Source organism: Balaenoptera ricei, chromosome 9, assembly GCF_028023285.1.
Source record: "Balaenoptera ricei isolate mBalRic1 chromosome 9, mBalRic1.hap2, whole genome shotgun sequence".
NCBI classification, from domain to species: Eukaryota; Metazoa; Chordata; class Mammalia; order Artiodactyla; family Balaenopteridae; genus Balaenoptera; species Balaenoptera ricei.
Window position 1 is genome coordinate 45,968,610 of NC_082647.1, and position 144,179 is coordinate 46,112,788.

Genomic DNA, 144,179 nt, shown 5'->3' on the forward strand with positions numbered 1-144,179 from the left:
GGCAGGTGGGCAAGGATACCACCTGGAAGGCATCCAACGAAGGGACCTTCTAAGAAGTGCCTAACATGTGAGGTGCTTCTCCTTTGGACTAGAAGAAAAGTCAAATTCAGCATACATGTTATAATTATTTTCCTACAAATGTAATTCTCTATAGATTACTTATACTAGTAGTTCTCAACCCTGTGTACCTATTAAAATTACTTGAAGCACTTTTGTAAAATGCCAGTGCCCAGGCCCCATCCTATACCAATTATATAAAAATTTTTGTGGGGACTTCCCTGGCAGTCCAGTGGTTAAGCCTCTGCACTTCCACTGTAGGGGATGCGTGTTCGATCCCTGGTCGGGGAACTAAGATCCCACATGCTGATTGGTGCGGCCAAAAAAAAAAAAAATTCTGTGTTTTTTCCTAGGCAATGGCAACTTTTTGAAAATTCTTAGGTTATTTTAATAGGCCTCCAGATTTGAGAATCACTGACCTAGATGAGTTACTATAATCTGAAAATCTCATATAGGCATGGGATTCAAAAGTAAAGGAAACCTGTCCATATGAAATCCTGATTTAAAAGAGGCCCTTGGGAGGAAGTATCTTTACAATAAGGTAATGAATTCCATGTGCTGGTGAAGCAAGCAGGGGCCTAGGGTGGAGGAGAAATCTTTGAGGTGGATTATATAATTTGGATCCAGGTTTGTGATTCTCCAACCAAGAGGCAACTCCTCTAATTTAAAAGGAGATGTAACCCTGAAGTAAGAGGAAGAACACTGTTACTTGGGTTGCATTATCCTCATTAAAGACTTGCCCTGTTGTCATAATATTTTTTTCTCAATTTCCCCGCTGTCTGGTACAAATGATGATCCCAGGCCCAGAAACCCTGCTCTTAATAGGGAATTTTTGAAAAGTATAAAAAAATAACATAGACAGGTTGTTAGCTATATGTTTTTTCCTCCCCAAACCAAAAATTCCTTGATGGATTAGACTGTGTCTCATCTTTGTTTATCCAATGTTTATTAGTGTTGATATATTGATTAGTTAATTAGCTAATTAATTTTCTTGTCTAGTCACTCATCAACTTCTTTTATGAACTGATATCATGCCAGGCAGTGTTTTAGGCCTGGAGATAAGATATGGAAAGGTGACAGACAAGTCTTTTCCTTATGAAGCTTACATTCTAATAAGGGAGATAGCCACTAAACAAATAAAGTAATAAAAATCCAGGTAATAAATGCCATGAAGAAAACAAAGAGGATAAGTGGATAGAGAATATACAGAGATGTGTGTAGGAAGAAGCTCTATTTTGGGTAGGGTTGTCATGGGAAAACTTTCTGTAGAGTTTGCATTTGAGCAGAGATTTAAATGAGAAGGTACCAGCCATATGAATATCTGGGGAAAGTGGACTAGCAAATGCAAAGAGGGAACAGCAAGGGAAATGCCCTTGAAGTGAGAATGACCTTAATGTGTTCAGGAATTAGCAAAAAGATCCATGAAGTTGGATCATAGTGAGAGAGGCAGAGAGTGGTATGAAATGAGGTCATAAAGGTATGCAGGGCTGGGTCATGTAGAGCTTTGTAGATATTGGTAAGGAGTTAGGGATTTAATTATAAATATACTGAAAGCCACTGGAGATTGTTATGCAGAGAAGCAATCCATCTGATTTATGTTTTTAAAAGACGACTCTGGTTATTGGGTAGTAAGTGGATAACTTCAAGAAGGAATTAGATATTATTATGATGTTCCATTATGAGAACAAATGTCTTGGTTAGGTGAGGTAAATTGAGTGTTCTAAGACCCAGAATGGAAAAATATTCCATTCAACTACGTCTCTTGGATACCATCATGATCTAAAAGGACTCAATTATTCTCTTTGAAAGGAAAAGTTCCTTTGAGAGACAATTCCTGTTGGATGATGTCCCATGTTATTGGCAAGAGTTTATAAAACATCTTTCCTTCAAACCATCTCAGACATGGTAATCCAGGAGGATTCAGGTACTGCATCTTAATTGATGTCATCATAAACAGTTGCATCTGGTTGCTGCAGAGCCAGACACATGAGTCTTTATTCCATACCTATGGTAACTGGAACATCATTTTCTATTATGTTCTATTTTGTTCTGACAGACAAATGATTAATTAGCACAATCAGCATCTCTCCTTGAAAAGGGCCATGGATCAGCATGTTCCCCTCCATCATGTCATTGAATCAGGGCCCACACACCTGTTTCCACTTCCTTTAAACAAACACCTGTCCAATAACCAACACAAAGCAATATTAAATCTCAACCTGCCTTGTGCATAAGTACATCTTTCAACTTGACCTAATCAATGCTGAAAGCTAGGAAAACATGGGTCTCAGAGAAGACTGCTGCCTGATCCTCACATGTAATCAGAGTGTCTGCAGCTCTGGCCCCACTCATGACTACTTTGCGGAGTGATTCTGAAATCAGACCAGCCTAGGATCATACCTGGTTTTCCAGTTGTGTGACACTGAGCGATTCAGTTAACCCCTGTTAAGTCTCTATTTCCTCATCTTTAAAATGGGGTTAATGACGTTTATCACAAATGTCTGTCGTTTTTCTATATGTAAGTCATGCAAGTAAAAGGCTTAGCACAGTATTTAGCACATAGTAAGCAAGTGTTAGCATTTTTTACTATAATAAGATAATATTAAAAACAACTAGGTTGAAAAATTTCAGTTCTGGTTAAGATAGGGTAAATGCATGCCACCTTCTCTTTTCCACTGATTACAACTAAAAGTCCTGGACAGAATATATGAAGCAACTATCTGAGGACTCTGAAAAGTATACAACAGCAAGTTAACTGGGGAGGAGAAAAAAGCCACAAAGAGCAACACCTATGAAGATGAGTTCCTGCTTCTTCTTTCCTCCCATACTTCCAGGCATAGATTCTAGGACTGCTTGAATCTTGAGACTGTACAACAGGTGCTAACAGAAAAAGTTGCATGAAAAGTCCTCTCTCTTGGGCCAGAGGGCTGGGAATGGGGCCCCTGGGAAAGAAAGATTTTTTTACCCCTCTAAGCCCTACTTCAGTAATGAGGTCGCATTCCCATGGCAGTGGGAATTGCAGCAGCAGTGGAGGTGCCATCATGGGTAGCAGCTACAGCAGCAGGATTTCTGCAGGCTCCTTTCTCTTGCTACTTTGCCCTGAGGTAGATCCAGTTTCAGGAAGTTCATTATAGTACATGGATGATAAAACCATGGTTTTCTAGGCAGAGCCATGAAAAGGAGTCCATAGGAGTCAGAGAATGTGGGGGGGATTCATAAGGAGGAGGTAGCAGGAGAAAGGGACCCTTTAAATCTGCGTGTAACGTATTGGGCTCATCATGAGTTGTGCATGTATAGAACTTGATCATAAGCAACATAGCAAAGCCTTTGAGAACTAAACTACAGTGTAGACCACCACCCTGGTCTCAGACTGAACCTGGATGGTACATGCACAAGTAGGCTGGATAGTACAGAAAGGCTATGAAAACTGAATTGACAATAGAGCTACAGCCTGCAGGTGGGTCAGGACTGTGGTCTGAACCTAACTAGGTTAACTGCCTACTAAAGAAAACAAACAAAAAATAACACGCCTCAGAAATTTTTTAACAGATCCTGTATTCTCATAGCATAATATTAAAATGTCCAGGATACAATCCAAAATTATTTGACATACAAAGCACCAGGAAAATGTTAACAATCTTCAAGGGAAAAAGTAATCAACAAATGCAAACTCCAAAATGACCCAGATGTAGGAATTATCAAATATTTAAAAACACCTTTTATAGTGAAGATTCATGCAGTAAGGGTGAACATTCTCAAAATGAACGAAAAGAAATAGAAGGTATGCCAAAGAACCAAGTGGAAACCTTTTTTAATTTTTTTTTTTTTTTTTTTTTTGTCTGTGTTGGGTCTTTGTTTCTGTGCAAGGGCTTTCTCTAGATGTGGAGAGCGGGGGCCACTCTTCATCGCGGTGCGCGGGCCTCTCACTATCGTGGCCTCTCTTGTTGCGGAGCACAGGCTCCAGACGCGCAGGCTCAGTAGTTGTGGCTCACGGGCCCAGTTGCTCCACGGCATGTGGGATCTTCCCAGACCAGGGCTCAAACCCGTGTCCCCTGCATTGGCAGGCAGATTCTCAACCACCGCACCACCAGGGAAGCCCCCAAGTGGAAACTTTTGAACTGATAGATACAATAACAGAACTAGAAAGTCCACTGGAGCACCTCAAAAGCAGAATAGAGATGAGAAAAAAAAGAACCAATGAGTTTGAAGGTCGATCAATAAAAATTATCCAATCGGGAAAACACAGAAGAAAAAAAAAATGTTTGGTAAAAAATGAATGGATCCTCAAATAACTGTGGTACAATATCATAAGTTCTTATATACTGTGATTACAGTCCAGGAAGGAGAGGAGAAATAAATTGGTGCAGAAACATATGTGAAGAAATAATGGCTAAAAAATTTCCAAATTTAGTAAAGGCCATATATTTGCAGATGCAAGTTCAGCAAACTTCAAATAGAATAAACTCAAAGAAAACCTGCTCTTACTCATCATAATCAAAGTGCAAAAAACCAAAACAAAGCAAGAAATCTTGAAAAGACCATAGAAAAACAATACATTAAAAAAGGATCAGTGACCCAAATGATGGCAGATTTCTCTTCAGAAACCATGGAGACAAAACAGAAAACAAAAACAATAACAAAACACCAGTGGAATAACATTTTTTAAGTGCTGAAAGAAAAATACTGTCAATGCAGATTTTCATGCCCAGTGCAAACAGCACTCAGTAATTTAGGTCTGAGATCAGGTCTGGTACTTAAAATAATTTTTTTTTCACCAAATGTTCCTACTATGTTCTAGGTATAGTTCTCAGTACAAGTGATTCCAGAAAGATCAATACTCAGCTATGCCATCAAGAAACTTACTCTGAAGTCCAAGATAAGGTGGAAATTGAGCAGTTCAGTGCCATGTAAACACTGGAGTTAAGGATGAAGTCCATATAAGGTACTCTGGTGACACAAAGGAGGAGGTAGTTGTTTCTATTCAGGTAAAAAGAAGGAACCAGGCATAGTTTCAAGAGGAGATTATGTTTGACTTGAATATTCAAAGGTATATCCCAATGGGTAGAGAAATTAGTGCAGTATAGTAGATATTCTATAACAGGGAGAAGCATGAATACAACCTGCAGTGGTTTGTTGGTATATTTGGGCAACTTTAAGTTTTTTAGTTATTATAGCACATATACCTCTGAACACTTATTTTTCACTTTCACCAAATTTCCAACTTCCAGTTCCTACAGCACATTGATTGAGGGCTGGATCCAATTCTTCTTGCACACAGAGCAATCTGATAATACTGGAGAATTAATGCTCCAGGAGCAGCTTTCAAACAATGACTGATGGGAGTTGATGAATAAATACCCCAGCTCCCATATCCCTTGGACAGGATAACTCTGAAGCACTGGGGTCTCAGATTTCCCCAGGGGAATTAAGTCCTGTTTGTCCACTCTTGTTAACTTGCTTGAAAATACATACATTATTGATTTTCATCCATTCCCTCTCCTACTTCCCCACTTGCCTTAGTAGTGTTTTTAGGGATAACTTCTCAAACAAACTATTTGAACTTGTATCCTTGTTTCAGGATCTAACTCTGAGATAACTCAAACTAAAAGAGTTTCACAGATTAGGTTTCCAAGGAAGCAGATTCTGAAATGGAGATTTAGAATTTATTAAGAGGTACTCTTGTAATTAACATCTGTGAGATAAGAAAGCAGGATTGGACAGAGGGAGGAGTTGGGCTGTAGTTACAACAGAAGTCTCAAGTAACCCCATGGAGAGCTCTGAAGCTGGAGTGACTCTTGAGAGTTGTCCCAAGTTGAGGTGAGGGGGCTTGGCTTACATTCCTTCATATCAACCAGTCATTAGATGCACGTTTAATCTTTATTACCTCCTGTAACATCCTATCTCCAAATACAGTCAAACTGGGGGTTAGGGCTTCAAGATATGAATTTTGGGGGATACAATTCATCTTATAATGTGTGTCTCTATGAAGAGAGTGTTATATGATGTAGTGCACTATGACTTTACATAGACATATGTATAAGTATGCCTCACCTTGAGCATAAGTGAAGAGAAATCCCTAAACCTTGTGTTATACAAAGCAAGGCAGTACTCCTTAATTTATTTCAATAAGCATTTATAGAGAACTGACTACGAGCAAGATACTGTTATCAGATGTGAAAGATACAAAAGTGAATAAGATTAAGTTAGAAGTTCTTACTGTAATTTTAAATGACTTGAATATTTTACAAAAGGACACGCAAAATATTCTTGCAAACTAAAGCTTTTCAGAATGCAGACCACTCAACCGGAAGAAAGGAAACCTATTACCTTTCTAAATTTCAAAGAGCATCCCTATTTAAATAAAGAGTTTTCAGGGGAAGCAAATGTATGATTCATTGCTCTACAGTTATTCAGATTAAATGAATAGTAGAGAGTTGTTTTCTGAAACAAAATACCAGAGCATACACATAAAGTGACCAAGTGCCAGACAAATATCCTACTCTACCACTTGTATACCCAGCTCTGAAGCCTCCACTGTGGACTGAAGAAGCAGCAGAGGGGTTGGTGGAGGTTGAGGCTGTAGAGAACAGATAAGTGGTAAGACTGGGCAGGAATGAGAGTTGAACAGGGCAGGGAACCTCCCCCTGTAACTCATCAATGTTATGCACTCATTAAAGCAATGGGAAGTTCGCAAGATTCAACAGTTTTCAACAGTTCAAGAAAACTGTGTCAGTGGATAATAAAAAATAAAAGTAAATTTTATTTTATTCATAGGAATTGCTAACAGAGCAATGCAGTTGACAAATGCCTACCCATTTCCATAGAAGAATACAGATGGTCCAATGTAGAAACATGTAACTTTTTTTGAATGGGTAAATACTTGGCTTTTGGGAAAGAAAGTGCTGGACACCTATTATATTACTTAAGTCCTAGAAATTATATACTTATAAAATATCCCAAAATATTTATTTTAAAAAAGAAAAATACAGATGTTCTATGACTCTGGCACACTGTCATTAGCAAATAAGCAATTACTGAATGATAATGGGAATGAAGAAAATGTAGGTGCATTTGGGAAGTAGGTGCATTTCTTTTACTTCCATTTTCCTGGTGAATGAATTCAGAGAAGGACTGGCTCTGGCTGTTAGAGTGGATTGCCAACATTGGATAGCACTGAACTCTTGAAGTACCCAAATGGGAAAAGTCTTCAATTTGATTCTAATGATTAGAAATCATTCGTGACATGGAAGTCTCTTTCTTTACATAATTGGGTTGACTCAGAGAGGGAGCATCTCATACTAAACTTCTGGTCTACTAATGTTTGAAAATTAGACTATTAGAACCTGAGTCTTGGGTTAGAGAAAGGTGCTACCAATATTTTGGCTTCTGTTCACATTCTCTCATTTTCAAGAAAGACAATTTGACATCATTTCAAATAATCTACAGTCCCTACAAATTATGGCTGTTCTTTGTTGTTCAAATTAAAATTTGAAATTAGATATGCAACCCACCATCTCACAATAAAACATTTTGAAACTTTTCTTCTCAAAAAAACTTTTATCCTTTAATCTCTGCACAAATGTCCTATTTTATGACCTCTGTTATACCACAGAAATTATTTCTCAACAAGAAGAAACAGTTATATTAGACCAGATTTTCAAGTCATTAGGACATATTCTGATTTTATTTCTTCTACTTTAGCAAAATTATTTTCTTTTGAAGGAAAGATGATTCTGGACCTGCAGACAAAAATGCATATATAAGGGAATATCTGTTAAACAAAATCTAATGGGATTTTGTGGAAATGTTTTCCTGTGGACTGAAAGATGGATATCCTTATATAAATCTACATAGCCTATGCATATGCTGTGGTTCAGAGCAACCTTCAAGGTTTTATCCTTTTGTCTCAATCGTGAAACCTGCGTCTTCACTCATGCATAACGAAACCAAGGAAAATATATAACCCGAGTTTCCAAGTATTGTTTCTCAACTCAATTTTCTCTATTCACACCTTTGGCTTTGAATATTGAAATGAAATCTGGATGGGATAAAATTAGTACAGGAAGGGACCCCTGTCCTTTGATGTAAAAGAGGTTAAATTGTTCCCTTGTCAACTTCTAAATTTGAAAATGATCAGGTGGTGTGATTTTTATTTTTTTTCTTCTTTTTCATTGAAATGGAATGACTCTAACCCCGAGCTGGGTTTCACAATTAAAAGGTTTTCTATGTTATTAACTTTGTACAAATATTTATTGCAATGATCTCTGATTTCAGACATGTGGTCTGGATTTTCCTGAATAAAGTCAACTTGGATAGGTTAACTTTGAAAAAAAGAGAATGCAGGATCTTGGAACTTGAAGACAGAACAATGAGATTCCCCAGAAAATCATTCAGGGACTGCAAAGGAACTCTTGCCATTATTCTTGGGCAATGGGACAAGCAGTAGTAAGCTAAGAGTTGCTAGGATGGTAGGTTCCTGAGGAGTCTTTGCGGAAGAAGTCATCTCTTTACATGAAAGCAGCTCAGAACCTGCCTTTGACTGCAAGAGTCATTTGTCATTAACATAGTACAGTGCTTTTCAAACTTTTATATAGAATGAGATTTTTTTTAAAGGAAAATCTCTGCTAAAGCTAAATAGATAATGCAGACAAAAGCAGGGTTACTTTGGTTGATTTGGACCTATCAGTGGGCTCCACATAAGCCCCAAGGCTTGGCAGAGCCATAATGGTGAACCACTGGCAAAACATGGAATCAGAGAGTCAACTCAATCCCTTACTAGTTGTTGGAACTTAGACAATTTATAGTCTTTTTGAGCATGTGTGTGCACATGCATGCGTGCATGTGTGTGTATTAATTTTTGCCTCTCAGGATTGTTGTGAAGATAAGTGATAATGCACAGAAAGTGCTTAGCCCAGTACCTTGCATGTAAGTAGATATTCAAAAATGGCCACTACTCTTATTATCATCATCATCATCATCATCATTATAATGAGCCATACTCTGTATGGAATCATACGGAACCATGTTCCAGGCTTGCTCTAAAGGGCTATATATGCATTAAGCCTTGTAATGTACAGGTGATGACACTGAGGCTTAGAAAGGTTAAGTAGTTTATCCAACACAGATAGTGGAGTTGGATTTAAGCTTCTGGATTTAACTCTAGAGCTTGAGTCCTTAACCGCAGTGTACAGTTGCTTCTCATTAATAATACAGCACAGGACTCAGTGTGTACCTGTGGAGATCATTCTCTCCATCTTAGCTTTCTCCTTTTCAAATGGGGAATACTTCCCTTAGCACTGAGAGGCTCAAATGAGGGAAAGTCTGTCGTGTCACACGCAAAAGACTTCTATTTTTATATGGCAACTTATATGGTCAGTTCCTTTTATGCAGTTTGATTATATGAAATAACAACCATCAAATCTTCATTTGCATCTGTTTTGTGTGGAAGCAAGTCAGGTCTGAACTTTATCAAAACTCCAAACTCCAAGATGGCACTTATTTAGCTTTAAGCTAGGTTCTCAGAAAAAAAAAAAGTTTTCTATGTCTAAGGAACAGTTTTGCTGTGGGCTGCTTTTGAGAATAAGAGATTGTCATACAAGTACTTGGCATGGGGCATTGTGTATCACACAGAAATAAAAAGATAGATACTGAGTGAGATGTGAAACCAAGTCTTCCAGCTGAAACTATCTTGTGGAGAGTAGAAAATGCTGGACGGGAATTCTGGAGAGAGCTGGGAACTGGGCTTCTAGAGTGAGTGTGTATATTGAGAAAGATGGTGTGGAGAGAGAAAAAGAAGAGAATTGAGGACAGAAGAGGGATGTCCACACTCCAAGGAAGTATAGCCAACAGAGGAAACTGCAGGGTGGTCTGAAGGGTGGGAGGGCTCCCATGAAGCCAAAGGGTTTCCGAAGAGCAAGGAGGATGAAGAAGGGAAATAAGCTATGAGATGGGTTCTAGTAATGGGTAGTTTCAAAAGAAATAGCTTCTTAGTTTCCTTGCTGGAAAGTAACCACCACTGGCCCATCTTATATAAATTATGCACTTCCCTCAAGGAGTTACTTTTCCATGAAGTTTTTCTGACTGTTCCATTCTTCATGCATTCCCCCCTCCTGAGAAATCCTGTAGCACTTAGAGACCGCCCGTGCACTCAGCCCTGGTGTACACCACCCCGCATTTCACTGGCGAATGGGGGTGGAGGGCTCACAAGCCTACCCAGCTGGATGGAAGCAACTTGACAGCTTTGCTTCTCCCTTCAGGGATTACACCAACTGCCTTGTAACGGGAGCTCCTGCACAGCTGTAAGCCCCCAGTGGTACCTTCTCCACAAGGCAGTCAGCGTGATTTTTAAATGTAAAGCAGATCACAGGACAACCCTGCTTAAAACCTACAATGGCTTTCCATCACACTTGGGAAAAACTCAGGCTCTCGGACTCCAGCCTACAGTTATCCCAAAGCCCCACCTCTCAGACTTCCACTCCCCCATCACTCACCCACTCAGCAATGCTGGCTGTTTCTGTCTCAGAGCCTTTACACTTCCCATTCCTTCTGCTTTAAATGTTCTTTCCCCAGAATTTCACATGGCTTCCTCTTCCTCACCATTCGCGTCTCACCCAAATAGCTTCCCTTTCGCAAGGCCGACCACTCTGATGAATGTGGTAAGCTTTTCGCCCCACATCACTCTCTACAGTAGTATCACACGGTCTTCGCCATGGTGAGGAACTGACGTGATCTTATTTACTTGTTTGTTGGTGCAGTGGTTGTTTCTCACTCTTCATCCGATGCTTTGTGAGTAGGAGTTCTGTCTCGTTCACAGCTCTGTCTCCAGCACAAGAGGAGCTGCTGACACCTAGTGGGTGCTTCTTCAATAAGTCTGGCTTGACGACCAACTCAAGGCTTTTGGACAGTCTGCTACCTCTGAGGCCTGGATCTTCCTTCCTCCTTCAGGCCCTTCTGATACCCTGATCTAAATCAGACTCCCTGTTATTCTCTCTTTCATAAAACACTGTTATTTCCTTCAAAGCCCTTTTCACAGTTTTCAAATTCATACCTATTTATGTGTTTACATTCTGTCTCCCCCAACAGACTGTAAGTTTCAGCAGGGCAAAGACTGTACACCATATATACCTTGAGGGATATATATTATATACATCTTGGCCACTGCACCCTATGCCTGGCACACAGTAGGTGCTCACTTATTCTGTATCGAATGAGTATTAAAATATTCCTCCCAGGTTTAACCATAGAGTAGAATATTAAAAAAAATAGCTGAGGAAGGATTGATACATACTTCTCCTTAGGGAAAAATTAGATACTCTTGCTCTGGCTAGAATGTGCTTTTACATTTTGTAGAAAGGTCAACAAACCTGCCCTGACCTAGAGGAAGACATCTGTATCCTTTTCTCCAATAGGACAATTTGACAGAGAGGCTGGATCTGATTCTGCCCAGGCTGGAGGAGACATCCTGGTGCTACTCCCCAAGGTGGATGGAGGAAAGGCAGCCCCAGGGGCCATGGAGGGGTGGATCTTAGCACATGAAGTCTGGCCATTCTTTTCTTTGGTCCAGTTATACTGATGCAGATTTGTGTAGTGTTCAGGTGGTTCCCCTGTGAGAAGCTCAAGCTGCTAAAAGGAAAACAAGGACAAAAAGTGTGGACAAGTTCCCATATTTACACCAAGCAGCTAACTCAGACTTGTGGGAAAGGCACTGATGGGTGTGAGTTCTCTAGACTGGGCTCTGTGCGATGGCAACAGATGCTGGCAGTGACTTAGCCCATATTAGGTCAAAAGCTGTGTTTCTTGTTCTCATTCGGAAAATGGGCTACTAATACTTATCTCTTGTTTACAGGGCAGAGGAAAAGATGGGCACGAGGGTTAGGTGACCCAAGTTCTAGTCCTGAATCACCATCAGCTAGCTGTGTGGCCTTGAGCAAACCAATGTGCTTTTCTGGGCTTCAATTTCTTTATACCTAAAATGAACGTGTTGGCATCTAATCTTAGAATCTGGAATGACTGTACAATCAGGTTTCTCACTTAACGCACCCCTGCTACGATGGGCAGGATCTAGTGAAACCCCACACCCCATCGCCAGTACCAATAGCATTCCTTCTCGAATTTGCTGAGCCTGGTCTCCTAGTTGAAACTCTAGCTCCTCCAACTCCTGCTGCAGGGCTTCGCGTAAAGTTTGCAATTGTTCAGCCTCCTCCCTGCAGGTAAATAATAGAAAACCACCAAATTTCACAAGCACCTCCAGGTGCAATCTTCCATTGTCCCTCTCAAAATGTAGGTCACTCCTTTGACGGGTCTTAAAAGAGAAAGTCACCATCTTTATTTGTATCAGTTGCAGGCATAGGTTTATTACGAGGGCAGGTTTCCTTTTTTCTTTTTTTTTTAAACAACTCTGTTGCAGAATAATTTACATACCATAAAGTTTACCTATTCTAAGAGTACAATTCAATGATTGTTAGTAAATCTGCCAAGTGTGTAACTACCACCGCCATTCAATTTTGGAACACTTCCATCTCACCAGTAAGAAACCTTGTGCTCCTTTATAAATTAATCCCGATTCCTACTCCCAGCCCCAGGCAATGACTAATCCACTTTTGGGACAAATACTTTTAATCTATGTGAAAATAGTGCAGATTTCCAAAACTCTAACAACCCCCAATGTCCGCATTTGCGTGAGCCCCATTCACATTGATTAAAGATATCCTGCTGGCGAGACCCCTCTTCCCAGCAGCTGCCAATTTTCTGACCTCAAATAGCCCTGGCCTTGAAGAATAAGTGTTGCTATCCAGCAAATGGCTCTCACAGACTCCCACTGAGAAAGTAAGAACGGGAACAGGAAAGCAAAGGGAAAGTTGGCCAATTTCTCATTAGCCCTGCTCCCTGGTGCTCATCTGTCCTGCCCTGATGACCTTTTCTTGCTCCAGGTGTGTGGGCTGGTACTTGCTTGTATGGCTCCCTTAGATAATTATCTTTTCTCCTCTGACATGTCCCTGGAAAAGGGTGCCTGTTGTTCTCTAAGGTGCTGCTCAATTTCTTCTAAATGCTTCCGGAAACTCTGGCATACCGTCTTCATTGTTTCCATCTCATGGACTGTGCACTGAGAACAATTAGAAAGAGCTGAGAAGGAAGGTCTTTCTGAATCACTGCAAGAGTTCACCACAGTGGCACCTGCCTTCCCACCCGGGCTTCCCTGTTCGCAACGCAGCCCTGCGGCTAATGTGTCAGAAAGAGAATAGGGAAAGCCCAGCCTTTGGCTTCGTCAAGCAACTAGAGGCAGTATGTGGCTGGGACAGGAGGACAGCCATTGTTGGATGGCCCTTGGCGACATTATGTCCCAGAGACAAGAAAGGCGCTCTGGAAGACTAGGGGGAGGTAGGGTGCAAGGATGTAGACAGGAGAGGAGGAGGGAAGGGCTAGAATAGTGCGAGCCTGTGCTTAGAATTGTTGAGTTTTGTTTAATCTTGTTTAACTTTGGTGCTGAGTACTGCCTCACTCTGAATCTCAACACTGAACACGTTTGTTCGGATGGTATGTGTTTGATTAGAGAAAGGCTGCTTAGAATCATTTTTATTAGTCTTGGCTTTGCTTAACCGCAGTCTCTGGTGGTTGAAATCTGTAGGATCAGCCCCACCAGCGAACAAGCCCATTCAGAGTGAGGTAGGCATAGATTAGGCATCCCATCCTCCACGGACTGGAATCTCAAACTGAACTCTCTGTCCTCCCAATCCTGCTTCCCATTGTTCCTGATGTGAATCATTCTTTAAATCTTACTTTCTCTGTACGACAATGCTGTTGCCTTGGTTTCCTTATTTAAATATCTTCTTGCAGCCACCAAGCCTGGTCTATTTGTCAGGCACTCTGCTGGTTTGCTGAGTTCTTACCAGCTATCCTCTTTGTTTTCTAGCCCTGGTTGGATCATGCTTTGAATAGATCCATGATCCAGAACCCCAGAATCTCTACCCATCTGACTTTGAGTGATATTAATGCTAGCTGGACCCTAATGCTAGATCTACCGGGTCCTCCATTTTAAACCCCTCCCTGATGAGTGTGTAGTGTCTGGTCGTTGCCTACTCACTATCTCTCCCTCCTGTATTCATAATAACAGAATTCTAATATCTTAGGGGCACTGAGCATCTAACTAAAACCCTACATTTCCCAGTATCCCTTGCTGATAGGATGGCAATGAGATGGAAGTGGAGATGGTGGAGTGGGGCTTCTGGGAAACGCTTTAAAGGAAAAATTTCAATGGCAGGCCACTTTTAACCTTTTTTTCTTCTTCCTCATTCAGTGGAGACCAATCTTTCAGCTAAATTAATTCCTCCCACCCCTTTTTCTAGGAAGTCCCAGATTTCTTACCTTTCACCCCCAAACCACATGGCCATGCTCTTAGCAACCAGATGGCTATTTTTACTGGTATTGTCATAATGGAAATACTGTCCTAAGAGTGATATTTTGATATTGAAACTCTCCATCATTTTGCTTCGAGTGTTCGGTTTTGATGCTATCCTCATTTTTATACATGAACAACATTTTACAGAGCAAAACTCTCCAATTATTGTTGCTTCGGTGTAAGTGCATTTGAAACAGTTAGAATGTTGATGTCGGCAAGAGTGCTTGAAAGGTGACTACAGTTATGGTTCTTAAAACTAGGAAAGATCATACAGACCATGGAGGACTTCTTTTTATAGATAAGTGTTCTGACACAAATAGTTAACTAACTTGTCGGAGATCAAAACATGGTAGATTTCAAACCCAATTCTCCTGATTCATTTCTTTTCTTCTCAAGATCTAGCTGAGTCACAGCGGGGAATACAGTGTAGCTAGTCATACGGAGAAGTTATTTGTCCCTAAGGAATGAGCCGATTGGTCTTAGTAGATTCTTACAAGGTGACCAAGATCTAGGGACAGTGAGGGCAGGGCCATGGAAATATGGTGCTCAAGTAGGCTGAACGTTATAAACATTGAATTTTATGCTTCATCTAGATATTTTGGGGTAACCCTTTGTGATTGGAAGGCATGGGGGCTGGGATTTAGGAATAACTGATGGTGTATAGCTCCCTGTGAAGGGAGCGATGTGGAAGATTCTGATATGCTGCCATCTCCCGGTCATTTGGAAACACTGAAACTATCAATACATTTCTGCTTTAGAACAGATACAGAAGTTTCAGAAAAAAGGAAACCTTAGGCAAGCAAACAAAAAAAGAGACTGTTTTGAACTCTTTTTTATCCAATATAAGGGCTAGGTTATAAATCAAATACAATGCAAGGTTTACTCTACTGACCCAACCTGGGCCTTAAAACAAACTTTATCTTCAACAGTAAGAACAACAATATTGACCCTTCACTTTTGAATTGGCTCATATTACTTTTTAAAATTTGTATGATTTTCTTTTTCTTTGAATCTAAATCATAAACATTATAGATGGATCTTCTAATATCCAAAACTCTTATTTCATATACATCTCATTTTCTTTTCTGGAAAGATTTTATTTCGAATTAACAAATTATTGTGAAGAAATCACTTATTTATAAGAAATTAATCATATCAGCAAACCATTATCATAGATAACCCACGAGAGCACACCCTCTCTGTGACTTTCTTCTGAAGTTTTAAACATCATTTTGTTTTTTTATACTTTATTATTTTAAACAAAATATAAAACCAAATACGGTTTAATTTATATTTCCTTATAAAATTTATCTTAAAAATGTAAATTAGAAAAATAATATTTTTTTCAGGATATGTTAGATCTATAATCTGGTTTTCATCATGGAAATTGGAGTACCTAACTGTAGGATTTAATATTTTTCCCCTTATAGCCTCTTAAAATGTCACCTTCTCCAGCTGTCTTTCATCCCTAACATTTTCCTACATGAACTATATATATGGTCAAGTAAATGTTTATTCCCTTAGAGCTGAGTTTTTCAACTTTGACATTGTTGACATTTTAGGTCAGATAATCCTTTGTTGTGAGGGGATGTCCTATGTATTGTAGGATGTTTAGCACCATCCCTGACCTCCACCCACTAAATGCCAGTAGCACCTACCCCAGTTATGACAACCGAACATGTCTCCATACATTGCCAAATGTCGCCATGGGTGGGGTAAAATTATCCCCAATTGAAAACCACTGCATTTACAATCTCTCAACTAACATCAATGATGATGATGACTCCTACTATTCTCCAGGATTTGAATCCCGGTCTTTTTACTCCAAAGGACCCCAGCTATACATTAGCTTTTGTTCTTTTCTCCCACTGAAACTTAGCATAATATTATACCTAGAATTGATCTCAACACCTTCTTTTACTAAGTTCAACCCTTATTTTATCTTTCATATAATCGCTTTCTATATTTATATTACATTTGTATAGATTTCTATATCTTGAAGGACCATGTAGTAATTTGCCTTATCTTTCAAATAATCACTTTCTCATGTTACTATTACACTTACGTAGATTTAGATATTTTAAAGTTGGACACATCTTTGGAGTGGATTGTCCAAGAATTTGGTTTCGGCTAAGTTTGAATGTGACTCTGGACTTAGGAGTTGTGGGAAGTTGGAAAATTAAACTCTCTCAGTTCTTGCTTCCTCGTCTGTAAAAGAGGGAGGACTTGGCACATTTATGGCATGGATGAAAATGGGGGTTATTTGGCACAGCATAAATAAAGTGCTTGGTATAGCACTCAGTAAGTATTTGTGGAATTAACAGAATGGGAAGGTAACACAGAAGGCACCAAATAGGCACCCAGGAAATTATAGTTGCCCTTCATTCTCCTTTGAACAGCTATAGTCCTACGTTATATGTGCTACCTCGTTTTCCCACCCTGTCTATACATGTAGTTTCATGTTTAATACTCTTAATTTTTTAAATCAATGGCTAGCTTTGATAGCCTACATTATTTCTGACCTTGAGAATTGCTGAAGAGGGTTCATTGGAAGGACTCAGTAAATGCTTGTGTATTTACCAGGAGCTGAACAGGGTTGGGGGTCCTTCAGTCCTCAGTAACCTCAATGTTCACTTTTAAACAAGCTTAGCAAAGGAAGACCAACACTTCCTCTATTTGACATGAGAAGTCTTATATTTAAGACCTGAACAATAATAAAATAGTAACAAAAATTGTAACCACACAATTAGCATTTTCTAGGGCTTTCTATGTGCCGGGCACTGTGCTGAGCGTCTGAGTGTGTTGAGTGCCTTGCAAGTTTTCTCTCATTTAATCTGAAAACGATGCTGCATCGATGACATGAATAGTCTCCCTATTTTACAAAACAGGAACTAGGCTCAGAGAGATGAAATGGCTTGTGCAAGATTATACAGCTAAGTGAATATCAGACAGAATTTTCAGTTAGACTGAACTGAAGAGGAGGTACAGATGCATTGATGCTTAGAACCTTACATATGAACGTACTGTTCTATACCCCTCTGTAAAATGGGGGTGGATAATAAAATTTGCCTTCCTTCCTTCATAAGGTGATCAGAAGTATCAAATAAGAAGAAATTTGTGAGAATATATTGTAAATAATAAAGCAGTCTACAAATATTAGTCATGATTTGAAATGGAAAGGTATGTCCCAAGAGCTCACATTTGGAAGGGAAGGCTGAACTTTACCCCTGAGGTATTTATTGTTGCTGCCTCTGCTTCCCCATCTTTGCAGAGGTAAATACTGACAGAACACAGCTCCCTCACTGTGGAGTCCTGAAGGACTTTCAAAGTCTTCAGGAACTGGGCTTCCAGATGGTTATGTGAGCATGAGCAGTGCCTACAGGCTGAAGACACAGAGCTGGGCCTTTGCCTCGCCACGTGGCAGGGGAGATGGCGGTGACAGCAGCCACCACGGTGGGCAGGCACAGCTTGGCAGGTGCCCCCTGGGTAGAGACCAGGGAAACATGTGTCTGCAGAGGCAGATATGGTGAGGGGCTGGGCCTTGTTACTCGGAGCTGAACAGCAATGCCAGGGCCTAGGCTCACATGTGTTAAGTCTGAACAGAAACGTCATTGAACTGTCTTTTTTTTTTTTTTTTAATTTATTTATTTATTTATGGCTGTGTTGGGTCTTCGTTTCTGTGCGAGGGCTTTCTCTAGTTGCGGTGAGCGGGGGCCACTCTTCATCGCGGTGCGCGGGCCTCTCATTATCGTGGCCTCTCTTGTTGCGGAGCACAGGCTCCAGACGCGCAGGCTCAGTAGTTGTGGCTCATGGGCCCAGTTGCTCCGCGGCATGTGGGATCTTCCCAGACCAGGGCTCGAACCCGTGTCCCCTGCATTAGCAGACAGATTCTCAACCACTGCGCCACCAGGGAAGCCCTCATTGAACTGTCTTGCTTCTGTTCCCAGTCCTGGTTCTGCCGTGGTAACAGGGTCACACGTAGTGCATTCTAAAGTTGCTTCTCTAGAATCCGTTCCCAAGACCACAGCACTCTGAGCAGCTGTTGCCAGTTTGGAGAACATCTGGATTATCACGGACTTGGAGCTAACAGCGTTTACCTTAGCATCTGGAGGAAGGTTTCCCATCTCAGATTCTGCCCTAGGTGGTATTTGACCCAAAGCACTACACCTTGGCCTCACTTGGGGAGTATCGCCAGCCACTTAATCTAGATGGGGAATGGACTTCCCAGATATTTGGACAAGGTCGCCTGTGTAGGGCATGGCTTCACTGGGCTTGGGGACGTGCTGTGGGACACTTTTTTTGCATCAGTAAGGCGTTGTTAATATCAGGACAGAGTTTAACCGCCTTCTGTTCCTCTTGGGGCCTCCGAGTCAACATGAAAGGATTTGTCTTGAGCATGATCAATTCCAGGTGACCTCTGAGACTCACAGCGGTGGCTTTGCACATATACTGCCCCAGCTCGTTCAGGCCTCAGGAACCCATCCTTCACTTCTGTGATGTGCATCACCATAAGACCCAGAGGGCAATCATATTTGGAGGTAACCATGCCTACAATGGCCTCATTTTCAGTCTGGGGCACAGGCGGATGCTGCCACAGATGGCTGTTTTTCCTTGGGGGTTCTCCCCTAGGGGTGGTTTTATCAAGGGCCAGATCTTGGGTCAACAGCTCTGGGGGCCCGTCCATGGCCTCAGACTGAGACTCTTTCTCTACCACAGAGGTTGAGGCTTTTTCTTCCAAGACACTCCAGTCTTGACTTGAAAAGGATGTCCTCACTATGCTCTTGGAATCAGACTCCTGTGACTCTTGCTGACAGTCCTGGGATGACTGTAAGCTGTGGCTCTGATTCCTTGGCTTTCTATATCCATTCTCAGCAGGACTCTGGTAGCTTGACAAGCAGGGTATCTGTGGGAGAAATGGGAATAAAGGCAAATGGGTCAGAAAGGTGGGGGAGGTACTAGGTTTAAGAAATGCTGTGTCTTCCTTTTTTCTTATCATTATCATTGACTTAGGAATCAGGAGACAAGGGTTACAAACTCAGGTTTGTGTAAGTTTACTACTTTACCTGGGACCTTCTTTCTACGAGACTCAGTTTCCTTCCTTAGAAAAATCAAAAGAAAACAAAAAGGAAACGAACACTGAGCTTTCTGTACTTGTCCACTGTGACTCCATTGTCCCCCATCTCTTGGGTGCCTATGGCGTGTCTTCTAAGCATTGGTTGCACTTTCCAACTGTGGTGACGCACTTTCATCTTATCTTTCCTTCTGTTCCTATTCCGATCCTCAAGGGGCCCTTTACCTGCAGGGGTGGTGGTTCCTCCAGGAACCTGCTGCTGTCAGCCTGGCAGCTGTTTGCTCTGTCGCCATGGCACCTGCAGAAAGATAAAGAGGCCTGGGGTCAGTAAAGTGAAAACAGACCACCAGCAGGACTGGGGTCAAACACTCTCTGTGTCTGACACACTACAGATCCTCAGTAGATGTCCACTGTGTGGAAGTATAAGTGAATAAGGGAATTTCAAGGATTTTTTTCTCAGTTATCAGAGGGTCCATGTAAAACTGAGTCACTGGTTTCCTGTTACAAGGAGTAAAACATGAAACAAAGGAAGAGGAATTAACATCTCTTAAAACTAAGTAACAATCTGATTGTGAGATGCATCTTCACTAAGGGGAAGAAAATCCAGAAGGAAATGCATATGCCTTAAATGCCACACTGAAAAAACAATAAACACCACAATTTATGTATCTGTGTATAAGTATTGCAATGGACAGAATGTTATATTCCCCTTCCACCATGCTATGTAAACATTAGGAGACCCAAAGATTCAACAGAAGGGTTGAAACTTGCTGAAGATGGACGAAACAGACTTTGCAACCTCTCACTTTTTCTGTATTTGTTTTGGTGCAAGATTTGTGCCACAAGCTGTGAAGGACTCCCAGTACATCATTATTCTTTAAAATTTCCAGATAATGTCTAAGCAATTACTATTCTGGAATATAAGCTTCATATAAAACGGTTGCTCTTCCCTTTCTTATAACTCTGGAATGAAATTATACATTAGAGCACTAGAACAAAATTATAGGTTAAAGCCCATTCATTCGTATGCTGGTAGGTTCAAGTCAATCTGGTCCAAATGAAAATAAACAACCACAAACATAAAGGGTCCCTAAAAAGTAGAGAGAGTGATTTCCTCTAAAAGGGATATAGTTATTATAACTGTTACCTTTAGTTAACTGTACTTTGTAAAGCACAAAAAACCAAAAACAAACAAAAATAACCTCTGAAACTCATTTAAGTGAATTTGTGAAGAAACCAGATTGTGAAAACTTCTCTTTGATGGTGAGATCAAATGGTGGAATTGGGCATATTTCTCTCAGGAGTAGAGCCTTATTTATCCTGTGTTTTAGAAGCCAAATACATGTATCTGAATCATTTTGAGCAAGTCACCAAGAAAATGTGGTCCAATTTATAGATGGTTTCGTTTCTTCCGGAGGCTAAAAATCTTTCCTGCCTATAAACCACCTTTTTGACAACTCGATAATAAACTCTCAAAATTGGGTTTGCAAATTCTTTTTTTAAAAAAATTAATTAATTTTGGGCTGCGTTGGGTCTTCGTTGCTGTGCGCAGGCTTTCTCTAGTTGCGGTGAGCAGGGGCTACTTTTCTTTGCGGTGCGCAGACTTATTGTGGTGGCTTCTCTTGTTTCGGAGCACGGGCTCTAGAGTGCAGGCTCAGTAGTTGTGGCACATGGGCTTAGTTGCTCTGTGGTATGTGGGATCTTCCCAGACCAGGGCTCGAATCCGTGTCCCCTGCATTGGCAGGCGAATTCTTAATCACTGTGCCACCAGGGAAGTCCCGTGTTTGCAAATTCTGACCATTCTCTTAGGGTTGTAGGAATTACATGATACAAAGGATGAGAAATCGCCTAGTCCAGGATGGCTATGATAGATGATTAAGCAAATAGACAATTACAAATGTGCATCGTTTAGCACTCCCACACCCTCACACCTAATATGTAATATGAAGGTTGGCATGACTTAGGGGAAGATGATATGGCCTCTGGCAAGAGTAATGGACTTAGTACCTGCACCCCCAGGCCAACCCACCCCAGTTCCTGAAACTATCAAGGCCAAGACAGGTAGAACTTCAGAAGCCTCATCACCTCCAATAGGATTTTGTCTCTGCACTTAATATGCACAAGGAGCCATAACTCTTCCTTACTCCACTAGATTGGGGCCTTGACTTACCCCTACCAGTCCCTTTCCCCTAGCTAGATCTTATTATTCAAACCCTTGCCTACTGGGTGGATCCTGTACCAAACCACCACGAATCCCCTCGTGAGTTTGTCATGCCCCTTAGACTGCTGATTCCCCGGCTCTGCCACTCCCGTAGCTCAGGGGGTTAATCTCTCTATAATGTATGCTACTAAGATCCAGTTTGCTCCCATAGCTGAGTCATCTAGAGAATCTGGGGCCAAGTCTGCTGGGTTAAGATTCTGACTCTCCTACTTACTAGTTGTGTGGTCTTGGGCATGCCACTTCCACTCTCTGAGTCTGTTTCCTCATGGGGAAAAGAATAAATATGCTGATGATGTTGTTTGTGGGGTTGCGAAGAGGATAATATCCAATAATATATACGTGAAGAATTTATGTACATGGAAAAGATGATGTAATTATATATACATTTTTACTGCAGAACATCATCTTAATATTATCAGAATTCAATCATTACTAATGTTATTAAATATCATTAATGAGTGTCATTATTAATATTAATATTTATTAGAATTTACCTTTTCCAGCACAGGACTGTCCTCACAGAGTTAAGATTTTACCCTCCCAATTAGGTAGACCCTGCCCTGGGAAGGTTTGCTTCGCCATCTCACGGGTGTGAAACATTTCTGCCTGGGAGGAGAGCGATGCTGCAGGCACTTTGTCCAAATAGTCACCAGGTGGCAGCATTACACCAACCACAGCACAGAGGAGTCAGGGCCCTGACAAGAGTCTCTGGAATGGCTTAAAGCAGTAAGAGAAGTCAACCTGAAGGGTTGCTTTTCTGAGCTGAGTTAGTGGTAAAAGCTCTGACTCCTAAGTGGGAAATTTTTACTTAATGTAGTCTGAGTTCCTAGAGGCTCAGGAAAAAAAAAAAGCGTGTGGAATTGAAACATAAATGAGGGGAGGGAGAAAAAGAAAAGGAATCTTTAAGGGTGTGATGTATGCTGGAGTTGTGCAGAACAAAAGAAATGGTTCAACCTTAGGCTGTTTGGGGTTCCCATCTTCACTGAGCTATTCTACTCTACCTCTTTGCCAAGTTCTTCCCTCTTCCATCCTCCAATGGCAGAAAATTCTGTGACAGCTCCGTGGTGAAGTTACATCTCAGGGGCAAATTATCTTCGAATTGGACTGGACATTACAGATTATGCAAACTCGCATGCCTTTAGAAGCTGGGCAGGTCACATAGATATGTGAAGCAGCAAGGTTCAAGACAGTAGGGAGCCGTGTGAATAGTTTGGACTCCAGAGTGTGTGTTCCCCCCAAAGGCATTTAAAAAAATTCATTTGTAGAACACACAAAACCTCTCTATGGGCCAGTCAGTCCCCCATGTTGGAAGCCTGCATGGTGCATCCTACCATCCAGTGGAGTACCTTCCAGAACATTCCTTATAGATGGTCGTCTAGCTGGTGCTTGCCCACTTGTGGTGACAGAGACCTACTCTTGTGTACTCAGAGGGTATCATACCTTTTAGAAAATGCCCTTTTATATTGAGCCAAACCTACTTTAGCACTTTCCATCTGTTGCTCATAGCTCACTCCGTGGAGTAATACTGGACTTGTCTAACCCATTTTCCTCCGGACAGCTCTCTTGCACTCTCCAGGCCTTTTCTCACCTTAAATCTCCCCAGATCCCCTTAAATCAGCCCTCAGAGGGCAGCGTCTCCAGGCCATTTGTGTTTTGTATTTTGGAATAAGCACTTACTTAATAATGTTTGCTGTAAAACTGGGCTCCCAGAATTAGATTCCGTGATTGAGACATGGTCTTACCAGCATGGAGTGGAGCAGGGCGCCCTTTTTCCCTTCTTCTTGATATTTCTCTTCTGTACGCACAGCTTAAGGTTAGTCTAGTCAGAAGCTGTGTTTGCAGTGTTGGGTTGTACTGAGATCAGTCTCTATTTTGTATTCTCACAAAATTGACCTAGCTAGTTTGGGACCATGTTTTCATCCAGTCAAGGATGATTTTGACCTTCATTCTGAAAGCTATTTGTGTCATCTATGGCTTGGAAACACATTCTTGCTGTGGGCCAAGTCACAGTTAATATTCTGAAGAGAACAGGCCATGAGACAGAGCCGGGCAGGTTGCTCTACTGCAAACCCCCATTCTTCCACTTGACGCATGTTCACTGGCCCTGCAGGGCCCTGCACTGCTCCAGAAACTCCATGGACACAGCAACAAAAGTACCTGGCCTCACACAGCTTATATTTTATCTTGACTGAATTCTAGAACTCAAGAAAGGCTGACAATATTCGTGATTGTGGCAGGTACACCTGAAGAGATTTAATTTTTTCTTCTATGCCAGCAGGCTGGAAGCAGAGGAGCTTCTATCCCATAAAGATTTCTACATAAGGAGTTGATAACTTCCATTAGCACCCTGCTGACATTTTTGTTTCAATCTCTTTCTTACAACCTGGAAATCCTTACTTTTCCTTTTTCCTTTTTCCTCCTACTCCCCTCCCTCTCCCTCACCTCCTCCCTCTTCTTTTTGTTTTTTGTTTATTGCTCCAGGTTTAGCAATTTCTCCTTTGTTCTTTAGTCAGAATAATCTTCCTTCATCATTACAAAAAAAAATAGCTGCTTCTCTAAAATCAGCTTCTTTTTGGCTTAATACCATTAGTTATTTTTTAGCATTGGAGAAGTAATACATAGCAGTGAAAAAAATTTGGAAAGTGAAAAAACATAAAAAAGAAAATAAAAATTACATATAATCTAACCATACAGGAAAGTTACTATAATATATATCTACTTCAATCCAGTACATTTTCTTTGTGCACATGTATATGTATGTTTTATAAAATAATCATCCTAACATACACAGTATATATTCTGCTTCTTTTCACATAATATATTGTGAATTTTTCTCTATAAAAAATTCCTTGTAATTTGTGTGTGTGTTCATATGTGTGTATTTGTAAGCACATGAATTTCTTTTTCAGATTTTGGTATAATGATTGTGCCACTTGTATAAAAAAATAACTAGATAGGTTTCTCTTTTCTTTTTTTTCCTATGCTCTCAAGCAGTGTAGAAAGCTTAGGTAGTATCACGTCCTTAAACTTTTTAAAGTGCTCAGCCATAAAACCACTGATCATGGTGCATCTTAAAAGATGAAATTCTTTGACAACTTTTAATCCACAATAGTTATTGACATTTTGGACTCCTGTTTCTTGAATTAATGGAAATACTTTCTTTTTCTTACTTATTTTCTAATGTTGTCAGTCAAATAAATCATTTGTTTTCATTCTACAGTCTCTAAAAAGAGCAAAGACTAAGTTTCTGCCTCTTATCATAGCTTTGGCTTTATTTCATAAATTTTTGTATGTACTTTTTTTTTCTTGAATTCTACTCTATCTAATAATAATAATGTTGGAATTCCTGCTTTCTTTTTGTTTACTTTAGCACACTTTTTGGTATATTTTTGCCCATTCATTTTTAACTTTTCTATGATTCTTTATTTTAAATGTCGTTGAATTATTTTAATGACCTTTGAGTCTTTTCCTTTGTTAGATCCATTTATTATATCTATAACCATTTTCATAAAATATGAGCTTGGTCTTATTGTTCGTAATTTTATGTTATCTACTTTTATAATTGTGATTGATGTAGTAAGCATATGGCATACTTGATGCAAATCTTCTCTCTCTCTTTTTTTTAAAATAGGCATCACTAATAGTCCATGCTGGTCTTTTCTGCTGAGCTGAGATTCAGCCTCAGAATATTTATCAGTTCAACATTACTGAAGGCTAATACTAATCAATGAGAATTGGGACATAGTTATAATCTATCTGCTATTCTTGTTGTATTAATAAAGACCATAACTTCACATTTAAGCTGACCTGATTTCGAACTGCATCATAAATAGCTATCTCAGAGACTTAATCGAGGATTAAAGGAGATAATGTAAAACACTTAGCCTAGTGCCTGGCACTCAATATTTGTTAGTATCATTAATATGATTAATTTTCAATGATTATTCTTTTGCCAGGTGGACTATATTTTCTTAGGTTGCTTTTTTCCTCTGGTAATTCATAAGGCATACAGTGTGTTTTTAAATTTAATTAGTGGTAACTTAAAAAGTTCAAACATATTTCACACTGCGATTTTCAACATCAAGAATTATACATGTCTATTGACTGCCCAATTAATCAGTATTTGTTGATAATTTTATTTTCTTCTGCATTCAGCTTTCTTTGATATGATCTAGGATTTTAGATCTAGAATGTTGTTGTTAAATTATTTTTTTCATGTGCCTTCTTTTTAAGAATTTTCATGACATTTGGATTACGTCTGTATAATTTACACTTCCTTCTACTTTGCCTTGCTCATCCTCTTAAACAGGATTTCCTCATTCAGTAGGCTGGTGTACATCTTTGAGAAAGAAAATGTGGGTACTCTACTTCCTGAGAGTTTGCTTATCTGAAATGTTGCTTCACAATTATATGACAACTTAAAAAGGTATAAAATTCTTGAGTTGCAAAATATCTACTTTAAAATGAAACTGATGTGCTCTTATCCTCTGGTTTCTGCTGAGAGGTGAGTGTGAAAAACCTTCTCTATTGGTCTCATGGTCTGACCATATTTTAAAATATACATAATTCACATTGCTTCCTCTGGCATCTTTTCATATAATTTTTTTTTAGAAGCTGTCATGTAACACACTACCTAAACAATAGTTGAAAAGGACATTTTAGAGTAATCAGAGGGAGTGACTTATGTTTCTGTGCTCCCTCCTCCCCCCACAAGCTACGTTTCTACCCATAAGGAGTAGAGGCCAGTGCGCCTGGAGCTAAGTGGCATAAAGTAATCAGGGGATCCATCATGAAGAATCTTGGAATGAAACAAAGTAATTTCAATCAATTAAATTATTTCTGAAACAGAACATTTATATGAATCTATAAAGATTATATTGTTTCAATACACATATCTTCTTTGTGTACATAGATACTTATTTATTAGATATTCTTGAGAAAAAAAGAAGGGGTACAGAGCCAATTTTGAATTGTAAACCTGCATTCATCATTCGGGAAGAATGTAATGAAAAATTTTCATTTGGAACCAGTGCTTATCTCATATTTGAAAATAGGAGAATAGAAGTTTCTAGGACTAAATGAACAACGTCGCCATGACCATTTGAGACAATAGGTGGATTACAAATTTTGTGATACCAATTTCTTTGAAGTTTTAATTTCTGTACTGATTCAACTACCATAGTTTTGAAGACCACGGGTCCAAATGTTTTTTCTCTTGTGAAGCTGTCTGGGAGCAACATTATCCTTGCTTGACTTAACCAGCTGACGGGCAGCTGATTATGCCAACTGCTCAGACAGCAAGAGGCAACAGTCCGTTTACATGGTAGCCTACTTCATCAAAAGTAACAATTTAAGTATCCAAACTGGATCTATTTTTCTTACAATTATAAGTAAAAACTGTTTATTAAAAACACAATTCTTAAAAATGTAATAATCCAGGATGAAAAAGGAAAAAAAAGTTTGGAGACACCAAGCTGGAGAACTAAAATTTTCATCAAGAATCAGGCTTATGATTTTCATCTACCTACATTCTAGGGGACAGATGTAGGACTGGTGGCCGCATCGGGGGCAAAGGGGAAACTCTCAGGGAAGCCACTTGTGTGTTGGTTAGTCTCCATTTGCCCTTCCTTACTTTCACTGCCGCTACTCCAGTCAATTTTTGCCCTGTCTTTCCTCCAGGTTTTCACTTGTGTTCAGTCAATGGGAGGCACTGGTAGAGACTGAAGGGCAGGAGAAAGAACACTGAGTACTTACTTACCACCACTTCCTTCGGGGTACTATTTGAAAATAGCTGCACTCCCTTACGGTGAGATCTCCAGGTAGTGTTTTCCTTCTAAAGCTTCCACTTTTACCAGGCTCCAGTAACATGATTCTTTCCCACTGTTTTTTCAGACCTAGGAGTGGTAATGGCTTTCTGCTCTTCCTAGCCTAGCGGTGCTTCCTCATCTCTTATTGGTTCCTTGAATTCAGCCCATCTCAGTAAATAGTTCCTTTTCAAACCTCTCTTCAGTTAAACTTTTTTGAATGATACTGCTTTTCTGTCTGAGTGAAACATCCAGGACAATCAATCACCCAGAAAACTAAAAATGCTTTGCCATGGCTAATCTAGTATTCTCATAGCATTGTATCTTTTTATTGTATTTAAAATTTTTTTAAATATTTATTTATCTGGCCATGCTGTGTGTGCGATCTTATTTCCCTGATCAGGGATCAAACCTGGGCCCTCGGCAGTGAGAGCACAGAGCCCTAACCACTGGGCCGCCAGGGAATTCCCAGTAACTTTAAATTTTAATCCTAATTAATCTCCATTTTTTTTTTTTTTTTCAAAAAAAAGGAGGCTTGGGTTTTTAGGGACCTTAACCCACTGAAGCTTGTTGGAAAGATGGACACAGGATTGAGACCCTGCCCTCCATATCTGTCATATTTAATCCCTTTCACCTCTTTGCCTTGTTCATTTTGATTTTTCTCTAAAGAATGTCTTTCATGTCACTTTTTTTTTTTGCACTACCAGTGTTATTTTTTACTACTTCAAAATCATTTTAAATTCTGGTAAAAATTATTTTATATATTCTCATTCATTTACTTGACAACTATATTACTGATTGGCTACTCTGTGCCAGGCATTGGATGAATAATGGAGTCATTATTACAGACCTGATGCACAGTCCAGGCTTTGAGGAACTTGTCTAGTCGACAGGGCACAGATTATGGGTAAAATAGATGGTAAAGGAAAATGCTAAAAGTGCCTTTTAATTTAATTTGATAGCAATAAAAAATACCCCAGAAGATCTTTTTCAACATATGTTTTAGAAACACATAAGTTATAAGACATGCCTCCTAAGCAATGAAATAAAATAATTTTAAAGCTGATGACTAGCCACCGTCTAGAAAAAAGCTTGCTATATTTATTTATTCATTTCCAGAAATATTTATCTATTGAGTGCTTACTGTGAGTTAGGCAGTGTTCTAGATTCAGGGGATACAATGGTGAATAAGATTGTGTCTCTCCTTGGCAGAAGTTCAGTCAAATGTCCTGAGAATGAACTCTGAGGATGTTGGTAGCCCTTACAAAGAGTAAAATAGCCTTATAACAGAGTCTTTGTACACTTTAAAAACTAAGTCCTTTTATCTGGGGCTCCAGCAGCACTGGCTCCTCTTTAAAGCACGGTTTCACTGACATGTGTAAACTATTTGGATTCAAATGCTAAAAACTACTCAGAAGAGAAATCCTGAATACCTACTACAGGGGGAAAAATCAAGTGAAGATGTTGTATGCAGTTTTGTGATATTCATGATAGCAAAGGGAAGCATGATAACAAATGAGAAATATAATCACGGATCTATAAATAGTGAAACGCAAACACAAGTATATTAGAAAAACTTATTTCTACCTAGTAGCACCAGATAAGTGATGGCAATTGAAGTATGATTAATGGTAGTGCTCAGAACGAGGTTACACACCCAAACTTAAAGCATGATTGTGGTCACAAGGTGGCCTATTTCAAATTGACTTTTCAAAAGGAATTATATATCTGGCTTAATTTCAAACAAGCAATTTTAATATCTTTTGTCACACAAAGTATATTCCATTGCTTTATGTGATGTTATCATTCTTTTTTCTGGTCTTTGCTCTTACAAAAGGAAAACCAGAAGATGCACAGCAGTAACAGATTTTGAGGCTGAATTCTTTTTTTCTTAGAAGGATGTGTTTTTGCCAAGTTTGCAACCCACTTGAACTTCTGTTTGTTCTTTGATTTTAGAATAAACTTGGGTTCCTTTTAACATTGGGAAAATTACAGATTTTGCCATAGATAAAGAAGTCTAACAAAGTTCACTCAAGATTTTTATCATCACCAAGTATCTGTAGATAAAGAACCTTCTTAATACAATCATTGTAGCTGAATCTGAAATATAGTGTCTTAATTTAAGGTGAAACCATTTTATTTTCAATTAAGCATTCATAAAATAACTTTGTAAAGGAAATATTTTTTAAAAGACATTCTAAGAAAAGCTTACTCTAATTTTTAACTGTTTGAAGAAGAGCTTGCTTTATTTAAAAAACTACTAGATCATTTGTTTCCCCAACAAACATGAGTGTTTGCTCTGTGCTAGGCACTGAGGTAAATTCTGGGGATTGAAAAGAAATCAGACATTATTCATGCCATCAAAATGCTATTACCTGCTTAAATTTACCTTTACACATATCGTTTAAACAAAGAATAATTTGGGAACATGTTACACAGAGAACTGGTTAATCATAAAATAATCAGAATTGAAGATTCAGAACTGAGAGTCTTGGGTCTCGATTTGTCACTAATCATCACTGGCGTTGGAACAAGTCACTAACCTTGTGGGCCTTTCTTTCCTCATATGTAAAGTATGAGGGTTGGCCTAGAAATGGAGTCAGTAAGCCTTCCATTTTATAATGACAACAATTTGATTGCCTGAAATAACCATAACCTCATGCCCACCCCTAAATGTCTGAGCATGCATATTGGCTCAACATGGTCCACCAAAGCCTACCAAGACATGGAGAGGGTAACTTGCATGTATTTATAGACAAAGAAAAGGAGGGAAGACTAAATCTATTTTTAAAAATAAATAAATTATTATGGTTAATATATACATATTACAGGTAACATGGGCATATTTTAGAAATTATAAGAAGACGAAGGTGAACAGGGAGTCAGAGAGGAGAGCAGAGAGGATTTCCTCTCTCAGACATACTACAAGGTGGTGAGCAATCAGGTTTCACAGAGTGAATCCTGAAAGGCTTTGTGTTACCCACTCCCTCATGACACATGTGATAAAACAGTTTATCTGCTTTGGCTTCTAATGAAATGCAACCTGCACCAGCAAAACTCATTTTATAATAAAGTTACATCCCGATAGGTTATTTGCAGCACAGAATTTGGGCAGGGCATTCCAACTGGAGTCAGAGAAATCTGGGTTTCGTCCTGATGCCAACACTTGCCAGTTGGGTGAACTTGAGCAAGTTACTTAACTTTTATGAGTCTTGGTTTCCTCATTCACAAATTAGAAATAACTGTAGGTAAGTCTTTATACTCAACTATAATTATGGGGTACTATGTTGTAACCAAATTAAGGAAGGGAAGTTTCTGAAATCTGCCTTTGGCCTTTCTTGACTCCCTTTTACTTTCTTGGCTCAAAGCCTTTTCTAACATCATCTCTACCTTCTCCAAGGAAAAAGGAGGACCCCACTTAGAAGCATTTTGTCTTGGAATTAGGCTATGGATCAGCTAAGAAACAAATATTTGTGAAACTTGGGTACAGCGAGTTGGCAAGACCCAGGTGCCTCTAGCAGTGTTGTGTATCAGAAGCAAAGGACATGAGAGGGATCCCCCCAAAGAATAACATAAACTTGTCTTCCTTCCATTTCCCCATAAACGGCCCTATTATTTGTTATGGGATACTGGTCATACTGGGGAGAGGGGCAAATTGGGTGGTGATTGGAGAGATACACATAAAACAGAAAAGTTCTTACATTTGGGGAAATGGTTCCACCTTTGGTCTGGATACAGACTTCAGAGTCCTTGCTCCCATAACACTAATGGGTACCAAGAAGGCATATGAGTCCTAAGGGTCTGCGAGCCAGCTGGCTTCTGTCTTCTCCAGGATTCCTTAGGATCCCAGGGAGGCCACAACTACCAGGAACTGTCAGAAGAGCATGTACAATTTCTCTAACAACAGTAAATATGGTGCTTCTGAAATTATTTCCCCACCATTTCCCTTGCTACAAATAGAAAAGGAGCTTTATTTTCTTTCCCTACAGTGATTTTTGTTAGAAGTAAATTTAAGCACTTTTCTTCTGAAGTTAAATATTCTTTTCTGAAATTCAAATATTTTATCTTCGCTCTGTCAACCAAGTTTACTGAATTTATTTTAGGTCCCTAAAGTACTGTGGGAGCAGGAATAGGGCACAAACATAAACCAGAAAATTACAAGAGAATATGGTGATTTTTTTCCTTAGAAGATGGGACATTGAATTATTTGTAAGGTAAGGGACTTGTCTAAAGAGTGACTGTTAATGGAGACCAATCAGAATATGTTTCCTCTGAAATAAATTCGTCTAAACTCTTTTCTTTCCACTTACAGTGAAGTTTTCTTCACAAAAAGCAAGACGATTTTGATTTTATACTGATACACATTTTCTTTTAAGTAAACTGTTGGAGATATTTGGTTATATCTCAATGCCCCTCTTGTGTAACTTAGAAATGCTTAATATTGCATGGAGGTATGGTACCTTGGCACTCTGAAACTTAAGGCTAATTTTATTGCAGGTTATCAATGAAATACTTGCTATTGAGAAACTCCTTTATGTAAATCATCCTCTCTGCACAGGTCTATCACTTTTTAATTGTTGGTGTTGTCTCCATTCTAATTAGAGCAGTGCTTCAAATCTACTGAGGTTACAGGAGTAATAATAGGATTTTCCCTTCTCTAGGCTTTTCTTCCTGAAGGATGCCAAGTGCTTTAAAAATTGAATAAGTTGATAGACAAATTATACTGGGATGAGCACACCTACCAAGGATGTGCAGCCATCTCCAGGGTAGCTCCCTGTAGCTGTTTACTACCTCCCAGTGGTGCCTAGGAGCAGTTGATTAAAAAGGAAAGAAGAATGCCACTTGGAATATAAGCAACAGGGGGTTTGAGGAAGAGCAGATATAATTATCTAGATTGGAATGTGACCAGGACAACCACACCATATATGCAAACTACTAAGATTAAAATAATTCCTTTTATTGATGGAGTAATCAGATTTGGAAAGGCAAAAAGTAGGCAGGAGAGGTTTGGGAGTCTGACAGTTGTTTGAAAGACAAGCTAGTGTTTTTACGCTGCCAACATATGCATTTTAGAAACCTTTTTGGTCTTGTGTTTTTTGTCTTATTCACTTGTACTAATCCTCAGGCTGTTTCTTGCTTTGGGCACAGAGGAAATCAGAAAAAATCCATTGAAAACTACTCTCCCAGCTATCTAAGGAATCTACTGTGTGATTTAAGGCACTAGCTATTTTCAAAGCTGAAATAACAGATAGTGCCTGTGGAATCAGAGAAGATGAAAAATTGGACCTTTGTCAGTGTGTGGAAGGGGTGTGTTAAAAAGTGTATTACCTCCTTCTGTCCCTAGTCCCACTCCACACTCCCCTACTGTTTTTCCTGGGAACACTTCCTAATAAATCACTTTAACACGAACCTTTTACCAAGGGCTGTTTCTGGGGAACACAGTCTAAGATAAATGGTAGAGATGATTCATAAATGAACTCTAGAACATAATGTTAAAAAAATCTAATTATTGAAAGTCCAATATATGTAAATATTCATCACAGGCCCTGAAGGGCTAATCATAAATAGAATAAATGAAAAAGAAGTAAATTAACAATAATTTACATTAAAAAAACCAAGAAAGAGCCACAATTGAAAACCATGATCAATTCAAGGTAATGTTACTAAACTAATGTTTGTTGATAACAAACCATAATTCTTGAAAACTGTAAAAATTCCAAAAATTTACATGTTTGTATGTACAGTAGGCATCTTATAACGTTGTCAAAGCATTGTGTAGCGGCCTGGCCTCTTTATAGAAAACTGAATTAGAATTCTCAGTAAACTCTCATGTACCACTTGAATGAGCCCTTAATTAGTCACTTAGTATGTTACTAGTAATAGTCTGGATCATATTTGAAAATGAAAGTCTGTGTAATTACACATACTTCCCTTTTAAGAATCAATGAAAAGACTTCCATTTTTAAATCAGTTAATGTCTCATTTTTCTTAAGAGAGTACTAAGGACTATCTATTGATAATCACTTATCATGTCTTCATATCCTTGTCCATAGAAATGACAGAAGAGGATTTACAAATGACTTTCAAGATGAATCCACAGTAATAACTACAGTACTAATAGCCACTATTTATTGCTCACCACTACTGTTTGTGATGTTCTGTACACACTGTTTCTGATCCTTACAACTGCCAAGTTGGGTAGATTTCATCAAGCCCATCATAAAAAATGGGAACATTGGGGTTTGCGGGCCTCAAATAACTTACCATAGGTCACACAAACAATGTGACCTGACCTTATGTTCATGCTTTTTCCATTAAAGCACACATATCGAATCTTTGGTATTTCACCAGTCAGTCCTGTATCTATGTCCAAAGAAGAAAGGAGAAAATATTGGCATTTATTTTCTAAGGGCTAAATTCTGGATTATGGTAATTTCTATAGTTTTGCTAATCAATATATACTTTCCAGAAGCCACTCTTATGCTCCTTAAGGAAATTAATATAAAATTAAGCTGAACTAAGTAACATTCTCAAGCTTACAGCTTAGAGTTTAAAAAGAAATATCTGTTTAGTCTCTTGGCTGATGGTGATACAAAACATCAGCAGTGGACCTGAAGTGAGGTCCAGTGTTTATTCCTGCCATTCTACTTCAGGGAATAAGAAACAACATTCCAGGGTTCCTTGTGATTTGAAAGTATAAATGGAATTTCTGAGTCAGGAGTTTTCTCAGTGGTTGTTTCTGAAATAGCTTTCAAAAACAACGAGCAATGAATATTCTAAAATCAGATGACAAGGGTGTCCAATCCCTTCTCCTCAGAGAATCTTTCCTAACCATCTAATAAAATATAACTCCCTGTGCCAGGACATTCTATACTCCATTACTCCATTTTATTTTTTCATAACCTTTAAAAACATCTAAGATTACCTTATTAGTTAATTAATTAATTATATAAATGTATATTTATTGAACACCCATTATGTATCAGGATCTGGGTATGTCCTAAGGAACTGGGCATACAGTATTGTACAAAACAGAGAAAATAACTCTATTCATGAGATGTGTACACCTATTAATTGTATGTCATCTCTTCCTTTTGTGGAGACTTTGTTATTTATAGCTCTGGACACATAATAGGTACTCAATAAATATTTGTTAAATTACTAGAAAAAGTATAAATCTGCAAACTTGCAAGCAGTTATTTTTTAAAATAAGTTATTGAGCTAAAGTTGAGTCTCTCTTCCCTTCCATACCCTGCTCCCCATCAAAAACAAAGATAACTAGCCCTGGTCTTCTCTTATAAAGCATAATTTTATTGGAAATATTTATGAACTGACCTCTCCATCTCCCTTACTTTAGATGCTTAAGAAAATATTGGAGGTTATGCAGGTATTTTAAGCATTGGATGGTTTGGACTAAATAACAATCTGAAAGTCCATGGTACCTGGAGTCGAGGACACTGGATGGTATAACGAAGAGGTCTCTAAATTTTAATACAGATGACCTGAATCCAACTTCCAACCTTGGTGCATACTAATTGGTTGTTTTGTGGCAAGTCACTTAACTTCTCTGAGCCAAAGTTTAGCATCTGAAAAATGGGGATAAGCCTGACTGCTTAAGCTACTATACTGGTGACTGTAAGGAAAAAACTTATAAGCTAGAAAAATATGAAGCTCTTATTAATGGCAAGAATAACACAAATGTAACTTAATGTCATGAGAAGCCACCTCTCGAATTCAGGAAGGTTCAGAATGCTGTCGGGTATACAACATAAATATAAACATAACCACTGAATCTAGCTTTACACGGAAACAAAACAGACTGCTGATCATATGGGGATTTAAAAGAAGGATGGTCTTAACCAAGAATATCTTTCCTTCTGGTGTGTCTTACTACCTGATATTCTACTAGTAGAAATGTTTCAATCCATTGTTACTGAATAATAAAAAAAATGTAGACTCTGGACTAAAATGGTAGAATGAACACATAAAATCTTTTTCTTTGCAAATATCTTGCTAAAACTGTAGTAAAGAAATTTGTTCATATAGTAGCATCTTGGACATGGAATTGTTAAACCATCTTTGAGAAATGTACACCAGGACTTGTTCATTAGGTTGGCATCAGAGGGGCAGAAGGAAGTATAAAAGGGAGGGAAGTATGTGGATGTGTTCCTATCTATATTTTGATGATAACCATTGATGTGTGTGCATCTCTTAGCTGTATTATAGGAATATATTGTTAAGTAATTCAAGGGAAACATACCTCCTTGCTAATACTTTAATAGTTTAGATCGGATAATGAATCCTCTTAAAAAAAAAAAAAAGAAATTTGTTTTATTACAAAGACATAAAAGGAGAGAAGTACTTCTGGAATAATGGAAAAATAGCCTGCCAAACCCCATTTCTACATAAAAGCAACAAGAACACTGGCAAAAATTGTCAAAATTAACTTTTTCAGAACTCTAGAAATTAACTCAAGGCTTGCAACAACCTAAGGAGCATTTATTCAAGGGGAAAAAAAAAAAGCTGGATATAAATAAGAACAGTGAACTTCGTGGCATTTTAACTTACCCTAATCCCATCATCCTTTCCCCAGCTCTGCATTAGCCTTGAAAACCAGCAGCCTTGGAACAACAATAGCTGTGAAAATCAGAAGACTTAGCAGTGAGTGGTAGAAGCAGAAAAAGTGTGAACCTCCCAGAAAAGCCCATCCCTGGAGAACTGTCACTAGTTGACCTGGCTGGCAGCTCTCTGGCAAAACCCCATTCACTAAGCTTGTCTTTATTTGATCTGACTCACAGGTCCTTAAGTGAGGAAAGCCACATCTTCAGGGTATTTGTCAAAAACAACCAATGATGATTGTTTAACATTGCAGCTACCTGAGATGGCGATACCACTTGGGGCAAACATGAAGCTGACTAATACCCACAGAAGACTTTGAAAAGCTCCAATATATTCCTATGGATCTAGAAGGTTGTACACATGTGCAAGGTTGTGTGCATGACAGGAAAGATCTGAGGAGACCCCAATCTTTCACCTCTGGCTGACCTTGAGGCTCTGAACAAGGAGGAAGTGAAGACTAGGCTGAGTTGTATATAGTTGGAGCATTGAAGCTGTGCTCCAACGTATGCACCGAAACCATCAGCAGTGTGTGGGAGACTTATTTGTTCAAGGTACTTAAAAAAAAAATCTGCCCGATCATTAACTGACCACTAAGCTATCTGAGTAGAGACTTCAGTGACTGCACATGACAAAGAAGACAGACTTCACAGAATTAATCCAGGGAAGTCACTTTAAAACAAACCAACCAACCAGAAACAACAACAAACTATCATAACAATAAACCATAGGGAAACTCAATAAGATTAACAGTTAACTTCCCATCAGAGACCATGAAGACCAGAGGCTGTGGGATGACATTGTCAAAGCACTGAAAGAGAAAAGAATGCCAACCGAGAAATTCTATATTCAGCAAAACTGTCCTTCAAAAATAAAAGACAATTTAAGACATTCCCAGATAAACAAAATTGAGAGAATTTATCACTAGCAGACCTGCCCAATGATAAAAACTAATGGAAGTCCTTCAAGTTGAAGTGAAAAAACACCAGAGGGTTGGTGATGCTAAGATATCCTAAAGTGACAACTGTGCATCAGGCATTAAGCGCCGCCATCTTGTTGATTAGAAAGGCACACTAAGAGCAGAGTTTTGTTTTCTGATTATATATCTTTTTAATCTAATGAAATCACTGGAGGATGTTCTCTGAAAAAAAAAAGGGGTACCCAAGGAAATAAATGAGTTCTAGGAAAAGGATAATCCAACCCGAAAAGATGTAGGAAAAAGAAGGTGAAGGAAAATCCCTGAGGATGACAGCTTCATAGCAGGCTTAGAAATCATTCTATCCAGAGAAAAAAAAAAGGATGGAAATGACTATAAGAGTAGATGCCAAGAGTAAATTGAAATTATTAGATTTGTTAGTTTACCAGGAGTAAAAATTTATTTTATGAAAAAATATATTGAGAAGGTATTGGAAAGTGTAGGAAGAGCTGGTGATGTACATAAAAGTAAATAAAAAGAAAAAAATGCCTTGCCCAAAACATCTTGGTCCATTCTTCTATTCAATATCTCCATGTAAACTTTCAATTTCTCTGATAAAATCCCAGTTGATATATTATTTGATATTAATGTTTGAAAATAATAGTCTGATGGGCATAAAATTTTTTTATTCTTCTAAATTCAAAGCTTTTTATAATTATCAAGTCAGGTCAGCAGAAGTCCATACTACTGCACTACATTATCTTTGCAAAAATTTATTTAAGTGACGTTGATTTTATCTAAGCCTTTAGAGCCTGGCCATCATAAGTTTCTCCATCTCTCTCTCTCTCTAGCTCTCTCTTTCTCTCTCATATCATTGCTCTATGAAGACATTTAGATAGGGGCTTGATTTTGCCTTTTTATCAAAGGCAGGAATACAGCTCCTGAGAAATCTTTGTTGTCTCATTCATCCATTGAAGAAATACTTTCTGAGTTTCGAATAGGTGTCAGATCCCCCACTAGATTACCAAGGTATGCATGTCAGTGTCTTTGGACTGCTAGGAAATCACAATTTATTCACTTTATCGTTAACAAAGAGCAAATACTGGTTTTTGAAATAGTCATATTTTTCAGGAGGCAAGAATTTATACTAATAATATTACCTATTAATACAATAAGAACAATAATGATAGAAACAGAGCTTTGAATTTCCCTGTAGACTCTGCATATTTTTAAAAGAAAGTCATTTAATGAAAATAGAATATTTACAAGTTCATATCATGTTATATTTTATAAAATAAATTTTAAATCCTATTGGTTAGTGCATCAGACCATGACCAAGGTTAAACCTGTGCAACTGCCATGCAGGTGGGCAAATTGCACATGCTGAAGGAAATAGACCATGTCAGATATCATCCTTGAAGTCTGTGTGGGCACCAGAAGCAGACTACAGTTGGCAGCAGCAGAAACCAATCAAATTCTCAGCTGCTCTGGCTCTGAGCCACTCTCTAACCTCTCTTCCCAGGGAGAAGAACCAGCCTCACCTCTGGTTTCAACTTTCCCAGGGAAGACTAAGAGGGGAAAATGCCAACTCTCTTTCCAAAGTGAGGAGAACAGCCAGAATAAGATCAGATATGGAAGGAAAAGCCCTAATATTCAAAGCCTCTTCTAGTACCAGTTTCCTTTTCACTTGCTCAGACTTTTCTAGAGCCTTGTGCTTACCATACAGGATAATGTTTGCTACACAAGACAAGTACTGGGATATTTCTTCCAGCAGATTCCTGAAAAGAAGGTGGGAAGCTATGATTTTCCCCTTGCACTCCCCTAAGCCATCGATCTTCACATCAACTTCATACTACCTGGGACTTTTGGCAAAACACAAACTCCCTTATTAATGGCCTAGTTTCTTGATGCAATATTCACCTTGAATGGTTTTATACTAGCACTTGGCCAGTAATTAAAGGAACCTAGAAAGGAGTGGGGGAAAAGTGGTGGGGCTGAGCTGGGGCAAGAATAGGGGATAAATCATGTGATAAAAAACATCTGAAACACGTTCTCTTTACCTTCCCTTTCTTCCTCTTTGGTGGCTTCTATCAACCACCTTGGCCTCACCCTTCATTCCTTCCATAATCACCTCTCCAGGCTCAAAAAAGGGCCTGTGAGAGACTGATTTTCTAATCCTCTTCCAAAACAACCTGTTAGGCTAAAACAAAATAAAGGATTCCTGGTTTCATATCTGATACAAGCTATCCTCTGAACAAACCCTGAAACACATCTCTTGTTAAACAAAAAAATAATTTTTATAAGGGGCATAGAAGAGCATGCTCTTGTTTATTTTCATCTAGCATAGTTCTGTGGGGATTTATATAATGATAATAATAACTGTTATTATTATTAAGCCTGAATTTAAATAAACTGAACCCCTAGTTAAATCATAAACTTTGGTTTGCTCCCCCTTTTTTGGTGTGGTTCATTTCAACCATATTAATATACTTTGATTTTAATATTCCCTTAGAAGTACAACAGTGTTTTCTCTGTTGAATTATAAATCTAATTCTACCTACATTTTAATATTAGGGTGGTATCTTGACTATTCTAACATAACATTAAACTTTTTGTTAGGGAAATAGAGGAATGTTTTGGCAAGAATAAAAGTTTTTGGATCAGACAGATCTGTGAATCCTAGCTCAGTCACTCAATAGCTGGGTTACCTGGATCCAATTATTTATCCTCGCTTAGCCTCAGTTTCCTCTTCTGTAAAATGGGGGTAAAATCCACTAATTCCTGTGGTTGTTTTAAGGATGAGTTAAGAATGTAAGGTGCTGTGTGTGATGCCTGGCTTACAGAATACTCAGTACAGGTTTATCCCCATTCTTTAAGCCCATTTCCCGTGCTAAGAGCTCCACGGATGTGATGCCAACCCCTAATCAAGACATGGCTGCAAAGATGTACGCAAAGAATCCGTAAAAGAAATATCAATTTAGTTAGAGACATATGCTTTGCACCAGCTAATTATAATTCAAGGCAAACTGTGTTCAGGCCTATGGTAAAGGCATATCAAAATTTATGGGAACACTGAAGAAGGGGTACTCCAGGGAAGAGGGTTCTTGGAGGAGATGATAGAAGAGGCAATAGCTGAACTGAGACCTTGAGGATGGATGACTTTTGGCATGTAGAAAAAGATACTGGAAGTGGATTCCATGAAAAGGGAGCAAGGCAACTACAAAGATGTAAAAGTGGGAAGTGCTGAGGGATGCAGAGCAACCCAAATATGTGCAGTTTGGGCTGTGGGAAAGGAAGTGAGACTGTCAGGATGTACTGAGGCCAGAATGGGAAAGACCTTGAATTCAATCCTAAGGATATATCCAAGTATAGACAATTAGGAGAAATGAAATTTAAAAAACAATCATGAACGAACACTAGAGCATTCCTATGGAAGTAAAAGCTCCCAAACAAGTGTAGGGTTATAGCTATAGAACTTAGCATCAAGCAACTGCCCCTTTTATTCGATAGTGGATAATACCAGCCTTCATGCTATTGGAACATACTCAGTCAATTAAGAAAAGCACTGATTGCCGGCTGCAAAATATCCCCATGGTGCCAAAATGTCTGTGGAGTGGGTGGGGAGGGGGAGGGAAGGTGTGATAATTAAAAGAATTGTTACTTGCAATGTCACAGGAGCCAATGTGTTAACTCTGCCTGCTGGAAGCTAGACTGCTCCCAGCTGCCACGGGGAGGGAGGACGTGGCTTGATCCCTGGCACCACTCGTTGGGACAAGATGAATCACAAATGTGTTAATAGTGAGGTTCCATGGCATAATGTGCCAGATGGAGGTGGTTACATCTCTGATTGATTGCCTCCTGGCCAAGACAGGGGTTTTCCAGAAGGCGAACGTCTCCAAATTGGTGTTGGAGCTCTAGGGATCAGCAGGTCTTTATTTTGGTCAACATGGACCTGACATTCTTGACTTTATGAAGTGTGGCTTCCCCAAGACACAGGCAGCCAGAAACAGTACGTGGATGAGGAAAGATGTGATGAGGGTGTGATATATGGAGGAAAGTTTTGCGCTGGACTAAGCGTGGCTGTTAGTGAATCTGTGTATGCACTGGAAATAAGGGGCTGGAGTGGGGGTGAGGAGATGCACTAGACACCCTGCCCGTGAACGAATTCAGTAACTAGAGAGAGGAAAGGAAAGAAAAAGAAGAGGAAGAACAGGGAGGAAATGCTTCCCAGCCTCAGACACCAAATCCCCACAGCAGATGAAGCCGCATGCCAGGCTGAGGCCACCAGGCAGAACTACAGAGCAGAGTAATGCTGGGTGACCTTCCCGCCTGTTCCGTTCCTTTCCATTCACCCCAACTATAACCACCCAGCCCTTTGTTGTTGTTGATTTTTCTCCCCAATGCAAGCTTCCGACTATAAACAGCCAACTACAAGGGCAATAACTGTGGCATCCTACCGGGAGCTAACGCAGCCTCTCGTGCAGGCGCTGGGTCCTAATACAGGACAGTGAATAAAGCTTCATTACAGAACAATGGAGTTAGCTGCCAGAGCCTACAGATTTGAATAAACAACAAATAAGCAACATCTGCTCCAGCATATGTGTATGGTAAAAAAAAAAGTCACAAAATAAAAGAATTTGTAAATGCCAAAAGCAACACGAAACTGGCAGTGCTACTGTAGAGTGAATTTTTAATTGCACATGCAAAGAGGCAGGCTGTGGGTATTAGTCTCACATATGTCTTGTTGCTGCCAACCTGGGAGTATAGATGAATTTAATTAAATAAGGATTATCCCTTCTCCCCAGTACAATTACTTATTTATAACAATGATAAAATTGCCTAATAAAAATTGTAATATCTCAAAAACAAGCCTAGAAAACACCCTGCTTTCTGTGTAAGTCGTTCAGGGCTGTTTGAGTTTGAGTGTGTCTTTTAAAATTAAGTCTTTGCCTACTGCCAACGAAGAAAACAACAAACAGTAACCCTTATCATAAAGCCCACTGCAGTTAAACAGCCAAAGATGGTATTATGGAGAAATATAAAGAAGACACAGAGCAGCATGGGAATTGGCTTTCGTGGGGTGTGCAGAAAATTAAGCAATTGGACTCAAATTGAGGCCAGGCGACTGAGCCAAGGGACAGAGCCACTGAGACCTGTGCTCCACCAGTGTGTTGGTCCCAATCTGTCTTGTGAACAGGCAGTCTCAAGTGATCAGTTCCCTTCATTCTGGCTACCCTTTTCCCTGGGCACTAATTCCCCCAAAACAAATAACACTACCTAGGCCAAGCAAACAACCAAAGAGGTGGGCACTCCTGCCCCTCTTCTCATTGCCAATGGAGTCCATTTTTACCTTCAAGTTAGCAAATCACACCATCGGGGAGGTCAGTGGTAATAATCCAGGTATGAAGCCATAAACACCAAAGTAGATTCATGTGTAGGAGGTTATTATAGAAATCAGTATCTTCTGAGTCTCATGATCTAAGTTTGTTTTATATTTGAGCAATGTTGTTGTTTCAATAGACCTTCTGCACTAGGGTTTAAGGCAAGCGCGAAGAGCTCGTCACCACAGGGATTCTGTCAATGCCAATTTAGAAGGCAACAAGAAACAAAAGACAGTCAGGGGCTCTGAGATGTGTGGTCATGGGCAACCACACAATCTCTGTACATCAGTTGCCTCATCTGTGTAATGGGAATGCTAATGATAGAATCCACCTCCAAGGGAGGATTCAATGAATTAATAGATGGAAAGTGTCTGGAAGTGTGCCTGACACAGAGCACTCAGATATTGCCAAGAAGTTAAAATGATGCTTTATCAAGGCACTTGAATCTGTACTTGGCTCTTTCCGGGATGTTAGCAGCTTTCAATTCATCTTCTGCTTTTTCCTCTTGACACTTACCACAATTGTACATTAATAATTAATTAGTTTCTCCTGAATCTTGTATGCTCCAAGAGACTAGGCTCTGTTCGGCTTCCATCTGTAACCCCAGCACCTAGAACAGGTTCTTGTATGTATAAGTGCTCATTGAATATTTGTTGAATGAATTAATTCAGTATGGAAGGAGGACAAGATCCTGGCTTGAATTTTGGTCCTTCCCTTGGCCAGCTGTGTAAACTTAGTCAAGTTAATTTATTGATGTCTTATCTCTAAAGAGGAAAGAATAGTGTGATCATTACATTAAGTAATATAATTAAAACTGCTTGGGACACTACAAATCTGTGTATTGATGTAAATTGTTAATTAACAAGGAAATGCTCCTTCATAATAATTGTAATTGATTGGAGTATAAATTTCAGCAACAGATTTCACGTATATTCTGATAAACCAACTTTCTGAGAGACGTTGCTGAAATGTGTGTAAAAGTGAAGTAAATTGTCTACATTACTTAGTACTAAATGCAACATGAATAAAATGAAGGAGCAATTCACAGATTTGAAAGGTATGTACAAATTGGATAAATTCCTAATTTACAAATATTGAAATCTATGACAGTAAAACCATTAAAAAAAACTATGCACTACATTTTAAGCTAGTCATTATACTCTGCCCATAAGGCACTGTTGCAACATTAAATCACTACTGATGAATTAGAATTGGGAACTCTTTTGGCTAAGACAAGAGAAGCCCAGAAGGCGACATGACCAATGTGGGGAGGCAACATGTACGTATGGGATTCCCTGATGGGTCAGGCACTGTGCTAGGCTTACTGGGTGACTAGGACAAGATTCCTACCCCTAAAAGGAACACAGTTTGGCACAAGAGAGCCAGGTTACAGTTTTTCCAGTAAGTCCTGTGGAGGTGTCATTCACCAAGGGCAATAATAGCAAAAGGAAGCGGGTATAGGTAGAGAAAATAAAGGAGGAAGAATAGCAGGGACTACGGAATTTGTCTGCCTAACAAAGGAAATAGGCCATTTTTGGTGTTTTCTAAATTCGAATACCAGCCTCTTTGAAATAACAAAGAAAGAAGAAGAGAGAGGGAGAGGGAGAGGGAGAGAAAGAGAAGGGGAGGGGAGGGGAGGGAAGAGAAAGGAAGGGAAGGGAAAAATTGAGAGAGAATAAACGATTCTAGTTTAGTGGTAACTAAACTCTCTAGGAAGAAGACCAACCAGGAGATAGGATATAAAAGTTATCTCTTCAAAGTTCTCTAAGTCCCCAAATATATTCAAATTGTAAAAATTAACATTTAGGATTATCTTCATTGAATGATTATTCTGTGTAGACAAATTAGAAAATACAGATAAGCAAAAGGAGGAAAAACCAGATGTAATTCTATCCTCTGGAGATTGCCATTGTTAATACTGTGATCTCTCCCTCTTTCTCTCTCTTGATTGATCAAAGGATTGATTTTTGTTGTTGTTGTTGGAGTGCTAAGGGTTAGAAACTTGTTTCAAACATTTTCATTTGTATTGTATAAAATGTAAGAAGGGGAAAGACAAAATATTACCTGAAACTCATCACCATGAGATGGTCACCAAACTATTACCTGTAGTTTATCTCATATGTAATTTTTATGTGTATTATATAGATTAAATATGTAATTTTATATAAGCAAATTCAGATATTTTTCTGTAGGAACATGAGTTTTATTTTGACTTGTTTTTATCTCCTAACTCTAAGTCTTTAACCACTGTGGCGTAAAATACCAGTTGTGTTCTCATTAATCACTGCATGATATGCAGCATTATTTATTTAAACAATCTTTTATGTTGGATATCTAGGCTAGTACTGATTTTTTAAAAATTTAATTTCTTTGATTGTTTTTATTTTTATTTTTCACACCTCTTTTATAACTGTTTTAGGATAACTTTCTAGAGGGTGCGCACAGCTCAGAAGGTAAACCATTTGCAATATTTCTGATACATGTTGTTATATTGCCTTTGGAAAACAATGTGTATCCTTGACAACATTAGATTATATGATTTCTTAACCCTCCATCAATTTAGTAACTCATTTGTCTATTTTAGTGTAACTTAAATTTATATTTCTTAGATTACTACTGAGGTTGAAATTTGCTTCATTTACATTATTTTGTTGAGTAAAATTCCTACTGATGCCTTTGGTTTTTGTTAAATTTTCTCACATTGGGAAATATTTCAAACACTAGAGGGTACAGAAAAATAAAACAACAAATACCTATTCCTTGAAACCTTCCACCAGCTCTGTTAAAGCGCAACATTTAGCCATAGTTATTTCAGTTTTTTTTTTTTAAAGGAAACACCACAGATACAGTAGAAGCCCTCGGTTTATCTTGTCCTGATACCATTTCCTCAGTCCTTTCCTTCCTTCCCAGTTAACCAGGATCCTGAATTTGGTGTTTACATTTTTCCTTGCATATTTTTTTGCTTTTACTTTAATATGCATTAATACAGAGCAAATGTTGCTAATATTTGTGATATTTTCCCTAGTGGATAAATTAACTTGTTTATTATCACTGTTGTGTATTATTCTACTGTATGACTATATTATAATATCTTTAACGTTTCTGTTATTGATTTGATTGCCCTTAGGTTGTTTTAAGTCTTTCATTATTTCAGTGTTGCAAAAAAAATATTCTTATACCTCCATTCTTCTGCATATATGTGAGTATCTCTCTAGGGCATATACTAAAAATGGAATGGCCGAATCAAAGAGTCTGTGTATCTTAAACTTTACTAGATTTTGCTAAACTGCTTTGAAACTGCTTTACAAAATGGTTGTACCAATTTATAATCTCACCAGTAGTGTAAGAGTTCTCCCCTTTCTCTATAGGCTTACTGGCATTTGGTAGTATCAAAATATAAAAATTTTGCCAATATTTTGGGTTTAAAATAGTATCTTATTTAAATTTACCTCCTTCTGATTATAATGGGATGAAGCATTTTTTCTTCTTTATTGGCCAACTTTTCTGTGAATTGTATATTTATATGTTTTGTCCATTTTTGTTTAGTCATTTGCCTTTTTTCTATTTTCCTATCAGAATTTTTACTGAAGTTGTGTTGTACTTCTAGATTAATTGGTGAAAATTTAATTTTCAATAAATATACTGAGTCTTCATTTAGATATATTCTGAGGTACTTTTATAGGTTTATTGTTTTTGTTGAAATTCTGAAAGAAATCCTTTTTTTTTTTTTCTGTTAATGTCTTCGTTTGGTTATTGCTGATGCATGGAAATATACTGATTTTTGCATTTTGCTCTAGAATTCAACAAGCTTGCTAAACCTTATCATTCTACTAATATGTCTATCAATTCTCTTGAGATTTCTATGTAGACAGTCACCTTGCCTGCAAAGGTGAACAGTTTTTAAGTTTATACACTTCATACTTTCATGGTGTTGTCATTCTGCTTTGACTTTTAGTTCAATGTTGAATAAAAGCAATGTTAGCAGGTTTTGTTCCTGGCTAATGGAATTTCTTTAAGGTTTCTTTGCTAGGATTGATATTTGCTGTCAAGATTTGATAGATGCCCTTAGATTAAGAAACTTCCCTTCCATTGCAAAGAGTTTTTATTTCTTTGTTTTGATATTTAACCATTAATTACTTTTGCATTTTGTTATTTTCTTTTCTGCATATTTTGAGATTATTAAATGTTTTTTGAACTGTTACTGGATATGTTTTAAGTGATTTTACTGATGATGGTCCATCTTTAAATTTATGGGAAAACACTATTGCTCTTGTTAGATGTTTGATATGCAATAAATTTTATGTAGTTAAAAAATCATAATCCTCTCTTCTTTATGATGAAAATATACTTCCAGTTTGTCATTTACCTTTTTATTCTTTATGGTTGTTTTCACATGTAGGTTTTCAATTTTAGGTAGAAAAAAATCTATTAATTTGTTGTATTTTAAGTAAAGCTTTTAAAATCATTATTTCAAATGATATAAATATTCATCTATATTTACTTCTAGCCCTTTTGTAACTTGCTTTTTTTTTTTTTGCATTCAGTTGTCTATCTTAAATGTCATTTATCTGAAATTTCTGTTGATAGAGTGAAATGTTTCATAAACATATACATCTTTTTCATAATCTATCAAGTCAATGTATCATTTATTTCCTTTCATAATTTATCATGGTAGTCAATGATAAATTATATCAATTATATTTTTCAATTGTTGAAACATGGAAATCTTGGAATAAAAGTGAGTTATCCAAGGATTAGTACTCTTTTATATTTTACTTTATTTAAGTCACCATTATTTAATTAAAATATTTTGTGTCTATATTCATAAGTGAAATTTATCAATTTTGTGAACCATTTTAGTAACATTTTGATATCAGGATTTTAAAAACCTGTATGGAACTGGAAAGATTGATAAATGCTTACATTATCTGAAAAAATTTATATAGAAAAAGCAATTGCTTCTCAAAACATTGAAAGAATCTGGTCACATAATTTTTTTTTTTTGGTCGTTGTTGGTCACTGCTACTCTCAGAGGCAGTTTTTTTTTTTTTTTTTTTAAACATCTTTATTGGAGTATAATTGCTTTACAATGGTGTGTTAGTTTCTGCTTTATAACAAAGTGAATCAGCTATACATATACATATATCCCCATATCTCCTCCCTCTTGCGTCTCCCTCCCACCCTCCTTATCCCACCCCTCTAGGTGGTCACAAAGCACCGAGCTGGTCTCCCTGTGCTATGCAGCTTCTTACCACTAGCTATCTATTTTACATTTGGTAGTATATATAAGTCCATGCCACTCTCAGAGGCAGTTTTTGATACACTTAATTTTTGCTTGTTTCTCCCTCTATGGTGTTAACTTACTTACCTATATTTTTTGTTAATTTTATATATATGCATACATAAATATAGGTAAATAATACCAATATATAATTTACTGATATAAATATTTATTTTTCTAAAATATCATCCATGTTAATTATCTCTGGTTTTAATCCCACTAGTAGTACTGGTGTTTCTTCATAATTTAAAAATGGGTTTGCATATTACACAATTTATTTTTTGTATCAGTGACCATGTATCTTTCCTCTAATTTTATTTTGATTACTTAATTCTGTCTGTATGCATTTTTCTCTTTTATTTTTTGACAGTGTTGTCTTTTTCTTTTTTGTTTTTCATTTTTTTCCCCCAAAAATGAAAACTAGTACTTGGATTTTACTTATCAAGTCACTTGTTTTCTGCTTCCCACATTATTCATTTCTACTTGTCTATTAATCCCTATCTTCTAATTATGTTTACTTTATTGTTTTTATGATTATTTCTTGAGACATGTGCTTAATTTTAGTTTTTACTTATTTGATTGTGAAAGCAATTAAGGCTATGAATTTGCCTCAGATCAGTGCCTCTGTTCCAATTCTCCAGCTTTATATGAAATGTTCTCCATCATTATTCAAATGATCTGAATTTATAGTGTTAACTTTGCATTTTCTGCACTTTTCTATAAGATGGAGGACTCAGTCCCCAAGTCTTGGATTTGGTATTTTGCTTTGTTTGGAGGAGGAAAGTGTCTCTTATATTTTTTTTATTGAATTCAAACATTACTGCATTTATATCTATGGCAAAGTGGCCTATACATTATGTGTGAGCGTGTGTGTGTGTATAAGATATAAATGAAATAATCTTTGCATACAGTTTGTTAGATATTTTAATAAATATTCCAAGAACACCAGCAAAGAATACTTATTTCAATAGTCTTCTATTAAAGGCATATTATCAATTATAATATTAATATCTTTTCTATCATATTTTATTATTTCATGCTTGACCTGTAAAAGATGAGAGGAATAATAAAATCTCCCAATTTGAGTGGAGATGTTGGTCAAAGGGTACAAAGTTGCAGTTATTCAGGATGAGTAAGTCTAGTGATCCAAGGTACAGCATGATGACTATAGTTGGTAATACTGTATTGAATATTAGAAATTTGCTGAGAGAGATTTTGGGTTCATTCATTACACACACACAAAAAGTTAACTATGTGAAGAGATGACATGTTAATTAGCTTGAGTAGTCATCATCATAGTAATTATTTCACTGTGTATATGTACATCAAATTATCACATTGTACACCTTAACATATATAATTTTTATTAAAACAAAATCTCCCATTTTCATGTGTCAATTTCCTATAGTATCACAGAGTTTCTTTTGCTAAGTAGTGTTATGAAAATAACATATACACATGGTAACATAATAAAAGATGCCAATTAATTAAAAACATGTGAGTTTCCCTTCTGTTAAGGTACTGCCATTAACAGTCCCTTATACATTCTTTCAGAAGCATCCTGCACATACTTTCCTCCCTCAATAGAAATATACTCTTTCAACACAAAGAGGTATGTACATAGACTCTTTTGCACGTATCTTTTTTCCCCTCCTTTAGCAGCTGTATATCTCATAGAGACCTTTCCGTATCAACATATAAATATCTGCCTCATTTAAAAAAATAGATTTTAATGTCAGAATAGATGAATAGATTTTAACGTCAGAATGTACAATAATTATTTGAAGCAAACATATTTTTGGCACTTAGGCTGCCTCTAGTTGCTTGTTATTATAAACATTTTTATAGTAAAAAATCCTTGCGTGTACATTTGAGTCTATTGATAGGTCAAGTTTCAGAACTATAATAGTTGCACTAAAGTTACATACATTTAAAATTGTGCAACATCAACAGATTATACTCCAAATAATTATGACAATTTAGCTTCCAACCAACACTGGGTGTTTGTTTTAAATTTTTATTATCACTGGGTATTATATAAATCTTTAAATATTTGCTAATATGGTAGGTGAAACACATGTTATCATTATTGTTTACATTTGTATTTCTTTAGTTACAGGAGACATTGATCATGTTTTACCATTTTTATGGAGCTTGTATATTTCTTCCCCGGACTTTGTATCTATTTCCTTTCCTCATTAATCTAATAAGGTTTTGTTGTTGTTCTAATTGATTTCTAGAGGCTTTTTACAAATTCATAAAATCAGCCTTTATATATTAGATGTTAATTATTTGGTATGTAATGATTCATAATTTTTAAATCTTAAATGTGCTTTATAATTTTGATTAAATTTTTAAAGTCTTCTTTTTAATTTTTTTTTACCTGGAAGTATACTTTATTAGATTTTAATATGATAAACCCTGATTAGTTTTTGTCTTTATTTCTCTTTTATCCTATTTCCAACTTTTCACAGTAGTTTGTTACATAGAATTTAAGCAAATTGTTATTGTAAATTTTATTTTTATCCCATGTTACTTTGTAATATTTTGTTTCAAAAAATTTGACAATAATTAACTTTGTATGTTTAGTTGGTTTTTACTTGAGTTCACTTTTTCCATACCCTATTTGAATTATTCTAGAGTACTTTTTTTTTTTTTTTTCTTGCAGGATCTTAGTTTCCTGACCAGGGATTGAACCTAGGTAGTGACAGCTTGGAGTCCTAACCACTGGACTACCAGGGAATTCCCAGGACTATGTTATTTTGAGTAACATCTTAATCAGTCAGGACATTGTCCTAGAAGGGTAGTGAAGGGAATACTTCATGAATCTTCCTTTGAGAATGACTTTAAGCTGCCCTTGCATACAGAAAAAATATGAATGGGTATAAAATCATTAGTTCACATTTTCCCACTTCTAAATTATGTGTACATCAGTTTACTCCCATCTGCCATTTACTGTTCCTAATGACATGTTGGAACGTTTTCACTTGTAAGTAGTCTGTACTTTTCTGTCTGGAAATTTATGGATTACCCCTTTCCCCACCTTATCATTGTATCTCATACATTTTACTGTGATATTTAGGTGTTCTCATTTCCTTCATGTACCTAGACTTAATGAAAACTATTTTTGTTGCAATATTTATTTATTTATAAAAGGTAAGATTTAGCTAATTTACACTGCTACTGCACTTCCTTTGTCCTTAAATTTCTATCATCTATCTATCTATTATCTGTCATCTATCTGAACATTTCTTACTTTTGCAGTCTATCAGCTTTAATCATTATCTTGCCAACCTTCTATCTAAGGTAAAGACATTAGTGTACTGTGCTGAATGTTTTCTGTTTGCTCCTCCAGATCTAGTCTCCTTTCTCCTCTACTCTATGTGTCCCTTATTGACCATATCAGTGAGCTTCCTTGATCTCCGGCATCATCTTGGGTTTGGCCGCTGGAGATTGGAGGATAGCGAGAGAGGGAGTTTCGAGTATTTATTTTCCCACCTGCCTCCCTGCTGGGTCATCCACAGCTTGGCTGCCTCACTCTACAAAAAGCCACAGCTTTCCATACAGCTGTTCACCCCCTGGTTTCAGCCACTACTCCTTCCCCTGCCCCTGCAGTCCTAAGAGTGGTAATTTCTCCCTAATATTTCCAAACCTAGGATTTGGCACCATTCATTGCTGGGTTTAAGCTTGCTCATATGTTTATGGAAACTACTTCTCAGTCACCCAGGTTGGGTGCGATCTGTTTTCTTTTTGGATGAAAGTCCCTGTTCTTTCCTCCACCTTTCTTCCAACTTTTCATCTACCACTTCCCAACAGCTATAATTCTACCTTCAAAATGTTTATGTGACCAGAATTAAGTCTCTGTGTTTGCCTATTTGTTGATTCTCAAAGCTGAAAACCAATCAACAGTGTTCACATTGTTATAGCTGTGTCAATATGATTCAATGCAGAGTCTGTAGTTTGGTCAGGTGGCATTTCCTTTTCTTTATGCCCATTGCCATCAAATGGTATTAGATACCATTAATTTTAAGATTTCTATTATTTATGTACCACTAAAAAAGGAAAAAAACCCTCTGCCAATTAAATTATGACCTGCCATCAATTGTAAGATGTATCTTGATTTCAAGGAAAAATTGTTCATCTTATAATTGATGAAATACAGTGGTCAACTCTTCCCTTGCCCTCCTTGACTTGTTCTTGAGCAGTTCTCAGCCTGGAGTCACAATCCATTTCACAGCCTGCATTATTTTTCTCATTCACCAACCACATGTCTTCCAACTGCAGAGGAGTCATTTCAAAGTTGTATGGTATAGTATTTAAGAGTACAGACTCTGGTGCTAGATGACCTGAATTTGAAACCTGGAACCACTTTCTACTATCTGTGAGGCCATGGAAAGTTACTTAACCTCTCTGTGCTTCAGTTTCTTCATCTAATAATTAGAAAAAATAATAGTGCCTAACTCAATGGTTTATTTTGAGGATTAAAAGGTGTAATGCACGTGAAGTACCCAGAACATGTGACGTACCCGTCACACTGTGACTGTCCTTGTTAAATATAATGAAATTGCTCTGTGAGTGGTCTCCTTTAAATGCCCCTTACTGCTTGGGTCTCAAAGTAGCATCCCCAGTCCTCCTCCAAGTGGCAGAAGGGCACACAACAGGGCATTTCTGTTCCCCAATTAAATACCTTCAACATTCTTTTCTTTCTCTCTGCAACTTGTCCCCTCTTTAAATACACAATGAGCTCAAGAGTTGTGGAACTGAGTCCTACAATTTCCTTAGAAAAGTTGCATATATGGATTTGTCACATGTTGACTTTGTATCTGATATCTTTTTAAGAACCTCAGTCAAAACTAAGATGGGAGGAGTCCAACTCTAACCACCTGTTACGACTATGTAATATACTCCTTGGATCTGTCTTCCTTGACATTTTGTTTATTATATCCATTTCATTTTTCTACTTGATTCTTAAATAATTTCTCACACATGTCTCCTACTTTTTAAATTCAGTTATTTTTCTGCAGTATTCAATCTGTCACTTACTGCCTTCATTGTACATTTTTGAATTATAATTTAATTTTTCTATTAGCTTTTTGCTATACCTCTGTGATTTTTTTAACTTTTTTTTATACAGCAGGTTCTTATTAGTTATCTATTTTATACACATCAGTGTATACATGTCAATCCCTATCTCCCAATTCATCCCACCATCCCCACCCACCCCTGCTGCTTTCCCCCCTTGGTGTCCATACGTTTGTTCTCTACATCTATGTATCTATTCCTACCTTGCAAACTGGTTCATCTGTACTATTTTTCTGGATTCCACATATATGCATTAATATCTGATTTTTATTTTTCTCTTTCTGACTTACTTCATTCTGTATGACAGTCTCTAGATCCATCCACATCTCTACAACTGACCCAGTTTCGTTGCTTTTTATGGCTGAGTAATATTCCATTGTATATATGTACCACATCTTCTTTATCCATTTGTCTGTCGATGGGCATTGAGGTTGCTTCCATGACCTGGCTATTGTAAATAGTGCTGCAATGAACATTGGGGTGCATGTGTCTTTCTGAATTACGGTTTTCTCTGGATATATGCCCAGTAGTGGGATTACTGGATCATATGTAATTCTATTTTCAGTTTTTTAAGGAACCTCCATACTGTTCTCCATAGTGGCTGTATCGATTTACATTCCCACCAACAGTGCAAGAGGTTTCCCTTTTCTTCACACCCTCTCCAGCATTTGTTGTTTGTAGATTTTCTAATGATGCCCATTCTAATCGGTGTGAGGTGATAGCTCATTGTAGTTTTGATTTGCATTTCTCTAATAATTAGTGATGTTGAGCAGCTTTTCATGTGCCTCTCGGCCATCTGTATGTCTTCTTTGGAGAAACGTCTATTTAGGTCTTCTGCCCATTTTTTTTTTTTTAACATCTTTATTGGAGTATAATTGCTTTACAATTGTGTGTTAGTTTCTGCTTTATAACAAAGTGAATCATTTATACATATACATATATCCCCATATCTCCTCCCTCTTGCGTGTCCCTCCCACCCTCCCTATCCCACCTCTCTAGGTGGTCACAAAGCACTGAGCTGATCTCCCTGTGCTATGCGGCTGCTTCCCACTAGCTATCTATTGATTTTTTAATGGTTGCTTTAAATCCTCAAAATTTCACAGTGTACTTTATTTTCTTTTTTTAAATTTTATTTATTTATTTATTTTTATTTTTATTTTTTGGCTGCATTGGGTCTTCGTTGCTGCACATGGGCTTTCTCTAGTTGCGGCGAGCGGGGGCTTCTCTTGTTGCGGAGCATGGGCTCTAGGTGCGCGGGCTTCAGTAGTTGTGGCACGCAAGCTCAGTAGTTGTGGCTCGTGGGCTCTAAAGCGCAAGCTCAGTAGTTGTGGCTCACGGGCTTAGTTGCTCCGCGGCATGTGGGATCTTCCTGGACCAGGGATCGAACCTGTGTCCCCTGCATTGGCAGGTGGATTCTTAACCACTGTGCCACCAGGGAAGTCCCTCGTGGTGTACTTTAATATTGTACCATTTCACATAAGATGTAAAAACTTTGAGCTATATTGATCCATTTACCAACCTCCCCTTCCTCCATCCTGAAAATGTCATATGTATTACATTTGTGTATGGTATAAACATCACAGTTCACTGTCTATCATTAGTCTGAAGAGCTTCCTTTAGCATTGTAAGTGCACTGTAGAACTATACTAACGAGTTATGGTCATAATTTCCAAATGAATCTAAGTTAACTCTCAGATTAGTCAAGGCATACCTTTCCTGTCACTATAATATCAGCAAACACAGAAAAATTACCACAGTATCTAGCAGTTCACAATTAGAGGCTATTCCAAGAAATGGCCACCAATTAAAGAATGACTACAAAGAATCATTTGGAATCCTCAGAAATGAATATTTTCAGTGAGATGAGAATTGTTATATGTTTCCTTCTTATATTTATATTCCCTCGTCATTCCAGTGATAATGTTTCAATGATAAAGGGAGGATGGTGCATTTGTGGCCTTGGGTCCCCATCTTTCATAAGAAGAAATTTTGCTCAAATTCATTTAGGGAAATGCTTAAATACACTTTTTCTGCTAATATTCAGAGTATTGTGCTTGAGTAGATGAAATAGTCTTTAAAATATCTTTAAGTTTTAAAGGCATTTGAAGTGTTCATCACATACCTTCATCTATTTGTATGTATATATGTGGCTTAAAACTACAATTCATTATTACTTCCATGGTTCTGTGGATTGATTCAGTTTAGCTATGTGGCTGTTGCTTGGATTCTGTCAGGCAGTTGCAGTCTGATGGCATCTGGGCTAGAGTCATTTGAAAGTTTGACCGAACTGGGTAACTAAGATGGTTTATTCACAGGTGAGCTCATTCAAAGCTGTCCCACCAGAGTGATACCCACGTGTTGCACTTTTCACACAGAATGAGCTAGGGCTAGGTTTCCAGAAGGAATGTTCCAAGAGCAGGTATCTCAAGAAACAGGAAGCAGCCAGGTGGGTTAAAGGATAAGCTTGAAAGTGGCACAACATCATTTCTGCCATATCCTATTGGTCAAACAGTCCATGTGCTTTCATCTTTTGAGTGAAGTCATCTTTTGAACTTTGTGTAAACATTCATTCATTCATATGTGTATATATTTAATATGTACATATATAATTCATATATATGTGATCTATTCATATATATCAATCAAAGTAATGATTTTCCCTTTCCCTATTAATCAAACTAGTTTTACTTATTTTTTGTCAGTCCTATTTTTTCTTGGGTTAACAACACTGTTGTTGAAAGTAATAAAATCACATTTGCTTTACTATAATTCAGATTTTCTCCATTAGGCTAACCTTTACCCATCTTAATTTGTCCTATGAATTTGAGATTAAATGTAAATTAGCGCTTTTGCCTAACTTCCCAAATCATTTTTTGGAATGACTGGGGAGACTTACATGGTATCAGCAGACCTCTTAATTGAATGTCAAGGAAGGCAATTCCTATTGGCAGGGGGACCTCCAGCTTCACTGAGAAGCGCTCAATTAGATGGAAAACAGATGCTTATTTTTGTCTTATAAACCTCAGTGCAGGTTAGTGGTAATTACTTCGAAGAGCAGGATAACAATTTATGTAATCAGCAGGACCCTATAATTACTAATGCATAATTTCTAAACGGCGTTTAGCAAAATGAGGCCCATACATACACTTTGTAATGAAAAAAATGTGTTTGACACCACACTAAATTAAATTTTAAATTTGCATATTTTCTTCTAGGAAACACGCGAGCTTCATCTGCTTTATTTTGCTTAACTAACCCCTGTCTACTTTTAGCTCTTTTATAGGATCATGGAAATGCTGAATCACAATGATGGCTGAATGGCAGTGTAAGAACCAGTAGTGTAGAAAGACTTCCTTCTCTGTTTTCTAGAGTAATATAACACCAGTCTAAGAGATGATTTGGAATGTTACATTTAGGCAACTTGTTTCCACTGTGAGATTAATATGATGGTCATAGAATCACTTAATTTAGATTATAAGTGCCAGCAGAGAACTTAAAAATTATCTGTACTTATCTCTTCATTACAGACGGAAAAACTGAGGTCCAGTAAAATATGACTTGTGCAACAGCAAGCAGTTGGCAGTAGGAGTAAGAAATTATTCACTCAGTTAGTCCCAGGTCTGTGTAAAATCCATTTCATTAGCCTATTTGGGCCATATAGAGTTTTTGTTAGACAATAACACATACTACATTAGCCCCAGGAATACTGGACATTTCTGTAGTAAGTATTTTGAAATTTACATGTACATATGCCTTGCTAGCAGGTGTTTAATAATAGTAGGTTGAAGTCGTAGTAATAGTAGGTATAGCATCTCCTGAAGATAATTTAAGTTCTACATATTAAGAAAATTGAGCACTAGTTATTGACATTTTCTTTGTGAAAGACCACTTATGAAATTGTACACCTTGATGAATTCTTACCTACAGTTCCTGAGGTCATGTCAAGAGGATTACCAGCCTCTTCTTCAAAGCTCTGGACCTGAGACACCAAAATGCATCAGTCTCATTAGAAATGCTTTCATAATAAATTCACTTCATTTATTTAATCAACATATAATGAATACCTACTCGCTACTGCCAAGAGGATTAAACATGATTTCTGAACTCAGAGAGCTAACAGTCTGCGGCAGGCAGGTGGTATGTACAAGGCACTCATAACTAAGATTCAAAGAACTAAGGGAGTTAAGAAGAGGGAAAGGGAAAGATCACTTCTGGGTGGAAGGAATAGAGGCCCTGCCTGGAAAATGTGGCATTTGAACTAAACTTAAATAATATTATTGCTATTAACCTAGAAATATTTTCTTTGTTCCTAAAGAGCTTTAACTATATTTGGAGCAAGCAAGTTATTTCCCATATTTAATTTTAGCTAAGGGATTTATTTACAACTTGGTAAATTTGTGGAGAGCAATTCAGGAAATTTCATAACTCAGTTGCTATATAAAGCTTAGAAAGCTCAAAGAAAATTTGATTTTCAAATTGAGAGAGTAGAATTTATTTTAAAAATTCTTCTAAGAAATTAATGAATATTACCCTATTAATGAGAATAAAATTATTGTTAAAACAAAATAATAATTATTTCTTTAAAAATAATAACAGCTTTCTATAGAAACTTGATAAACATAAAAAGTTAAAGAAGGTAAGAAAATGGTTACTGTTATTATTTTGGAGTATGTCTTTGCAGGTTTTCTTTTAATACATTAATTCTGGACATAGTAACGTAGTCAAATTTTCACTCAAAATTTGGAGGGACCTTTTTTCCCCACATCATAAAATTTCTTTGAAAATACCATCTTCAATGAGTGCACAATAGGCCATATTCTGAAGGTACATTAATTTACTTAATGATTCTCCTAATGTTGGAAAGTTTTCTAAATTTTGCGAATAGAAATGATGCTGAGATGAGTATCTTTGTACATAAATCTATTTCTACATGTCATATTATTTATTTGGGATTCATGTCTGAATACTGAAGGCTGAGTCAAAGGATGAAAACATTTTAAACATTGTGGTACATATGGCCAAAAATTACCTTTAACCCAGGAATAAACAGAGGACTATGAGGATATATAGCTCAGCAATGTAAGAAGAAATATTTATTCCCTCTTTTTAATCCTTCATCTCTCTTTTCACAGAAGGTACTTTATACTTGTAATTGATTAGACATACTTCTTAACATTATTTTTACTGGTTTTGTAACTCAAACCAGTGTGCACCATATAAATTTTTCAGTATAATACGTAAATTTTTTCTCTGTGACCATTATCCTGGAGAAAAATCCACTTAGCGCAATGTAAAGTACCTATTCATCTATTAAAAAAAAGAACAAAAACAAAAAATTCCCAATAATGTAAAATGGAAACCAGGTGTATTCCTGGGTTATTCCACCTGGGCCAAACTTATTAATAAAAAAAAAAAAAAGAAATAATTATAACGTTTGAAACACTTCTCACCTAAACAAGATGCTGACTGGCATTGTTTAATAATATGGGCAACATTCTTACATAGGAGTTCCAGAGAGCAGGATCCTTGTATGTAAGCGAGAGGGAAGGTTAAAGATGTTATATTGTAGATACAAAGAAGCATCCTAAGAGAGTCTACAATTACAGAAGTTTCATAAGTATTAAATTCTCATAATATATTTGGGAATTAAAAAAAGAAAGGAACAGACTCAGTTTAACTCAGTAAAATTAAACACAAAAATGTTGATTTTTGCATTAAAAATCTATGTACAACTTGGTTGGAATCATAATTTTGAGAAGTGAGCCAAATATTACCATATTCAGCCTTTAGTAGGACTTTAGGGAAAGCATCATAGAGTGATCTGGAGGCAGAATTTGGCCAATCAGAGTTGAAATTCTGATAGGTAGATATTTAAGTACATTGGCTTATGTTTCAACTGCCATGAAAATCTGCCAATTTCACACATCGTTTTCATTTCTTGTATTTTAAAATTTGCCATTAAAAAATGACTATTAAATCTGGCATTAGCTCCTGTTTAAGCTACAACCTACCCAAGTTTCATTTACTCATACATTGGTATTAAGTGAAAGAAATATTTTTCTCCCAGTCTGTGTGATGAAGATTTAATATTTTAAATATACATTTTTAAGAAAACAAAATTCGGGACTTCCCTGGTGGTGCAGTGGTTAAGAATCTGCCTGCCAATTCTGGGGAAATGGGTTCGAGATCTCGTCTGGGAAGATCCCACATGCCGCGGAGCAACTAAGCCCGTGCGCCGCAACTACTGAGCCTGTGCTCTAGAGCCCGCGAGCCACAACTACTGAGGCCCCCACGCCTAGAACCCGTGCTCCGCAACAAGAGAAGCCACCACAATGAGAAGCCCGTGCCCACAATGAAGAGCAGCCCCCCACTCGCTGCAACTAGAGAAAGCCCACGCGCAGCAACAAAAACGCAATGCAGCCAAAAATAAATACATAATAAATTTATTTAAAAAAAAGAAAATTCAAATAGTGAGTTTTTTTTTTTTTTTTAAGAAATTCACGTTCTTTTATTTATTTATTTATTTATTTATGACTGTGTTGAGTCTTCATTTCTTTGCGAGGGCTTTCTCTAGTTGCGGCAAGTGGGGGCCACACTTCATCGCGGTGCGCGGGCCTCTCACCATCGCGGCCCCTCCTGCTGCGGAGCACAGGCTCCAGACGCGCAGGCTCAGCAATTGTGGCTCACGGGCCCAGTCGCTCCGCGGCATGCGGGATCTTCCCAGACCAGGGCTCGAACCCGTGTCCCCTGCATTGGCAGGCAGATTCTCAACCACTGCGCCACCAGGGAAGCCCAAATAGTGAGTTTTTAAATATCATTTTGAAGGCTCTCGCTGCCTTATATATACATATAGCCTCTTACACAAATCTGGGCAAATATTAAAGAAACACCACAAACAAAGTTGGCTTCAAAGTTCAACAGAATATTTTGTTTTTATATGGAAGCCACTCACAGACTAAATTAATATTATCAAATACTTCTAATATTAATTTACCCGTTTATGAATATTTACCAAGTTCCCACTATGTGCCACAAAACGTGAGGTTTTTATTTTTATTTTATTTTTATTTTTGGTGTCTGAGTGTGTTCTCCCTTACCACACCTATATATACTAATACGTATTGCTTTTCCTTGAATAATTGTCATATAAGAGTATTTGAAAGTTTGCCATGCAAGGACTAACATTCTCTTCTTAGTTCTTTATGTTGAATATGATGATATTTATCTCTCCCTGTACTCTCACATATAGACGACATACAAGGAACTTTGTTCTCCTCTAAGTCAGTATAGTTTGATGCAGAAGAAGCTTAGTAAGGGGACAGTGGAGTCTACTGAGGCTTGTCAACAGGCTGGCGTTTGGTGAAATTTCCTGTTTGGATCCTAGGAGATAGACAGCAGACTGAATAATGACTTGCAGATTGTCTTGATAGTCTTTATAGTAATTTAACTATTAGTTTGGTAATTAAATAATTTTTACAAGATTGAATAAAAGAAAATACTCTCTTTCAGTGCCACCTGCGATTGTATTCAAATCACGGCACTTGACCAAAGCTCTGTTTTTTCTCCATTTATAATTTTTATTCATTTTTATGCTACTGTTTTAAAGTCAGATTAATATTTTAAGGTTCTTAATTTCTGACATAAGACATATGCATACAAAAACATATACACATAGATATTAGGATCATTAACAGCTATACATTTTGAGGCAATTTTTATCTCTTTGTGGGATGGGGAGACCTACCAATAGGCATTCTTAGACTTCTTTTAAAGTTATTGTTAAGCTTTAACATCCTACGATTTCCTTGATTGTCTCAGCCCCCTGGCTGATTAAGAACCCCTTTTCTTACTCCCCAGATATCCAAACTTGTCTCTTTAGTGACATGAAAGTCTATCAGCAGAGCTGTCACTCTCCCTACCATGTTATTGGTTTTTGTGCTTATCCCTGCCACTACACTGTGGTTCCCCTGAGGGCAGAGTCTGTGTCCCAAAGCCTCACATGTAGTGGGCTCACATGTAGAGTGTCTCACCTGTAGAGGGCTCGAAAGAGAGTGGCCTGACCTTGGGATTGGCATATAAATATCCTACCCGACTTCTAAACAATTTACATGAAAAGGGGGAAAAAGCCTTGCTCTTCTATACTTTCTTTGTAATTAAAGAATAAAGAGATGAGTGAAAATGTGTATACATTTTTTTAAAAGACTTTGAAGTACAGTTGGGTGTGCCATCTAAATGACAATGAAAATTAGCATGTGTGAATGAAGGTGGGATGAAGAGGCAAAGAATATGTGTGAAATGGAGGTCAAGCTATGTGAGTATCACTAAATCCCAAAGCAAGCAAACAAATAAAATGCTATCAAACCCAAGTCCCTACTTTTTTTGTCCAAGGCCCTGCATTAGGTGTTGCAGGGGAAATATTCCCAAGACATATTCCCTTGAAGATAAAATCTAATCCTCAAGGAGCTGACAGTCCAGCGGGGGAGGTGTTATCAACACACACACACAATCTTTACTGTAACAAGCTCTCCCTGCCAAGGCTACGAGAATACAGAGGAAGAGTGGTGGGCTAGGTTCACTTAGCGGGAAGTAGCTGAACTGACCCTCAAAGAGGTGAAACATGAAAAGTTAGAGAGTAGATGAAAGTATACTGAGATGCATAATAAAACACTGAGGAAAAGCAAAGTGAAAAATAACCTGTGGATTCAGTTGTGAGCAAAAAAAGGAAAAGAAATGGGAGAAAGCAAAGGCTGGCTTCATACTAGTTTAGTTCTGACTGAAGTAACTAGAATGACCTTAAATGTCCTAGATTAAACAGAAGTTTGGAATGATAAGATGTAATGCTGAAGGGTTGAAAGATAAAGGGGTTAAATGAGGGGTGGAAGGCAAAAGATGCCTTGGTGGGAGTTACTTCCCTTAGAAGTTGAGTACACTGACCTCTTCCATTTTGAAGGAGTCTGGTGCTTTGCCTGCAAGACAAGACAAGCTCTTGAGTTTGTTAGTCTGAAGTGAGTTCTCCTTTTGAGTTCTGTCCTTGACTGACCCCTCAGACACACAGGAAGGCGGAGCCTGCTTGGCCAGCATGGATGAGTGAGGCCACTGCTTGCTCAGAAGAGCTTGGGGAGGATCACAAGGTGTCAAGTCATCACAGCCTTGAAGAGACCAGTGCTCTGCTGAAAGAGACAAATGACTTTGGTCGTGTTTGTTTGTCATGGCAACTCTGCTCCACACCCTGCTTCTGCAGAGACGATGGAAAATTTGTTTCTCATCTTCAATGACTGTGATGCTCCCAGCCTATCATCCCTTCTAGTGTTCTGCTTTGAACCATTCCCAAAAAGTTCACCCATTCTTCTTCGATGCTCCTTGGCTTCACTCACTGAGGTTCTTTGCACACTTTTTCCTTCATCTTCCTCTTCAGCTTTGTTCTGCAGGATGCTGACATCATTCAGCAAAGATGAGAAAGCACTGGCCACATGATCCAATATTTCCAGCTGTTAGAAACGGCCTGAACCATACAAGGAACACACAATTTTTAGTTTCAACGAAACTGCATTCATGTAGTAAAAACTGAAGAGATTTGTTAACACATGTGATTTTCAAGATGGGAAGGACTTTAAGTTTCTGAAACTCAAGTTTTCCTTAGTGTGTGCCATTGATTATTATGGAGGAGATTCCCCTACGTAACAAGGTATCACTGTATTATAGGGAAAGAGAATGCCTTTTATATTTAGTTGAATATGCGTAACTATATAGATTCATATAGTTTTTATGTGTTAATCTATAAAAACTGTAGGCAAGGATGAATCTTGAGATTAATGTCATGTGTTAAAGTAAATGTCAGAGAGTGAACCCAGCTCTTTCATAGGAAGTGAGCTTGGAGATTCTTCCATAGCTTGAGGCAGTCACCATCCTCATCATCACCTCCATCATATCCATCTATACCCTTCACCTGAGAGTGTGGAAAGATCATGACATATAGAATCAGAAGGCCTGGATCCAAATCCCAGATCAACCAGTCACTGAAAGTGTGACCACAAAGTAAATGAATTAATAGATTCATGGTACTTAATCCTGTGCCTGGCACATAGTAAATGGCCAGTTTCTTCATCTGGAGAATGAGGTAATAATACCAGTCTTATATATCTCTCACATCTGTTGTGAAAAGCACAATGCTATATAAATATCAGTTAAAATAAATGTGCACGACTCAGGAAGGGAATGTATTGTCTTCAGTCTTCCAAGAGAAGATAGTCATTAATGTGAAAACCCATTTACCTTTCCAAACAAACCAGCTCCTCAACTTGTAAGTCTTTCTGAACCACCTGGCCTCACTCATTCGGGCAATATGCAAGAATTGGCTTAATTAGTATGTGGGAGAGATCTAATGTAGCAAGGGCTATTTTGGGGATGCACTGCTACTTTGAAAAAATTGTATAAAATATTTTTGGTATCTCCAGACAGTAAAACCACAGTAATGGAAACAGAACATTTTGCTTTTATTACACAGCCTTCTCTCAACCCCAGTGATAGCACGAAGGGTTGCATAGCTCATCAACGGCCAAAGGCCCATTGGTGTGGAAGGATGCTGTCCTCTGTTCTGTTGTTTGCATCATCATAGCAATGCTAAAGACTCCTCCATGAGCAAATCATGGTGCCTACCTGTTTCCTTCACCTGAAAGTGGCAGATATTGACCATTCATAATTCTACTCCAAAAAAATGTGATGGGCGTCTTATGGAGGACTGTGATATTCTGTCAAGACCTAGAGGAACTCTTGGGTTCCAGATGTTTTCAGAAATATTCTGATTACACTTCCCCCTTAAATTTAGTTGTAAGCTCAACAGCATGATTGAATCATAATTCCACTTTTACGATTGTCTTAGTATCCTTTCTATAGCAGATTAAAAAAAAAATTTTATTTATTTATTTATGGCTGTGTTGGGTCTTCGTTTCTGTGCTAGGGCTTTCTCTAGTTGTGGCAAGCGGGGGCCACTCTTCATCGCGGTGCGCGGGCCTCTCTTGTTGCGGAGCACAGGCTCCAGACGCACAGGCTCAGTAGTTGTGGCTCACGGGCCCAGCTGCTCCGCGGCATGCGGGATCTTCCCAGACCAGGGCTCGAACCCGTGTCCCCTGCATTGGCAGGCAGATTCTCAACCACTGCGCCACCAGGGAAGCCCTATAGCAGAGTTTTATACTTAGACTAATACAAAACCTATCAATTTAATTGGTTCAGGCAATTCAGAGAACATAATAGTGTGAAGTGTTGGATGGGGCGTTTTGTTTGTTTGTTTTGCTTTGAGGTACACTGAACAATGAACCAACTGATTCTCATCCCTTCAAGTTGGAACATTTTGTACTGACTTTGAAGGAGACATACTTTTCCATTCTGTCTATGGGACAACCAACTAATTTTACTATTGCTTGTTTTACATTTGACTTTCTCAGTTTTCTCGAGTTGAAAGTGTACTGTAAGTGTTGAGTGAGAACAGGTACCGTGCTCTATTAGTACAGTTTTAAGTGGTGGAAATAAGAAGGGGCCGGCAGTCACAGGATCAGGGGCCAACTCCTGGTTTCCCTATAATCCATGTGTCAATGTCATCTGTGAAATGTTTACTTCACAGATCTGCTCAATCACTCCTCAAATATTGGTTAAGTGTTATTATTCTCCCCAAATAAATAATTGATCAGAGATTTTGCATCTCTGTGGGGCTTGGAGGAGGAGACAACAAAGAATGGTATTAATTTCTTCTAAAGGTAAAGAAACATTACATTGCAACACCTTCAGTTTTGCATACTCTTTTTAAAAAATGTCATTGCTGAGATTTCTGAGACCCATTTCACCCCTATGAAAGCAGGGGAAACAGAAACTGAAATGAAAAATCTAAGTAAAACCTCTGTTCCTGATATTTGTTTGAGAGAAACACTTCATCTCACTTGACTTTCCTTTCAGTGAATTTATTTATTTAGAAGAATTTATTTAACAGAATTTTGGCATGTTCCCCAGTCCAGAATTCTGCAAACTCTATTCCACGGAGGAGGTGTTCTTTAATGCTCCTCTAAGAGAGGTTCTGTCCTGAACTGATTTTGAAAACGCTGCATTGCATCCCCCCTAGGAGACTGAGAGGGCACCTCAGCATATTAAACAAAGCCTGCAGTAAAAAAACCTGTTTAACTGTAAGCCATCTTTCTCCCAAATTATTTGAGCACAGTACACATACTCCAAGAATATCCTCAGTAGTGTCCTAGAGAAAAGTATTCCATTGACCATCAGTTGGAGAAAAACTGCAGCATGCATGAGAACTATAAGATTTAAGCACAGTTAATCCACGAATCTGAAGATATGACAGATTTATAACTACCAATTACAGCTTGGGGTGGAAATAAGCAGTGTTCTAAGCCTCACAGATGAGGAAATTAAGGTTTCACTTAGTGACTCATGATAAGCCTTGCCAGATCCTGGTTTCTCTGACCTCTGGGTATGTGGCTATGGTATGTATTAGTGCCGTTCACCAGTACTGTCTTCCTTCTGGGCATGTGGTAGGATTGCATGTTGTCACCCCTTTGGAGTGAAGTGTGGCCACATGATTTATTTTGGACAATGAAATCTGAGCACACTTGATATGTGTAAGTTCTGAGCAGGAGGCTTTAAGACCCAAGTATGGTTCTCTATTTCCACCTTTTCCCTGTCATTACTATCAGTGATGTTCCAGATAGTTGAGCCAAGTCCATGGATAAGGAAAACATCATGGAACAGATCTTTCTTCCTCCCAAAATATACACCAATCCGCAGTGGACATGGAGAGTGATCGTGACATAAACCTGTTTCTGTTTGAAGCCACTGAGATATTGGCGTTGATTGCTACTGCACAGATCTCCTGGCCCATCCCTCCTAATACTGTGGCTCATCTGACTGCTCATTGTCATTGCTGAGATTCTGACGCCATGTGGTCCTCACTTACTGTACAAGTTAGTGTTCTCAATGTCCATTCGCTGTTTTTGAGCTTCAAGAAAAACACGGATGTTGATTCCTCTGGCTGCTGAGCCACAACCCAGGAATCTGGCTGGGATTCGTGTGTAGATGTCTGGCTCGTCAGCACCAAACCCCAGATCCAAGAGAATCTCCACTGGATCTTTTTCCCAAAATTCCAGCCATTCAGGAATGCTGCAGTAAAAATATGAATATCTTTATCCAGTAACAGTTCAACCAAAAGCCATTTTTTTTCCCTAGTCACCTCACCCACCCAATCTTCCAGAAATTGAGTAAAGGAGGAATCTGAATAGACAAACAGATGGTGCATTTACTAGAGCTCATATATACTTCCTAAAAGGACAGTCCTTCACCCCCGCTCAGGGACTGCTTGCCTGTACTTTAAAATGAGTTTATTTAACAGGTTTTCCATTTCACAACAGGCAGATGTTAAATTAGATATGGCAGGGAGATTGTGGGACAAAAACCAGAGGCAGTGAAGTGATAACCACAAAAAATGGTAGTTGATGGCAATATGAAACAGAAGGAAAAAAAACAACCCTGAAAACAGTAGACTAAAAAAAAGAATATTTAAAAAGAGTATCAGTCTGGGGCATCCCCAGTCATGCAGATTTGTTGAGGATATCACTAAATGGAGACTACAGGACTAACGTTCACAAATAATGACTTTTAAGTCCCTAGGTGAGGTTAAAATATGTTCTGTATTTTTTTGGACTTGGCTGAGAAACAAGAAGTACTTTTTTCAACTTGTTTTATTCGGTGCTGGCACTTAAAATGATACCCTTCAGTTATGTGGACATTATATTTATATATACCAGCTCACTTCCTCCTCACTGACTACCCATTTACACAAATATTTATTGAACGTCTGTCATGTTCTAGGCTCTCTGGTAGGCACCCAAGGCACAAAAAAGAACAAAAATAATATAGTCCTGCTTTCTAATGGCTCACATTCTCACGGCCAAGAATATAATTATTGATTGATTTGTCATTAAAAATACTTTCAATATTATTTACTTTTTAAAATCTATATCTAATCAGGTAAGAAAGACATAAAATACACTCACCTTGTTAAAAATTGTAATGTCCTACATAAGCGTCTCTCTCCCCTTGGCCATTACCCCTACAAATCCTGACTGCCTTCCTACTGAATTTATGTGTATCCTTCCAGACATTTTTTTTTTATGTAGTTACACATATGCTTTATAGTTTTCACTTGTTGGCTTTATAAGCAGTAACATATTCTATGTATCTTTCTGCATCTTGATTTTTTTCCTCTTAAAATATGACTTAAAGATCATTGTAAGTTAGTATAGTTATCTCTACCTATTCCTTTTATCACTGTATAGAATTCCATAAAATGGGTGGGCCAATAGTTTAACTGGCCATTTCCCCATTGACAGATATTTAGTCCACCTTCACTGAACCTTTTACATCGTTCTTGCAAGTTGGGGTTCCGAAATCCTTTATTCATTCTCTCATCCATCCATTCAACAAGTATTTCTCAAGTGCCTATTTGTAATTTCATGAACTCCATCATTGAAGAGAATGATTTTTCTGGATGAAAAGTGCCTGGAAATCACATACCTTTGTGGTATACTTGCAGCAGAATGGCAAGAGTTGAAACTGGTCCCTCTGGAGAGCGTGGGAGTTTCTAAAAACTGATGCAGAGATCTGCAGTCGGGGGTGGGGGTGGGGGAAATACCAACGATGAGATGTGTTGGTTTAGATAGTCCCCTGGGAGGTCATTGTGACTCTTTCCCTTCCAGAGCAAACATTTGCATTTCCTCTTTTTTTCTAGTAATCTCCTAATGGCCACACCTTTGAAGAAGAGAGAGTGTGCAGCAGAGGAACTGCCCCTCTCTTCAAGAGCGTGGCGTTACAGAAGGTGTAAGAATCTAAGTGTTAGGTGCCCGCAAGTGCTCATTATAAAGGTGACAGAATGTCTCACTTTGGACAGATGGCAAATCATTGGGGAACCTTTCAGGAATACAGCTTTGCTAGGCACCAACTTTCAGGAAAAAGTTAAAATTATGTGATGAAAGAGGTAGAGCAAGCAACCACTGAAGCGACTCTGCATGAATTCTCATAATGGTGGAGGGTTTCATACTGCATAGTTAACACTCTCTAAGTGCCGTCTCCTGTGGTCATCCATATGCAACGCTAACAAACTCCTTTCTTATGGCAAAGGCAAACACGAGCGTCTCTCTCTCCAAATAGGCCTGCGATGCAAGTCATTTGAAAGGGTTTCCAAACGGAATGGAACCCTGTTATAATATAGTTCACTTTTATATGGCTCAGATATACCATAACATATCTAGCTTCATCAATAGAACAGCAAGTGGGCACAAAATTGGAATTTATCAAAGAATACAATGTTGATATCAGTTCTCCCAAGGAGACCAAGTTATCTTACATGGGCTCCTGAATTTGCCTTAGCCTGGTCCACATTTGGTAAGAAGAGCTGGGCCCCGCCTCTTCTTTGTTTAATTGCTTCTCTGTATTAAGGCCGGGAAAGTGCACATTTCTGAATAATAAAGATTCTGTTTTAGCAGATGACTGAGCTGGCCGAGAGCCTTGGAAGGCAGGAAGAAGATACCTTTCACTTACTGCCTCCCCTCAGTTTGCATTAGGTTTGCCATAATTTTTGTTTCACTCTGTGTTTGAGATTCACACTTTATTTTACAATGTTCAGCAGAGCTACCCAGAAACTGCCCTGACCTTGGATCCAGGAGAATCCATGTTCAGTCACAGTTCTAATCAAGCTGTAGGAGCGTGGGTGAGTCACTGACCTTGACTTGTCATTTTCCTCTTCAACAAAACGAGTTGCCTGAGGGATTTCTGTGGTCCCCACGCCTCTATGATTCTGTGAGTAGCAGAAACATCTAATCTTCTAAGAGGGAAAAACTATGCCAAAGTAGCATTTTAGGTGTGAATCGGTAGGAGGTAGAGGGATACAGTGTTGAACGTTTGGTTTTCGACAAGTTTGAATTATCCGGAGAAGGCAAGAGTGACTAGAGCGTGGGAAGCAGAGTTCCCAAGCCCCGAAAGCACACTGTCTGTTCTGGTGGTTCTTACATTAGAGTGGGCCTCAGAATATTTGAAGGGCTTGCAAAAACGTAGATTTCTGATCCCTACGTCCAGATTTTCTGATGTGATGTGACTGGGGTGAGGCTTGGGAACCTGCAGTTCTACTAAGTTGCCAGGTGATGTTCCTGCTGCTGTTGGGACCCCTTTGGGACCTAGTCTCTCTCCTCATATTAGGGACACTCAGAATGCTTTCTACCTAACAGTGGAAACCGTAGGCATTCTTGTCCAGCAAATAGCGTGATAATAACGGACAATATGGAAACACGGTTGTAACTACTTTATGAACAGGTCCTCATGACTAGCTGAATTTTAGTAGAATACCATTTACGCAGATGCTTTAATTAAACTCCTAACATTGGAAACTGTAGGCATTCTTGTCCAGCAAATAGCATGATAATAACGGACAATATGGAAACACGGATGTAACTACTTTATGAACAGGTCCTCATGAATAGCTGAATTTTAGTAGAATACCATTTACGCAGATGCTTTAATTAAACTCCTAACATTGGAAACTGTAGGCATTCTTGTCCAGCAAATAGCGTGATAATAACGGACAATATGAAAATAATGAATGTAACTACTTTATGAACAGGTCCTCATGAATAGCTGAATTTTAGTAGAATACCATTTATGCGGATGCTTTAATTAAACTCCCCGCAAGCCAGCATTTGCTGAGGTAATTTGCGCACTCTTTTATGACAATTAAAGAACCTCTATCTCTCTCGAGGCTGGTACAAATGGTTTAGGCACTGTGGCTAAACCAGTGACAAGATCCCAAGACCCATGGCATTATAAAGAGACCTCCTCACTTCCACTTCATTTATGAAAGACGTGGCTGTAAAATCCTGCAGTGAAATAACAGTGACTCTGTCACCTACCTCGTGTAGTCTTTCACAGTCATTTGAACCATTCCTTGTTCATGAAAAGGAACTGCAACAAAAAAGAGGAGATGAGCTTAATTTCCTTTTTTTCTAAAGGAAGATTTTCTCACCTTCAAACGAACCAACATGGCACTGATTTCCATATCCAAACTGTATCGGCCTGAGATACAAGGCATCTCTGTAGTGAACAAGACAGAATGTAATTAATGACTAAACTGTGTGACAAGCACTTGAAGAAATGTGGTACTTGCTCAGTGAAGGGGGAAGTCAGTGGCAAATGAAGTAGTCAGCAAAGATTTCATGGAGGAAACAGTACTTGTCTTGGATTTTTAAGAATGGGGAGAATTTGATAGATGGAAAAGAGGTGTCGTCATGAAAGAAGAGTGTCTATAGCAAGTGCCAAGCACAGTGATAGGGCTAGGCTGATTAGATCACAAGGCATTTTGGAATACTCTCTCCTGGTACAAAAGGTTGAGGAGCAAGGATGGGGACAGGCAAAAGAATACATGAAGAACCCAGCATTCACGGACCAGTTTCCATTAATTTGTATCACCTAATCCTTACAACAGTCTTATAATTTAGGACCTATTCTTATTCTTCAGATAAGGAAACTGAGACTCACAGAAGCTGAGTAATGAGCCCATGACCACACAGTCAGAAGTAGCAGATCCAGGAATTTATCATTACATTTATTATTGATTTATTTAACATTAAGTTTGTGTGAGGCAGTGTGCTAAGCATGTTACCTGCACAATCTGTTTATCCGTGAAATAGGTATCATTCATCCCCACTTAAGAGAGAAGTAAACTGAGGCTCAGAGTAAATAAATTTCCCATGGCCAGTAGGATGCCACAGCTTATTTTTATTTGTTGCTGTTGTTTCTTTTCAAGACACTACGCTGTCAACAGATTGTCTTGTTGCTTATTTGAAAGCCGGAAAGAAGAGTTTATTATGTATGTGTTAGGACATGGAAAACCATAAAAAGTTTTTGAGCAAACAAGTAAATGTGAGAAGGACGATGTTGAAAGTCCATTTGCCTGGTTAGTGGTGCTGAGGACAGAATAGAAGAGCTACATATTGGATGTCAGAGAGGCCTATTCAGGGGCCGAAGCAGTACTCAGAACCTGTGTCGTGAGGTAACGCTGCGGCAGACATCTGCAGAAGGAAGTGTTCAGAAGACAGGCAGTTCCTCAGAAGTCCCCCACTCCATCCCCAGGGCTTCCAATTTCCTCTCACTGTGGCTCTCCTGGGCGCAAATGTGTGACATGTATCAAACTGGAAGTATTACCACCCAGCACTTCTATGAGAATGTGAAGTTCTTCACCATAAGAAATATAACACAGGTTGGGAGAGATTTTGGAAAAACAAGCTTAAATGATCGAAACATATATAAAAAAGGAAAGTAATAAAGGGCTCTTCAGTCTGGAGCCAGAGTTCCTCTCTGGGTAGGGGGTCTCTGAATAGATCTCAAGGTATCTGGGAACTTGTCTCTTAATACCAAATTTTGAGGGTGAAGATAAGAATACTCATAGTTTTCAGCTGTTTTTTTTAAGGCTCAGTGACCCTGCCAAATGGAAAAGGGCAACTGGTCTAGAAAGATAAAGACTAGAGGTATATTACTGAGGCGTGAGCAAACAGTGGATTCTTAATTAAGTCCGAAATACATAACTACAATGTTAAAAGGTAATGAGAAAACAGATACAGTAAGTTCTGCCCTACAAAACAAATGGAATTCTGTCACCACAAGAGCTATATAGGGTGAAAAATATTAATCTATGATAAAGGTTTAAAAATAAAGTATATATATATCTCCATGCTACCACTCTCAATCTCACTCTCATAGCAGACATCATTAATCAATTACATCACTTTCTCATAGAGCCTAGATAGGCTCTCAAAATTGTCAGGAATTGAATGAGATGAAGCTTTTATGCCATCCTTTGTGTAGAGTAAACTTCATGAGTGGCTTTTTTTTTTTTGAATAAACAAACTTCATCCTTTGTTTAGAATAAACTATGAGTTTAGAATAAACTGCTTCATAGAACATTATAGAGAGCCACTACCAAGGATGGAATATCAAGGTGAATGACCATTATTATGATACAAATGTGACATTTATTAAATGTGCTATGTGGTATCTGGTGACAGTTATTCATGTAAGTTAAAATATCTGACTTAAACTTATGCACCAATTTAGAAATGAGCTTAGAATCCAAACTCCAGTGTTTTGCCCATTACATCAGTAGTTCTAAAACTATGGGTTTTAATGAGGAATTCTTTTGCAAATTTCTAGTAATTTAAATAGATAAAAGGAGTGCTGTTCTGGGCAGAGTGGTCTCCCATTTAGCTCTTCCTTCACTCTGTCAGTCACCTCCACAATCCAGTTCGAAAAACATCATCTATCCAACACCAAATCTCTCACCTAGGCAGGCATTGCTAATCCACTGCAGCACTCTTGCTCACTGAACTCAGTCTCAAAGTTTCTCAAATCATAGAGCCAATGCCAATTGATTAAAGTTGTCACATGGGAGAAAGCCTATTTGCCACTTTATTAATCATGTTATAGATGCAAGCACAGTATAATTTTTTGGCAGTCATGTTGTAATGACTTGATGAATTAAATAATAGGTTGCCCAAAATGGAAGGTTTAAATAAATATTTATCATATTCAGCAATTTTTTGTCTATTTCTCCCTGCCCCCACCATCTCCATCTACTGCTTTGCATGTATCTCACAAAGGCAGGCTCCATTTGTGCTTAGTTAGCTCATCCAGAGAATTCTGGAATTTCTGAGCAGCTCTTGCATAAAACACTCCGGGGTTCTAGGACATTTGGCTTCATATTCTGCCAGTACCGCCACTCTTGCCACTGCCTCAGTCTTTTCTGGTTGTCTGCTATCGCTCTGGGTTTCCTAGAACATGTGAACGGATGTATACGTCCAGGCCAGGGGTCTGGCATTGTGGCCAGAGTGAATTGCTCAAACTGTCAGAGAGGAAATGAACCATTTTCAGATAGTGATGAAAAGAGTTAGCACAGCCTTGTTGAGTTTTCAAAAACCCTAGCCCCACAGAAAATCTAAGTCATCCATAAAATTCCACATCCCTTCACTCAGGGCTTCTTCATGAGATTCTAGTGCCCACACAGATCTAGTAGCCACATTCCACGGATCACACCCCGCAGCTCTGCTGTCCAGGTTCAGGAGCAATCTGGTTGCCAGGAAACCAAGGGCAGCCCCAAAGGGGAAAAGAAGCCCCTGAAGGAAACATATTTTCTAAGGAACGTGCAAAGTGGACCTGGCTAGTTCACCGTGGCGTTGTTTTCTGTTCCGATGACACACATGAAAGCCTTACACAGTTTTAGCATCAGCGGGCCCCGTAAGGCCCAGCCGTCGCTGACAGCTAGGGGCTGGGCAGGATGTTTGACCCCCCTCACCTGAATCTCGCCCTCACTGATATACAGATATAGCTTTTACATCTTTTGTTAGACTCTTTATACTCTTTCTTTTTGATCTTGTTTAAAATGACACAAATGTCTATCTCTATCCAATATATTCAGACACATAGGCTTCTCTGCTGCCAAGCTTAGATTCTGGAGAAAATGTAGCCAGGGAAAATCGATATAATTTTTTAAACTCACAAGACAAGCCTGATTTTTAAAATTGTAATATAATTATCAAAAATTAATTAGCTTCACTGCTTCATTTCCATTTTTCACTCCCTGGACACCCTGAGTCCTGGGAGACCAAGGGGCATTTTCAGCGTTACTACGTGTTCACTTCCTGATGACTGTGGAAACAGGAACTGGCCTTCCCAGTGTTGGACGCTGACAGTTGAGTCTTGCACAGGACGGTGTGAATCTATTATTCCTTGCCTGTTTGAGGATTTTTGGTTTTACTTTAGCTTTTTTTTTTTTTCCACTTTGTTAATTTGTAAGGTAAACTTCCTGGAACCTGAGGACAAGCTGGTCAGGGTCAGGCCCTTGCTTCTTTGCCTGTTTTCAATAATGAACCTGAAGCTGGTAGCCCGGTTCTCAGCAGCATTGGTATTCCTAAGCTTTTGTTAAAACCCAGAAGATCCAGCAGCCCTGGCTCAGGTCTCTTCAGGGCAACATCTGCTGGAGGTGATGCGCTCTGCAATTCTCTGCAGTCTGCCTGCCTGCCAGGCTCACAGAAGCATTTAAGTCTGTGACCTCTGATCAGGGCACAAATTTGACACCTAGGGAATGCCATCATGGGACAAACAAACTGCTCCTGTTACCCCGGATTTCCCCAAGCTTCTGCAGGTAGAAGGTGGGACCCTTACAGATGCACCTGTGTTCACCACATAAGCCTGCCTGCTAAGCCTCCTCAAATCCACACTGGCTTCTCTGGGTGCTTGGCTCTGATATTTTCTCCATTTCTTTGTCCTTCCAAGATAGCACTCTTATTAGGTTTTTAAAGCCAGATTTTACTCTCTAAAAGCATTGAGGGAACAAAGAAAGAGAGAAAAAATTAAAGTCCTCCTATCCTCAAGTTTCCTAAGGGTTGGTCTGAAGGAAAATTAAAGTGAGAAAAAAAAAAATTCCCTGCTCTACTCAATACATCCCATTGCATGGGTTAAAACGGCAGTTCTGATTCCCTTTTAGATACTTGAGTCCACAGCCACCCTCCCTACTGTTAGGTGGACTTCTGCCATCTGAAGCAGCAGACACTGCACTTAACCCTGCAAAATGTATTACTGGAGAAGATGTAGTGAGATATGCAGAAGGCACTAATTAGCACCTTTATTGGCTTGGAAAGCATTTTTTATTTTGGTTTTCCTAAGCATTTCTGACTGATTCATGGAAGACATTTGGTTCTTTGGAATATCGTCCAATAGACTAATCAAATTGCATTTTCACAGGGCTCTAAAATAATAGCATTCTGCAGCTTTCTGTATATTTAACTCCTGCATGACCAAGACACTTAGTAGAGGCAGTCAGCAGGGTTTATTTGTCTCAGTTGGCAATTTATTAAACTATATTCTTACAAAAAAAAGAGACTCTGACATTCTCCCTGACCCTCATGCTCAGAACTTTAAAGCCAGTTGTGATGCTTTGCTCTTGTTAACCCAGATAGCTGTTTATTTTCCAGATGCTGTGGACTCTTCTTCTCTATTCCTCTGCTGACACCCAGCCCAAGCCCTCATCACCCCAAGCCTGAGGTCATAATAGCTTCTTCCCAAAGGGTGTACCTTCTTCCCATTGCCAGGATAAACACTGGAATCTGTCATCTCTCTTCTTAGAAACCATTCATAACTCATTACAATAGAGATGGCAAATGTGAAACACACCTGCTTCAATTCCCCAATGCTGCACCTGTGGAGTTATTACTTATTATTCATGACCCTCTATTCAGGTGAACAAAGATATGGCTTCACAGTTCTACTCAACACAGACCCCAGCTGTAACTACCCATCCTTTGGCTGGAACTTGAGATGACACTTCTTTGCCATCCCTGTCCTAAGACGTCAAGCGTGATTCCCTCTTTCTGGATTTTAAGGCATTTATAACCTGACCACACCCTATTTAACAGAAACATGTCTCCCTTTGCTCCTTAGCATGAAACCTTTTCTCTAGTCTTATCACCCTACATGCTTTCCTGAACATATTCAGTTTGCTTCTCACTCTGTGCCTTTATTCAAGCTCCTATTGCTTACAGGAAATGACATCGACTTGCTTTGTCTCTTTGTTTTTTCAAAACCATATCTCTCTTTGATTGACTAGCTCAAGTCTCACCTTTTTTTGAAGATTGCCTAATCTGACTAAATCATGTTTATTATGGACCAGTTTTACTAAGATCTTTTTGTTGACTAGCTTTAGGGAAATCAGATGTGTTAGAGATGATTCTTGCCTCAGTGGCCTTTACAATTTTGTTAATGAGGCCGATCATATACTAATAATTTGAGGCAGCACAGACCAAGTGTCATATGGGTAGAACCCATGATGGATGTCACTGATGTTCAGAAGAGAGACTGAGTCTCTTAGTGCAGGTGTCAGGAAGGGCCTTACAGAGAATATGGGACTTGGGTAAAGTCTCAAAAGAAGGGCAAGAGGTAAACGGAAAAGGAAAGACTTTAAGACAGGAGGAACTGGATGAAGAAAGAGAAAGAACTAGGTATAATGAGAGGAGATAAGACTAGACAGTCTTGTAGAAAATTGTAACAGGTTATATTCACATTGTAATGGTCCTGGAAAGTCAGAGTGACATACTTGAGAGCAGGAGTCATATATTCTACATCTTTGCATTCTCCACCTTGCATAGTTCTCTGCTTTGAATGTTTTCATTTGATAAACATTATGTTCATATTATAAACATTCTTATAATATAGACAAATTTAGAACTTGATCTTGTAAGTTCTTATTATTTAATAATTAAAAAAAATTAATTTATTGATTGATTGATTTTTGGCTGCGTTGGGTCTTCGTTGCTGTGCGCGGGCTTTCTCTAATTGTGGCGAGTGGGGGCTACTCTTGATTGCGGTACTTGGGCTTCTCATTGCGGTGGCTTCTCTTGTTGTGGAGCATGGGCTCTAGGTGCGCGGGCTTCAGTAGTTGTGGCATGTGGGCTAAGTAGTTGTGGCTCGCGGGCTCTAGAGCGCAGGCTCAGTAGTTGTGACGTACTGGCTTAGTTGCTCCGTGGCATGTGGGATCTTCCTGGACCAGGACTTGAACCCATGTCCCCTGCATTGGCAGGCAGATTGTTAACCACTGTGCTACCAGGGAAGTCCCCGAAAGGGGTAAGTTTACTCTTCAGGGACCTCTCTGAGAATCAGAGAAGAAATGTCTAAATATTAAAAAGGACAAATGAATTAACCACCCATCAAGTAATCAATGGCACCAAGCAGAACTTTGATAGAAACTGTCTTTTTGCTGTAGGAGATCGTTCTAGTCTTTTCACTCGCAGTTATGCGTGGATGTGTTGTTGCACAAGCACACATGATATAAACCCACATGTTGACACATGCACTACATGTATGCGTCTGCCCTTGCAGCATCAGGATGGTATGCTCCACAGTCAGGCAGAGCCGATGTTGGATTTGTTCTCTGGTGGTGGGAATGGGTTTGCCACAGTCCAGCTCCTCTCTCCAGGCTTTCTTATACACAATTTTAATATGAAACCTGGGATTAGGAATGAGTCAGCAGCCTGAGAAGAGGAAATTTAACATCCATGACCATGATCCCTTTAGTACCACCGCTGACCCCAAAGAGGCTCTGAATGTCCTATTGTGTTTGTGATTATAGGAAGGTCTGTGGATCCTTATTGAGCTCAAACCAAGAATCAAACTTGTTTGCTTGTGAAGTTGGTGACCAAGAGGAGTTAATCTGCACCCAGTGGTGGTGGTTCTTGGAAAGGGAAAAGAGAAAGAAATTGAACGAGGCCCATGAGGCTCTTTCCTGTCATGTGCCCTGAGCAGACGGTGTCCTGGAGATACATCAAAAGGAGACTGTCAGACCACTCAGCTAAGATACCCTAATGTTTGTCAGAAGACAGGGCAGAAGGTGAGAAACCTTTGTGAAGTACATTAGTGAGACTCGGGATTCAAGCCGTATGGGCAGTTGTCCAACTTTTTACAGTTATTGATGTTCATATGGAAGGAAGGAGCAAGGGAAGTTATTTTTCAAAAAGGGAGAAGCCCAAATGATTTCTATTGGTAAATAATCCTGGGTAAGCGATGTTTCAGTGGAAGAGACCTCAAAGCCCCAGGAGGCAAGGTCCCAGAGCGGAGACCCAGGCTCTGCCAATGGCTCTGGGAAGCCAGGGGAAGGTGCCACGACCACCTCAGTACTGCTTGGCCACTGGATCATTCCCATCATTCCCATCAGCCAATACACCTTGCCTCAATAACTCGCATTCCCGGAAGAGAATATCTTTTGTCTCCACCTCTCCTCCAGCTGTCATTTTAATTCACTGCTCCCTTTTACCTCATAACTCCTCCAAATACTTTTCTGTTTCTACTTCTTCTATTCCCATTTTCACTTGAAAGCAGTACTATCAGGCTTTCTCCTCCACTGTTCCTCTGAAATAGCTCTTTTCAAGGTCACCAATGACCTAATTGCCAAACCTAATGGTCAATTCTCATTCCTCATCATGTATGACACATTAACAACAGTTGACAGTGTTGATCACTCCCTCCTTGATACCCTAACTTCACTCATCTTCCAGACACTTTTCTCTTGGTCTCCTTTTTACTTCATGACCTACTCCTTCTCCTCCTCCCTTGCTGGTTTTTCCATATCTTCCTGACTTCTTCTCTGTCTCTGTGCACTTGCTTGGTGATCTTATTTGGACTTCTGGCTTATCATCATCTATATGCCAACTCGACCCAAACATTTATCTATTCCCAGACTTTCCACTGAACTCTAGATTTGTATTTCCAATTCGTACTAATGTATACCTATTTACTAGTATCTGCTTGGGTATCTATTAGGTATTTGAGCCATAGCATGCCTAAAATTGCATCTCTTACCGCCAGCCTGACCCTTCATGTTCTTCCCATCCCAATAAATAACCATGCATCTTCCCAGATGCTTGTGCAAAATCCACTGCATTCATGCTTGACTTCTCTCTCTCTCTCTTTCATACCCTACATCCATGAGCATATCCTGTCCTGCCTATATTCCAGATATATCCAGAATCTAGCACTTCTCTCTGCAACAACTGCTACTGCCCTGGTCTATGCCCCCATCTTCGCTCCTCTGAATTATTTCCTTAGCCTCCTAACTGGGCTCCCTGCTTCAAAATTTTCCCCAGCAGAGTTTATTTTCCAAGTAGCAGCCAGAGCTGTCCTGTTAAAAAGAACCAAGACTATGCCACTCCTTTGTATAAAACATGTTAAAAGTTCACTTTTCCCTCAGAATAAAAGTCAAAGTACTTACAGGGATACATATAGCCCTAAATTATTTGGCCTCTGAATAATTCTTGAACTCATAGCTCTTTACTGTATCCCTTGCTCATTTAGCTGCAACCATTCAGGCCTCCTTGCTGTTCTTGGAATACAGAGGGTACATTCCCACCCCAGGGCCTTTGCACATGCTGTGTCATTTGCATGGAGCAGCTCATCCTACAGATAAGCAAATGTCAGATAACTTCACTTCTTTCAGGTAGCTGCTGAAAGGTAACCTTATCTAAAATACCTTCCCTGGCCATCTATACTCCTGGCATATTACATATTTATTTGTTTATTGTGTCTATCTCCACTGCATCTTTCTTCTTTGCTATTTCCAATCTTAATGGAGTGTCTAGTTTGGAGGAGGCATTCTATACATATTTGTTAAATAACTGAAGAATGGAATAAAAGGGAATTTGTCAGAAGTGTTATGTGCTTATGGACAAGGAAATGAAGTCGATAGCATGTTTGTTCTCTAGTCTCCAGACTAAGTCTAAGGCTCAAGGAGAGATATGGGCTGCAGGAAGAAGCTGAAAGTTTATTTCCATCATGAGTTTTGTGTGACACAGAACACTAGTCATGCTGCCTAGATCCCTACATGCAGTATAATAGAAAAGAGTGTTTCTACAAATTCTGCAAGAACTAGAGCACTATAAGGACTCAAAGGCAGTACCCAGAGGAGCACAAGAAAAACTAATGCTCAGGGAGGAGCTTCAAGATGGCGGAAGAGTAAGACGCGGAGATCACCTTCCTCCCCACAAATACATCAGAAATACATCTACATGTGGAACAACTCCTACAGAACACCTACTGAATGCTGGCAGAAGACCTCAGGCCTCCCAAAAGGTGCGCGAGGAGAGGGGATTCAGAGCGCCACTTAAAAGAGCTCCAGAGACGGGCGCCAGCCGCAGCTATCAGCGCGGACCCCAGAGACGGGCAGGAGACGCTAAGGCTGCTGCTGCCACCACCAAGAAGCCTGTGTGCGAGCACAGGTCACTGTCCACACCGCCCCTCCCGGGAGCCGGTGCAGCCCACCACTGCCAAGGTCCCGTGATCCAGGGACAACTTCCCCGGGACAATACACAGCGCGCCTCGGGCTGGTGCAATGTCACGCCAGCCTCTGCCGCCACAGGCTCGCCCAGCATCCGTGCCCCTCCCTCCCCCGGCCTGAGTGAGCCAGAGCCCCCGAAGCAGCTGCTCCTTTAACCCCGTTCTGTCTGGGCGGGGAACAGACTCCCTCAGGCGACCTACACGCAGAGGCGGGTCCAAATCCAAAGCTGAACCCCGGGAGCTGTGTGAACAAAGAAGAGAAAGGGAAATTTCTCCCAGCAGCCTCAGGAGCAGCGGATTAAATCTCCACAATCAACTTGATGTACCCTGCGTCTGTGGAATACCTGAATAGACAACGGAATCATCCCAAATTGAGGAGGTGGACTTTGGGGGCAACGATATACATATTTTTTTCCTTTTTCTCTTTTTGTGAGTGTGTATGTGTATGCATCTGTGTGTGATTTTGTCTGTAGAGCTTTGCTTTTACCATTTGTCCTAGGGTTCTGTCTGTCCATTTTTAAAAATTTTTTTATTACTTAAAAAATATTTTTTCTTAATAATAATTTTTTAATAACTTTATTTTATTTTATTTTATTTTATTTTATCTTCTTCTTTCACGCTTTTTTTTCTCCCTTTCATTGTGAGCCGTGTGAAGGTCAGGCTCTTGGTGCTCCAGCCAGGTGTCAGGGCTGTGCCACTGAGGTGGGAGAGCCCAGTTCAGGACACTGGTCCACAAGAGACCTCCCAGCTCCATGTAATATCAAATGGTGAAAATCTCCCAGAGATCTCCATCTCAACGCCAAGACCCAGCTCCACTCAACGACCAGCAAGCTACAGTGCTGGACACCCTATGCCAAACAACTAGCAAGACAGGAACACAACCCCACCCATTAGGCCAGAGGCTGCCTAAAATCATAATAAGGCCACAGACACCCCAAAACACACCACCGGACGTGGACCTGCCCACCAGAAAGACGAGATCCAGCCTCATCCACCAGAACACAGGCACTAGTCCCCTCCACCAGGAAGCCTAAACAACCCACTGAACCAACCTTAGCAAGTGGGGACAGACACCAAAAACAACGGAAACTACGAACCTGCAGCCTGCGAAAAGGAGACCCCAAACACAGTAAGTTAAGCAAAATGAGAAGACAGAGAAACACACAGCAGATGAAGGAGCAAGGCAAAACCCACCAGACCTAACAAATGAAGAGGAAATAGGCACTCTACCTGAAAAAGAATTCAGAATAATGATAGTAAAGATGATCCAAAACCTTGGAAATAGAATGGAGAAAATAAAAGAAACGTTTAACAAGGGACTCGAAGAACTAAAGAGCAAACAAACAGTGATGAACAACACAATAAATGAAATCAAAAATTCTCTAGAAGGGATCAATAGCAGAATAACTGAGGCAGAAGAATGGATAAGTGACCTGGAAGATAAAATAGTGGAAATAACTACTGCAGAGCAGAATAAAGAAAAAAGATTGAAAAAAATTGAAGACAGTCTCAGAGACCTCTGGGACAACATTAAACGCACCAACATTCGAATTATAGGGGTCCCAGAAGAAGAAGAGAAAAAGAAAGGGACTGAGAAAACATCTGAAGAGATTATAGTTGAAAACTTCCCTAATATGGGAAAGGAAATAGTTAATCAAGTCCAGGAAGCACAGAGAGTCCCATACAGGATAAATCCAAGGAGAAACAAGCCAAGACACATATTAATCAAACTATCAAAAATTAAATACAAAGAACAAATATTAAAAGCAGCAAGGGAAAAACAAAAAATAACACATAAGGGAATCCCCATAAGGTTAACAGCTGATCTTTCAGCAGAAACTCTGCAAGCCAGAAGGGAGTGGCAGGACATATTTAAAGTGATGAAGGAAAAAAACCTACAAGGATCTCATTCAGATTTGACGGAGAAATTAAAACCTTTACAGACAAGCAAAAGCTAAGAGAATTCAGCACCACCAAACCAGCTTTACAACAAATGCTAAAGGAACTTCTCTAGGCAGGAAACACAAGAGAAGGAAAAGACCTACAATAATAAACCCAAAACAATTAAGAAAATGGTAATAGGAGCATACATATCGATAATTACCTTAAATGTAAATGGATTAAGGGCTCCAAACAAAAGACATAGATTGGCTGAATGGATACAAAAACAACACCTGTATATATGCTGTCTACAAGAGACCCACTTCAGACCTAGGGACACATACAGACTGAAAGTGAGGGGATGGAAAAAGATATTCCATGCAAAAGGAAATCAAAAGAAAGCAGGAGTAGCAATTCTCATATCAGACAAAATAGACTTTAAAATAAAGGCTATTACAAGAGACAAAGAAGGACACTACATAATGAACAAGGGATCAATCCAAGAAGAAGATATAACAATTGTAAATATTTATGCACCCAACATAGGAGCACCTCAATACATAAGGCAAATACTAACAGCTATAAAAGGGGAAATCGACAGTAACACAATCATGGTAGGGGACTTTTAACACCCCACTTTCACCAATGGACAGATCATCCAAAATGAAAATAAATAAGGAAACACAAGTTTTAAATGATACATTAAACAAGATGGACTTAATTGATATTTATAGGACATTCCACCCATAAACAACAGAATACACATTCTTCTCAAGTGCTCATGGAACATTCTTCAGGATAGATCATATCTTGGGTCACAAATCAAGGCTTGGTAAATTTAAGAAAACTGAAATTGTATCAAGCATCTTTTCCGACAACAACACTATGAGACTAGATATCAATTACAGAAAAAAATCTGTAAGAAATACAAACACATGGAAGCTAAACAACACATTACTTAATAACCAAGAGATCACTGAAGAAATCAAAGAGGAAGTTAAAAAATACCTAGAAACAAATGACAATGAAAACATGATGACCCAAAAACCTATGGGATGCAGCAAAAGCAGTTCTAAGAGGGAAGTTTATAGCAATACAATCCTACCTTAAGAAACAAGAAACATCTCAAATAAACAAGCTAACCTTACATCTAAAGCAATTAGAGAAAGAAGAACAAAAAAACCCCAAAGTTAGCAGAAGGAAAGAAATCATAAAGATCAGATCAGAAATAAATGAAAAAGAAATGAAGGAAACGATAGCAAAGGTCAATAAAACTAAAAGCTGGTTCTTTGAGAAGATAAACAAAATTGATAAACCATTATCCAGACTTATCAAGAAAAAAAGGGAGAAGACTCAAATCAATAGAATTAGAAATGAAAAAGGAGAAGTAACAACTGACAGAACAACTGCAGAAATACAAAGGATCATGAGAGATTACGACAAGCAACGATATGCCAATAAGATGGACAACCTGGAAGAAATGGACAAATTCTTAGAAATGCACAACCTTCTGAGACTGAACCAGGAAGAAATAGAAAATAAGAACAGACCAATCTAAAGCACTGAAACTGAAACTGTGATTAAAAATCTTCCAGGACCAGGTGGATTCACAGGCGAATTCTATCAAACATTTAGAGAAGAGCTAATGCCTAGCCTTATCAAACTCTGCCAAAATATAGCAGAGGGAGGAACACTCCCAAACTCATTCTACGAGGCCACCATCACTCCATCACCAAAACCAGACAAAGATGTCATGAAGAAAGAAAACTACAGGCCAATATCACGGACGAACATAGATGCAAAAATCCTCAACAAAATACTAGCAAACAGAATCCAACAGCACACTAAAAGGATCATACACCATGATCAAGTGGGGTTTAGCCCAGGAATGCACGGATTCTTCAATATACGCAAATCAATCAACGTGATACATCATATTAACAAATTGAAGGAGAAAAACCATATTATCATCTCAATAGATGCACAGAAAGCTTTCGACAAAATTCAACACCCATTTATGATAAAAACCTTCCAGAAAGTAGGCATAGAGGGAACTTTCCTCAACATAGTAAAGGCCATATATGACAAACCCACAGCAAACATCATCCTCAATGGTGAAAAACTGAAGCCATTTCCACTAAGATCAGGAACAAGACAAGGTTGCCCACTCTCACTACTATTATTCAACATAGTTTTGGAAGTTTTGGCCACACCAATCAGAGAAGAAAAAGAAATAAAAGGAATACAAATTGGAAAAGAAGAAGTAAAGCTGTCACTGTTTGCAGATGACATGATACTATATGTAGAGAATCCTAAAGATGCTACCAGAAAACTACTAGAGCTAATCAATGAATTTGGTAAAGTAGCAGGATACAAAATTAATGCACAGAAATCTCTTGCATTCCTATATACTAATGATGAAAAATCTGAAAGTGAAATTAAGAAAACACTCCCATTAACCATTGTAACAAAAAGAATAAAATATCTAGGAATAAACCTACTTAAGGAGACAAAAGACCTGTATGCAGAAAATTGTAAGACATTGATGAAAGAAATTAAAGGTGATATAAATAGATGGAGAGATATACCATGTTCTTGAATTGGAAGAATCAACATTGTGAAAATGACTATACTACCCAAAGCAATGTACAGATTCAATGCAATCCCTATCAAATTACCACTGGCATTTTTCACAGAACTAGAACAAAAAATCTCACAATTGGTATGGAAACACAAAAGACCCTGAATACCCAAAGCAATCTTGAGAAAGAAAAATGTAGCTGGAGGAATCAGGCTCCCTGACTTCAGGCTATACTACAAAGCTACAGTTATCAAGACAGTATGGTACTGGCACAAAAACAGAAATATAGATCAATGGAACAGGATAGAAAGCCCAGAGAGAAACCCAAGCACATATGGTCACCTTATCTTTGATAAAGGAGGCAAGAATATACAGTGGAGAAAAGACAGCCTCTTCAATAAGTGGTGCTGGGAAAACTGGACAGCTACATGTAAAAGAATGAAATTAGAACACTCCCTAACACCATACAGAAAAATAAACTCAAAATGGATTAAAGACCTAAATGTAAGACGGGGCACTGTAAATCTCTTAGAGGAAAACATAGGCAGAACACTCAAAGACATAAATCACCCCAAGATCCTTTTTGACCCACCTCCTAGAGAAATGGAAATAAAAACAAAAATAATCAAATGGGACCTAATGAAACTTAAAAGCTTTTGCACAGCAAAGGCAACCAGAAACAAGACGAAAAGACAACCCTCAGAGTGGGAGAAAATATTTGCAAATGAAGCAACTGACAAAGGATTAATCTCCAAAATTTACAAGCAGCTCATGCAGCTCAATATGAAAAAAACAAACAACCCAATCCAAAAATGGGCAGAAGACCTATATAGACATTTCTCTAGAGAAGATATACACATTGCCAACAAACACATGAAAGAATGCTCAACATCATTAATCATTAGAGAAATGCAAATCAAAACTACAATGAGGTATCATCTCACACCAGTCAGAATGGCCATCATCAAACGGCGTGGAGAAAAGGGAACCCTCTTGCACTGCTGGCGGGAATGTAAATTGATACAGCCACTATGGAGAACAGTATGGAGGGTCCATAAAAAACTAAAAATAGAACTACTGTACAACCCAGCAATCCCACTGCTGGGCATATACCCTGAGAAAACCATAATTCAAAAAGAGTCATGTACCAAAATGTTCATTGCAGCTCTATTTACAATAGCCAGGACATGGAAGCAACCTAAGTGTCCATCAACAGATGAATGGATAAAGAAGATGTGGCACATATATACAATGGAATATTACTCAGCCATAAAAAGGAACGAAACTGAGTTATTTGTAGTGAGGTGGATGGACCTAGAGAGTGTCATTCAGAGTGAAGTAAGTCAGAAAGAGAAAAACAAATATCATATGTTAACACATATATATGGAATCTAAAAAAAAAAAAAAAAAAGGTCATGAAGAACCTAGGAGCAAGATGGGAATAAAGATGCAAACCTACTAGAGAATGGACTTGAGGATACGGGGAGGGGGAAGGGTAAGCTGGGAGAAAGTGAGACAGTGACATGGACATATATACACCACCAAACATAAAATAGCTAGCTAGTGGGAAGCAGCCGCATAGCACAGGGAGATTAACTCCGTGCTTTGTGACCATCTAGAGGGGTGGGATTAGGGAGGGTGGGAGGCAGGGAGATGCAAGAGGGAAGAGATATGCGGATATATGTATATGCATAACTGATTCACTTTGTTATAAAGCAGAAACTAACACACCATTGTAAAGCAATTATACTCCAATAAAGATGTTAAAAAAAAAAAAGAAAACCCAAAAAAGAAAAACTGATGCTCAGGGAGTGATGAAATATGAATTGTCCATATGTTGACACCCAGGGGAATCTGTTGGAGTAGAAGCAGTGACAGTGGAAATCAACTCATTCATGAAAACGTCTGAGGCATCTTCTGATGAATCCCAGAAATACTTATGGGCGATGCTTTGCAATAGACCCTGTGTCACCAGGATGGAGGCAATAATCTATCAAATTTGGGGTACTAATTTCATTATAATTTAATTTTTACCCACAAACTTGTGAAACCTGAGGCAAATTTGAGTTATAGGAGTTATTTATAGGTTAATTTCAGAATAGCTTTATATGTCTTCCTCTACAATTATTTTTTTTTCTATACTAAAAGCAAACTATTTTTTTTTCTTTTTAAATTTTGTTTAAATTTAATTTATTTTTTTATACAGCAGGTTCTTATTAGTCATCCGTTTTATACACATCAGTGTATACATGTCAATCCCAATCGCACAATTCATCACATCACCACCTCCACCCCCACCGCTTTTCCCCCTTGGTGTCCATACATTTTTTCTCTACTTCTGTGTCTCAATTTCTGCTCTGCAAACCGGTTCATCTGTACCATTTTCTAGGTTCCACATATATGCATTAATATACAATATTTGTTTTTCTCTTTCTGACTTACTTCACTCTGTATGACAGACTCTAGATGCATCCACGTCTCTACAAATGACCCAATTTCGTTCCTTTTTATAGCTGAGTAATATTCCATTGTATATATGTACCACATCTTTATCCATTCGTCTGTCGATGGGTATTTAGGTTGCTTCCATGACCTGGCTATCGTAAATAGTGCTGCAATGAACATTGGGGTGCATGTGTCTTTTTGAATTATGGTTTTCTCTGGGTATATGCCCAGTAGTGGGATTGCTGGGTCATATGGTAATTCTATTTTTAGTTTTTTAAGGAACCTCCATACTGTTCTCCATAGTGGCTGTATCAATTTACATTCCCACCAGCAGTGCAAGAGGGTTCCCTTTTCTCCACACCCTCTCCAGCATTTGTTGTTTGTAGATTTTCTGATGATGCCCATCCTAATCGGTGTGAGGTGATAGCTCATTGTAGTTTTCATTTGCATTTCTCTAACAATTAGTGATGTTGAGCATCTTTTCCTGTGCCTCTTGGCCATCTGTATGTCTTCTTTGGAGAAATATCTATTTAGGTCTTCTGCCCATTTTTGGATTGGGTTGTTTGTTGTTTTAATATTGAGCTGCATGAGCTGTTTATATATTTTGGAGATTAATTCTTTGTCCATTGATTTATTCGCAAATATTTTCTCCCATTCTGAGGGTTGTCTTTTCGTCTTGTTTATGGTTTCCTTTGCTGTGCAAAAGCTTTAAAGTTTCATTAGGTCCCATTTGTTTATTTTTGTTTTTATTTCCATTACTCTAGGAGATGGATCAAAAAATATCTTGCTGTGATTTATGTCAGAGAGTGTTCTTCCTATGTTTTCCTCTAAGAGTTTTACAGTGCCTCGTCTTACATTTAGGTTTCTAATCCGTTTTGAGTTTATTTTTCTGTATGGTGTTCAGGAGCGTTCTAATTTCATTCTTTTACATGTAGCTGTCCAATTTTCCCAGCACCACTTATTGAAGAGACTGTCTTTTCTCCATTGTATATCCTTGCCTCCTTTGTCATAAATTAGTTGACCATAGTTGCGTGGGTTTATCTCTGGGCTTTCTATACTGTTCCATTGATCTATATTTCTGGTTTTGTGCCAGTACCATATTGTATTGATTACTGTAGCTTTGTAGTATAGTCTGAAGTCAGGGAGTCTGATTCCTCCAGCTCCGTTTTTTTCCCTCAAGACTGCTGGGCTATTTGGGGTCTTTTGTGTCTCCATACATTTTAAGAATTTTTGTTCTAGTTCTGTAAAAAATGCCTTTGGTAATTTGATAGGGATTGCATTGAATTTGTTGATTGCTTTGGGTAGAACAGTCATTTTCACAATATTGATTCTTCCAATCCAAGAACATGGTATATCTCTCTATCTGCTTGTATCCTCTTTAATTTCTTTCATCAGTGTCTTACAATTTTCTGCATACAGGTCTTTTGTCTCCCTAGGTAGGTTTATTCCTAGGTATTTTATTCTTTTTGTTGCAATGGTAAATGAGAATGTTTCCTTAATTTCTCTTCCAGGTTTTTCATCATTAGTGTATAGGAATGCAAGAGATTTCTGTGCATTAATTTTGTATCCTGCAACTTTACCAAATTCATTGATTAGCTCTAGTAGTTTTCTGGTGGCATCTTTAGGATTCTCTATGTATAGTATCATGTCATCTGTAAACAGTGACAGTTTTACTTCTTTTCCAATTTGTATTCCTTTTATTTCTTTTTCTTCTCTGATTGCTGCAGCTAGGACTTTTTAAACTATGTTGAATAATAGTTCTGAGAGTGGGCATCCTTGTCTTCTTCCTGATCTTAGAGGAAATGGTTTCAGTTTTTCACCATTGAAAATGATGTTTGCTGTGGATTTGTCAGATATGGCCTATATTATGTTGAGGTAGGTTCCCTCTATGCCCACTTTCTGGAGAGTTTTTATCATAAATGGGTGTTGAATTTTGTCAAAAGCTTTTTCTGCATCTATTGAGATGATCATATGGTTTTTATTCTTCAGTTTAATATGATGTATCACATTGATTGTTTTGCATATATTGAAGAATCCTTGCATCCCTGGGATAAATCCCACTTGATCATGGTGTATGATCCTTTTAGTGTGTTGTGGGATTCTGTTTGCTAGTATTTTGTTGAGGATTTTTGCATGTATATTCATCAGTAATATTGGTCTGTGATTTTCTTTTTTTGTAGTATCTTTGTCTGATTTTGGCATCAGGGTGATGGTGGCCTCATAGAATGAGTTTGGGAGTATTCCTTCCTCTGCAATTTTTTGGAATAGTTTGAGAAGAATGGGTGTTAGCTCTTTTCTAAATGTTTGATAGAATTCACCTGTGAAGCCATGTGGTCCTGGACTTTTGTTTGTTGGAAGATTTTTAATCACAGTTTCAATTTCATTACTTGTGATTGGTCTGTTCATATTTTCTATTTCTTCCTGGTTCAGTCTTGGAAGCTTATACCTTTCTAAGAATTTGTCCATTTCTTCCAGGTTGTCTATTTTATTGGCATAGTGTTGCTTGTCATAGTCTCTTAGGATGCTTTGTACTTCTACTTCTGTGGTGTCTGTTGTAACTTCTCCTTTTTCATTTCTAATTTTATTGATTTGAGTCCTCTCCCTCTCTTTCTTGATCAGTCTGGCTAATGTTTTATCCATTTTGTTTATGTTCTCAAAGAACCAGCTTTTAGTTTTATTGATCTTTGCTATTGTTTTCTTTGTTTCTATTTCATTTATTTCTGCTCTGATCTTGATGATTTCTTTCCTTCTGCTAACTCTGGGTTTTGTTTGTTCTTCTTTCTCTAGTTCCTTTAGGTGTAACGTTAGATTGTTTATTTGAGATTTTTCTTATTTCTTGAGGTAGGCTTGTATAGCTATAAATTTCCCTCTAAGAACTGCTTTTGCTGCATCTCATAGGTTTTGGATTGTCATGTTTACATTGTCATTTGTCTCTAGGTATTTTTTGATTTCCTCTGATTTCTTCAGTGATCTCTTGGTTATTTAGTAAAGTATTGTTTAGCCTCCATGTATTTGTGTTCTTCCCGTTTTTTTCCCTGTAATTCATTTCTAATCTCATAGCGTTTTGGTCAGAAAAGATGCTTGATATGATTTCAATTTTCTTAAATTTACTGAGGCTTGATTTGTGACCCAAGATGTGATCTATCCTGGAGAATGTTCCATGAGCACTTGAGAAGAAGTATAATCTGCTGTTTTGGGGTGGAATGTCCTATAAATATCAATTAAATCTATCTGGTCCATTGTGTCATTTAATGCTTGTGTTTCCTTATTAATTTTCTGTTTGGATGATCTGTACATTGGTGTAAGTGAGGTATTAAAGCCCCCCACTATTACTGTATTACTGTCGATTTCCTCTTTTAGAGCTGTTAGCAGTTGCGTTATGTATTGAGGTGCTCCTATGTTGGGTGCATATATATTTATAATTGTTATATCTTCCTCTTGGATTGATCCCTTAATCATTATGTAGTGTCCTTCCTTGTCTCTTGTACCATTCTTTATTTTAAAGTCTATTTATCTGATATGAGAATTGCTACTCCAGCTTTCTTTTGATTTCCATTTGCATGGAATATCTTTTTCCATCCCCTCACTTTCAGTCTGTATGTGTCCCTAGGTCTGAAGTGGGTTTCTTGTAGACAGCATATATATGGGTCTTGTTTTTGTATCCATTCAGCAAGCCTGTGTCTTTTGGTTGGAGCATTTAATCCATTCACATTTAAGGTAATTATCGATATGTATGTTCCTATGACCATTTTCTTAATTGTTGTGGGTTTGTTTTTGTAGGTCCTTTTCTTCTCTTGTGTTTCCCACTTAGAGAAGTTCCTTTAGCATTTGTTGTAGAGCTGGTTTGGTGGTGCTGAATTCTCTTAGCTTTTGCTTGTCTGTAAAGCTTTTGATTTCTCCATCGAATCTGAATGAGATCCTTGCTGGGTAGAGTAATCTTGGTTGTAGGTTCTTCCCTTTCATCCCTTTAAGTATATCATGCCACTCCCTTCTGGCTTGTAGAGTTTCTGCTGAGAAATCAGCTGTTAACCTTATGGGAGTTCCCTTGTATGTTGTCGTTTTTCCCCTGCTGCTTTCAATAATTTTTCTTTGTCTTTAATTTTTGCCAATTTGATTACTATGTGTCTTGGCGTGTTTTTCCTTGGGTTTATCCTGTATGGGACTCTGTGCGCTTCCGGGACTTGGGTGGCTATTTCCTTTTCCACGTTAGGGAAGTTTTCGACTATAATTTCTTCAAATATTTTCTCGGGTCCTTTCTCTCTCTCTTCTCGTTCTGGGACCCCTATAACGTGAATGTTGTTGTGTTCAATGTTGTCCCAGAGGTCTCTTAGGCTGTCTTCATTTCTTTTCATTCTTTTTTCTTTATTCTGTTCTGCAGCAGTGAATTCCACCATTCTGTCTTACAGGTCACCTATCCGTTCTTCTGCCTCAGTTATTCTGGTATTGATTCCTTCTAGTGTATTTTTCATTTCAGTTATTGTATTGTTCATCCTCGTTTGTTTGTTCTTTAATTCTTCTAGATCTTTGTTAAACATTTCTTGCATCTTCTCGATCTTTGCCTCCATTCTTTTTCCGAGGTCCTGGATCATCTTCACTATCGTTGTTCTGAATTCTCTTTCTGGAAGATTGCCTATCTCCATTTCATTTAGTTGTTTTTCTGGGTTTTATCTTGTTCCTTCATCTGGTACATAGCCCTCTGCCTTTTCATCTTGTCTATCTTTCTGTGAATGTGGTTTTTGTTCCACAGGCTTCAGGATTGTAGTTCTTCTTGCTTCTGCTGTCTGCCCTCTCTACAATTATTTTTAATTAATAATATTTAAATCTTCTTTATGTACCTCAAGTGTAAATGAAATAAGGTTTTATCAATACAAAAAAACCCTTAAATGGAAGTGTCCCTTTTTGCCATCCAAGCTTGGCTCACAGAAATAAGGAAAAGCTAGGGATAAAATTAATGGCCATGGATTTACACCAGTATGCAGTATATTGGTTTCTGGTAAAAAGAGCATGAACTTTGAAATCAAACAGAATTCAAATCATGTGTCCACCTCTTTGGCTTTATGTGGTTTTAGGTAAATCTCTTAACTTTACTGAGTCTCTGTTTCTTCAATATTTAATGCGGTTATTCAATCACCTTGTTTGAGAAATACTTCATAATATTTTTAAAATATGCAACAGGCACTCAATATATGATAATTACTAATTATTACTAATTATAATTTTGAGACTGAAATGTATAGGGATCAGAAGCCTAGTGAACCTCAGGAAAAAAAACAATAACCATGGAATTTTCCAACTCTTAAGCGCTAGTATCTCACTCATGTCAATTTTCCAAGAGTTTAGTTTCTTATAATTTAAAATTTCTGGAGTTAAGGTAGAATGGGCTTCTTATGACTTTCTAGAAAACTAATTTGATGCATCTTTTTTATTTTAAGATCCAGATGTGGCCATTTTGCATTTCTAATGATACTTGACTGACATTAAAAAAATTAGCGTTGTCCTACTTCAAAACATTTAAATTCAAGAGGACTGAGTTGTGGCCGTAAACGCTGGTGCACAAGAGTCAGAAGACCTGGAGGGAGAAGTAGATGCCAGTGAACTGACCCACATTGTTCATGCTTTGACTTTTCTAGCAGGGACACTGATGCAGAGCTTTCCTCCCAGGATACTTCCAGGAGTGTCCATGCATAACACGGATAGTAAATTATACTATAGTCCTCTAGAGAGGAAACGTGGCTGTAGAGTCAGAGAGACCCATGTTCAAATCTCAACTCACTTATCTACTAACTGGGTTACTTTGGGCAAGTTACTTAACCTTTCTGAGTCTCATTTTCCTCTTTGCAAAAGTTAATAATGATAATATCCACCTCAGAAGATGGTTCTGGTAAATGAGATAATATACATAAAAAGTACCTAGGCTGTGTGCCCTCCACATGTACTAATTTCATTCCCTTCTGGGAGCTCTACCTAGCATAATGGTGGTGAACAAGATACGCCAAGCAGATTCCAGTTTAATAAAAATTAGACTTAAAAAAAAATAGACTTTAGGTAGCTGCAGAGCAGTATGAAAGCCAAAAAAACCACCATTAGAAGCCAAGACCTGACCTTGGCCATCTCAAAACATAGAAGGAAATCAGCAATAGGGCCACTGAAGCCTTATTCCACCTCTTCATTTTATTTGAGGTCTACTAGAGGTACCTCCATGGGAGGTACTGGGTCACCTGGAAGATGAGCAGTCACTTGGATCTTGTTACTACTTTAATGTATAAAGCCTAAGAATGATCACTGAGGGAAACCAGCCTCAGAGTGATTTCTACTTGTAGTCAGTTGAATAGTATCCCCCTCAAATTTCATTTCAGTATCTGAAATTTCATATCAGAATGTATCCTTTATCTGGAAATAGGTTCTCTGCAGATACAATTAGTAAAGGTGAGGTCATACTGGATAAGGGTGAGCCTTAAATCCTAAAGCCAATGACTGGAATCCTTAAGAGAATAGAGAAGACTCACAGAGAAAAGACAGCCATGTGAAAACAGAGGCAGAGCATGCAATGATGTAGCTACTAGTCAAGGAATGCCAGGGTTTGATGGGAACCACAAGAAAGAGGCCAGGAAGGATTCTTCCCTTAGAACCTTCAGAGAGAGAATAACCTTGCTGACACTTTGATTTCAGACTTTCAGCCTTCACAACTGTGAGAAAACCAATTTCTGTTTTAAGCCACCAAGTTTGTGGTAATGGTTATGGCTTACCTAGGAACGAATGCACCACTCTCCGTCATACTGAGATTGTGGGGGTTTTTACAGGATTTTCCCTCCAGCAGAAACTACTTTTCTTTCTCTTCTTCAGTTCCTTTTTGTCTCACCACAGTTTTCTCTCTGACACACCCCTCATGACCTTCAGGTCTCCAGTTTCTGCTACTACTGTTATAGTTTCCACTTCCTGGTGCGGTCCTTGGCTTCCCTAAACTCAGGGTGCCTTGAGCTCATTGCAGCAAAACCAGCACACAGAGGGGCTGAGAGAATCCCCAGCCACAGGTCCCTCCACCCACCTCAAACCAGCTGTAACTAAAAATCGTGGCACTTGACCACCCAGATTCTCCACCTGCAAACACACATGAACACCAGCCTTGCTACCACACAGGTTACTGAGTTTAAAATATGATAGATGAGGAAGGGCCTTGTAAAAGTGAAGGCTCAATTAAACTTGTAAGAAGCTATTCCATTATTATTAAAAACTTCGCTAAAGACAAAGGACCTGGCAAATAGAAACTGTGCATGTCTGATCTCAGAGTCATCTTGTTACCCTTCTTTCCTCCAACTCTTCACCTCACGCTTTTACTTCATTGACTTGATTCAAAGGAGGAAGGGCCATGATTTGTCTTAATTTCTGGGAAGTGAAGCTTTTAATATAGTTACTGACAACCCCAGAACTGGTGCCAGGCCTCCTACTATAACCTGGGCAAGATGAATTATCAGAGGGATATGAAATGCTGGCTATATTTCTTAACTTCCTGCCTTTTCATGAGAATAAACTGTCAGGAACAAAGGTACTTAAATTCAATTTATTGGCAAACATCTTCAGAGATTTTTGGCATCATGGAACTTTTATATTTAAAAAAAATAAAGAAGCTTGGCAAAGGAGGATATTTGAACGATATACCTAGATTTTTAAAGTAAAAATTCCTAAATTTAAACTGGTTTGTAGCCAATGGTCAATCTTAATTTAAGTGGCAGCGAAGGAAGTGAAATAATTAAAACCAGCCAAGTAAGTAGCAATTAGACTAATAATTTTCCCTCTAATCATTAAACTCCTTATTTATGTCATTTTTTACATGCATTATTTATGGCATTACATCAATTTTAAAACACACTGTTTTCACATTTTAACATCTATGAAATCAGGATGTGTCTAGTAGTCAATGTCACCTGCTATAAGGCCTAGTTATAATTGATAGGGATGACAAGGATGGTTGTTTTATTTTCCTATTGGAGTGGTACTTAAAATGTGGGTGCATTTTATGATTGAGGAGTCTTACATTCTATGAAATACCGTATTTGATTTAATGAGGATGTAAACTGTGAGACCTGTAGTTAAATTTCTTTTTCTTCTTGTAATGTTCTTATCAAATCTCAATGTAACAAGTGTGATACATTTTCTGCCTCGGAAATACATATTTGTACTGTTTGCTATAGAATTCAGTCATTTGTTGTTTCTGAGAACAAATGCATCATTAGAAAGAGAGGATATAATTTTAAGACTGAAGAATAGAAAGAAACTAGATTTAGAAATAAAAGTACAATACAGTGTGAGGAAAAATTAGACAATTTCATTTTCATTTCCATAATTACATCCTTGCAAAACGTCTTCACAGACCCAGAGAGTTTTCTGCTAGAGTCTGAGCTAATGATATGGCAAGAGTCCTTGTTTCTAGTCCCCAACCTGCTGCTGGATAACTCCTATCCTTTCTGAGCTTGCCTTAAATATTAAAGAAAGTGATTGAGCAGAATGGTTTCTGAGATTTTTTTTTTTCCATTTCTAGGAACCTCTGATAATTCTCATTTTTAAAAGATTTATTCACACAAACATTTTAATACATCTCCTACTCAGGTCCACAAAGCATAACTGCTTCTGGGTTCTCTGGTCTTACCAATGTGGCTGATGACTGGCTGAAGGTTTTCATTTACAGAGACACTATAAGGAAACAAAAGTATTGTGAGTCAAACAATGTGTGTAAATAAATTATGCTAAATTGCTCCTTAATTAAACAGAGTTATGCAGTTAGGCTTTATTACAAGAGGACTTTTGGAAACCAATGAACAGCTGGGGGCTGAAATAATATTATTCTATTTTGTACTTTTAAACTGATATATAACTTTTGCAATAACAGAGTAATCCTTCAAACACCCAGTTAAAATGAAAATCCCTACATGTCACACCTGTCCCAGAAGGATTACCCATAATGTTTTCATGGATCTTTGCAAGAAGGATGCGTAAGGGCATAAAGAAACACTTACAAGAATCCAGAGTCCAGCCAGTGCGGAATACTTTCTTGTTTGGAATCTTCTACTAATGAGAAACAGACCAGTCAGTCAAAGCAGAACCAGCTAAAGTGATCCCACCCCGTTATTCAGCCACCACCCAATAGGTCTGTTTCCTAGTATTTAGTCACATGTTTCTATAAGCATATTCATTTTTTCCCCAAGGCAAAACTTCCGGTTTTCCATAATCAGTTTTTCCTGAAAATGAAGTGTAAACTTGCCAGAAGACTAACTTAAAAAAAGAGAGAGAGAGAGAGAAAAAAATGTGAAAAGGAAAAAAATAAATCACCAAAGAGCAAGAGATGTTAGAATAATTTTTAAATTACCTGGTGTGAATACAAAGGGTGAAAAAGCATAGGAGACTTTTGCCTTTCTCTTGTTGGATATAAATCACATGGAGCCTCTCCTTACTGAATCACATTTACATAAGGCAGCTAGCCAGTGATGTTCATTTGCAAGGAGTTCTCTGCCAGGTTAGAAACCAAATTTGCATTCATTCCAGGGGCAAATTGCACTACAGTCCCAGAATTGCCAAAGGCACCCTGTGTTAAAAAGGCACCCGGTCTTTTAAGGTGGATCTTTATCACTGGCTCAACAAATAGTCAACAGGAAAAAAGGAAAGGATATAAAAGTAGTTTTCCTGTAAATATTTGTTTCCATTCTGGTTGGTTACAGGTTACTCTGGGCTTATTTTCTTTGACTTTATCCTACGAAGCAGTGAGGTACCTGAATTACCCCCTCACAAGGTGTCTGGTGAACCAAAGAGGCCAAGTAGACATGGGAGTTGCTTAGTCTTCAACTGAGATACTGTGAAGGGATAGAATAAATTGGTGGTGGGCAAAGAAGAAAAGCCATCAAACAGTTACATCATAAAAAATCAAACAAACAAAAAATCATAGTGAAGGGAGAAATGTTTTCTTACTTATTACTCTTTAAACAATTAAAATTATTATCAACACCTTGTGCAAGACCCAGCAAATAAGAGCCTTTCAATAAAATGTTTGATGTCCTACAAGAAGCTTCGTGTCTCTGGCATGGGCTCCACATAGCTTTATGATCCTGGGGACTTAGGATGAGGGGATCTTGGAGTGGAAAGGAAGCAGAGTTCATTCGTTAGTTGGTCTGTTTCCATCAAGAAGGTCTGTGTTTTAGGTGTCTGTAGGAGAAGTCAGATATGCCCATTTCATAGAAGTTTCTGGTATCATGCCAGGAATACTGGTATCTTCAAAGTCAAGTCTTTGTTCCAAAATCATTTGCCCCCAGCCCCAAGCCCCCATATCCCTCACCACTCACAGTAGGTTGGATTCAAATAGCCCTGAGGGCCCGTTCTCACCCAGCATGGGGGTGGTGAGACTGTGGCTCTCCTCCTCAGAGCCAGGGGGCAGCTGCTCATCCAGGGGAGCCCATGTCCTCTTGGTGGACCTCAGGATGTCTCTCCTGCTCTTTTCCTCGTCTCCTTGAGACTTCTCCGCCATCTTTAAGAGAGTAATTCAACAAGCTAATTAAAAAAACACACACAAACAGATTAGGCACAAAGAGCTCAGCTTTCAGGCTTGGCTCAGTGAGAGGGAGAGGACGACAGGATTCACAATTCAATGAGTGGGCCCAGCTTTACAATTTTTGGGAGCCTGGCTCACCTACCCAAGCAAGGTCCCTGTCTCAATGAGATAATTGTTTCTTTCTCAGTGGAGAGGCAGCTGGAGACCAAGGACTAATGTGGTCTCACCCTTCACCAGGCCACATCCACACTCTGGATGATTCAATCTGGTGGTCTGGGATGTGGATGGCAAGCAAAGAAATTGGACTGGAGGACCTACCCAGCCAAGGAGAAAGTTTAAAAGCATTGATTAACATAATAAGTATCCTTCAAATTCATCCAACAGTTACATCTATAACAATATGTTTAGAGACCCGAAATGTAAAAAATGAGGGCTTTGGCTGAGTCTCATCTCTGCAATTTATTGTGTGGCCTTGAATAAATTATATAACCTCTCTGCATTCCCTTATTTTTAATTGGGGATCAATTGCACTGAATTTTAATAACTGTTAACCTCAGCAGAAGAATACTTATTATGTGCTAGATTCTACGCTGAATTCTATAATCCATTATTTAATTTAATTGTCAATGAAGGAAGTAATCTAATTGTTTTTTTAAATGAATTTATTTATTTATTTTTGGCTGTATTGGGTCTTTGTTGCTGCGTGGGCTTTCTCTAGTTGCCACGAGCAGGGGCTACTCTTCGTTGCGGTGCGCGGGCTTCTCATTGTGGTGGCTTCCCTTGTGGAGCACGGGCTCTAGGTGTGCAGGCTTCAGAAGTTGCGGCACGTGGGCTCAGTAGTTGTAGCTCACGGACCCTAGAGCACAGGCTCAGTAGTTGTGGCGCACGGGCTTAGTTGTTCCGCAGCACGTGGGATCTTCCCGGACCAGGGCTCAAACCCATGTCCCCTGCATTGGCAGGCAGATTCTTAACCACTGCACCACCAGGGAAGTCCGGAAGTAATCTAATTGTCACAATTTTGTAGTAAATCTAAGAGCAGTGGGGTTAAATTGCTTACCCAAAGTCACACAACAACCAGGATTCAAACCCAGGCTCTGGACTCTAAGCATGTTCCCATGACAATTAATCTGCACTATCTGCCCTGTAAGATGGTTGGAACAACTGGGATATTAATAAATACATTATTTACATGGCACAAGAAATACAGACTGTCCCCATCATCTCATTTGACCTTTATTAATATAGTTGTGAGGCTCACAGAGTAAGAAAGGAGACAGAAGTTTAGAGAAGCTGTGTAAATTGTGTAAACTTCCCAGACTATCAGCACATAGAGAACAAAGGCCTCCTTCTTATTAGTTGATGTGTCAGTATTTGACTGAATTCTCAGCATATAGTAGGTGCTAAATAAATATGTACAGAACTAAAGTAGCAAAACTAGAGTTCAAAACCACTAAACCGTGACTGAATTCTTTCCATGGCATCTACTTGAAATTGCATTAGTTTATTCTTCCAAGTTTAGAGAAATGACTTAATAGTCAAATACCTACTTCAGCAGCATGTCTTGCATCCCTAAACTTATGCATAATTACTGATCACATGACATGTAGACAATCATTTCTAATCAGCATTTTAACAAGTCAAGTTGTTCAGATTTATTATAAACGTTTGAATATTTTCATTTAATTACAGATGAGCATTCCAGGTGCAACTGGCTATAAGGGTCTTCCTATATGATTTGTATATTAAAATTCTGTCATTCAGTTGAAGTATAAATATACAATTACTGTTGCAATAACAAATTACTGCAAAAATTAATTATGATGACTGTTAATTTTATGTTTAAAAAAGCAATTATTAAGAAATCTCAATTAATTAAAATTTAAGGCAAAGGGTGGATAGTTAATATCTATACTAATGGTAGGTCTTTTAGCCAGCTAACTTTAGAAAGTTAACTTTAGGAATATCTTCTGGGAGCAAATAAATGTTTATAAAAATTTCTATGATAACATAAGACAAAAATCATACAAAGATGATTATATTTCTAAAATTTACAGAATTATTTCATATGCTAGAATTCATAACATGGTAAAATAAAGTTTAGAAACTACATTTAATTTTTAGTTGTTTAATTTTTGAATAAAAAAAAAGTTCTCTTTGGTAATGCCTTGTATCTTGTATGTGTGAATTATAATAAAAGCATCAACTCTGACAGTACAAAATCTCACGAGGAGGAAACCTCCAAAACCATGCTCAACAACATTCATTAAATATCAGACTCCATAAAGGATCAGGGCTTGAAGGAAAGAATAATGTATTACAAAAAAATAAGATTCCCCCAGTAATCTTGCTCCTCCACTGACCTCAGCTGAAAGTCAGTTTCTGTTTAGCACAAAGATTTTGTTTTGTAGTGGGAGCAAGGGCTGTCAAGCAGTTCAGTCCTCAAATTGCTGCTTCTGTACATAATGTTGAATTTTCACCTAGCTACCACTTTTTCAAACACAACACTGTAAAAGTCATCCAGATTTTAGATAAAGGTGCTGCTTTATTCATATATCCCCAAACTTCCATTCTACAATGGCATGTGTGACCTCAGCCACCAGCCTTGCACAGCCAGTGAGGATACGCTCCCTGCCTGCTCAGTTGTACTTGGCTTTAGAGCAGGAAAAAGCTTGCCAAGGAAAGTGGGAACCCTTGCTAAAGCAAGGGTCAGGGACAGGTTTGTAAAGAAAAACTCGTTTGTTCCCTCTGTTATAGTGGATGCCTTCCCAGTTAGTAAACAAATCTGCTTCTGGAAATGTATTCTCTGATGCTTGAATGACCTTGCTTTGGCATCCACTGGCTTGACCCACAGACAGTCCTTTGGAAAGGGACACAGATCAGGTGGCAGGCCCAAATAGTCCAGTGGACTGACAGGGCAGAAGTTATGGCATGTGGCCTCTGCTGACTCCTCTAGTTAACCCCTCCCCAGGACCACTTGGAACCTAAGTCTTGCCAACTCTGACTTGGCCCAAAGTGATTCCTCATTCTGGATTGCGTTGTCTCCTGTGCCTGAGAGGCCCTTCTCTCTCTTCAGTTCCCTTGTATTATGATTACTATGTCATTAATCGTTATGTGTATAAAGAACTGCCATTAACACGGGAAATTTCTTATATTATCTAGTTTAACTGAAAAAAACAAGAGGATGTGAAACTATATACGCATCAAGAACTCAATTTTGCAAGAACAAAACAAAACAAGACCAAAACCAATGTACTGAAGAGACAAAAAGTAACGTACTGAAATGTTATCAGAGTTTCAAAATTTTTTAAGTAGTCAAAATGAGAAAAAATTAGCTTTGTTACATTAATATTACATCACATTTTCTTTCACTTGAGCAAATTCAACCATACATAATACTCAGAGCAGTGATAATGATTACATCTTTGTCCTCTGGAATTATTTAACTTTTTGCACCTCTACGCAAACAGGTTGTCTTGCCAAATTGGTAGTTCATACTGCAGAATAGAGACTGTGCTTTATTTACCTCTGTATTTCTCATAGATCCCAGCACAGCATTTTAGTTGGTTACTTGGTTACTTGGGAAAGGAACGTGCAGTTGGCTTAGCTAGTATTCTTGGTTGGTATGTGGTTAAAAGAGCAAGTGTTTTCAGATCAGATAACTACAGATTTTAATCAGCTCTGCTGCTTTTCTGACATCTCCTTGGGGAAATTTTCAAATTCCTCTGATAATTTGTTTCCTCATCTCTATAATGAGTATGAAATAGTAACTTCATAGGGTTGTTGGGAAAATTTAATGAAAAATGTATATAGAACAATCAATACCCATATTGGTCAGTTTTTTGTTTTTTCTTTTTTCTTCTCTTCTTTATGTTGCCTCTTGTCATTGTTCTGGCAAGAACTGTCAAGTAAAGAAGATGAATCAACAACCAATCCAATCGTTCTTCTCATAGGAAATAAATTTGACACTTATTTTGTAGCTAACTCATGTCATCTTGAGATTACTTAGTTTGGATAATTGAGAAGTAGATATATTTGGGGAGTATGAGAATAAAATAATTCTGTGACCATGAGAATGCAGATTTCCCTGAGACTAGTTAGAGGTTCATATCAGAGTTTGGAAATTCCCTTAACTATGGACTTAATTTCAAGGTTATAATTACAGGCTGTAGCTCTAGCCTTGGCCATCGCTTCTGAATGAGCCCTGTGGTCAAGAAGAGAACTTCATAATGAGAGAACAGCTCCAAGGCATTCTGGGTCCACAAGAGATCTCTATGTCTCCTTCTGGATTCTTGTTATCACAGCCTTTGTTCAAGCCTTTGTAAGATCTCACATAGTATCCAGGCTTGCCTTTCTCCCCTCCATCTTCCATATGTAATGCCTTCCCTAGTAGCAGGATTTAAGAGAAGTCTACACAGAGCCTTGGGCTCCAGGAAGACCTGTCCCTTTTCCAGCTGTAATGCCATTCATAGACGTTTGAAAAGGAAGCCCCCAGAGCTCCTTATATTCTCAAAAAGATAATTACCATGAGCCTCAGTACCACTCACCTCTCTTCACAAACTAAGAGATCAGTACTGAGAGGCTGACACTCAAAGAGAACTGATTTACACTTCTTGCCCTAGGAGACCACAGGATTAATCCCATCATGCCCTAGAGCCATGCTCATATGGCAGTGCATGTTGCCTCATCTGGCCCAATCTCCCACCCTTTCAGGACTCTCCTAACCCTTGTGCCCTCTGGAATTCATGGATTGGAACCCACCAAATCCCCTTTATCTGAAGCTCTTCACTGAATGTCCCTTCAATTCTTTCTCTAATTGAAACCTGGACACAGCTTCCTTTGTCACTGTCTCAAGTTGTGGCTTTTTCTTTTTTGCCCATTGAATTAGGAACATAGTCTTGAAGATGGTGTAAATTTCCTTCATGTTCTTCATTGCTGCTTTCAGATCTTGTTTCCTCTGTCCTTTGAAGAACATGCTATCAGACTATGTAGGACATCAACATCTAGGAAACATTTGCCCCATTTACTGAAACTTTTAAGATGGTATTTCTGTTATCTTTCTGGAAGATTTCGTTATCAATCTAGATGACTTATCAACATCTGAGCACTCAGTTTAATAATCTGTCCACTTTTCATATCTGGAGAAAACCACAATTCGAAAAGATAATGCACTCCAATGTTCACTGCAGCACTATTTACAATAGCCAAGACATGGAAGCAACCTAAATGTTCATCGACAGATGAATGGATAAAGAAGATGTGGTGTATATGCATACAATGGAATACTACTCAGCCATAAAAAAAGAATGAAATAATGCCATTTGCAGCAACATGGATGGACCTAGAGATTATCATACTAAGTGAAGTAAGCCAGACAAAGACAAATATCATGTGATATCACTTATATGGGGAATCCAAAAAAAAAAAAAGATAGAAGTAAACTTATATGCAAAACAGAAATAGACCTACAGACACAGAAGACAAACTTATGGTTACCAAAGGGGAAAGGAGGGGAGGGATAAATTAGGAGTTTGGGATTAAACATATACACTACTATATATAGAATAGATAACCACCAAGGACCTACTGTATAGCATAGGGAACTATACTCACAATTTTGTAATAACCTATAAGGGAAAAGAATCTGAAAAAAAATACATATATATATTATATATATATGCATGTATAACTGAATCACTTTGCAGTACACCTGAAACTAACAATATTGTAAATCAACTATACTCCAATTAAAAAAAAAATCTGCCCACTCTCAACAATCCTTCACTCTACTTGATTCTCATACTTCAACATTGTAAATGAACATCTTTTTAAATCCCAATTTCAAGCATCCCCTGTCACCTCTATTCTGCTCACATCTTTGCCCGGGCACAATTACCAGGTCATTCCCTTCAGCTTACAACATGGTATAACGTTTCCCATCTTAAAATAATCCTCCATTGACCGTTTCAATCTCTCCTACTCTACGTTGCTATTCAATCGACGGTGATTCCCAAATTCACGTTTCCAAATCTGGTCCATAGCTTCAGAATAAGGTTCCTGAGACCCAGAATGGGGTATTCCCAGTTACGTGACATCTCCACTTAGATACTTATAGACATCTTTAACTTAATATGTACTGCACTGAATTCTTTGTTCTTTCCTTGACTTCCACATGACCCTCCCACATACCTGCATCTATTACAGTGTCCATCTCGATAAATAGCACCACTGTTCAAGTAGTTGCTCAGGCCAAGAACTTGTGAGTCTTCCTTGATTCCTCTGTTCCTTTCACATAGCACATCAAGCCATTAAACTGAGAGAGAGAGGCAGAAGGACACACAGACAGACAAAGGAGCCCTTGCAATATATCTCAGACCAACCACCTTCACTGGTATCAACCTGATGTGAATCAGAACTTGTAGTTTCACGTGAATCATAGCAAAGATTACCATCCACACCTCCCATTCTCTTAATAACCCACTCAAATCAGCATAAAAATGGTCAACTATCAGTTCTTATCATTTTAGAATTTTCAGCAGCATTTGATATAGCTGACCCCTTCCTCTTAATGGAAACAATCTTTTCATTTGTTTTTTAATACCACAATTTCCCAGATTTCCTCCTATCTCACTCAAAGCTTTTTTTTTTTCCAAGCTCTTTTGCTGGTTTTCTCCTTTCCAACCTCTAAATTTTGAATGGTCTATACCACAGTCCTCAGCCCTCTCTTATCCTCTCTATCTACATGCTCTCCCTACATGAGTGCGGCTTTAACTGTTACTAATTCCATAGTTCAGTGTAAATCACTATTGAAGTATTTTTACATTGTTTTATAAGTCTGCTTAATGTCTGTTTAACAACTCTGCTTAACCATCTCTGTTCTTCAGGACAGAGATCTTAGCTCTCACATCATAATTATGTGGAAAAGATAATGTATGTTTGTTGAATGAATGAATGAATGCCAACAAGGGATTGAGAATATCAAAGAAAATCTGGTTATGAAATCATTAAGAATGGTTTGGTATTTAGCAGTTAAACAACTTATCAGAAGGTGCAACTTGCCAGGAATAGGTATACAGAATCAGGGAATAGTGCATTGTGGATCTGAATTTTAAAAGTGATAAGATTTTATATATATATTCATATATACACACACACATGCATGTATATATATAACATCACCATTTTGAAGCAGAATTTTCTGTCATCACTTGATGTCCACTTCTGCCATTTTGACCAAAACTATCTGAGTAGATACCTTTTTCTACTCTTCTCTTATGAGCCTCCCAACAGCTAACAAGCAGATGAAAGATATTAATTCATCACCAGGGAAACAAAAGTTTTAATTAATCAACAAATAGTTAATTGGTATATGACATTGGGCATGTAGTTTCAAGTTGTCTTGGGATGTAATTTCTTCTTGCATGATATGAGAGAATTGGATGAGATGAGATAATTCCATAAGTTGATTATTCCATTTCTAGCCTCCACACAGACTGTTTAAAATTTGACCAATGGAGCTCATATTTAAAAAATATTTTAAAGCTATATTCATCAAAACTATAAAAGTGAGAAGAATAAAACATTGTTCCTATTACTCACAAGTTTGGAAGACCACTCAAAAACTCAAGCAACAAGCCCAAGCCAGGAATGCCCTTCTGCTCTTCCTACCTATCCAAGTATCAAAGTCCCACAAATACTTGTAAATGTTCCCAAATGATTCAGTGAAGTAGAGGCAGAGCCTGGGGAATAGAGTGTTCTGTCATCACTCTGCTGGGAGGAACAAGCAGTCTGTGATGACTTGTTCTGTGGGTGGTTTCCTCCCACCAGGAAATATGTGAAGGGTGTTCACTCCTGCCATTTAGGAGCAAGCTGGATCTAAAGACAAGGCAGTTGTGCCCAAGTTGGAACCCAAAGTCAGTTCTCTTGCACTTGGAGTTTTCCTCTTTTGCTGGGGAAAATAAGCAAAAGATTATTATTTCAAGAACCTTATATACAGCTTCCTGGAAACTTGAAATGACTCTGAGGCTGGTAAAGTTGGATCGAATGATCCATCTACTGCTAGCTCTGTTCCAATCCCTTTCCAGCTTTAAAGAGATTTTTATTTCTCAATGATGCCCTCCTTTGTCATCATTTCTACTCTTGTCTTCTAAACATTTGCTTTGCTTCATGCTAGGGAAGGAGGATGAAAGGATGTGGGGGCATCTATGCACTACTTTTGGTCTCCCATTTCAACCTCATTGCAGCCTAGGTTCCTTCATGTACTTCATATTCTGGATACACAGAACTACTTGTTCCCAAATGTGCCCTCCTCTCTGATCCCACTGGGTACAGATCCTTCTATAGTGCTGCCCCTTCTCCTTACTGGATACCATCTCATTGAGTTCAAACAGAACTTATTCTGTAGAACTTTTTCTCCTTATCACTCTCCAATCCCACCCCAGCCTACTTCCGGAACTCACAGCAAACTGTGTGACCCCTTATTGTAGCACTCTTCACACTCAAGTTAAGTAGTTTATTTACATTTCTGCCTTTCCCACTCAACTAAATGGACTTGTTGGGGACAAGGACCATGACTTACTCATTTTTGTATCCATGATACTTAGTCTAGGACATGGATAATAATAGGTGATTAGCAATAACTGCTTAATGAATGTATAATTACTTCTGACCCTGGACTCTGTCTTTGCTCAAAATTGTGGGAATTGTGAGTTATTCATCTTTGTAGTCTTCATCATTTCAGGCAAGGTACTGTACACCTGTAGTTGCTCATAAAAGCACATGGTATAAATGACCCTATAAGTTAAATAAATTCAATAATGATATCTACTAATTCAACTCAGTTCAATATTTTACTGTCTACTGTGTACAAAGAAACTTTGAGGAGCTTACAGTATAAGAAACAGCATTTATTAACTACATATTGTGAAGCAGAATATGCATTTTAAAAGAAGTACAATACAACTGTTCTCAAAAGTTAAAAGAGGAAAACGTTCTTTTAGGGGCATAAGTAAAGGCCTCTTGGAAGCGAAAGTATTCATTCTGGATCTTGAAGATGGGATAATGGGTAGGCAAGCATTCTAGACAAGGGGTTCAAAATACATGTAAGCAATGATAGCATAAATTTTACCAAAGGGCTATTAACCGGTGACTTTGCAACAATTAAACAGATGTTCTTCAGTGTTAACTTACTGAAATCTTGTGTCATCTTATCTGATGGTGTGATGATTAATTTTATGTGTTCACTTCACTGGGCCACAGGGTGCCCAAATAGCTGGCTAATTATTATTTCTGGGTGTGTCTGTGAGGGTGTTTCCAGAAGAGATTAGCATTTGACTCAGTAGATTGAGTAATGCAGATTGTTCTCCCCACTGTGGATGAGTATCATTCAATCTGTTGAGGGCCTGAACAGAAGAAAAAGGTGAAGGGAAAATTCTTTTTCTCTGCCTGATTGAGTTGGGACATGAGTCTCCTCCTGCTTGGGAAGTCGGATTTACACTATTGATGCTCCTGGTTCTCAAGTTTCGGACTCAGACGGGAACCTCACCACCAGCTTTCCTGGGTCTCCAGCTGGCAGATGACATATCATGGAACTTCTCAAGTTCTGTTATTGTGTGAGGCAATTCCTTATAATAAATCTCTCGATAGATAGATAGACACATAGATAGGTAGGTAGAGATATTTCTTTCTCTGCATATATCTATGTCTGTATCTATCTACGTATCTATGTATCTATGTATCTATGTTCTGTTTCATTTCTCTGGAGAAGCTGACCAATGCAGACGTTTATTTCTCTTTTTTTTAAATCTTTTATTTATTAAAAACATTTTTTAACAGATCTTTATTGGAGTATAATTGCTTCACAATACTGTGTTATTCTGTTGTACAACAAAGTGAATCAGCCATATAGTTGGGCTCTATCACACTTTCCTTCCATCTAATAACTTTCCTTGCTTTCCTAATAACCTTTGCAAATGACTGGTCCAGCAATTTGCTTTAAGATCTTCAGGTGCATACATCTCACGTTTAAAAATACACTGTTACACAATAAAAATTGCATTATATTTCAGTTCAATAGGAAACTAACACGATGGTAAAGATCTTAATTCACAAAGAAATAGCTGATAGTGAAGAGAAGAGATCAAGATTTAAGCCAACTCCTGTGTCTAAATCCGCTTTCCTCCTAGACTTCCTACAGAGGCAAATTCTAGCAGTGTTCTTCACTCCTTTGGTATGAGAGGTGTCATCATTCTTCCTTTCCCACTGTGATCATAACCATAAAATCTCAGGGAATGTAGCAAAGGGAATAGATCTTATTCATTATAAATGATCTTAAGAAACTGTCATGATATTACAGCTTTGTACCCACTGACTGTTGGGAAGACAAACTCTTCCTGGATAAAATCTGCATATGCAGAAATAAGTTATGTATGCATTGTTAAAAAGATTCCTGCATTAAGGCAGGAAGACTTTGTACTATTTCTTACAACCAACAGTATGTGAATCTACAATTATTTCTAAATTAAATATTAATTAAAAAACAAAAAATAAAACAAAAAACAGAGTCCTAAACAATTCATCAAAATAAATTTCAATAGTGTTAATGATTTAATGTGAAAAAATGAAATACAAATGGTCCTAGAATAAAATATTGTGAACATTTTTTCTAATCTTGAGGTGGTAAAAGCCTGGAGAGAAATGACACCAAAGGCAATGAAAGGAAATCATGATGGATTTAACCAGATAAAATTTTCAAATTTACTGTGGCAAAAATAGTAAACATGTCAAAATGTTTAAAAAAATGTGAAAATATTTGCAGTATATGTGACATTAAAAGTTTTCATATCCTTAATGTATGACATGCAATTACAAATCAAAAAGAAAAAGATACATGGAAGTAGAAGCAGTGTAATGATCAGGCAATTCAAAAATAGAAAATCTATGAATGACTAAAAAATGTAAATGTAAGGTCTTATTATTATTTAAGAAAAGGAAAACTAAAAAGAATGAGTTACCATATTAGATTTTCAGATAGAAATTCATTAGCATGAGAATAGCTGACTCATTATGATTATTTTTGACTATTGCTTTCTCCTTTTAAGGTTTGAGTCCCAGTATTAAATCATTTCTAACATAATAAGACTGATAATTAGGTGATCTTTTTTTTTTTTTTTAGGTGATCTTTTGATGGAACTTTTAAAGGTTTGAAAGGTTTATAGTGAGAAAAATGCATACTCTTTTTTTCCTTACAATTCTTCAATTTTCATCCCTGAATCAAATTGCCTGGCTTATCAACTAAAAAATACAGGGTGTTCTGTTACATTTAAATTTCAGGTCAAAAATAAATAGTTTAGCATAAGTATGGGTCATACATTATTTGGGACCTATTTATACCAAAAAAAATTGCTGTCTATTTAAAATTCAAATGTAACTGGGTGTCTTGTATTTATCTGGCAAGCCTATCCTTGAATCAGCTTTCTCTACTCTTGCAAAAGAAGTTTTCACTTCTACAGCAGTTTCCACCTGTACCAGAAAGCCCACATGGCCTGAGCACATCAAGCTCAGTTTTCATATTTAGTGAATTAACTGATTAGTTAAAAGCCAAAGAGTTTAACTCTTTTACTTCATCTTAATGAATTAGACTTCCTTCAGATAGTAAGGGGAAAGTGACACAAATGATCCAAGATACAAACAATAGATACAAAAGGAAGGAAATATAACATCTTAAAAACATTGCCTGAAATAATATTCACGACATAGAAGAAAGAAGCTAACCATTCTGAGCCTAGAGCATTCCCATCCCCTGTGTTGTAGACCTTTCTGTGTTAATGGCAGCCACCCAGGCAGTCACAGGGATGCTGAAATCATCCAGGCCAGAACCCATGACAATTAGATTTCTTACCGTATTGCTAATAGTCTCTCTTCCCAGGAGTCACTCCGTCACACAGCTGCAGGTAAAAAAAAAGTTTCAGAACATGCCACAGCTGCCCTTTCATTCCAACTGAGAGAAAATGAGAACAGAGAACTAATATCCCCTCCCCCACAGGCTGGAAACAAACAAACAAACGATAAAAGTTACTCTACCAGAAGAAAGGAATCTCAGCAGAGAAGTGGCCCTTGTAGTTAGTTTGCTGTAGTTGTTCTCAAAAAGTGTTTGTAGTAGTCTTGGATGCTTTCCTGTCTCCTTGAGCATCACAGCTGCTAACATTAAAAAGCCTTTGTGACAGAACTGTGACCTAGGTTTTTATTTGTGCCTATTTAAAAGTTAGTCATAGAAGGCCAGGACAGTCTGCTTGCAAAGATCCGTGGTCAAGTTGGGGAGAAAAATATGTAGTGACTCCCTTTACCCTCCCCTTTAAGGAAAGAAAGCAGCAAGAAAGTACTAGTTAGAAATAGCAGAAGTTATTAGTAAGAAGTCCTGGACTCAGAGGAATGCGTGGAGAATGGATACAATGTTTCCAGTTGTGTTTTTATTTCTATGAATCCTCTTGCTGTCCCTTTAATGCCCTCTGACCTGTTGGCAGTAGCATCAGGTCTGAATGCAAGACTGGAAAGCACTTCGCTGAGGAAGTAAAGCAAACTTGTCTTCATTTGGTTACCATGGTTATGGTACTGTGTGGTACCAACCTGATGATTTGCATTGCAAACCATCACTGGAAATGAGGACAGTGGAACTTGATATTCCAGGTGGAGAGGTTCAATTCACAGGAACTTCTATTGGAAAGTTCAGAGCAAACAGAACATAAATATACACACATACTCCCAAACCCATAAAGAAGAGGACCAAACTGTAAGGGCTAACAGTCAGTCTTATCCTCCATGGAATTTCAGTATCTATGAAGTATTTTAGTTGAAAGATCAGACAATTTCATTTTAGAAAGGTAAATAAGCACATTATTGGCCTCATTTTAAAAAATTAAATTTCACAGTCACATTCAGCGTGCATTCTTGTGAAAGACATAATGCTAAAGCACTCCCTAAAAATTATTCTATCCTGAGTCATGCATGCCAACAAATAGTCTTCATTTTGAAAAGCTGCATTAGCAGAGTTTGAAATGATGGAAAAGACTGTGTGCATTTCAACTTATATTTAACTTCAAACAAACAGGAACCCCAATATATAAAAGGAGAGTGCTGAGGTTGTCTTCAAGAGGAATGAGGGGAAAGGGCCTCATCAAATCTTCCCTCTCCCTCTATGACAACTAGTGAGGTTCCTCTGCAGAGCTCCTAATATTAGTGGGCAGAATCCGAATAGCCCTATAAACTGGCCTGAAACCTATCCTGGGAGAAACTCTTGTCTCTTAGGCTTCTCTCACCTCTTCACCACCAGGTTCTAAGACCCTTACTCTCGGAAGCCCAGGAGTCTCTCGAGGCCTGAGATAACACCACAGCCACCTTTTCCTCCTGTGGCATCTACAACCCACTCAGCCCTAGGAAGAGCAGAACCTTTGTCTTGGACAAAGGCTAACTGGCAAAGCATACTTGAACTGAAGTATCACATGCAGAACTACACTTGGAAAATGGAGTCCATATATTAACAGTTTTCATTTTAATAAAAGTGATTTTTTAATACAAATAGACATTCAATTGCAGCCACAAAGAAATCCTCAACTAGCCATATTTTAGTTGCCTATTAGTTATATATGTATTATTTATGTAGATCATTTATTGGGAAGTTGCAGTACACAATGCATTGAAATCTGCGTTAGAAATTAGGAGAATAGGACCCTATCTTAACCCAGTTCCTACTAGAATGGTCTTGGGAAAATCAATTCCTCTTCAGAGACATAGTTAATTCAGAAAAATAATGTGTACATCACTGAATTTTTAAAAAAGCTCTCTGCGTGAAAATTAAAGATATCATATTGTATCAAAGTCTGTGAAACAAGGGAAATTGATAGCTAATGCATTGTTATTCTATGAACAGTCTTCCAAATAAAACACCTTCCTTCTAGTTCTGTTCCCTAGCATGCAGAATAATTTCTTCTTTAGTAATAAAGAAATACTTAAAGTTGAATTAGTTCACTGTCTAAGGGAGAGGCAATAAAGTAAATCAAAGTGACAACAGAGATGCTAAGTTTTGGGGGGTAAAAGGAGAGGGTTCTATGGAATCTCATAGTTTGAGCCCTCAGCCCAGGTTTGAGGGTTTGGAAAAAGCATCCTGGAAAATATGGAGTCTAAGCTTGATCCTAAGTGAGAACAGAAGTTAGTCAAGGAGGTGAAGAAGAAGGGAAATAAGCTAAAGGGAGTGCTCCAATTAGTAGGGAGATGAGGGTAGGGCAAAAATGAGACTGGAAAAATGAATCCATGTATTTTCCATATTTTCAATAAGTATATCATTCTCATAACCTTGATCTCTTTGGAAATCCTGTAATAAATGGCAGGGATAAGGAAAATGAGACCCAGAAAAACTAAGTGATTTGAGAATATCACAAAATGAATTTTTGGTATATTAGGCCCTGGAATTAGGGTCTCAGGAATCCCTTTCCTAATGCTTCCACCATTAATGGGTCATCCTGAGAAAACACGTTAAAAGAAGAGGCACAGTTTAATGTCTTTCCAATTAACGGAGTTTACTTGTAGTTCCATTTGTCTGGGGGTAGCCTTCTTAAGAATGCCCGTAAGTAAACGTAAGCTCCTATCCTCTGCATGGGGTGGGGAGAAGGAGGGCGACCCAGGCAGAGGGAACAGCATGTGCAAAGGTCTGGGGGCCAGAGAGAGAATGGTGCACTTGAAGAATTGCAAGAGTCTAAGTATGGCTACTGCATAATATATGAAAAGTCAATGTCAAGTGATATAGCTGGTGAGAAAAGGAGTAAGCAGATCATAAAGGCTTTGCATTTCATTAAGAGATTTGAACTTTATTCTGAGGGTAGTGAGAAGTGACATGATCAGATTTATATGCTAAAAAGATCCTCTTGCTTTAATATGGAGAATTCAATGAGTGGAAGGAACATGACTAAAGACAGGAGGCTGGGGACCAGGTGAGATGCAATAGTGACTGCAGCCATAGCTCCACAGTTAGAGATAAAGACATGAGTTACTTTAGAACCATGTGTGAGAAAAAATCAGCAGGTCTTATTAACTGATCCACTCTGTGGGGGAAGACAGTGGTCAAAGATTTTTCTCAAGTATAGGTTTATAAAGGGATCTAGTGCGTTTTGTTTGCAAATACAGAGTTTGGGGTTCCCATGGAAACACCAAGGGGAAGTATCAGTATGCAGTTTGGATACATGAGTCTAGTGTTCAGTAATGAAGTCTGGGTTTACATGCATGTCCAGTAACAAAATAGCTTCTAATTGAAGCCAAGGTGACAGGTGAGTTCACTACAGGAAGGACTGTGGAGTGAGAGTAGGTCCTAGACCAAGATGGAGAACAAGATGAAGGGAAGAATTAAGAGTGCCAAAATCAGAAGCAGGCTTGTAAGCTCTGGAGAACTGAAACCTTTGATCTACATGAGAAGCCAAGCTACAATCATCAGGCAGCTTGATGAATCTAGAATAGAGTCAATTGTATTGTTGAAATGTCTAATGGGTTCAAACTATCAGAAGGAGACACAACAGACAGTTGATACTTTTGATTCAAAGTTTCTCAAACCTAAAAGTGCATGGAAGTCCCTAGTGCTAGAGATTTTAGTCAGTAGGTCTGGGGTGGGATGAGAAAATATGCATTGTTATTGGTAAGTTCTCCAAAGCAACTCTGATGTAGCGTGTCCCAAGGGAAGAATTTCAGAATCATTGTTTCTGGTTAGTGCATCCTTTCTCCTGATTGGCCAGTTTTGCTTCTTGACATTGTTCTTCTACACACAAATACCTTCTATTATTAAGCTTTTAAAAGATATATTGATTGTTGAGCTATACATGGAGCTTGTGTTTTCTAGTACATTTCCAGCTCATTGGGAACGTTCCCACTTTTACTCTTCTCACTTTTACCCTGTGAAAACTTCACTTACAGAGAACATGTGAATGATGATGGTGGTGGTGGTTTTTAACGATCAGAGGCAGAGCCTGGGGGAGGGAGACAGACCTTCAGCCTCCCTAGAACCTCATCAGACCCACATTCTTTAGTAAGATCAAATGAATCAAATGAAGTGTTTTCCAAATAGCTCTTAATGTCCAGTAGATGGACATTAAGATGGTGTTTCACTTTAGTAAGACCTTTAATGATGCTTATTACTGTTTTTTACCCCTTTGAGTTAGATTTGTCATATCATGCGTGCTCAATAAATATTTGGGTATTCATTCTTATCACAATAAGTCCTGCTAGGTCAATTTAATCTTTCTACAGTAACGATCCAAATCAAATGCTGCCTCCACCGGGAATGGGACTCCCCTATTTTACTCTCATTTTGCTTATGCTTGTCACGGAGCACTTACCATGTTGTGCCTGCTATTAGACCACTGATTCTTAAATGGAATTTATTTTGTCCCCAAGGGGACCTTTGCCAATGTCTGAAGACATTTTTGGTTGTCACAGTGGGATGGATGATGCTACTAGTGTCTCACGGGTAGAGGCCAAGGATAGTGTTAAGCATGCTATAATACACAGAGCACCCCCCCATCACAAAGAACTTTTCAGTCCCAAATATCAAGAGCACTGAGATTGAAAAAAACTCTGTATTAGACAAAGGAAAGACATAAATTGCTTAGGACTTAGAGCCACAGGTGCTTAGTTCCAGCTCTGGCTGCAATGTTTACTACCTGTGAGACAATGGGCAGGTCTCCATTTCTGAATCTGAGTATTCTCATCAGTAAAATGTAGATACTTATTTTACAGATGCTCCTCTCACAGAAATATTGTAGGGTTCATGGCAATAATGCATAAAAATGGCCTGTAAACTTAATACAATCATCATTGGATGCTTTGAGATTGTATGTATAATGATGACTATAATAATAATAATTATGCAGGGAGTTTGGATATATAGGTCTAGAGCTCAGTAATGAAATCTAGGCCGGATTTCAAATTTAACTAGACTCTTACTCATTTTAATTTCATCTCAATGAGTATTTATTGAGCAGGATCTCTGGGCTGGCATTCTTCTAGGTACTATAGATATAAAAATGAGACATTCTCCTTGAATTAAGGGCTCTTTTTTAGGATGGAGATGATAGAAGACATAAACAAAAATTATAATATCATGTAAAATAGCCTAAGATAACAGAGGATAGGTGAATGAAGTATTTTTAGAAAAATGGCAATTCAAGATATATTTTAAAAGTTTATGGGTTGCATTATTACTGGCAACAAAAAAACTTTCTTTACTATCTCTCTTTACTGATCCCCACGGGGAAAAATATACATTCTAATGACTTAGATTACCCACTCTACAGTGTAGATGAAAATCAGTAAGGAACTGAAACTGCTTTTTAACAATGAATATGTTAAATCTGACCATACAGAAAAGTAACAAAATGGAGGCAGCTCTCTAGTCTTTAATCCTAAAATGGGACCACGAGCCATGACTCAAAACAGTGGCGTATGCTGTGCATTGCTCATTGCTCTAACTGAGGCATAAAATGCTCTCAGAATGCAAACTAATGGTATTTGGGGAATGCAAACTAATGGTATACTTGAAGTTTTCTAGAACACACCAGGCAGCTGGACACTATTCCCAGTTATCTTGCTCATAGGAAATAAATAACTGCTCAGTAAATATCCGATAAACTGAACGGGATTACTTGACAGTAATAGAGGAAGTGGGCACTGATTTTGCCCCTTTCTCTACAAAGCCCCACAATGTTTGGTTGGAAGGGAGAGTACCAAATACCCAGGGATATCTCATTGAAAAGAGTGAGTGGACTTATCTTGTCTCTACACTGTCTTGGGTACTCAACAATTTCAGCATAACTGAATAGTTGATATATTACTAACATGTACTTCTTACACTGTCCATTGTCATATTCCCTTCGTGGATCTCCTAACCTAGAATGTACTCAGTATTGCCTAGGCTAATAGCTCCAAGCCATTTTAATCCAAAGGGCTACTCAGTGGTTCAAGAAGAACCAACACCCTTACAACTACCATTTACATCAACAAACCTCATAGAGTTAATAAGTAAAAAACCCTACTATTCCACACCATGAACACAGTGAATATGGCACAGTTGGACAGCACCTAAGATCTCTAAAGGATGCAGTCCAAGAGAATCTCTTCCATTTTTGTGAACTTTACCTTCAGGAAACCCAACAGGTCCTCACAGTGAGGATGCAAGAAAGACTCTCATGGCTCTGGGAGCAGTAGGGGAAGAGTAATCATTGTGAAATATGCTCAGATCCTTCTCCATAACAAAGGCCTGTTCTCCAAGAGAAAATATTTTGCCAGAACCTTACCCCAGTTGTGGAAAAGCATTCCTCCTACTCTAGACCACTTTAGATTTCTTGTCTCACCTAAGAAAAACCATAGTCAATAGGGGTCAGGGCTTCAAGGAAATAGATTGGGAATGCTGCTGCCAGGTATGGCAATAGGGGTAGGAAGGAAGAAGCTATACTATTGGAGAAACACTTGTGAAAGTCTCAGCCCCAACACAGAGACCCACTAAAACACTGAGATCTAATCAGAAGATTGCAGAATGTATCCTCTCCCCCACATTCTACTAACATACCAACAGAGTTCTGATATAATCATAGTGGCTTACAACTTAAAAATCTACAATCTCTCTCTCTCTTTCTCCCTCTCCTCTCTTCTCTCTCTCTGAGGAGTACTTGGGGAAAATCAAAGTCAAGATGGGAGACAAAAAACGAGGACACTAGAGGAATTTGAAAGCCTCTGGCATCTATAGCCACAGCTAACATTAAATACAGCCCAATCTCTGGTCAAATAATATAAATTCTTACACTAAAGGCTATTTCCTTCAGTTCTTATTACCTGATACAACATGTATTACTTTCAACAAAAAATTACAAGGGAAGAAAAAACACAGTCTAAAGAGGTAAAACAATTATCAGAACCAAAATCAACCATGATACAGATGTTGGAATTATCAGATAAGAAATGTAAAATAACTATGATTAATATGTTAAGGGCCTAATGGAAAAAGTATATAGCATGCAAGGAAAGATGGGTAATATAAGCAGAGAGATGGAAACTCTAAGAAAAAATCTAAAGGAAAGTCTAGAAATCAAAAATGCTATAACAAAAATGAAGAATACATTTGATGTACTCATCAGTAGACTCACACAGCCATGAAAAGAATCAGTGACCTTAAAAATAGGTCAGTAGAAACTTCCCAAACTGAAAATCAAATGAAATAATGACAGACTCCACAGATTTAGGACATTTAGAAAGCACTAAGTAGGATAAATACTAGAAAACCATAACTAGGCATATTATTTTCAAATTATAGAAAACCAAAAACAAAGAGAAAAGTTTGCAAGAAGCTGGGGGGCTTGGGGAGATGTACTTATAAAGAAACAAGGATAAGAATTACACTGGACTTCTCACCAGCCATAAAAGCAAGAAGAGAGTGAAGTAAAATATTTCAAACATTGAATGAAAACCTCCCATCAAATTAGAATTTTATAACCAATGAAATTATCCTTCAAATGTGAGGAAGAAATAAACGTATTCTCAGAAACACAAAAATTAAGAGAATCACTAGCAGGACTACCCTACAAGATATGTTAAAATTTTTTCTTCAGGTAGAAGGAAAATGAAACAGGTCAGAAATTTAGATCTACAAAAGAAAGGAGAAACATTGAAGAAGGAATATATACATGTAAAATAAAATTTTTTATTTTTCCTATTCTTAATTTGTGTAAACTATAACTGCTTGCAGTAATAGTAGTAGCAACGTTTTGGATGATTAAAGTATATGAATAAGTGAAATAAAATATAATATCACAAGGATGGGAGAGAGGAAGTGGGAATACCCCATTATAAGTTACCTGCATTACATGAGAGGTGGCATAATGTTATTTAAAGGTGACTTTAGTTAAAAATGAGTAGTGTAAACTCTAAGGAAACCACTAAGTATGTTTTAAAATAAGTATACAACAGGCTAAAAGAGAAAATAGAATAGAGTCATATAAAATGCTCAATAAAACCGGAGGAAGCAGAAAAAAAAGAGGGGAAAAAAGAAACAAAGAACAAATGCAACAAATAGAAAACAATTACAGACATAGTAGGAATAGCATAGAGACATTATGCCAATTATATCAATAATCACTTTAAATGTGAATGCTCAAAATACAGCAATTGAAAGAGATTGTCAGAGATTGTCAGAGTGGGTTAAAAAACAACCACCCCCAATTTGTAGATGTTATCTACAAGAAATCCATTTTAAATATAAACACTCAGATTAAAAGTAAAAGGGATGGAGAAAGATACACCACACTAATCAAAAGAAAGCTGGATTAGCTATATTCACTTCAGACAAAGCAGACTTTAGAACAAGGAAGATTATCAGGGGTAAATATCGGCATTATGTAATGATAAAGGTATAAATTCTCCAGAAGACATAACAATTCTAAATATGTATGTGTAACAGAGAACAAATCTGACTCCATATTGGCTCAATTCCTTTAGTTCTAACTTTGTGCTCTGTTGCCTGTGCTTAGTCATGATGGCTCTGTGCCTTTCTCTCTCCAAACAGTAAAACAATGTTGCCTATAGCCTGAAATATACATAATAACCCTTTCTCAAGGCTCTGCCTCCCAGGCTTGACCTTTAAAGGCATAACACTTTTCATTCATATAGAGATAAAAAGTTGCAGAACAGAAAATAGCATTTGTCTTTTTGAAGGTTTATAGGAACATTGTGATCAGACCTATGTGTACAGCTGTAAGAACAAAGAATTATCACATCCCCTCCAGAGTCTGGCTGGCACCAAGATGTCTGAAACAACCAGCCACTCCCTCTCCTCTTTTAGTATAAAAGAAGCCTCACTTCTAACTCAGGTGAGATGGTTCACTAGTCCACCACTTGAATAAAATCGCTATCCTTTGCCCCAACAACTTGTCTCTTGATTTATTGGCCTGTCATGCAGTGAGCAGTAGAGCTTGGACCAGGTAACATATGCACTTAACACAAGAGCATAAACATACACGAGGTGAAAATTGATATAACTGAAAGGAGAAATAGGCAAATCCACTATTGTAGTTGGAGACTTCACCACCCCTCTTTCAGTAACTGATAACACAAAGCAGGCAGAAAATCAGTGAGGATACTGATGACCTGAACAGCACTATTAACCAACTTGATCCTGTTGAAATGTATAGAAAATTTCACTCAACTATAGGAGAATACATATTCTTCTCAAGCTCACATAGAACATTCAACAAAGTTGACCACATTCCGGGTCATAAAACGTACCTTAATAAATTTATAAGAGTAGAAATCACATAAAGTGTGTTTTCATGCCACAATAGAATCAAACTAGAAATCAGTAACAGAAACATAACTATAAAATTTCAAAATATTTGAAGATTAAACAACACAATTCTAAATAACACCTGGGTTAAAGAAGAAATCTTAGGTTTAAAAATATTTTGAACTAAATGAAAATGAAAATACAACTTACCACAATTATCAAAATTTGTAAGACGCAGCAAAAGCAGTGCTTAGACGGAAATTTATAGTATTAAATACATATTTTAGAAAATAATAAAGATCTAAAATCTATAATCTAAGCAACATAAGCTTAAAGCAAGCAGAAGAAAAGAAATAATAAAAATAAGAGCAAAAATCAATGAAATTGAAAAACAGGAAAACAATAGAGAAAAATCAATGAAACCAAAACCTGGTTATTTGAAAAGATCAATAAAAGGGATGACTCTTTAGCCAGGCTAAGTAAAAATAAAAGGGAAAAGAAACAATGTGAGAGCCAGGTTTCTCACAGTTGGAGTGGAAATTTACAAATAAACAAGGGGAAGAGGCTAGAACAACCCAGGTGGTAATGGATTAGAGTTGAGGACAACAGTATTAACTCATGGTTAGCTTAATATACACACAGATGGTTACATATGGAAATATTTAGGCATATGTTTATATAGATGAGTTAGCATACACATTATATTTCCTCCCTCTGTCAGCTGAGAGGGCCTAGAAGCAAAACACCCAGTAGTAATAAGCATGTATAGTACCCAGATCTTGGTTTCTAATATATCATTCTCCTGTAAAAGGAACCAATGCACCTTGAGAGATTGTTGAACTATAAATGATAAACTCATAACATCTTAAAGTAAGGAAGTGCTAAACACACACACACACAAACACACACACACACACACACACAATGATGTGGTATGTCAAAGAGATACAAAAGCCAGCTGAAAAAGCTCCTAATGGCCCAAGCTGGTACAATTTGAGCACACAATACATAAAGCAGTATTGGATTATAACCCAAAATTTAAAATAAATACCCACGAGTCCATCCATAATCATATAAATAAGTGATTTATATAAACAAATAACTGTGGGAGAATAGACAAATCTCCTGTGCAGAAGAATTCCAAATAATTTATTTAGATACTACACTTTCTAACTTCTTACTCCTTGAGTGTGGGCTTAGCATAGTGACTCTCTTCCAAATAATAAAGTATGGAAAGGTGGGAGGGAGTAACTTTACAGATAAGAAACCTGACAAACAATACCTGAACCAGGTGATCAAGGTTAACATCAACAGTCATGTCATGTTGATAGTTTGCACCCTTGATACCATGCGATGAGAATGCTATTTTACCTCTGTGACCTTCCTCCCTCACACCCATAACTCCAGTCTGATTATAAGAAAAACACCAGACAAATCCCAGTTGAAGGACACTCTACAAAATATTTGATCAGTATTCTTCAAAAATGTCAAGGTTACCAAAAACAAGGAAAGTCTCAGAAACTATAATGGTTAAGAGGAACCTAAGAAGATGTGAAAACTAAATGTAATGTGGTGTCTTGGATGGCATCATGGAACAGAAAAAGAACAGTAGGTAAAAACTAAGGAAACAAAGGTACAGACTGTAGTTAATAATGATGTATCAATATTGATTTATTAATTGTAATAAATTACCATACTAATGTAAGATGTTAATAATAGAGGAAAGTGGATATGGGGAACTCTGTACTATCTTTGCAATTTTTCTGTAAATCTTAAACTATTCAAAAATTTGTAAAAATTATTTATTTGGCAGTTGGACAAGATGGTATTTAGTATATTTATTCTAACTCTGATATTCAGTGATTTTAAAATATTTGTGATTTGCTAAGTAACAAATAGCAGCAGCATGTATATATATATATATATATATACATTAAAATTATACATATATTGAGAGAGACTAGAAATATATACATATATGCATGCTTGTGTGTATATATCTATGTAGATGTAATTTTACTATATTAGGATATATAAGACAATGTTAAGAATAGTTATCTCTGGATGATATGATTATGGACAATTTTTACTTTCTTCATTTTATTGACAGTATTTTAAAAACAATTGACTAAGTACACAATTATTTTTGTAAAATAAAAACAAGTCAGTAAAAGTTTTTATTTTAAAAATCAATGAGTATCCATGATGAGTGATGCCCGTCTGGACTATGTGCCCCTCCTCCAAGCCTAACCAATTCTTCATGCTTACTTCTATCATTGTATTTACAAAATAAATTATATATGTACGTTATTTGTCTGTCTTCCTTCCTAGATTATAAAATTCTTAAGGACAAAAAAAATCTGTCACTTCTGCATCACTACTGCCTAGTACAGAGCCCAGTATGTTGTGCATTTAGGGGCACAAGCAGAGGGCAATGCAATGTGAAATCTTGGGCAAGCAACTGAAGTAACTAATCCAGTTTTCTCATACATAAAATGAGAAATCTGGGCTACTTCCATCTCTGGGGTTCCTTCCAGATTTAAGATTCAACATTCTCTGCCTGTCTCAATGAATTAGGCATAATTTCACAAAATAAGAACTCCAGGGAAATTATGTGACTTGCCCAACTTCTTCTTTTGCATCTTCTGGAGGATGATGGAAGATTGAGATTCAGGAAATGTCTGCTCCGTGGGAATTGGTTCAGAAAGCCTTTTTCTGTAGGTTTTAAATAATTTATTATTTTCAGTTAAATTTGTCCTTGAAAATTTACAAAGTTTTGAGCAAATCAGAGTGGTTAAACTATGGAAGGATTAAACACAAGGATAATTATTTCATTAAGACCTTACTGAAATTATTCTTTAAAAAATTTCTGCAATATGCAGAAAATACTCTGTGTGATAAAGTGAACATATTGCTACATGTGTGTCATTCTGATTACGCTGTTTTTTCCTTGGGCCTGAGATTAAGGAAGAATGATGAAAAAGGACAAGTCACCATCCATACATCTTGAAGTCAAACTCTTGAGACCCTTCCACCATCAGTGGTTCTGCCATCTCTTAATCAGCAACATTTTCCAGTTTTCCTATTCCTATTCCCCACTGACACTGATCCCTTGAAACATCAAGTTCACCTAGAAGAGCCTATTACAATTTGTTTTAGTTTTCTATCGAGCTGCAACAAAGTACTACAAATTTAGTAGCTTAAGACAACACAAATTATAGTTCTAGAGGTCAGAAATCCAAAATTCATCTCACTGGACTAAATTAAGGGGTTAGCAAGTCTGCACTCCTTTCTGAGGGCTCTTGGGAAGAATCCATTTCCTGCCTTTTCCAGCTTCTAGAGGCTGCCCACGTTCTTCAGATCCTGGCCCCTCCTCCAGCTTCAATACCAGCAGTACAACCTAGTCCAATCTCTCGGACATTGATATTCTACTCCTGCTATCACATCTCCTTTTCCGACTCTGACTCTCCTCCCTCTCTCCAATAAGGACACTTACAGTCACGCTGGGCCCACCCAGATAATCCAGGATAGTCTCCCCATCTCAAGATCCTTAATTTATTCATATCTACAAAGTCCCTTTTGATATGTAAGGTAGCATATCGACATCTTTGGTATGGGGGCCATGTTTCTGTCTACCATGTATCTGTCTTTCTCTCAATATCCAACAGAGTGGACACCTCTATTTTCATGGCAATCTCTGAGTTAGGCACTTTTTGGTACCAGTCACATCTTGTCACAGAGAAGTCACTACTTTGCCAGTTCTATAAGATGACCCTTTTAGAAAGTGTAAATGGATATGTGAGGCTCTAATTAAAGCATGCAATACTTTTCTATTCAGACAAAATTTGTTTTTTCTTAAGAGTATAGCTTTGGTGAGATAGACTCAGATTTAAATCTGGGCTATATCATCAATTATCTGTGTCACTTAGAATAAACTGCTTTCTTTTTCTGAGTTTGCCATCTCTAATTCAGCCACATTTTCTACCACCTAATTAAAGACCCCATCATCCCTGAGATTTTTTCTTTAACGTGAGATTTGAAGGATATACAGGGTGTCTTAAATTATACAGTAACAGTCATAATTGAGCTTCATAGACTTATTAGAAATAAATGAGTAGAAAATAAATAAGATCTTATAATTTGGGTGGGCTTTTTACTTGAAACATCTAAGGTTTGATATATTCATTCTCTTCTCTGAAAATATTTTCAATATCTATTCTCTAGAACCTATAAACACATGCCAAAAAATCTTAGAAAAACCACCTAAGTGTGTAACAAGACACCCAAGTGATGAAGTATTATGCAGATTATAAGATACGATGTTTATAAAAAGAGTTTTATTTTTAATCTCCTGGTCCCTTCCTCTCCTAGCCCAACCCTTGTGTCTCTGTGATTCTCTGAAACTTGTCCAAGTTGCTCTGCATGCCCTATGGTTCTGGGAGTCCAGCTCCTTTTTCCTTTTTAAAAAATTAAACTAAGTTCCCAAATGTACCCTCCTTCCTTCCCCAGTGCCCCTCTTTAATAAAATTATATTAAATCTGCTAAAAGTTCAATGTTTAACTAGAAACCTAGTATATTATTAGCAACATAACTTATTCAGGATGACTCAAAATATATAGACTATTTCTTTTCCTAGCACAATATCAATGGCATCTTCAAACATGACAGAGAAAATCATTAGTCCTACCTGTAAAGACTGTCACACCTTGATCATATTCTTGGGATCTGTGCCCTGCTTCCTTCATTCTCTTTTCTCATTCTCTCATTTACATTCCCACCTTCAGTCATTCTTTATTTAAAAATGTATCAGTCTGGCTCATTGCAAACATTTTAAACAATACATATTAAACAATATAATGTGTAAAAAATGAAGTGAGAAATTTTTCCCACCTTCTCAATCTTGTGAGGTAATTATTGTAAAAAGTGTTGCCAATCATTGTCCTCCATAATTTTTCACTTATGAACACCTGCTGGACATCATACCATGTCCAAGCACGTAGATCTGACTTATTTTTGGTGGCCACATAGCAGTCATTGAATGGACATACCATGATTTGTTTCTCTCTAATGCTCTCTTTATTGTTGCTGCAGAAAGCAGGATGTGTCCCTTGTTGCATTTATCACTCCATGTAATTTTCAGTGGAGAAATACCAAAAAATAATGAAAAAAGCCGTCCTTAAAAATATCTTTCCCCCCGAAATTTCTCACTTCTGGATCTTTTGCCTTGGAGGAGTTTGGGGAGTGATCTGGTAAAGTTATTATTTAGCTGCACATTATCAAACATGAATAGACAATTACTAGAGCCCAATTCCCCCTCTCTTACCAGTTCCTTAGTGATAGTGATTGAAATGGGCCATTCTCATGTCAGAACCAGAAGTGAGAGGGAGTCCTGTGCTGACTTAATAAACATATCAGCCGAAAATACAATTGTTTTTATTCTACAGGGGGGCAGACAGACAGACACATATATATGTGTATATATATAAACATATATATAGCAAAACTGTATTTATATATGTTGATATATAAATATATATCTTTAAATATGTTCTCTTGTCTAATTGGAACATTCAATTTCATTAGTATTTAGTATGTTTCATTAATTAACAACTGATTTTAAAGATGAGGTACTAAAATGCCGTTCTGATTATGGCATTTTGAACCTTCTTCTGAATGACATCCTCACGCAGAAATATCACTATCTGGAAACCAGAAATGGAGCATCATGTTTATAAGCAGTTCTTACCTCCTGGACTTCCTCTCTCTCTCTGTCTCTCTCTCTCCCTCTCTCTCTGTCTCTCTCTCTCCCCGCCACACACACCCCTCTCCTTCCCTGGAATTAGCTATCTCTCATGACCACACATTTATCTGTCAATTCTCAGCTGCAACTCTAGATTATCATTTTGATTTGCACCCATCCACAGAGAATTACTTCTCCTTCTTCTGTCTCTTTCCCAGTGAACTCTTCAACCCCCTCATCATCAATGGCATTTAACATCATTCTATTTGTTTCTAACAGCTGCAGTCCCCTCAATTTCACCTGCATTCAACTCAAGTCTGTTGGCTTAGTTTCAGTCAAAAGATTCTTACAAATAGGAAGGAGAAAGGAAGCTGATTTCCTGTGTCTCTCCTTTTAATGATCAGGGAGAGCAATTAGGTTGCTATGGCACAAAGAAAAGGTCCTGATAAACAGTCTTACCTCCTCCAGTTGGAGTGAAGCTCAGGGACAAGCAAAGTTCATCCCCTAAAGAAGCTGACTGTGATAGTCCCATCCACCTGCAACAAAAGCTTCACTGCTGAACTGTCTGAAAGTTGTATACGTGGACAGTTCCTGCAGGAAACAGTGCCGCATTTGCCTAATATTGCATAACATTTTCATAATCCATGCCCATTTGTCATAAGAAAAAACCTGTTTTCCTGATATTTTATATCAGGAAGCATTTGAAACAGGGGAGTGAGACAGTGAGTCTCCTTCACACAAATGAACCAGACTAGAGGAGACTTCTTGCATTCCTTGGTCCCACAAGATTTTTGGAGGTCCACTTTGTGCCAGACCACGGGCTAGGAAAAGGAAATGCGAACATGAACAAATCATTCTCCTCTCCCCCAAGAAGCTTGTAGCCATTTGAGGGCCATAGCCAGTAACTCCCAGGGAGGAACAGTGAGGGCAAAGAGGGAGAGGGCACGTACTATCTAATGGAAATTTGGGAAGGCTTCACCAAGGACATAATGCATGCCATGAGTTTTGAAGCATGAGTAGGAGCTTCCCTGATGAACAAAGACTGAACTAGGCTTGAAGCTGTGGGGAGGATGCATATACAAAGGCACAAAATTATTGAATGGATGATACCTTTGGGGAACTGCAAATTGTCTGCATGGCTGAAACACAGAGTATGTGGTAGCAAAGGGGAGAAATGAGGCTGAAGAAGAAGGAAGCCTCCTCACCTGGTGGGCTGACTTATGACTTAGAAAACTGTGAATTTAGCTAATTATAATGATTCTACACTTTAGTGTCTGAACTTAGCATATTATTTGTAATTGTGAGAGAGAAGCATTGAAGGCAAGAGTTCAATATATATTTAGTTACTCAGTATACTCAGAAAATGAGTAATTTGTTTGGGCAAATGACCTAGTTTGAATTAGGGCACTGAATACCAACTTCCAAATAATTAGAATAATTAAAGTACATTAAATATTAAAGCTGTCACTAGTTCATAGGAATATTCCTTTGACACTTCAGAAGGATCTTCAAGGCTTTACAAAGGGTCGGGACTGTGATAGCATGAGTAGCACTCCGTGTGAGGGCCAAGGTGATTGCCCCCAAGATCTGCTGGGGAGGAGGTGAGCGTAGTGTTCTCCTATTCTAAAAATCACTTGCATTGAGAGTATTTTTACACTTTTGTGTTCTGTGAAGCCTCCTGACAGATTGAATTTGGGTCAGCATAATAAATGAAGCACTGCACTAATAATGTTAATACAAACAAATAATCAGAATAAACCACATTTACCCACATGATCTAACAAACATATGGTCTTGTGGTTGAAACTTGGCAAGTTAATTGTCATAAGAACTCTGAAAGGAAGGTGGAATGAATTGGTAATTTTATCCCTACGTCAGACCTCCGTTCTTGATATTTCCCTGTTCCCACAGACCGGCAAACCCTAGAAATAGCAAGCACATTCTATTGTTAACATTTCTTCCTCTGTGAAATCGAATTAATGATTATAATTTGCTCCATTAATATTGGCTTTACAGCTTCATTAAGTGCTTTCACATGCATTATTTTACTTTGTTTCTAAAGATTTGTTGGATACCCAGGGCAGGAAAGTTGTTGTTTTTTATTGTTTTTTTTTTCCCCCTCCTACATTTAACATGTAAGAAGCTAAGACTCAGAAAGGTGACTTGCTTTGTCCAAGGTCACATGACCTGAACCACAATGCTTGCTTCTATCTCCAAGTCTGAATACCCTTTTGCAATCATACTGCCTCGAGGACATTTCCTTAAAAGGGAGTTGCGCACGGTTAGTAACTTGTACTGTTTGGACGGTCTCCAGGAACTCCTGACCGTTTTCCAGAGCTCCCAAGTGATTTTGGATGGCACAGTGTCCATCTTCCCTAGCTGCCTTCAATGTCCTGACCAGGATATCGCCTCATAAAAATTGGCTTGTTCCCTTCCACCTTGTCTTTGACCTCTCTTGTACTCACCTGGCTTTCCCAGGTTCTGTCTCCCGCCTCTACTTGGACTCTCTCTCTCTGTCTAGCATCTTAGAGTTTCACATCTCTTTTGAATGCCTGACTGTCCTCAATTTATTTCTTTTATCAATACTGCTCTTTTATTGTTTCTATGAGGACTCAGGACTGCAGATGATAAAACAAGTACTGTCTCAATTTTATGTCTGTCCCAGTTCCATGCTCAGCATCTCAGACTTCCAATTACCTGTCAGGGAGGATGAGTCACTGAGGGGTACAGGCACGAAATTAACTGCCCCCAGAGAACAAGGGCAGGGTGAGAGCCTCCTCCATTCCTCACCAGAACCAAAATAGGCATTCTGGGACAGGTCAGTCCAAAAGGGTTACTTACTCAAGATAGATTGGGTGGATGGCATAAGAATATAAATTTGGTCAAGAGGAAACCAAGGCCATGTCTAGAAATATAATGCAGAAGTTCAAGTCTGAGGATCAATGAGTTTTCAAGACTAAGATTCTGAGGAATGAGGGAGTCCTATGGTAGAGGTGAGATTTGCTACTACAAGAACCAGGTATGTTGGATAGGAGATGTTTAAGCAACAAGGATTAATTTGATTTTGGCTTTGGGATTAGTTACAGGATGCAGGCATGAATACAGAGGGGCAAAGTCTTAACAAAATACACAGATCCATGAATAGCCATCTGCAAGATAAAGACAGCAAGCAGAAAAAGGAAAGGATTTGCAAGAGAGAAAAGGTGACAGGCAGTGGAAAGAAGGATGACAAAGAGTAACAGAGTCTGATTTAATAAACCAGAGCTTCATAGGGCTCCAGTCCCTTTCCAGCACTGTCTACCTCTAATACGAGACATAAATAGAAACCTCCAGCTACATGGAGCTAGTCAAATCTCCCCAGACCCTCAACTTTATCTTCCTCCATGACTTTGCATATGCTTTCCCTTCTCCCTGACATCCTCCTGGTTAGTCCACTTGAAAAACACCTAAGCACTTATCAGGGCTTGACTTACGGATGATCTCCTTTATAAACCTCTCCTTGATGCCTTACTCACCAATTTATTTAAGCACTGTTTGTGTTCCCAACATTGTTCTAATGAAAACCTCACATTAACCCTATGGTATAGATGCTAATGTTATTCCCATTTTGCAGATAGATCATCTAAGATAGATCTAAATCATCTAAGAGTAAATTACGGACATGATACCTCTTTATCCCTAAAGATTTCAGTGTTTAATGTCTAAAAGCAAGAGCAAACTCCTAGATACTACTATATAGTGTTCAAAATCAGGAAATTAATGTTGATAGAATATTATTGTCTAATCTATAGACCTTATTCAGCATTCACCAATTTCATTGCCCATAGTGTCTTTTATAACAAAAGATATAGATAACAAAAGATGGATCATGAGCTGCATTCAGTTGTGATGTCTTTTTATTCTCCTTTAATCTGGAACATTCCTAAGTCTTTTGAATACAATGACAGCAACATTTTGAAGCATTATCTTGCAGAATATTCCTCAATTTGGGTTTGTCTAATGTTTCCCTATGATTAGATTCAGGCTATGTAGTTTTGCAGAAATAACACTAAAGTGATTCTGTGTTCTGTGTTCTTCTCAGTGTATCATATCAAGAGTCATATGAAGTCAATTTGTCCCATTACTGGTAATGTTAACTTTGATAATTTGGTTAAGGTGGTGTCTTGCCAGATAGGGAGTCATTTTAAATTTTTCTCTGGCTTATTAATATTCCTTTATCCAGTATAGGCTGTTCAAGTTGCTCTCTTCCTCTTAATGTGGTTTGATCCTTAGCTATCTTTCTGTTTTTCCCTCTGAGTTCACATTCCCTTGGATATAGTGGACATCTCAGCTGGTGATATGAACCTGTAGGAAAGCGCTGAAGCCTATATCCTTCCTTATGTCCACAGGAGTTTAAATAGTAGGTGGGGATAAAGGAATCCCCCTCAGACAGGAGAGCCTCTGGAGCCACATTCACGTCTGTGTGCTGGCTCTGCTCTTTTACAATAGCCCTTTCACTCATTTGTCATCACCTAACCAACCTCTTGGGGTGGGGGAGCTTGGTTATTAAGGAATAAAAGTCCAATTACTGAATGATCCAGTTGTCATGTATCTGTTGGTACTGGCTCTGACTGTGGTCTCCTCCAGCCCTGCCCTGACTAGGTATCCCCTAGCCTCCCTGGGCTGGCTGCTGATATTGACTTTCAGAAATAATAGGGTGGGTAGCAGTCTGCTCAGGGTAATGTGGGGAGAAAAAAAGAGCACATGTAAAATCCCTTCCCTACCCAGTCACTCATCTGTGGTGCTTGTCCTTCTGTTGTCTAGGAATGTCTTGTGTTTTATGTAGGTTGGTTGGGGCTATCTTTGTTTTCCTTTATCATCTGTGGTAGCTCCAGGGTTGGATCTCAGAAAGGGGGGCCACAGGCCATGTTAGCTTTTCATCTTGTCTAGTGTTTTTATGAGGATTAAATGAAATAACTATACAAAAGCATCAGGAGGACAGTATGTCACCGGTAAATGTCACCACACTAGGATTATTATATGATTATTATTATTGTTCTCATTAATTATAACTTTTTCATTTCTCATCATAATAAATATTCTCATAAACATATATTAAGTCTCTTCTACACCTTAGACTCCATTCTGGATGAAAAGCTATAAAATGTATTCCACACAGACCTTGCTCTGTAGGTGACACAAACTACTAAGTATTTTCAATGTGCACAGCAAGGGGGGCACTTGTCCACATGGGAGAGAGAGGGTGTTCATAAAGCCTCAGAAAGGAAAGAGCTTATAAAATCCCTGTGAGTTTTCCAATAGCTCTTACTACGTTTGGCAGAGACATAGTCATGGACATCAGTCTCAAGGAAATGCAGGGCCAGAGAGCCCGATGAACACTCAAAGTTTCACTGATGTTCGGCTTAAGGATAACACATTGTGATATGTTGGGAAGAGCGCTGTAAAAAGAGGCTGTTCCAGGGCTTTCATTATCATAGAATTTTACTTGTGAAAGGTTTTCCCATATGCAACAGGCTTTCTTTCTCTCCTTTCCTGCTCCTACCAAACTGGAATGAATTTGCAACCTTTGCACAGAACAGTAGTGTTGAGTAAAATATTTCTTTACAACTTAATAAATGTAAACCACTCTGCAAATATCCTCCTGGGTCTGTTGACATAGCAGGAGTGGCAGTAAACCTCCTAGCTAAAATGTATTAAGACATTTCTGGATTCCCTTATCCCTTCTAGTTGTTTTAGGAACAAAACTTTAGGCAACCTGACCCTTTTCATGGAAGTAGAGCTGGAGGCACAGAGCTGATTATGAAGATCATATATGCAGGATTAGGGAAATGAAGGCTTTCTGACCTTCAGTCCCAGGAAATATGACCTCATAGTACTCTCCCTCTCCACTCTCCAAATATTTTTTCCATGACTATGGCCATGGGAACATCAACTCTCCCTACCACAATATGTAACCTAATTTTATGACAATGTTTCCCACGACCAAACAAGTGATACATGGTGAAGCTGGAGTGCAAACCTAGGTCTTTATTACTCCAAAGCTGAGAGACTTTCCATGATGTGCTAGGTGTTTTAACATGTTTTGCTTCACACAGGTCCACACCAGGCCCACAGCTTATCTTCCTTTAACTATCTGAAGCCCAGACTAAAGGGACCATATTTCTTCAATCAATAATCAAGACAAAATTACACCTCTATGCATAATGAGATAGAATGTTTAAAACAAAGAAGGTTCTGGAAAAATCTAGTAAGCATGGTCACCACACTCCTTGCTCTTGGGCTCCAACGTTTTCTGTAAATATTTACTAAATGTCTGCTCTCTTCCTTAGTCTCTGTTAGAAGATAAGTGAGTTCAAAATATGAGCAATTAGAGCCAGCCATAGGCAAAAATTGTGGTTTTCACTTCCTGCTTTAGGAGTTCCAGCACCCATCTTACCAAGTCCTAGCAAAGGGGCCCAGAAACAGGACCTGCACTATAATTCAAACCCAACTTAAGGTATTCTTTTTCACTCTATGAGTCACTAAGTATTACGGTTCAACAAGGCCAAATCTCTAGAACTTTCAAGAGCAGGGATGTATCAGCATTGTGCTCAAGAGAAGTTTAAGAATCAAATACGTTTTTCTGTTTTGAAAAACTCAGTGGAATTATTCCCTTTAGGCTTCTCAAGCTATGGAGCAACACACCAAGACCACGGCACAAAGCTGATGGACACCTGAGCCATGGAAGGAAGCAAAGTCATCCCAAACCAGTGGGCCTGAGCACAGCAAAGTGGTCCTCAGTGGCACTGTCAGGTCCCACAGGCCTGTGACCCACATGGCTGGCATCTCCACTGTGCAGGGCTTGGAGAAAAGCCAGGAATCAGGGCCTGAACTTCTGGGAAAATTCTACAGTCTTCATAGGATTGGCTTTTCAAATAAAGCAAAGAACAATAAATAATTCAGATAAGCTTGTTAAAAGTAGGCCAAGGAGGGGGAACAAAGGAGATTGGTGATATGTATTTCCCTTATTAGTGAAGGCTCACCCTCTGGGGCAGGCAAGGAATGTTCATAAGAGGTGTGGTAGGTGACAGAGCACATATACAACTTGGCAAATGTTTTCTGTTTCTCTCATTCTCTATAGGACACTTTAGGCTTGTTTGGAGTCAAATTTCCTCTCAGGTTTGTAAAATAGTTTACATTTCTTACAAAAGCAATTTGATCTGAAGGGTGAGGTACCACTTGGTAATAAAAGCTACTAAGAAAAAAATTCAATCTTCTTTAAATTTCATAACTGACCTTTCCTTAAGCTGGTAATATGACATCCTCTTTAATACCTATCCATATCTGACACTAAAACAAACAAAAATGGTCATCTTCCAAAGACTTCCAACATTTAGCACTTTAGCTGGAAGCCAAAATCCAAAAACTCAACCTGGTTTATTTGGAAATTTTGCTCTTAATTTGCTAATGCTTTCATAGATTAACCATTTGTTATTAAGTTCTAGTATTATTGCATTAGGCCAGAGATCAAGACATTGAGGCCTGTACTATTGCTTTTTTTGGAATTTTTGATGCTGTCTATATGCATTAGCTCATATAGATTGATTTGTGTACATGTTTTATGGGCACTGATATTTTAGATCCTCAGTTTTGTAAGAATGTAAGTGTGGGATTATATATACATATAAAATCATCTTATTAATTATATTATTCACTTCATATATAATCTTGCTTATCATTTTATATATATAAAATATTAAATTATATATCTACAATATATAAAATATTTTGCATGTCAGTTCTACTCTCTTCCAATGTAAACTTTAATGGTACTATTAAGTCTTTTAAGAGTCCTTGGAATGCTATAGTATCTCAGTTAAATATATAAATATATATAATATATATACATATATGTATATTGTGCATTTGTTCTGACAAAGAATTGTGTAAACAGGCCAGCAAGTACTCAGAATCACTCCTTTTATATTATGACTTCTTCATTCTTGAGCTCTTGAGCTCTGAAGTTTGCTTTACTTCCTAGCTAATTGGAGTGGATCTGCAAATAACTTTATTAGGTAGGGTATGTACGTCATTGGTATATTTTATGAGCTTCTGTTTATCAGAAAATACATTTATATTGCCTTCTCACAATTGTCTGAGTCTAAAATTCTTGGGTCTAAAAACTCTTCATTGAGAGAGAAAAAACATTGCTTTATTGTATACTGACATTTAAGGTTATAAATGAGAAACTGAGCTAAATTAATGTTTGTTTCTTTGCAGAAAACCTGTTTTTCTTACTTGGATCATAATTGATTTTTATCTTTATCCTAGTTGTTTGTCTTTATCCAAATGTCTACATGTATGTGTCATTTCTTTGACTTCACATGGAATTTGCAGAAAATGTTCTATTATTATAAATTTATGTCTTTTCTACTTTGTCCAGGGTTTCATTCAGAAATAATACTTATTTGCAAGTTGGCCACCTATGTTTGCCCTTAGCATTTATAATCTTTTTTCCCCAGCATTGTACTCTTCTTTTTGTATATTGTCTCTTCATTCTGGAAGAATTTTACAAACTTGTCATTTATATCACTGATAATTCTTTTACACATCAGTTCTACTCTGTTCCAATGTAAGCTTTAATGCTGCTATTGTCTTTTAAGATTCCTTGAAATTCTATATTATTTCATTTAAGTCTATTTTCATCCCACACTCCAGACTTTTAATCTCAATGTGCTCTCTTAATGGCTGTGTCTGCTCATGTTTCACATAGTATATGTCTTTTTGTTCTGTACTGAATATTCCAAATCTCTTCTCCCAATTTTCTTTGGGATCATGAATAGATGATTTGTAGAAATAACTTCCTTTTCTGGTTTTCTCCAGCAGTACACCAAATGTCCTATTTGGAGGTTATTTTCTATCATAGTCCCCATGTTGTTTCCTTACTATTATTGTCTATCCTTAAAGTAAGGTGAGATCTAGTAATTCCCCATATTTATTTTCAGACAGGATGAAAGGATAGGCCTTTTCTTGTTCAGATTCCACTTGCTGATTTCCCTTCTCAAATCTAAAATGTGAGGGCAGGTTAATGGGCACATCGTCCAGATCCATGACCAGTCTCTAGGAAGCTTTTAACTAATGTCTAATTTTCCTGCCTTGGGTCTCTCATGCTATGAACCCAAACAATAGGTGAAAACTGACCATGCCAAGCTTGTTGTGCTCTGTAAGTTTTTCCTTCCTCAGCCTTGGGCTTCACTGTTTTCTTCATAGGATGGAATTTTCCAGAATGCACTCTACCCAACCCTGCTCTCTACATCTCCTAGTTGAGTTCTAAGATTTATAGTCTCTGCCTGAGATTTTAAAAAGTGGGAGGGAAGGACTGGGGGATAAACGCATTCCCAATCTGGTGGGTACAGGTCCTGGTTCTTAAGTCTACAGGAGATGATATAGAAGGAAGACAACATCTATTATTATTTCTTTAATGATACTGTTTCATGACATTGAACCAGGTCATGACACAAACTGATGGTTTTCTTCCTAAAATAATTGCATTTGTGTTTTATTGACAAGGCATTCCAAATCCTGATATGTTGTCTATAAATTTCAGTTTCTAATGCTTTGGATTTCCTCTTATTCTACTTCTTCATGAGTATTTTAGAAGACTCTTGGAGAGCCTATATTGGGGGCTACTTGCCAAGCAGCATTCTGAACAAGAATGCCATAATGATCAATCTTTAGTAACGCTTATGTAAAGATGGTTAAAATCGTCAAGTCATGGGGCATTACTCTGTTAGCAACCTTAAATATCATCTAGTATAGTCTTATCTATCTGAGATATGGAACCGTGGTAGAAGAACTTACACCCAAGCAGACTCTTCAAAATCTGCAATTCCATCAGAGGAGATCTTAAAATTTTCCTATCAGCCTCTCTCTCCACCTGTAGGTCAGGGGTATATATGCAGTGGCTCAGAGAAGCTGGGCCCTAATTGCCCTGCCAACTTTCCCTAAGAGAAGCTGGTACATTCTGTCATGTCCCAGACTTTAGCATCATCTGTCCACACCAGGAAATGGATTCATCTTTACCTTCCTTTCTTCCTCCCACCCTTGCCTATTCCCACCACTCCCAGCAAAACATGCTAATCCCTGACAAAATTACTTCCCATTAAATTCCCATTTGCAATATTCATATGACAGTGGGTAAGAAGAAAATTTGGGGCAATCGTTGAGCCTACTTGTAGGGAAAAGCAAGTGAAGTGACAGAACTTATCTGTATTCACCTGCTCCCTCTTCCTAATTAGGCATGGTCATAGGACTCAGGCTCTCTCTCTCTCTCTCTCTCTCTCTCTCTCTCTCTGGTTCTCTTATGCACACACACACACACATACAACACACACATGTGCACAACACACATACACACACACATACACACAAAGAGAGTATTAATGATTGTCTGTCCCTACCATGACTTTGATTTTATCCTAAGAGCAGAATAAACCAGGGTTTCACAAATTATAATCCAAGGTCCATGGAATGTTAACATATATTACATGGAAACAAAGAACAACCACCTGAACAGCAACAACAATGAATGGTGGTAGGGAGAGGCTTGGTGGTCAAATACCTTTGGGAAATGCTGATTAAGCACAAACAGTTCTCGTAGCAGGAATTCTTAGGATGTCTACTGAGTTCATGTGCTCGCTGAGAATATCCACATTCAGTGTGGAATAAGCAGTGTTTCCCACCTTATTGAATCATGATTATCTCACAGGGATCAAAGCTTTTACCCACAGAAAGTTTTAGAAGTAATAAGCTAAATACCTTCCCCAGTCTTCCCCAAACCTTCCAGATATGGGGGTTCTGGAATTACAAAGACCTGTATTTAAAACCAGATTCTAGGACTTCCCTGGTGGTGCAGTGGTTAAGAATCTGCCTGCTAATACAGGGGACACGGGTTCGAGCCCTGGTCCGGGAAGATCCCACATGCCGCAGAGCAACTAAGCCCCTGTGCCACAACTACTGAGCCTGCGCTCTAGAGCCCACGAGCCACAACTACTGAGCCTGTGTGCCACAACTACTGAAGCCCGTGCACTTAGAGCCCGTGCTCCACAACAAGAGAAGCCACTGCAATGAGAAGCCCGTGCACTGCAATGAAGAGTAGCCCCCTCTCGCCACAACTAGAGAAAGCCTGCGTGCAGCAAGGAAGATCCAACACAGCCAAAAATAAATAAAATAAATTTATAAAACAAACAAAAAAACCCAAAACAGATTCTGCTACTTGTTATGTGGCCTCTGTTAAGTTGGTAAACCATTCTGAGCTTTGGTTTCATTTTCTATAGGAATTTAAATAATAATATGTGTTTCACTGCATTATTTAGAGGATTAAATAATAATTCCACCCAAATGCCTAGCAGAGTGTCTGTCTCCTTTTTCCTGAAGATGCACTGCTCATAAAACATTTTCAAGTATGGTAATGAACATGGTTAGACCCTACCCAAAATGCATAGATCTCCAACAAGTGGCTAGTCACTGAGGAAAATCTCCCATGCTCCCTCAAACCTCTATGAGGTTGCCAAGGTGCCCAAACACTTCACATACTATACGTTTGTGTTAAAGCACTGAAGGCACTGCTAAAATATAGGGGTCCCTGGGAAGCCAATAATAGCATTTAGAACTACTGTGTGAGTCAGCTTCTCAGATTAACATTTACTAACCAACTAGGCCCCTAAAAAGAGCAGTGGCTGAGAGATACTATGTGCAAGGACCAACGTTAGGGGGACAGATTTTGAATACCTGATCTACAACTCACTGGGTGGGGACAGGACTGAATGATGTGTGAATCTCTTAGCATAATACCTAGTACGTTGCAGGAACTTGATTGGAAAAGCATGCATGTATGTATGTATTATTATTACTAACTCATTAATTGAGCAGTTTCTCTGTGCCAGGCACTGGGGATATAATTCTTGCTCTCATTATATGGATGTGTTCACTGAGAAGCCCATGCACAGTTTAAATAACATTAAATCATCCAAGCCACTTTAATCCACTCCCTACCAATCCAGTGGTTAAATCCACTCCAAATGTTCACCTGACAGTCACCTGGGTTCTGCTGGACATGTGAATGGAAACGGGGAGCTCTCTGTTTTCCAAGGCAGCTGATTCCAATTTCAGAGTCTCTGGTAGTAGATCACCTCTCTCAGTGAATCCAGGTCTCCCACACTGCCGATTTTACTTCACAAGAATAACTTCCATGCACATTTCAAATAACCTTGACCCGCATTAAAATCATAGCCAGCATCTTTTCCCCCTTTCTTTTAGAAACAGTAAGTCATAGCTAAAACATTCCTCTTTACCTGCCATTCCTTTTGCCTGGTACTGCTAGTGACCCCTGCCCTTCTTTTGTTTCAAATAGAGCTGATGCTACAATATCTGACATGATTAACTACGATGCCTCCTCGAAGGCTTGATTAACTGCAAAGTCCACTTGCCCTCCTGAGCAGCAAGGACTCCCTTTCCGTTGTCACCACGGGATGCAGCCCTGGCAGACCGGACAGTTTATGCTCACATCAGCGGTGAGGTCCACTTCCCCTGGGGACAGGTGGCTGTTTATTGCTGTTGAGCAGAAGGAGAGCTGTTTGTCCTCGGCTTCATCTGGGTCCCCATGGCCTACATCAAAAGGAGCCACAGAATTTCTATTTCCCGCTTAGTGAGAGCACTGGAAAGTGAAGGTAGGGGAGATGATACCATGCTAAAGATACTGGATTATTCTTTCTTTTATACTTGGAGGGGACAGACTCAAGTCCTCACTTATTCAAGATAAATTTTATGTCAAGACAGATGTGAGTCAATGCTCTGCTTCAGCTCCTATCTTCTGCTTCTCTACTCTCAGACTCAACGCCTGCTGAAAGTCAAGGACTCACTTCATCAAGTCCCTTTTCCCTCCCTCATTCCTCTTCATTTTTTCTAACAATGAGAGGGCAAACCATGGGGTTGGCTGAGTGAGCAAATGAGATTTAGGAGGACTGAAGAATTTCCGGTCTCATTCTCAATGTTATTATCTCACAGGGCAAACTCTAGCATTAGTGACTGCGCTCAAATTCTGGTTTCGCCCTTTGCTAATGGTGCGATTTGGGGCAAGTTAGTTCTCAAACAACTCTAGAAGACGTGTTAAATAAATTATTTAGGAGAAGAGAAAACTGTGACTCAGAGTGAAGTGACTTAACCTAAAATCAAAAGATAAATGTGTTCTAAGGCAATGTCTTAAACTTAAGGCTGAGTCCAAAATCCATGTCTTTGTTACTTGCTCGAGCTCCCTGATCAACTAAAAGATGCTGAATGAATCCATGCCAGTTGCTAGATAAAGACTATTCCAGATTTCGCATTCATGGATTTCCCTTGTCAGTGACAGGTTTTGCCTGTACAGTTGTTTGTCCTTTTCAGTGATACTGATATAGGAAACAGCTCCCAAGGGGACTGAGTTTGAGACAAACCTCCATTTTGCCTCAACTCAGTTAAACTCTTTGAGCCTCAACTTTCTTATTAAAGAAACAAGAAAGTAGTACCTGTCTTATGTGTTAGTGTCACGATTAAAAGATGATGACTATGAAAGTACTTTTTAATCCCTAAAGCACTTTATATAAGTGTAAGGGATTTCTAGCATTGTTGTCATTGCCATGACGCATCCAGGACTCTGGGGGCAGGGGTTTCTGTGCATCAACATGAGCTCCCCTTTTGCCAAAATGATAAGGAATGCGTAGAGGAAATGGTAGAGTCCCCACTTCCAGATGTGAATAGAAAATGAGTGGTCTTGGTTCTTCCTGACACTTTGTCATGTAAAAGCTATTTCTGTTGCAATGTGCAAAGAACAACGAGGGGACAAAGAATCTTTGAGGCAATGTCATTAATGAACATTCCCCAACCCCTGGCAGGAGTGGGCAGCCTGAGTTCTTCAGAAGGGGAAAATTTGACTAGCAATTCGGCCAGAGGTCAGGAGCAAAGATATTTCTGCCAATAGAGTTAAAGCTCAGGTATTCTTTTGATGGCATCTTTAATCATATTACCTCTTCCTCAATTACTCTACCATCATTATTCATTCTGCAGGTACTAAACAATGATTTATTATGCTCTAAGCCCTCGAGATAGAGCAGTGGACAAAACCAAAAAGGACCCTCACTTCATGGAACGGACCTTCCAGTAGGGGGAAGAGGAACAATAAGTAACCAAGCAAATAAATGGTAAGATAATTCTAGGTGGTGGTAAGTGTTATAAAGAAAATGCAAGGTGATGGAGTTGAAAAGGATTGGTGAAAGTTCCTTTAGACTGGGTGGTAAGGAAAGCCATTCTGAGGGGATAGAAATGACATAACAAGAAGCCAGGTGAACTGGTGGTTCTCCATTTGCCCCCATCCATGCTCTGCTTTTCTCTATTCTGACTCCCTTCCCAGCTTATTTCCAATGGGATTTAGCCAATGAGACACCAGAGGGCAGGAGGAGGGAGAGTAAGTAAATCTTTCCTTGCTTAGAGCCTGAGCCTTATCAGACAGGTGGAGACTGTGGTCCTCTACAATGGCAGCTCTCCTGGGGTGGCCCCCTCCCTGGTTCCAGCTCCAGCAGGGCCCCAGTAACATGGTTCCTCCCACCCCAGCCCCAGTTCTTCTGGCCTTAGAGGTAGCAATGGCTTCTCAGTACTGGTACCGTCTAGGTTTCCCACCTTTCCTGGTTGTCTCCTTAACCCAACCCACAGTACAGTCCCTCAACCAAAAAATTTGGGATGGACTCTGTTTCTTGCTGGAATCTGAAACAACACACCTTGCGAAGATGCAGGGACAGACCATTCCAGGCAGAGGGAACGTCATTATTTTATGGACAAAATGAAGAGGACGTTATCAATAATTAACCTTTCTGTGATTTTTTTTTTTTTTTATAGATTAGGAAGTGTTTTCACATGTATAATCTCATTTAAATCCCATGACGACATAGACAGTTTGGGCAGCTATTACTCCCATTTTACAAACAAGGAACGGGAAGCTCTAAGAAGTAAATGACTTGCCAAAGGGCGACATGAATGGTCATTACTAGAGCCTAACCTCGAACGAGGTTTCTGGCTCCAAGTCTAGGCTTCTCCACTTCCACCCCTGTCACCTAGCAGGCAGGTGGAAAAGAGAATCCAGGGACATTTCCCAGGGACCAGCTTACCAGCTTCAGTAGCAGCTCACAAAATCCGTCACACTCAGCAAATAGCCAACTAGAATCTTTAATTCAGCCATAGAGTCCCATGAAGTGCAAAAATCCCCCCAAGATAAAAAGTGACAAAGGTAATCATCAAATCTTATTAAAGGGAAAGCCATGTGATTAAATCTTACAAGTTGATACTTTTGTTTCAGAGAACATATATTCTCCACCACCTTACTCAAAACATTACTTTTCCCTAAATATATGTAAGTAGTCACAAATAATCTACCTTAAAGGAACTGAAGAAGATGGATGTTTATTAGAATCATTCGATGGAAAAATGTATTAATAGAATTATTTTGAAGATCAAATAACTAGTGTATACCTAATGTGTCTTGGAGTTGAGAATTTTGTATAAATGGTTCTCAAAATGGGCACATTTATAGTCATAACACCACCTGTATGAGCAATATAGTATAGATCTAGGATTAACAGTAGAATTTATTCTTAAAAGTAGAGCAAGCCACAGAAAAATCCAATTTCCAGCAGTAGATCATTCGTTCCAAGACTCCTACAAGCCACCTTCCTCATTAACTTACCATTTGCAGTTTAAGATATCTACATGCACCTCTGTGACACACCAATAGTTAGTCCTCTGGGGGTTTCTAAGCCAGATTGAACATCTGGATTTGCAGCGAATCCTAAAGATCACCAGATGCAGTGTGGTAGAAGGAGATGGATAGATGGGCACATGACAATAGACAGCCACCAAGACAAACTGCTCCTGCTGGCCCGGGCCAGCTCTGAAAGCTTACACACATTAAGACCACATGGATATCTGCTGAAGGATGAATTGTTACATGGCTTTGGAAAAAGTCAGCGTTTCCATTTCTTTCTCTCTCACTTGGCATTTTGGAGCCTGCTGTCAGGATTCACACCGATTTTTGGCTTGGTTTTAGAGGCTTTTTTTCCTCTTACTACAGTTGAGTTTAAAGAAAAACAGCACAAAGAAATTGTTAAGAAGAAAGGAAATCATGCTCCAGATGGTTTTGAAGAACTCTAAACTGACCCAGAGCCCAAGAAAAGGCCTTTCATTTATAGAACATTGAGGAAAATGATATTCCTTTTATTTGGTCATAAAAGCAACAACTGAAAATGCCCTGAGCACCCATAAGAATGCACTCCAGCATGTGTGCCTTTGTGTGTCTGTGTGTGCATCTGTGTGAGTATCTATGAGGATACGGTATGTATATGTCCAAACTAGAGACTCATAGAAGCTATGGGGAATATTCACTTATGAACTTCCAATTCTCTAACAGCTGCTATGATAAAGGACATCTCCAAAAAATTGAGAAATGGTCAAATTCAGTTTTCCAATGGTAGAAAGTTTCTGACAAACCCACTTTGGGAAACATGGACTTTCCCTCACTGTATTTAAAATACGTGAAGGGAGATGAAGTCCTGCACAAGGTGGGAGTGTGGAAAGGGACGGGCCCTGGAGGAGGTCAAGAGCCTGGGAGGCTGCAGTTGTAATGTCTTTTTAGTTACAGGTCACAGAAACTGTACTCAAACAAGCTTAGGCAAAACAATAAATAAAAAGGGTTTATTAGAAGGTTTCTAGGGTAATGAAGGAACCAGGGCAGTGTAAAGGGTCAGAGACTGGGACCTGTGACTGATACTATTCCAACTTTCTGTCCATCTATCTTTTATGTCAGACTGCCTCTTTTGGACCCTATTCACTCCAATGCACACAAGTTTTCTCCTTGAGGTGGAGAATGTAGTCACAGGCAGTTGGAGTCCAGTCACAAAAGACACATACTGTTTCCTGTTGGTTCTAGATACAGTAAACCTCAGAAAGGTAACCTGATGAGTTCGGCTTTCATCACACATTCTTCTCTTGACCCATCACTGAGTCCAAGCAGATTATGCCTGCCCAGCCTGATTCCCCAAGATCAGAGTTTGTACAAAAATAAGCAACAGTGCAGGGAGGAGCGGTCATGGAGGATGGTGGTGGACGTGCCCTACACAGATGGGAAACAATGTCCCACACAGCAGCTAACAGAGGCTTACCAGGTTGAGTCGGATCGTGTTACTCACACTTAATATCCCAAATAATATATAATTCAAAGATGGGGTACAAGCTTTAAAGTTGGGGACAGACTTCTCATTGCATTTAGAGCGGAGTGCAAACAGCTCACGATGGCTGACAGATGCTATAGGATGTGGCATGCCACCTCTCAACCTCACCTCGTGTCCCTCTGTCCAATCACACTGCTCTACTTTCAGGTCCTGCTCTACTTTCAGGGAAAGAGGGCTCTTTCCCTCCTTTGGATTTAGTGCATTTTATTCCTTCTTCCTATAAATGTTTTTCCCTTGCTATTTGCATGGTTAAGACCTTGTCGTACTTCAGAGCTCCTGTCCTCAGAGAGGGCTTCACTGAACACCCTGTTTAAGGAAGCTTTGCTCTCTAATTCATCAGAGCACTCTGTTTAGCTTTTATGGTACGCCACCTGTTTGTAACTGATACATTTATTTGTCTGTGTAATTGTTCATCTGGTCTCTGTTCTGGACTGTAAGCTAGGTAAAGGTAGGTACCATGTCTGATTCTTTCATCACTATATTCCCACATCTGTAAATGTGCCCCACCCATAGTAGGGGCTCATAAGTATTCGCTGAATGAATGGATAGATGGATGGATACAATGTCCAGATGAATGCAGCAGCAAGTGAGGAATAAAAAGGGAAAATGAAATACAACCTGAAAGGTAGGAAAGGGATACAAAGAGTGGATCCTGGTCGGCTGTGCAGGACCCACACAGGGCTGCTATGCTCAGAACACCAGGGGGCGCCATTTGCATAGACTACAATAATGCTGGAACCACCCCCGCCCCCCGGAGTTAGTGGTTTCTAGATCACATCTACCCAGTTTGGTACATCTCCTTGTTACGAACAAATAAACCAATTCTAGAAAACCACAGATCTTTTGAGCTGTCTCAGACTTGAGGTCAGTGATTCTTAAATTATCTGTGATGAAGGACCAGTTTTGTAAAATAATTTCGAAACTTTTGTAAACTACAATAAAAATGAATTGCTAAAAAAGAAAATTAAAAAACCTATAAGACATGCAAAATAAAAGCCCAAATTTGTAAATAGACTGAGCATAAAATCACTGTCCAATTACTACAAAAATATATAAACACTTTTAACTTCTGTACTTATCTCACTGTAGACTAACAATGGTTTACAGATCAACACTGGTCTGTGAGCCACACTCAGGGCATCGCTGCTTTAGAGAAAACTCAAGTCAGAGTGAAAGACCAGCCAGCAGGCTAGGTGGCTGCTAACACCCTGCACTGAGTCCTCACAGTTATCCTGTCAGAAGGGCAGGATGAAGAGAGTGAGGTGAGTTGTGCAAGTGCAGGGGAGATACCATTTTTATTAGATTCTGAAATTGCATTCATCATGGATTTTTTGCATTAATTTTGATTTTTAAAAATATTATATTAAAATAATATTTTCTTGATTCCTGAGTTTTTTGGTGTCCCCTTAAATTTTGCATCCAAAGTGAATCCCTCATTCACCTCTCCCTAGTCCTGGCCCTGAGGAAGGGCCTAATATTTGCTATTAATTTACTATCATAGATTAATTACTATGAATTAATCTATGTGAATAAGTGGCTGAGACCTGAACACAGGTCTAACCTTTCCATTGCACTACACTACTGCCCATGCTGAGCATCTACCATTCACTAATGCATTCACTCATTCATTTATTCACTAGCAATGCCAACAGAGATTAAGTGTGTGCTACGTGTGTAGCTGGAAATGAGTAAGTTCCCAGCAGTAAGCAGGGGCCAGGTAATACATGACCTTGAATGTGAAGTTGAGGAGTATGGATTTTATCTGGAGTTACTGGGACATTCTAGAAGTGACATGGTCAGATTAAATATTTAGAAGGTTCACTCTGAATGCAGTGGGGTGACTTGGCAGACAGGAGTGAGCAGAACTGGAGAGAGGTATCCAGTTAATGGAAGGATACGGCAATCCAGGGAAAAGAAGAAAAAGAAGGCAAAGATGCTGGCCACATTTGGAAAAACTCCTACCGTTGGCATTTTGAGGGTTAAAGGAAAAAAACAAAATCACCCCTGCTACCACCAGGCTATGCTCTATCATGCTCCCTGGGATAAGGAAAGACATAACATAGGTCTACCGGAGAAACCAAGCAATATAAAACTGTGCATGGGGGATGGGGAGGGATAAGGAAGAAAACACAGGGATAAGTGAGAATCCGGAGAGAGGCAAACGGGTGCAAGGAGACATGGAAATACAAGAAACTGGTAAAGGAGAGAGCAGAAGGCAGGCAGCATCTGCGTGCTCAAGGACAGGAGGAAGGGGGAAGGCGGGAGTAGGCGGAAACAGCAGTCAGATTCTCAGCAGCACTAAAATTGTCCCTGCCACTTGGCAGGAGTCAGTTCAGATGTCCCAGATCCAAGAGCCAGGGCCTTTTCCTCATTCATATAACACAAGGAGCAAATTAGTGAGATTCATGGACCAAAAGATCCCTTGGCAAATATTGGTTCTATCCTTGGGGGTGTTTTAAGCCCTCAAAGCACTGTTTATCGAAGTGATGACAATGGCAATGAATTATTTCTGCCAGAATGAACTATAAGAAATTTAGTCTGGCTGATTAAAAGAAAGTTTATAAAGCACAGTTCAAACATGCACGATGCCTTTTAGGAAAAATTAATTTAACATTTAAATTAATACATAATTGATACTGTGATTCAATCTTTAGAGACCCTAAAGAGCA

General features: G+C 38.4%; 1 protein-coding gene across 1 annotated transcript; it reads right to left on the minus strand.

Annotated features, from left to right (window-relative positions):
• Positions 1-11,430: 11,430 nt before the first annotated feature.
• On the minus strand, positions 11,431-97,124 carry ITPRID1 (ITPR interacting domain containing 1). The gene is given in 17 exon segments (XM_059932728.1): positions 11,431-11,679; positions 12,149-12,262; positions 13,034-13,159; positions 17,738-18,047; positions 18,380-18,753; positions 18,755-18,805; positions 18,807-19,355; positions 19,749-19,806; positions 56,730-56,803; positions 61,759-62,039; positions 62,042-62,326; positions 65,780-65,982; positions 67,396-67,482; positions 69,780-69,831; positions 95,289-95,332; positions 95,656-95,704; positions 97,013-97,124. Coding segments are annotated over 17 exon segments (2,913 nt in total). The 5' UTR covers positions 97,020-97,124.
• Positions 97,125-144,179: the final 47,055 nt, after the last annotated feature.